The sequence below is a fragment of the Panicum virgatum genome, chromosome 2K (assembly GCF_016808335.1).
Source record: "Panicum virgatum strain AP13 chromosome 2K, P.virgatum_v5, whole genome shotgun sequence".
Classification (NCBI taxonomy): Eukaryota; Viridiplantae; Streptophyta; class Magnoliopsida; order Poales; family Poaceae; genus Panicum; species Panicum virgatum.
This window is the reverse complement of record NC_053137.1, coordinates 5,680,393-5,798,210: the sequence shown is the minus strand read 5'-3', so window position 1 is coordinate 5,798,210 and position 117,818 is coordinate 5,680,393. Positions and strand designations below refer to the sequence as shown.

Here is a 117,818-nt window from a genome sequence, read left to right as displayed (position 1 = left end):
GTGCTTGCACATGTAGCAGCTTGATGGACGGCGACGACGTTTCCGAAACGGGCTAGGACAAGAAGGAGGTGCAGAGAGTAACCGGAATCGTTTTCATGATGGGATTGAGACATCCAAGTTCCTCCTTCCTCGGATTTATTTATTTTTTATATAAAAAAATCGTATTTTGATAGAAATAATTGGCTAAACAAAAAATTGCTAATCTACAGCTAGTATAGCACTTTGAATCGGATTATAGCTACTTTACCGCTAATTTCCTCCTAGTTTGGTTCAGGGTCTGTTGATCGTTACCAATAAAGCCAGCCATCGTTTTGAGGGATAAGATAAGACACAGTAGTCTGTTAGTGTAGCAATGGTGTGGTGGCCTTTGTTATGAGTGATGACTGAAGAATGGTTTGTAAAACAATTGTTATATATTATAAAAATTAAAAACAAGTAACAGTGTTTACAGCAAACTCTCAAGAGACCAAAAATGAAAGGAAAAAAAATCTGAGAGATTACACAAAGGCTTCTAGCCGTTCCAACATTGCTGTTTTCTGTCTTGTTTTTGCTTAACTGAGGCAAATTGCTTCTTGAAGTGCCGAAGACAACCAACCGGAGAGGGCTGGATTGCTTTGAAGATAAGATCATTCCTCTGCGCACTTCATCGGACACCAACTACTGAACTACTTCAACATGAGAGACTCGACAGGGTAAACCGACAGCACTATGTACCCGCCCTCAGATCATCCAACATTAGTGACTCTACCGCATTGCAGAGAGCCAGAGAGCCTGTGAAAGCCAGTCGATTCTTGGCTTGGCTTAACCTCTTCAGGACTCTCTGCACTTCTGTTGCTTGGGGAGTACCTTGGACCAGGGATTTTTTCATCTTTTGGCTTCAATGCAAAAGCCGCCCAACGTATACAAAATGGAAACGCAAAGTTTGAATAGACCAAACAAACACAAAATAGAAACACCATACTTCAAATGAGGATCCTTACCCGCCAGCAATGGGGATCATGGGCATTCCTCGAGGTTTGCTGCACGTAACATGCCGGTTTATTATGTACAGTAATAACAAGAGCACATGTTAATGCAAGAAGCACATGCTATGCTAGCAGTAAGGCTAACCTGTCGAGTGCATCATTATTCTCACTCAAGCAATGTGGTGGCTGTTTCAGAGAACAATAGGCTGTGATGGCTCACGCCAGCTATTCCTTGTTGCTCCAGAAACTGTATATGCTGCCTCAAGGACTCGTCCCTGTAAGATGCATAGCAAACTCCTCAGCGGTTCTCAGTAAATCTGGAATTATGAGTAACTACTGCACACTAATTGAGCAGAAAATTCATCTAAAAACAAACAGCTACACTTTTATAGGGCACTGCATTGTCTTCTGCAAATAAAGAATGCCTACAAAATTATTATCGTAGCCATCCATTATCTGCATAGTGACACAACCATCAAGATCAAACCAACTGTGTTATGATTAAAGGGATCTCTTACATAACAACTTGTTGACCATGCTCTTCTTGCAACTGCTTCCGCGTGAGGGAAACATCAAAACCTTGTTGTGGCATACTAAAAAGATCTCGAATCTCCTGAGGGTACAAACAACATAGCATAAGTATCTAGTAGGATATTGAGCAAACAATCACAGGCAACGGGATCAGAACTAGTACACTTCTGCTGAAGTAACGTGTTGGCTCTTTTTGCTCTGTAGCTGTCCTGAACAGAGCCCCCTTGATAACCTGGAGAAAAGATCATCTCACTACTCACTCTAGCTTTCCTTTCACATCTTATAGTCACAAAGAGTTGCTAAGATGGAAGCACAAAGAGTTGTGGGCACAGCATAGTAAAAAGGACATCTAGTCACATTCACATCAACAAAAACCAGTAGCAGATTCTACGCCTAGAAATCAAATTTTAGTAGTTGGGTGTATGCTGTTACAGAGAAAAACACAAGGATGAAGGATGTAACAAAAATTTCACCATGTAAAACCATGTATAGAAAGCTCATACTCCTAATATTTCTTCAACAAATCAGCAGGTAAGAACTGATATTTGAACCTGTAATTTGTATATCTTTTCGTCACTGGTTGCAGATGTCATCAAGCGGTATACAATCACATCTTTGGTCTGGCCAATCCGGTAAGCGCGATCTACACTTTGATTGTCTGTACTGTAAATATAAAAAGTGTGTAATTATAGAAAACTTGTAGTGCTAAACAATCATTCAAGAAAAATTAAGTGATGAAGTTAGGTGTCATTTTCAGATACCTTGGGTTCCAAGCAGGATCAACTAATATGACGCGTGATGCCTTGGTGAGCGTAAGTCCAAGTCCACCAACTTGCGTGGTTAGTAAAAATATTGGAGCTCTAGGACCCTCTTGGAAGTCCTGGAGGATGCAAGTACATGTAAGCAACAAAGCAGATATAGCCAACTCTATGACACAAAGCTCATGGAGATAACCTTCACAATCCTTTCCCGCTCAAAAATCGGTGTTGTGCCATCAATGCGCAAAACCTTGTTGCCCTCTAATGATATGGCACTCTGTTACAACAAGCCAACAGCTGAAACTGTTGAGCTAATAAGCCCAAAAATATAGGTACTCATTTTACAGAAAAAAATGACAATGGACATACTTGTTGACAAAGAAACTGTCAATGAAAGATTGCAACTTGCAAGAACATTCTGGTGCCAAAAGGCCAAACCTTTATGCCAGAAGTAGATCACAGACTAAAAAGGCTACTGGCGAGCCAATGATCATGTTATCAGACATTGTTTTTAAGTTCTTCTGAAAAAGTGTATCTCAACCACTACCGGAGGGAAAAGAAAGCTCTATATTGATCCAACGGTGATTACCAATGATAGTATTCAAGTTTCAAAGACAACCGGAACAGAATGTGATGTTACACTTCAGCTCGCACAAATGTGATAGTAATGAGTCCATGTATTTTAGTTTCAAAAAACGTATATAAAAGGCAACTAGCCATATATGTCATTGTCCAGTTGTGGAGACTTGAGTAACTTCCATGTGCATTGGGACTCGAGTAACTTCCAAAGAGACCAATGGATCTAAGCGGCACCGTATCGATGCATAGAAGAAATGCAATCTAGAAATAACAGGAAAGTGTCATGTGCAAATGTGCTAAAGCAGGATGGAGCACAAAATATTAAAATAGCAATAACACACCTGAATAAGGTTCAGCATTTTACGGGTCTGTGAAAAGATTAAAACATGATGCCCCTCTTCAACAAGGTTCCGCTGCAACATCAGATGATACTTATTTGAATTTAACATTAGGTCCAAATATATAGGTAACAACAAAAATGGGCATGCGTCCAACAATACTTACCAGCAAGGTCATGATGAATGATAGTTTGCATGAGACATCCTGACCAACTTCCAGTGCATCATCATCATGAACCATATCTTCAAGGTTCATGACCAGTTTTCTTACCATTCCAATGTCTTGATCATCCACCATTTCATCCATTCCTTCCAAGATATCTTCAGCAGCTTTCTTAGTCAATAGCAGTGGGTGATTGCATATTTTCTTCAATATCTGTGGAGAGAATAAAACAGTGTTAGCTTTCGAAAAAAGAATAAAACAGTGTACCAAACATAATCGCACCGATAAACGCATCCCCAATTTTTTTTAAGGCTATAAGCAATTTAGTTTTTTGAGCAACAAGAGAATGTGCACCCCCCCCCCCCTCGCCCGCACACCACGCACACACACACAAAAAGAAACACTACATGATGAGGAAAATTGATTGAGCTTACCTAAAGACCCCAAGGGAGCAGAAAACATGAAGGCCAAGGAAGGTAAACAGTATCACTATAAAAAACAAGTTTGAAGGTGATCTTACTGTGATTGCGGTCAGCGGTGATCTCTTTGGTTGTATAGCTGAATAAACCAGCGGTGATTTCTTTGGTTGTATAGCTAAATCAACCAACCCACTTTTTAGAAAAGCTTCATATAACTTCCTCTGCGCCCAAAGAAAGGTCATCGGCAAAACATCCATTAACCAATAGCTTAAGCAATTTTTTTTTACCAAAATGACAGTAGAGTCAAACCTGGCATGCCGTTAACTTCAGCCATACAATTAACTAGTTCTTCTTCACTGATGTGTTTTCTTCTGATGCGCCACTATGAAGGGAAACTTCACTTTTCGTGCGTCGCAAAAAGTATGGCTTGATCCGCTCTCTTAGTTTCTTTGAAATGTAGTTCAAAACCAACCAAAAAGACACATTAAATTATATAAATGAATTAGAAACATATTAAGAGTATTAATCTAGAATGATGAGCACAACAATTGAAGGAAACTACAAAGCCTACTTTAACACGTTAGCCCTCTTATTGTTTCAACTGAAAGTAGATCAAAAGTTAAACCTTAAGCCTGAGTGCAGCATATATATGCATTCTTTCAAGGGTGCAATCACATATGAATCTACTAACTAGTTGGTATATGAATGAGTCACACATATTACAACTTGTTAATGTCTAACTGTGTTTTATCAAAGTCAATGATGAAGTTGTGCTTCAAGCCTACAGATTCGGTGAGTAAAAGACGAGCCATATCCTAGCTTGGCTAAACTCTCTCCCTTAACTAGCTAGTTGTTGGTTTTTCACCTCTGTACAGCTCCCTTTTGGCAAATTGCTTATACAGTACTGAAATATACCAGAATAGCACGGAAGCTGTTCTCACCCGCCATCCATGTATTAGTAAGATTATGAACAGAAGAAGTTAAAGATAGAAGTAACTACCTCCGCCACTTTTGAACCTACGTGCTTCTCTTGAGCGGTAGCATTCTTGTCATTTTGTAATGAACATGGCACCATTTATGCCATTTCGAGTGATTTTGGTGATCGTATGACAACGCAATCAATGAAACTAACAAGTTTGTTAAGTGAATCTTTTTAGGTCCCAAAAATGTATTAAAAAGGGTTAGCAAAGCAAAACATGAAGAAAGAACTCAATGAAATGCTGAATTGGACGAGTTATAAAAAAATCAGTAGCACCGGTTTTTCCTATGACCCTGCACCGGACCTTCCGACAAGCATCGGTTTAACCGATGCTCAAAACTTATTCAAATGAGATGGACTTTAGCAGAATCATGTAGAGAATTTCACAAGCTTTCCAAAGAGTGCAAGATCATCGAAATCGGAGTTCCGAGTAAAAAGTTATGGTCAAAACACAGAGAAGCTAATTTCTGTGTGGCACCGATTGAACCGATGCTCAAAATTTGGTCAAATGAGATGAACTTTAGCATAATATTGTAGAGAATTTCACAAGCTTTCCAAAGAGTACAAGATCATCCAAATCGGAGTTCGGAGTAAAAAGTTATGGCCAAAATACAAAGCACCTTGAAGCTGATTTCTATAAGAACCGGAAATTCCGATGCTACAAAAAAGGACATCGGTGCAATGCCCGTACTATTGTCCAGAGAGCATATTTTTGACCCCAGAAAGTTCCTTTAGCACCGGAAATTCCGATGCTACCACCGGATGTTCCGATGGTACTATTTTTCAGCTGCATAACTCATCAGAAAGGCCCAACAACTAGTTCAAATTATTAGTGACCGGAAGAACCGATGCCCAAGCATCGGAAGTTCCGATGCCTACGCAGAAATGTGCCCAACATCTCTAAACGGCTAGTTCAAGTTGGAGGCCTATATATATGTGTGTTCCCCTGGCCATTTGAAGTTTTGCTGGAGTCCCAAAACATCTCATACACACCCAAGAACACCTCCAAGCCATACAAGAGCTCATTGATCATATCCTTAGGTTTTAGCACTAACTTTGTAAAGTGTGAGTGCTAGATTAGCTCTTGAGTGAGTGAACAAGCAAGGTTGAGATCTTTGTGGCTGGTTCTAGAGTGAACCACACTTGTATTACGGTGCGCCGGCCCCTTGGAGCAATTGGTGGCTCGCTAGCAAGTCAACGACCCTCCGGCTTGGTGTGGAGCGGCGTCGACGACATTGTGCGGGGGACGGAGGCCCCTCCTTCGTGGGCAATCTCCCTTAGTGAAGATCGGGATCAAGGTGACCGTGATTGTGTTCACGGAAGAGACTTGATTGCCGGGAAGTGATATTCTTCGTGAGTGCTTCAACAACGTGGACGTAGAGGCGCCTTTGTGGCAATCCGAACCACATGATAAATCCTCATGTCAAGAGTTCGCTTTCTCTCATCCCTCCCTTTTCGCTTCCGCATTTCATATTGCAACTTGTGTGCCTTTACTTTCTTAGTGTAGTATCTTGCTAGGATTGGCTATAGGTTGCAAAACTCTTTTGGGATGAGGGTTTCACACTAAGATGAACCATAGTTGCACATCTAGATAGCTTATTTTAATTTAAGTTTTGTGTATACTAGTTGGAGCCATATGTTAAGATTTTAATTGTGCCTAATTCACCCCCTCCCCCTCTTAGGCTAGAGCACCCCATCACTTTTAATTGGTATCAGAGCCGGGACTCACTTCTCTCACAAAGAAAACCAATTCCATTGACAAATTTATATTTACCGGCTCATTAGATCGGTAGGCTTCACCGCCTAGTGAGTTAGCTCTTAGGGGGAAAGGATGAATCCTTTTAGACCCACTCCACGGTTCGACGGCACGGGCTTCCAACGATGGAAGGTGTTAATGCAAGCCCATCTCCAAGTAACCGGGCTAAATGTTTGGAGAGTAGTGAGTGAAGGGGTAAAAAATAATGGTCAACAAGAGAAGCAATATGATGTCACCGCTAAATGCATAATCTTGTCTTCTCTTTGTGATAATGTGTTCAATCGTGTTTATTTTTGTGAAAATGCTCAAAAGCTATGGAAGACTATCATTGAGAACCATGAGGGCACGGTGGATGTTGCCAACGAAAGATACCATGTTCTCCTTGATAAGCTTAATAGTTTTAAGCAACTTGATGATGAGAATGCCGAATCAATGTACTCACGCTTAACACTCTTGTGAATAAGATTAATTCCTTAGGTGTGAAGCAAATTGAAGACTTGGAACACATTCGCAAGATCCTTCACTCACTCCGAAGGCCGGACTATGATTTGGTGACCACAATTCTATATGAGAAAGAGCTCGACACAATGACACCAAATCAAGTCCTCAACAAGGTGATCGCCCATGAGCTACGCAATGACATCAAGACAAAAGTGACATCTTCTTCACCAATACATAGTGCACTTGCATGCAACCAACTCAAGAAGTTGAAGAAGATGGTCATCAAAGGTAGTTCAAGTGATGAGAAAGAAGAGGATGCAAGAAGCTCCTCAAGTGATGATAAAGAGCCAATGCACCCCAACCTCTACAAGCAAGTAAAAAAGATAAACAAATATTTGAAGGAAATCAACTTAATGGGGTATATGGTCTTCCTCAAAGATGGGCCTCACCATCAACTTATGAAGATTGAGAAGAAGTTCAAGAAGAATAAGCAAAAGAAGGAGAAGAAGCCCAATCATGAATCATTTGCAATATTTGGTGAATCGGTTAGCGGTGGTGAAGAATCAAGTGCAAGTTCAAGTGATGAATCAAACAAGAAATTCACCACCCGCATGGGATCATCATCCAACACTTGCTTTATGGCCAAAAGTATGGATAGCGATGTAAGTGATGATGACTCCGACTCTCCTTCAATTGATGAACTTCTTGACCTTGTTCATGAGCACCAAAAAGTCATTAAGAAGCAATCAAAAGAAATTAAAAACCTTAATGCTCTCAATGATCTAAATGCTTCTCTTGCCACAAATTTTGAAGATTTAATGTGCAAATTCAAATTGATTAGCAAGGAGCATGAAGAGCTCAAATTAAATTTTGAGAGCATTAATGATACAAAAGACTCTTTGGAAATGAAGCAAGCTATCCCTTGTGCAATTCCTATCTCTAGGGTAGATGCTTCAACTTCTTGCATTGATTTAATTGATGAATCTTGCTCTAACCCTTGCAATGGGAAATGCAATGAGAATGTTGTTGTAGAATCATGAGATGATCTCATTGCCAAGGAGAATGATGAGCTCAAGCAAGAAGTGGAAAGGCTCATGAAGGACTTGTATAGATTGAAGGACAAAGGCATAGAGAGCAATGTCTAACTTTCTCAAGATAACCGTGAAGACATGGTGAAGAAGCTTGAGAAAGGATCCACCGTGACTTGCTCAAAGTGCTACAAAGAAGGCCACAAGTCCAACAAGTGTCCTCAACCAAGGAAGAAGCTTCCGGATGAGAAGAATAAGAAGAAACTCACAATCAAGAGTTCTCTCATCTACACCAAGCCCAACCGGAGGAACAAAAGTAATAGCACCTCCTATGTGATCAAAAAGAAGACCAATGGCAAGGTGGTTGCTCACAAGGTTGGGAAGAAGGAAAGAATTTGGAACCACTCCATTTGGGTGACCAAGGATATCATCACCAATATGAAGGGGCCTCAAATGGTGTGGGTTCCAAAGAAGACTTAAAGCCAAGAATGGCTACGGGGGATTTGGAGGCTTAGCTTACAAGTTGAAGTGAAGATTCAAGTCAAAATAAGCTAAGCTCACAACTTGGACATTTGTTGCCCAAGTCCCCCATAAGGTAATGGTAGCTAGATCTCAATTCAAACATCATGTAGCTCCATTGCTTCTGCTAGGATATTTGCATGTCTTGCATCTCCTAGTGTGATATATGGTGGGTTGCTTGTGTCATGATTCTAACCCATGAGCAACCTACATGGTTTGATAAGTGTGTAGAAAGCTACACAAAGTCACCCTTCATGGTACATGGACTTCATGAGGTATGCGTTTCATATGTGAACCATGAACACAAGCTATAGGGTAAACTTACCAAATTGTGTCAAAATCAATGTGCATATATTTGCTTGGTGATTCAAACACTAAATGCACACATTTAGGGGGAGTTCATCCTATGGCTTGTGATTTTGAGACTAACATGTTTACGAGTTTATCTTTTGTAATCTCACGTGGAGTTAACACTCTAAGAGAATATTTCTCACGATCAATGTGAACAAACAACTCTATAAGAGTGATTAGATAAATTGTGCTTTCATGCATATTGAGACATACTCTATTGAACTTAAATGCTCATATCTAAGTTCATAGACTATGTACTCATATATTTGCTTAATCTTGGTGTACCTAATGCTCTTCTTCAAAAAACTTCATTTGTTGCAAGTTACTTTCAAATTGGTACATACAAGGTAAACAAACATCCCACGGAGGTATGCAAGGTTCTAAATTCATTCAATTAGTATCTTTGTCATTCCTTATTATTTTAGAGCTACCTCCGGGCATGATATGATCTAAGCTTTCTAGTTATAACATCTAGTTGTGCACTTGATTTTCACATTATCATTTTGTGCACATACTTATGGAAAGCATAGCTCATGTCATGCTAGTTTCGTGATTTTGTGATCCACCGTAGTGAAATTTTTAATAGGTATCTTCATTGATATCATACAATTGGATCATGAGTCATGGAACTAACTCCCTAGGCTACTAACCTTCTCTTGAGCTATATTGTTTTGCAAGACCGTTTTAGGAGCAAGACTTTTTAGGTGATTTGATTCCAAAGGAGGAGAAATGTGGATCAAAGCAATGTATTTTCTCAAGGAGGAGAAGCATATCCCAAAGGGGGAGAAATGCCTAAGTGGATTAAGTCAACATATGAGAGAAGAGTAGTAAATAGGGGGAGAAAAAAAGGGAATCATAGCTTTAGGGGGAGGCCAAACCATTATTGGATGGTGGTAAGCATCCAAACAAGTGTAAGTGGTTCAATTTGTCAATTTTTGCAACTTTTATGCTTGCTTTGATTGTGTTGTCATCAATCACCAAAAAGGGGGAGATTGTAACGAACATGGCAGCATTTATGCCATTTCGAGTGATTTTGGTGATCGTATGACAACGCAATCAATGGGACTAACAAGTTTGTTAACCGTGTGTTTGGATGGGGACCTAGTGGGTTGGGTTGGTTGCATCCCTCATTTTAGGGATGACTCCAACCCCTCTCATGCTTGGTTAGCAGGATGGGTTCGTTCCAATCTTTTGTTTGGTTGAAGGGATTGAAAAGTATGGAACGGATGGCAACTTAACACCATTAGATAGAGTCCCAGCCGGGACCCACATGTCATCCACTAACCCCTCTCATCTTTATCTTCTTCACCCAGCACCTCGCCCGCAACGCCCATGCCTCCGCTCCTGGCCGGCGCCGCCCCCTCCTCCGACGCCTCCAGGCCAGCGCCGCCCGCCCGTCGTCCCCTCCTCCGCCTCCAGGCCGGCGCCGCCCGCTCGCCGCCCCTCCTCCACCTCCTGGCCGGCACCGCCCCCCCCACCCCCTTCTCCGCCTCCTGGCCACCCCCCCCCCTCCGCCTCCTCGGGCGCGGCCTGCACGGAGGTCCGGCCGGCGGGGCGGCCTTCTCGACGCGGCGGAGCGGCCAAATCCGGTGGCCCCTGCTCCTCCCGCCCGCCATGGCAGTCCTCCTCCCCCTTCTCCCTCCCCTCCCTGGCCGGGCGCGAGCCACCGCGGGCGAGCTCCGCCGCCGCGGGTCGGGACGAGGACGGGCGGCGCGGAACGAGGTCAACGACTGGCGGAGCGAAACGAGGTCGAGACGAGGACGGGCGACGCGGAACGAGGACAACGACGGGTGGCACGGAACGAGGTCGAGATGAGGACGATGAGACGGACGCCGACGGAACCCGTCCGGGTTAGCTCCGTCCCTCGAAATTCGACGGGCGGAGCAAAACCGCATCTTGCGGGAATATCCTCCCCTGGAGCCGCTACGCTCCCTTTGCCCCTCATCCAAACAGACCAAAAGTGGGTCGGCTCCAACCAGATTCGCTCCGCACCTCCAACCAAACACACGGTAAGTGAATCTTTTTAGGTCCCAAAAATATATTAAAAAGGGTTAGCAAAGAAAAACATGAAGAAAAAACTCAAAGAAATGCTGAATTGGACGAGTTATGCAAAAATCAGTAGCACCGGTTCTTCCTATGACCCTACACCGGACCTTCCGACAAGTATCGGTTTAACCGATGATCAAAACTTAATCAAATGAGATGGACTTTAACAGAATCTTGTAGAGAATTTCACAAGCTTTCCAAAGAGTGCAAGATCATCGAAATCGGAGTTCCGAGTAAAAAGTTATGGTCAAAACACGGAGAAGCTGATTTCTGTGTGGCACCAGTTGAACCGATACCTATCACCGGTTATTCCGATGCTCAAAATTTGGTCAAATGAGATGGAATTTAGCATAATCTTGTAGAGAACTTCACAAGCTTTCCAAAGAGTACAAGATCATCCAAATTGGAGTTCGGAGTAAAAAGTTATGGCCAAAATACGAAGCACCTTGAAGCTGATTTCTATAAGCACCGGAAATTCCGATGCTACAAAAAAGGGTATCGGTGCAATGCCCGTACTATCTTCCAGAGAGCATGTTTTTGACCCCAGAAAGTTCCTTTAGCACCGAAAGTTCCGATGCTACCACTGGATGTTCCGATGGTACCATTTTTCAGCTGCAGAACTCGTCAGAAAGGCCCAACGGCTAGTTCAAACTATTAGTGACCGGAAGAACCGATACCCAAGCACCGGAAGTTCCGATGTCTACGCAGAAATGTGCCCAACATCTCTAAATGGCTAGTTCAAGTTGGAGGCCTATATATATATGTGTGTTCCCTCGGCCATTTGAAGTTTTGCTAGAGTCCCAAGACATATCATACACACCCAAGAACACCTCCAAGCCATACAAGAGCTCATTGATCATATCCTTAGGTTTTAGCACTAACTTTATAAAGTGTGAGTGCTAGATTAGCTCTTGAGTGAGTGAACAAGCAAGGTTGAGATCCTTGTGACTGGTTCTAGAGTGAACCACACTTGTATTACGGTGCGCCGGCCCCTTGGAGCAATTGGTGGCTCGCCAGCAAGTCAACGACCCTCCGGCTTGGTGTGGAGCGGCGTCGACGACATTGTGCGGGGGACGGAGGCCCCTCCTTCGTGGGCAATCTCCCTTAGTGAAGATCGGGATCAAGGTGACCGTGATTGTGTTCACGGAAGCGACTTGATTGCCGAGAAGCGATACTCTTCGTGAGTGCTTCAACAATGTGGACGTAGGGGCGCCTTTGTGGCAATCCAAACCACGGGATAAATCCTCGTGTCGAGAGTTCGCTTTCTCTCATCCCTCCCTTTTAGCTTCCGCATTTCATATTGCAACTTGTATGCCTTTACTTTCTTATTGTAGTATCTTGTTAGGATTGGCTATAGGTTGCAAAACTCTTTTGGGATGAGGGTTTGACACTAAGGTGAACCGTAGTTGCACATCTAGATAGCTTATTTTAGTTTAAGTTTTGTGCAAACTAGTTGGAGCCATAGGTTAAAGTTTTAATTGTGTCTAATTCACCCCCTCCCCCTCTTAGGTTAGAGCACCCGATCACTTTCACATTTCCTCCAAGAATAACCATCTCATACCTCATTTCGAACCTGTAATAATATAGAGAAATAAATGACATAAGATTGTGCAGTCAAGCAAGTTTTGAGATTGCACGAAAAATAGAGGGTAACTGAATGTATGAAATTACTGTTCTTCATCACCCAAGACATCCGGGCAACAGAATTTGTATTGAGCCCACATTTCCTGCAATAATAATCAGGTTCACTTGCAAAGCATATAGTATATCATGTATAAGTTTGAGGAACTGAGGAAGGGGATAAGATATACCTTCAAGTTATTTTGTATTGGTGTCCCAGTGATCACAATTCGATGGGCACAAGGTATTTCAAACAAGCTTTGGGCCCTTTGTGTCTTAGGGTTCTTTATTCAATCCCCCTCATCAAGAATTACATAATTCCATGATGTTCCTTCCTCATCGCCATCATCATGGTTGAAGGAATCGCCTCTTATTTGCTTGTAATTGATTCGGACAATGTCGTACGTTGTTAGGAGGACACCACCCTCCTCCTCCTGTAGAAATATGGAGTTAAACATTTGCCAGAAATAATTACAAGTCAAATTTTCAACTGTTCAAGTGCATATTGCAAACTTACCTTTAAGGTACGCCGAAGCTCCTCATTGCGAATTTCTTTGTTGGGTCCATAGTAGCTATCAAAAATGGAAAGAAATAGATGATTAGCACCAACCGGCAGCACTTCGATCATATGAATTTGATAGAAGATATAGTGCGCTATACTCGCCGATCTTCTGTTTAAGGCCAACAAGTGTGAGCTCCTCAGTCCAACGAGCCAGAACTGTCTTTGGAGCAACAATGAGAACCCTCTTGGTTAGGCGAGAATGAAACAGTCCTGCCAGAAATGCAGAAACCTGCACAGCGCAAACAAAGTTGCATACTCGCGTGCTTCCATTAGTGGATTCCACAACTAAATGAGAAACTGTCAACAAAATTCACAATATGAAGCCAATTGGGAAATGACTAGCAGGTATGTGTATATAGCAACAAAAGAGTTATAGGCTTCTGTCATGCCTTAGTGTAATCTTTGTTTTTTTTTCAATCCATGCCTTAACGTAATCAAATGCCATTGAACAAGAAGACATTAAAAAGATCAAGAAGAACAGAGGGTGTAAGCGGAAGAAGGGGACATGAGCGTGAAGAACCTGAAAGGTCTTTCCAAGGCCCATGTCGTCCGCCAGGATCCCTCCGGTTCCCATGCAGTGCAGATTCCAGAGCCAACTGAGGAGTACAATTGTTCCGCCTTCACAATACAATTGTTCCAATATAAATGTTACCCAAATATGTTTAAGTGTGACTTTACTTTGAAGATCTTATCATAAAAGACATAATGTGTGATTGGCTTTCGATTTTTTATGCAACGATCGGGTTTCAAATTTAATTTAACGTTTGTGTTTAAAAATATTGCTTTTTTCATATTTCAGGTGGGCTTTTCCTATTTTTCCTAGGCGCTGTGCAGAGCCCTCATATTTTTCTTTCTTGCTGTGATGATAGCGCAACTGCCAGTCACGCATGTGATTGCTAATACCCCCTGCATCTCAGAGTGATACATTTTTCACCAACCACTGGACTACTGGAGCAGTCAAGAGATAGACCTCCTTTGTGGGCCGGGATAGCGATGGCAACCAACGTGCTCCGGCCGGCACGATGACTGGAAGCCAACAGCTTGCTCCTTGTCCTTGGCCCCCCAGCTTCCATCACACAATGCAAGAAAGGCACGGCCAGCGTGTGGTAAGAGCTTAACTCCAACAGATTGATCTTCTTTTTTCTCTTTTTTTCACTATATAAGGAAATTCTCTTTCTCAATTTTAACATATATGGAAGAAGTGCTCCAGCAGATTGATTTTCACCCTTTCTATATGGAAAATGAGATGCGATGTCTTCCCTTTCTATTGGGGATTGGAGAGAAATTATTAAGGATTGAGAAAAAATAAAGAAAAAAGGGAGATGGAAAATCAAACTGCTGGAGTAGATTTTTTTAACATCAATCATCTATATTGAGAAAAAGTGAAAAAGAAAAAGGAGAAGATCAATCTGTTGGAGTTGCTCTAATTGCTTCCATGCATCCCGAGTCTTCACACGGTGGCCAGCCCAACAGCAGTATATATAGCTGGTAGAGGGTTTTAAAATTTAATCTAAATGTTTTAAAGGTTGGTTTTAAAAATAATTTTGAGCTAAAAATATATAAGAGTCAAATTAAATTATAAAAAGAGTACTAGGGCGATGATCCGTTATCACGCCATCAACATGCCCCTCGATCCCACCACAAGCACGCAGTAGATATTTTTTTCTTCCTTTCAACAATTTGACTGTCAATAATTTTGTGGGTCTCCAAGACTATAGTGGCATCTCAGCTAAGATATGACTTTTCCTTGAATGCAGTGGAAAGACGACGGCCAGACGGGTGGTCATCCTTTTCTGTTTGTTTTTTTCAGTGGGCAGTCATCCCTTCTGAACGGGGGCATTAGTGATGGAGATCGATTTAGCCTTGTTTATAGATTCCAAAAAAATTTAGCTAAAAATGTCACATCGAATATTTGGACACATGCACAGTTCGCGTGTAAATTGCGAGACCAATCTTTTGAGCCTAATTGCGTCATGAGTTGACAATGTGATGCTATAGTAAACATTTGCTAATGACGGATTAATTAAGCTTAATGAATTCGTCTCGCAGTTTATAAGCGGAATTTGTCATTTGTTTTGTTATTAGCTTACGTTTAATACTTCAAACGTGTGTCTGTATACTTCAAAAACTTTACACTAAAAGAACTAAACACATATTTAGAGTATATATAGACCAGGGCCCTGTTTGGCTTAGTAGTGCTAGGTACTTGTAACATCCCGAAAATTCACTAAAAATAAATCATGCGCTAAAGTTGTTTTTCGTTGAGCTCGACTCCCCTTAAACCCCGAACCCTAAATCCCAGAGCCTCTCTCGGACAACCCGACACCCGAATTCAATTTTCGTCCCGTCCATTACCCATCCAACGCGACGCGTCGTGATCGGCCGCCGCGAATCCCGCTCCCTCTTTTTCCCTCTCTCCTTCCTTCCCGGCCGCGTGCCCCATCTCCCGTGGCCCGCACCCGCGTGGCCGACCGCGGCCGCAGTCGCCGCTGGCGCGCACCGCCCCCCCCCCTCCCTCCTTTTTCCTTTCCCCCTCTCTCCCATTTTCTTTTCCTCTATTTTCCTTTTTCCATTTCTTTTTCCCTTTTCTCTTTTTCCTATTTCTTTTCTCTCCCTCCCTCCTTCCTTTCTCCCTCCTCTGCCTCACTCCCGCTCGCTCGAGCCTCGCCAGGCCGGCTCCCTCCCCGCACTCCCTGCTCCCTCTCCGGCCTGCCCTGGCCCGCCTGCCCGCACGCACCCGCCCTTCCCCGAGCACGCGCGCACGCTGCTGCTCCTGCCCCGACGCGTACACACAAGCGCGCGCCTCACCGTGCCCACGTGAGCGCCACGCACCGCTCATCGCTGCGCCGCCCGCTGCCCGCTGCCCCGCTCGGCGCCGCTCGCGCGCACGCGCCGCACCGCCTCGCCCCTGCGCGCCACGACGCGGCCGCCTGACCAGCGCCCCGCCATCACCGCCCACCGCACGCCGCGACGCCCGCCGCTGGCGTCTCGCCCCGGCCCCGCTCGCCCTGTGCCCGCGTGCAGCCACCGCGCCGCGCGACGCCTAGCAGCAGTGCCGCCGCAGAACCGCCGCCTCGCCGCTCGCGCCGCCGCTGTGCCGAACAGCACCTCCCCCACGTGCTCGACGTCGGCCTCGGCGCCCACGCCCTCGCCGCACGCCGCGTCGCGACGAAGGAACGCCATTAATGGCCGCCGCAGAACTCGCGACGCCGGCCACCTACCCCGCCTCTCCACCGGCCTAATCCGGCTATAAAAGGCCCCCCACGGTGTCGCCGTCCCCCCCCCCCAAACCCGGCCGCCACTCCCAGCACCCTTCCCTGCTTCCCTAGCACCGCCACCAGAGCCGCCTAGCGCCGCCGCCGCCTGCCCTCGTGAAGCCGCCGCCTCACTCCACCATAGCCCGAGCTAGGTAGGGGAATCGGAGCTCCTCCCTCCCCTCTCCCTTTCCTCTCTCTCCCCGGTCGCCGCCGTCGCCCAGGCTGCCCGAATCGGGCCGCCGCCGGCGAGCCGACGCCCCTCCCCTGTTCTGCGATGGGAGGAAGGGGATGAGTGGCCATTTTGCGTTTAGGCCCTCCCTCTCCTCCCAATCTAATAAAGACCTTTTTCCATTATAACCCTTTTTCCAAAAACACCCTCCCTGTTCTCATATTTTGCAAACAAACCCTCCGTTATTCAAACTTAATAATAACCAGACCCCTACACTATTCTAATAAGCCCAAATATTCTTAGAAATCATAAACAGGCCCCGGGTTCTCCCGAATTAATTACAAATAGGCCCCTGACCCCTTAACCGACCCACAAACCCTTATAAAACCCATCATTTCATGTAGCAAACGACCTCTGATCAACCCGAAATTTTACCACGCCTCTCATAACTAAGTCTTCGCCATGCCTTTAGGAAACCACTCAAAGATGTTACCTCTATCTCCATATTTTATGTGTTTCCGATTCGAGCTCAACGATAGGTCTTTGTACTGATTGGATGCTTGTTGTGTGTGCTATAGATCGCGGTGTGAACGAAGGAGAGCCCGCTAGCGAGCAGTTCTACGAGCAAGGGAATGAGGATCAGTTCCATGACCCCGAGCCCGAAGGACAGGACTTCCCCGAAGGCTTCGAAGACGGCAAGTTCAATCACATCCTTTGATGCATGTTTCTGTCCTAGTTTTTATGAACACAACCGAATGGCCTGTTTTATAAAATTGCATATGTTTTGCTTGCATGAAAACACGGTTGGATAGCCACCCCTTGATTTGTGATGACCATTCCTTGACTACCTAGATTAATGTCTGATTGTGCTTGGACGTTAATCGATATTAGAATGCTTAGGACTTTACTCATAATACTATTCGATTTATAAAGAAAATGAGTGTGTGTGGGGCGGGTTAAAATGTGGATTTTCGAAAGATGAGTACGGACGGGATGGACGGCATTTCTGTGTGAATGGCCGATTGGTGTGCTTATGCCTGTGTGGCAGGGCAAGGAAGGGAGATGTCCATCTTGTCGTGTCTAAGGACCGAGTTGGTGTTACGTCTCACCTAACTCCACTCTCGTGCAAACCACTCGATCGTTGAATGGGCAACGGCGTAGCATAAGTCCCACTAGTTGGTGTGACGGCCATCAGGAGGGCTGAGAGCAACGGGTGACTAAGGAAAAGGGATAAGCCCAGAGTGACTTATGCCCGGTTATACCTATGTGAATGGTCGATGACCCCTTGGTGCATCCCGTGATGGTTAGTCAGGCTTAGCTATGGTGGGTAATGGCTATGTTGGGATCTACACCGACACGACGGTGTTTGAGTTGTGGCATCCTACTTGTGGGTAAAGTTGCACACCTCTGCAGAGTTAAGAATCTATTCGAATAGTCCGTGCCCACGGTATTGGGCGAGTTACGGTGTGGTCTCACAACTAGTGTTTCTTGGGATGGGCTGGTGTGAGTTGTTTTGGAATTGTGTCCGGCAGTTGTGCCGTGTGCTACGACGGACGGGGAGTCCGGTAGCAGTTTTAAGACGTGAACTCCGTGTTGCTACAAAAACTGATTTCAAAAAGGGTCTTTCTTTAAAATAAACCCCTGCTTAAAATATTGTTTTTCTGCAAATTAAACCGTAACCTTATCCTTGATTTACCTATGCATATTATTCTGATTTAACCCCTCCGTGGGTGTGGTTGGACTTGCTGAGTACGTTCGTACTCACCCCATTCTCACTTTTTACAGAAGAAGACCCGGACTTCGTTCCAGACGACGCCGAGTAGGGTTATCGTTCTACACCCAACCTTGCCTGTGGAACCGGCCCCGTTGAGATGCCTCCGCTGTCGCAGTACTCTGAGCCCGTAGTAGACCCTATGTGGTTTGCGGTCTGGTGTTATGTTGTAGCTTGGTTAATAATTATCATCATCTGTATCGAGTGTCCTCCAAGGTTTGTACGGTTTTGAACCATCTGATGTAATAAATGTGGCATCAGCTTCCTGGGACTGGTGCTTTGTATCACATTTAAGTCTTCTCTTATGAGGGGACGCTTCAGGTGGTATCAGAGCCGTAGGTTGGCCGTAGGACGTGACCCTAGGAGCGAAACCCGTTTTTAGACCCTTTACCTTAGGACTTTTCTATCCTTAATCCTTTCCTCACACAAACACTTACCTTTGGTTCTTGCCCTGTTCCAGATGGCTGACAATGGATGGATTGGCGGAATCTGTTTCGCAGAGCCCTGCCTTCCCAAGTTGTTGATACTCAGCCTGGAACGCATCGGAGTTGTGGATCCACCAGAGTTTCTCTATCGGGAGTACGACTCCAAGGGTACTCTTCGGTGTGACCTGATGATCTTCATAGCAAGAAGCACCCGCTATCCTGATGTGGACCCTTGGTTCATCTCCACCACTGGATTCCGTTTCCCGGATACCTATCGGAAAGCCGCCCGTAAAGCCCTGCGACGGCTCCGAGTGATCTACAAGCATCACCTTCAGCGGACTCCTATGGGGTTCATTCCGCCAACTGAAGGAAGAGGACGCACCTGGATCGCCCGAATGAGAGGACTCGGGAGGGAAGAAGAAGATCTGGAAGACACTGTATCCCACCTGTCCATCTACCTCACCGGCCTGGATGAGCTCTACCGTGAGCAAGCAGCACAGCTAAAGCAACAAGTCCACAGAGCAGAAAAGGCAACCCAGGAGCTGGACGAACAACGGACAAGGACCGTACACGCCGAGTATTCCCTGGCTGCCCTCCAAGTCCAAATGGACGAAAAAGAGGCAGAACTGGAAGAGCAGCGGGCAAGGGCCGCACGTGCCGAGAACTCGCTAGCCGCTCTCCAAGCTCAGATGCGGAGGTACGAGGCTCGCTGGGGAATAGGTGGATGGATAGAGGAAGATGAAGAAGAAGAACCCATGGAAACCCATTGGGACGTTGGCACTCAGACTGAAGAAGAAGAACCCGAAGAAACCCACTGGGATAAAGGAACTCAGACCGAGGATGATGTGATGGATCAGTACCTTCCACTGAAGAAGCGCTCCTTTAGAATTGAGGAAGAATCCCCATGATAGGAGTAGTCTCTAAGCTAGAACCTTTGCTCTAATAATCATGTACCCATGAAGTTGTACCCCATCATGATGCCATAAATAAAAACCATCTACCCCTCTGTGTACCGCAAATATTCGCGCAAGATATTCACTCTATCTTTGTTTTCAGATGGCTGAGGAAGGATGGACCCAGGGCGACTGCCAAGCTGCACCTGGCTTCCCCAGCCTGTTGATCAACGCCCTGGAAAGCCTTGGCGTTACGGAACGCCCAAGGTACTACAGCAGAGAGTACGAGCATCATGGCACTCTCCGCTGCAGGGTGATCATTGTCATCGCCAGAAGTGAGCGCCACCCCAACATCCAGTCGTGGCGAGTGACCGCTACGGGATTCAGGCACCAAGACACCTATCCCTTGGCTGTCAGAAAGGCACTTCGGTACCTATGCCGGATTTTCGAAGAACACCTAGCACCCACGCCAATGAGGTTCTTTCCGCCGGCCGTCAGGACCCCTGTTTGGGAAGCCCGCATGAGAAGCCTGGAGCGGCGCCGCCATGAAGTAGACCCTTTGTACCAAGTGGCTAACTATCTGGCCGCTTTGGACCAACTCTTCGATGAGCAGGCCCACCTGCTGAGGGAGCAGACCAATCGTGCCGAGCAAGCTGAACTCGCGGTGAGGCTCCAACAGGTCCGAGCAGCCCACGCCGAGGCAAGAGCCGCAGCCGCGATCAGCAGTGAAGCAGTGGCACAGGAGAGCCTCAGACAGACCCGAGACCGGCGCATGCAAGAATGGACCAGGAGCGGGACCCCAGTTCCGGCCATCGGAGAAGACCATGTTCTACTTGGGACACCCGTCATAGGATGGGGAACGCTCTTTGGAAGCCCTCGAGCTCCACCCGAGAACCCCGAAGGGTCTACTGCTGTCAGAGAAAGAGAAGTTGCTGCTCAGCCCCAAGAGAACGGGAACCCGGAGGACGACGAGCCGTTTGTTTCCCCGGAAGCGCGTACCACCCCAGAAGAAGACTCGCCCCGCGAGTAGAGTGTCCAACCCTACCCTGTTGTTGTACCCTTCTAGTCCTTCCAGTTTAAGTTGTATTCCTAGTTTGAAACTGTACCCGGACGTGTAGTACGCGTTCTAGTCTGGTTCCTGTGTTGTACCCTACCTCGCTTTAGTAAAAGTTGCTTGTTTGCCTTGTTGTGTGCTTGTTGTGTGTGTGCCTTTCGGCAGAAGGTTAATTCTGTTTTTTTTTTAATACGAATTAAATAACTTAAACATCACCTAATCCCAATCTCACAAAAACCCTACCAAATTTGCATATGGTTTCCCGAAGCGTCACGAGGGCCTCCCGTGTCAGGGACCCTGCAGCCGCTGATGCAGGAGTACGCCTTAACGGGCAAAACCATCCTCAGGAAGAACAAGAAGTGAGTCAGGGCAGAGGAGAAAATCAGGATGCACAGCTACCACCACCACCACCCTTCGTGGACCTGGCACAAGTGATCCATAACCAGACTCTCATACTGGAGACACTGGCCAATGCTCTAATGAACAGGCAGCCACGAGAGCAGACCTTCAACGACAAGCTAACAGCCTTTCTGAGGGCCAAGCCACCCACTTTTGCCGGATCCAGCAACCCCTTGGACGCAGATGACTGGCTCCGCGTGATCCAGAGGAAGCTCGAGCCGTTTGGGTGCCAAGATCGGGATAAAGTCCTCCTGGCAGCACATCAACTCACCGGGACCGCCTTAGCCTGGTGGGAAAATTACTGCGCTGCTGCCAGAGATGCCTCCACCATCACCTGGAATGAATTCGTGAGAGAGTTCCGCCGCTATCACATCCCCTCAGCGACCATGAAGCGCAAGGCAGATGAATTCCGCGCACTTCAGCAGGGGAATATGACGGTAGAGGAGTATACACACCAGTTTATGGAATTGGCTCGCTATGCACCAGAAGAGGTGAACGACGACGAGAAGAAGCAGGATATGTTCAAGAAAGGACTGAATCCAGAACTCAGGACCCTGCTCACCCCTCAGATCTATCCTGACTTCAACACCTTGATGAACAAGGCAATCCTCACTGAGAAGGCCAGGAGTGATGAAAGAAAGGATAACAAGCGCAAGTTCCTGGAGAGTAAGGCCCGCCGGCAGGATCGTTCCCAGAAGGCCAGAAGTTTCAGCTACAATGCACCAAGGACCCAAGCCCCAATGCAGTACAGAACCCAGTCCCAAGCGACAGGACCACGGGCCCCTAACACACAGCTCAGAAGCCAGAACACCATGAGGGCCCCACAGAGTAATGCGAGCCAAGTTACCAACAACAATAGCAATGTGAGGGCCTGCTTCAACTGCCGTGAGACGGGTCACTTCATTGCCGACTGCCCCTATGCGAAGAACAAGCCGGCTACTTCAGCCTTCTCCAATACAGTGAACGGACCCAAACCAGTTCTGACCGGTGCCAACCGAGTGCCCCTCCGCGGCAACAGCAACAACAACAACAACCAGCAGAGGCAATCCCAGCAGTCTTTTGGACGAGCCCGTGTCAACCACATTGACGCACAGGAAGCTCAAGGAGCCCAGGGCGTAGTACTCGGTGAGTACCTAGTCAGCTCAACTCTTGCAACAGTACTGTTTGATTCTGGAGCATCACACTCATTCATATCCTCGAGCTTTGTGGAGAAACATAAAATACCCACGGTACTACTAAAAACACCCCTATTAACCCGGACGCCCGGAGGAGACATCAGGTGTCAACTGGGTTGTCTACGGGTAAGGATCAATTTAAGTGGGGTAGAGTTTTTAGCAGACCTAGTAGTGCTTAAGTCAAAAGGGATAGATGTGATCCTCGGAATGGACTGGCTAAGCAAACATAATGGCCTCATAGGTTGTACGGATAAGGTAGTACACCTAACAAACCCAGAAGGAGTCCGAGTGACCTGCCATACCCGGGAAAGTGGAGCAAACCCGATGGTGTTTAGCATGGAAGCCAAGTCCTTGGAAGAAGTCCCAGTAGTGAATGAGTACCCTGATGTCTTTCCCGAAGAACTTCCCGGTATGCCACCAGATAGGGACATAGAATTTGTCATTGATCTTGTTCCTGGAACCGCCCCATAGCCAAAAGACCCTATAGGATGGCAGCCTCTGAGTTGGCAGAGTTAAAGAAACAACTAGAGGAGTTACAACGGATTGGCTTCATCAGGCCAAGTTCGTCTCCTTGGGGAGCCCCGGTTCTATTCGTCAAGAAGAAGGACGGAAGTATGAGGTTGTGTGTAGACTACCGGGCACTAAACGAAGTCACTACCAAAAATAAGTACCCCCTTCCCAGGATCGATGATCTCTTTGATCAGTTAAAAGGAGCCAAGTACTTTTCCAAGATTGACCTAAGGTCCGGATATTTTCAGCTCAAGATTAGGGAAAGCGACATCCCGAAGACAGCCTTTGTCACCCGATACGGACAGTTTGAGTTCACAGTGATGTCTTTCGGACTGACAAATGCACCGGCCTATTTCATGAACCTCATGAACAAAGTGTTTATGGATGAGCTAGATAAGTTTGTCGTAGTCTTCATTGACGACATACTTATTTACTCAAAGAGTATTCAGGAGCACGAGCAACACCTGAGAGTAGTTCTGGAGAAGTTGAGAATGCACAGGCTATACGCCAAATTCAGCAAGTGTGAGTTCTGGCTGGAGAAAGTAGCTTTCCTTGGTCATATCTTGACCGCGGAAGGAGTAGCAGTGGATCCCGAGAAGGTTGAAGCAGTCTCCAATTGGCAGCAACCAACTAATGTCAGTGAGATCAGAAGTTTCCTCGGATTAGCTGGGTATTATCGGAGATTCATTGAGGGATTTTCTAAGATAGCCCGGCCCATGACAGAGCTGCTCAAGAAAGAGAAGAAGTTCACCTGGACGGAGTCGTGTGAAAGAAGCTTCCAGGAGTTGAAGCAAAGATTGACGACAGCCCCAGTGCTAACCCTGCCGGACATTCATCGGGATTTTGTCATCTATTGTGATGCGTCCCGACAAGGATTGGGTTGTGTGCTGATGCAAGATGGGAAAGTCGTTGCATATGCTTCCCGTCAGCTCAGGACCCATGAGCAAAACTACCCAACTCATGATTTGGAACTTGCAGCCGTAGTGCACGCACTTAAGATTTGGAGGCATTATTTAATTGGAAATAAGTGCGAAATCTTTACCGATCATAAAAGTCTGAAGTATATCTTCACCCAACCGGACTTAAACCTGAGGCAGAGAAGATGGCTAGAATTAGTCAAGGATTATAATTTGGAAATTCATTACCACCCGGGAAAGGCAAATGTTGTAGCTGATGCCTTGAGTCGAAAATCCTATGGGCCCAAGAATGACCATTTACAAGAGGAAATGGCGCGATTAAACGTGCACATTGTCCCTCGAGGCTCCAGCCAAGTGCTGAACGTTCAATCCACTCTAGAAGAACAAATCAGGAAAGCCCAGAGAGCGGACAAGGGACTGATGGAAATCCGGAAGCAAACCGGAGAAAATAAGGCACCAGACTTTAGAGTGGATAATAGGGGAACATTGTGGTACAAAGATAGAATTTGCGTGCCCCAGAAGGGAGATTTCAGGCAAATAATCATGGATGAAGCCCACAACTCAGCCTACTCCATTCACCCAGGATCCACCAAGATGTATATGGACTTAAAACAGAAATATTAGTGGAATGGGATGAAGGCAGATATTGCACGATTTGTCGCCCATTGCGATACTTGCCAGAGAATCAAAGCTGAACACCAGAAGCCGGCAGGATTGTTGCAGCCCCTACCCATTCCGGTTTGGAAATGGGATGAAATAGGGATGGATTTTGTGGTAGGACTGCCCAGAACCCAGAAAGGACACGATTCCATATGGGTAATAGTGGACCGACTCACTAAAGCGGCTCACTTCATACCCGTACGTACCAACTACGGCGGAGAGAAGCTAGCCAAGCTTTACGTGGAAAATATAGTGAAGTTGCATGGTGTGCCCAGTCGAATTGTTTCAGATAGAGGGACCCAGTTCACCTCTAGATTCTGGAAAAGTTTGCATAAAGCCATGGGCACCAAGCTAGACTTTTGTTCCGCTTATCACCCGCAAACAGATGGCCAGACAGAAAGGGTAAACCAGATTATGGAAGATATGTTGAGAGCATGCGTCCTCACTTATGGCAAAGATTGGGAGCAGAGTCTACCCTATGCCGAGTTCTCGTACAACAACAGGTACCAAGCAAGCTTGGGCATGTCACCTTTTGAAGCTCTCTACGGAAGAAAATGCAGAACCCCTCTGATGTGGTCAGAAGTTGGAGAACGTGCCCTAGTCGGCCCCGCACTCATAAAGAAAGCAGAAGAAAGAGTTGCCGAGATTAGAGAAAAGCTGAAAGCAGCCCAGTCTCGACAAAAGAGCTACGCCGACAAGAAGAGACGCGAGATAAGTTTCAACCCAGGAGATTTCGTGTATCTCAAGGTATCACCCATTCGAGGAACCCAAAGATTTCAGGTACAAGGAAAATTAGCCCCTCGGTACATTGGACCATACCGAGTTCTGAAGAAGGTTGGAGCGGTAGCGTACCGTTTGGAACTACCAGAAGAAATATCAGATATACATCCAGTGTTCCACGTCTCACAGCTAAGAAGATGTTTGAGAGTACCCGAGGCAGAGCATGTGCCAGTAGAAACGATAGATCTACAGCCAGACCTACGATATCAAGAAGTACCGGTCAAGATTCTCGACACGGTCACCAGAAGGACCAGAAACTCTGAAGTACGGATATACAGAGTCCAGTGGAGCAGACACGGAGTAGAAGAAGCGACGTGGGAACGCGAAGACGCTCTAAAAAAAGAGTTTCCCCACCTGTTTAGGAACCAGCCGAATCTCGAGGACGAGATTCATTTTAAGTGGGGTAGGTTTGTAATATCCCGAAAATTCACTAAAAATAAATCATGCGCTAAAGTTGTTTTTCATTGAGCTCGACTCCCCTTAAACCCCGAACCCTAAATCCCAGAGCCTCTCTCGGACAACCCGACACCCGAATTCAATTTTCGTCCCGTCCATTACCCATCCAACGCGACGCGTCGTGATCGGCCGCCGCGAATCCCGCTCCCTCTTTTTCCCTCTCTCCTTCCTTCCCGGCCGCGTGCCCCATCTCCCGTGGCCCGCACCCGCGTGGCCGACCGCGGCCGCAGTCGCCGCTGGCGCGCACCGCCCCCCCCTCCTTTTTCCTTTCCCCCTCTCTCCCATTTTCTTTTCCTCTATTTTCCTTTTTCCATTTCTTTTTCCCTTTTCTCTTTTTCCTATTTCTTTTCTCTCCCTCCCTCCTTCCTTTCTCCCTCCTCTGCCTCACTCCCGCTCGCTCGAGCCTCGCCAGGCCGGCTCCCTCCCCGCACTCCCTGCTCCCTCTCCGGCCTGCCCTGGCCCGCCTGCCCGCACGCACCCGCCCTTCCCCGAGCACGCGCGCACGCTGCTGCTCCTGCCCCGACGCGTACACACAAGCGCGCGCCTCGCCGTGCCCACGTGAGCGCCGCGCACCGCTCGTCGCTGCGCCGCCCGCTGCCCGCTGCCCCGCTCGGCGCCGCTCGCGCGCACGCGCCGCACCGCCTCGCCCCTGCGCGCCACGACGCGGCCGCCTGACCAGCGCCCCGCCATCACCGCCCCACCGCACGCCGCGACGCCCGCCGCTGGCATCTCGCCCCGGCCCCGCTCGCCCTGTGCCCGCGTGCAGCCGCCGCGCCGCGCGACGCCTAGCAGCAGTGCCGCCGCAGAACCGCCGCCTCGCCGCTCGCGCCGCCGCTGTGCCGAACAGCACCTCCCCCACGTGCTCGACGTCGGCCTCGGCGCCCACGCCCTCGCCGCACGCCGCGTCGCGACGAAGGAACGCCATTAATGGCCGCCGCAGAACTCGCGACGCCGGCCACCTACCCCGCCTCTCCACCGGCCTAATCCGGCTATAAAAGGCCCCCCACGGCGTCGCCGTCCCCCCCCCCCCAAACCCGGCCGCCACTCCCAGCACCCTTCCCTGCTTCCCTAGCACCGCCACCAGAGCCGCCTAGCGCCGCCGCCGCCTGCCCTCGTGAAGCCGCCGCCTCACTCCACCATAGCCCGAGCTAGGTAGGGGAATCGGAGCTCCTCCCTCCCCTCTCCCTTTCCTCTCTCTCCCCGGTCGCCGCCGTCGCCCAGGCTGCCCGAATCGGGCCGCCGCCGGCGAGCCGACGCCCCTCCCCTGTTCTGCGATGGGAGGAAGGGGATGAGTGGCCATTTTGCGTTTAGGCCCTCCCTCTCCTCCCAATCTAATAAAGACCTTTTTCCATTATAACCCTTTTTCCAAAAACACCCTCCCTGTTCTCATATTTTGCAAACAAACCCTCCGTTATTCAAACTTAATAATAACCAGACCCCTACACTATTCTAATAAGCCCAAATATTCTTAGAAATCATAAACAGGCCCCGGGTTCTCCCGAATTAATTACAAATAGGCCCCTGACCCCTTAACCGACCCACAAACCCTTATAAAACCCATCATTTCATGTAGCAAACGACCTCTGATCAACCCGAAATTTTACCACGCCTCTCATAACTAAGTCTTGGCCATGCCTTTAGGAAACCACTCAAAGATGTTACTTCTATCTCCATATTTTATGTGTTTCCGATTCGAGCTCAACGATAGGTCTTTGTACTGATTGGATGCTTGTTGTGTGTGCTATAGATCGCGGTGTGAACGAAGGAGAGCCCGCTAGCGAGCAGTTCTACGAGCAAGGGAACGAGGATCAGTTCCACGACCCCGAGCCCGAAGGACAGGACTTCCCCGAAGGCTTCGAAGACGGCAAGTTCAATCCCATCCTTTGATGCATGTTTCTGTCCTAGTTTTTACGAACACAACCGAATGGCCTGTTTTATAAAATTGCATATGTTTTGCTTGCATGAAAACACGGTTGGATAGCCACCCCTTGATTTGTGATGACCATTCCTTGACTACCTAGATTAATGTCTGATTGTGCTTGGACGTTAATCGATATTAGAATGCTTAGGACTTTACTCATAATACTATTCGATTTATAAAGAAAATGAGTGTGTGTGGGGCGGGTTAAAATGTGGATTTTCGAAAGATGAGTACGGACGGGATGGACGGCATTTCTGCGTGAATGGCCGATTGGTGTGCTTATGCCTGTGTGGCAGGGCAAGGAAGGGAGATGTCCATCTTGTCGTGTCTAAGGACCGAGTTGGTGTTACGTCTCACCTAACTCCACTCTCGTGCAAACCACTCGACCGTTGAATGGGCAACGGCGTAGCATAAGTCCCACTAGTTGGTGTGACGGCCATCAGGAGGGCTGAGAGCAACGGGTGACTAAGGAAAAGGGATAAGCCCAGAGTGACTTATGCCCGGTTATACCTGTGTGAATGGTCGATGACCCCTTGGTGCATCCCGTGATGGTTAGTCAGGCTTAGCTATGGTGGGTAATGGCTATGTTGGGATCTACACCGACACGACGGTGTTCGAGTTGTGGCATCCTACTTGTGGGTAAAGTTGCACACCTCTGCAGAGTTAAGAATCTATTCGAATAGTCCGTGCCCACGGTATTGGGCGAGTTACGGTGTGGTCTCACAACTAGTGTTTCTTGGGATGGGCTGGTGTGAGTTGTTTTGGAATTGTGTCCGGCAGTTGTGCCGTGTGCTACGACGGACGGGGAGTCCGGTAGCAGTTTTAAGACGTGAACTCCGTGTTGCTACAAAAACTGATTTCAAAAAGGGTCTTTCTTTAAAATAAACCCCTGCTTAAAATATTGTTTTTCTGCAAATTAAACCGTAACCTTATCCTTGATTTACCTATGCATATTATTCTGATTTAACCCCTCCGTGGGTGTGGTTGGACTTGCTGAGTACGTTCGTACTCACCCCATTCTCACTTTTTACAGAAGAAGACCCGGACTTCGTTCCAGACGACGCCGAGTAGGGTTATCGTTCTACACCCAACCTTGCCTGTGGAACCGGCCCCGTTGAGATGCCTCCGCTGTCGCAGTACTCTGAGCCCGTAGTAGACCCTATGTGGTTTGCGGTCTGGTGTTATGTTGTAGCTTGGTTAATAATTATCATCATCTGTATCGAGTGTCCTCCAAGGTTTGTACGGTTTTGAACCATCTGATGTAATAAATGTGGCATCAGCTTCCTGGGACTGGTGCTTTGTATCACATTTAAGTCTTCTCTTATGAGGGGACACTTCAGTACTGTAGCTGACTTTGACTATTACTTACGAGTATTAAATAAATGCAATTTACAAAATTAACTCTACAACCCCTGCGCTACTTCGGGAGACGAATCTAATGAGGTCTTTGACCGCACAATTGAAAAATGATTACTGTAGTATTATTGTAGCCAATCATGAATTAATTAGGATTATTAGATTCATCGCGTAAAATTATATCCATCTGTAAAAAGGTTTTGCAAATAAATTTCGTTTACTATTTCATCCATGCAAGATTCCTTTTGTAGCGCTAGTTGCGCTAGAAAACCAAACGGTGAAGTTTGTTATGAAGAAAGATCATGGTTGTTGGATTATATATGCTTGCAGTTTGTTGCCAACGAGCGAGCTAGTGGTCCAATCCCAGAAAAAAAAAAAAGAGAGAGCGAGAGAGAGGAAGATCAAAACCCAGCAAGCAGATCGTCGAGGAGATGAGCTGTCCGACCTTGCTCTGCCTCCTACTACTGATCATCGTCTGCCTCAACGATAGCGCTGCTGCTGACGACTTCGGATTCTTGTACAATGGATTCGCCGGCAGCAAGCTCCTCCTCGATGGTGCAGCTTCCGTCACCCAAGATGGCATCCTTTCTCTCACAACCAACAGTTTTGACATCACTGGTCATGGCTTCCATCCCAACCCTGTTCCCTTCACCGGCGAGAACGGCATGGCCGTGTCTTTCTCGTCCACTTTTGTCTTCACCATCACGCCCAACCCCTCGGGCCGTTCCGGATACGGGATGGCACTTGTGATCTCCGCGAGGCCGGATTTATCGTCCCGCGGCTTTCCAGGGGCATACCTTGGCCTTGGTGGCCCTTATTACTACAAACAAAACCAGCAATTCTTTGCTGTAGAGCTCGACACCGTCTTCAACGGGGAGTTCAAAGACATCGACGACAACCATGTTGGGATCGATGTCAGCAGCATGGTGTCAAACTTCTCTGCTCCAGCAGGCTGCTACAGCTACACCGAAGACGACGACTACTTTATTTCAACCAACTTTGAGGGGCTGAGGCTTTCGAGCGGCAGCCCGATGCAGGTGTGGGTGGACTACGACGGCGAATCCATGGAGCTCAACGTCACGCTGGCCCTCGTCCCCATGAACAAGCCTTCTCTACCGCTTCTGTCTTACACCGTCAACATGTCGGACCACCTGCCGTCCTACTACTCGGATGATTCTGTGGCCAACAAGCTTTACGTTGGCTTCTCCGCTGCCACGGGTGATAGGCACGGTGCCACTCATCAAGTTCTGGGATGGAGCTTCAACCTCACCGCACCAGCTCCGCCACTTGACTACTCACAGCTGCCGTTGAAGCGAGTGCAGCAGATACAAGGAGCGAGCACGGCGAAGAACCTCGTCAGGTGGCTGCCTGCAACTCTGTCAGTGTTGGCAGGTGCGACGGCTTGCCTTGTGCTCCGATGGCGGTCTAACAAGAAGAGCGCAGAGAGGCGTCAAGACTGGGAGGCCGAGCTGGGGCCCCGCCGGTTTTCATACAGGGACCTTCGCAAAGCTACCGACGGGTTCAGCAGCCGGCAGCTGCTGGGGCAAGGAGGCTGCGGCCGTGTCTACGGAGGAGTACACGCCGGATCCGGCAAACGCATCGCGGTGAAGCGGATAACCTCGGAGCCCGCGCAGGGTCTCGCGCAATTTACCGCGGAGATCCTCATCCTCGGCCGCCTGCGGCACCGGAATCTGGTGCGCCTGTTTGGCTATTGCCGCCAGAGTCAGAAACATGACGAGCTTCTCCTGGTCTACGAGCACATGCCCAATGGCAGCTTGGACAGGTACCTGCACGGCCAGAAGCACGACGCGCTCGCCTGGTCCCAGAGGTTCCACATCATCAAGGGCGTCGCCTCGGGTCTGCTCTACCTCCACGAGGACTGGGAGCAGGTCGTCCTGCACCGCGACGTCAAGGCAAGCAACGTGCTACTGGACGCGGAGATGAACGGGCGGCTGGGCGACTTCGGCCTCGCGAGGCTGCACGACCATGGCGCTGACGCGCACACCACGCACGTCGCCGGCACGAGGGGGTACCTCGCCCCGGAGCTCCTGAGGTTCGGCAAGGCCACCAAGGCCACGGATGTGTTCGCCTTCGGCGCCTTCGTCCTCGAGGTTGCCTGCGGCAGGCGGCCGGTGGGTCTAAACGCGCGCGGCGAGCTGCTGGTGCTCCTGGACTGGGTGCGCCAGATCTGGGCGACCGGCTGCATCGCCGACGCCATGGACCCGAGGCTGCTGGATTGCGAGGCCCATGAGGCGGAGCTGGTGCTCAAGCTTGGCTTGCTGTGCTCGCATCCGCTGCCCGCCGCGAGGCCCGGCATGCGCCAGGTCATGCAGCACCTCGACGGAGGCCTGCCGCTGCCGGAGTTTTCAGCGGATTATCTTGCTATTACAGACGTCGACCAAGTCCTCGAGACGTCCCCCTCGGTGGCAACCACCATTACAGGTCTTTCTGGAGGAAGGTAGTGTACCTATGTATCTCGCTCTCGGTTAATCAGTGCATATGCAGATCGATGGTAGGTACTTCTGTCAGATGATGAGAGCTCCGGCCGGACATGTGGCTAGCTAGCTTAATTTGACTGAAAGGAAATTAAATAGAGAGGGAAATCATTTTTCCTTTTTCCTACTGTGTTGTAGAATATGGAATGATATTCAATATGTATGCATATTTAGTAAAGTTTTAAATCTCCCGCTATAGCTTCCGCTATAGCTATTTAGACATGGTACCGCTATTTGAACTCATGTGTAATTTAGCCACCCTGCTATAGTCTTATTTAGCCCGCTATTAGCTGTTTTCAGAGTCCAGTCGCTAAACTTCTTAGCCTGCTATTTAGAACCTATAATATTTAGTATGTACCGTGGGAGTTTTGATATCTCTAGTTGTTTAATTTAAACTGTATACTATCGGTAATATGTATCTCAGTTAAAAGGTGACATTTATTTATGATCTACTATAGGAGGAACACATTAAATTTCTTCCTGCCAATTTGTTTAGATAATTTTACTTCTTCTGATTGCAAATGTCAATATGTCATCGCTAAGATCAGTAATAACTACCAAAAGCAGCACGCAAGTACGCAACGCGCGGAGGCAAACTTGAAAGAGGCACTCTCGTCAGGCCTCCTCGGACAGATTTGTTCCATCACCAAGCAAGGCTTTTCATATCACGCGAGAAAAAAACAAGCTTAGGATATGCAACCAAAACGACAGCATAACTGTACTAGTGCACAAGTGTAAGCCATGTTATATCCACTACAACCAAAGGACTAAAATAGCCAGCCTCCTCACCTGAAGAACATACAATGGAGCCAAAATCTTGGGTAGCAGAGTAGTATCATTCTATCAACATCAACCACCACTATGCAATGGTATGCACACATCCTAGCTACTCATGTATCAATCCACACAGTCACGCAGCTGGTCCTGCTAGTCACTGCCCCCACAGCATACTTGTCAACTTCTGCACATACGAATCAAAATAGCATGCTATGGATGCGTGTGCTAGGGGCTCCTATCTCTGTCGCCGCCGGTCCAGCATCCCTGCATCCAGAACCAAAACAAGGGAACGTTGATGTGATGAAATTCTAGCAGAAATTAAAAAAAACTCAAATAAATAGTAATTCGGCAAAATATTTTACCCTAAACCAAGCCCATAGGTATCCTGCAAGCACGTAGGATAGGAACCGACCACACCAAAGGCCACCGACCACCAGAACTCATCGCTGCTGTCAGTAGATGTCTGATCACCCTCCAAGCGTGATGAAGAAGGGGCGGGTGCAGAAGCAGATGTGCCATTGGTACGCACAGACACAAGATAGAAATAGTAAATCATGAATAGTGCGAACAATGTGGAGATTAGCCAACCCACTTGTCGGCTACAATCCTTCTCACATCTGGAACTGCCGACCAGACCACAAAGCAAGCCAACAATGCCCACACCCCCACACTGCAGCTACTGTTAGTAGGATCAAGCGACCATAGACCGGGGGCAACAGTGGATAGATCAAGAACACCAGACCCACTGTAGTAGTAAGCACGAGTATGTACATTATTTGCCTCTTGTTCCAAGTTTCATCCTCTTCCTATTAATATTAAAAAACATAAGTATGTAAGCAGCAATCACAGCTCTAGTAAGGTCAGATTGTAAAAATGAGCCTGTATGAATCAGTTAAGGTTTATACTATAGGCAAATACAAAAAAATGGTCCTTTGGAAAGAGCAGATAGGACTTTTGTGATCATAGAGAAGAAGTAAAGACAAGAAAGTCAAGTAGCGGAATTCTGTTCATTGAAATCATTTACGGGGAACTTCATAAGACTAAGTGCTCATGTTCACGTAGAAAGTAACAATAACATTATTAGCTGATCTTTTTGATTTACTTTCTTTCATGGGTTACCACAATGCAGATGATTAATTGTGTGTAGCAGATGAGATTTATGAGATAAAATGTTGGCAGCTAAGAAAGGTCTGGGAGGTCCCAAACACGGACCGATCAACAAACTTCAACCACCTTAACTCACCTTGGGCATAGGTGGGTTTGTCACCGCCCCCATATCTGTACCTATTGCCGGAGTAGGTGCGCTTGACGGAGTGGGTGTCACATTTGAGTTCCATGTTGACTGGGGCATAAGCAGTGACTCATTCAAGGATCCTGAAATTGCACCTTCAGCATAAGCTGCTGCCTTATCCAGAGAACGTGTCGCCGCCTCTCGAGTGCGTGCCACGGCCCTGTCTAAAGCGCGTGCCGCAACCCTCTTCATCTTCTCTATTTGCTTTTGGGCATGCACAGACGATTCCTCTTCCATCTTAGCTTCTGAAAAAATTAGTGTTAAGATCAATCATTGCAAGAATTGATGCAAAAATTATGTCCAGACCTATAAGTGCATGTACAATGCAAATGCTCTTAAAGAGATATAGTTAATGGTTCATCATCAATAACCTGCATAAGAATTCTGATATGCAGTGCAAAAAGTTTTCTTACAAATGCTAAAGATGTTTACCGAACTTAAGAGGCTGCTTAAGCACCAACCAACAGAACACAACGACAAGTTTTGACAACAAAATTTAAACTAGCTCCCAACTGCAGGTGTCCACAGCTCATCTCCAAGCGTAGCTCGGTCACGTACTGATTCCATCCCACAAGCGCCTGCAGCAGCCCTTGCTGGTTCTACCGTGTCCCAAGTATTCAGTAACTTCCTCTAAGAACCAGCCCAGGTAGATGCATTTTGCGTGGCCTAAGGCTATAAAACTGATCGGAACATTTAAGGATCAGAATATTTAAGAAATCATCATTGTATTGAACACAAAATAGCCATGGCCTACCAATAGCAAATATCATTGATGCTTGCACAGCACAATACTGGTAAGCAAGTCTATCTACAACTCAGAGTTGTGCAGGGGAGGGGAGGAGGAACGGCCTAGGGCCACTAGACCATGGTCCAAGTTACAAGTGTACCCTACCATGGATGGGCCGGATACATTCCATCTTACTTAGCCCAGATGGACTTACATCTCCACACCATCTCTCTCGCTCTTAGAGAAGTTCCAGCGCCAGCGGCACGCCTCCTCTCTTGGGCTTTGTGGTGTGCCTGCATTTCGTGAACCTCAGCTATTCTTTTGGCAGCAATGATGATGCCTAACGTGCAATTCCAAGAAAGCGAGGACGTGCCGAGAGGGGTAGCAGGCTCTAAGAATGAACCATAGTCTGACTGGCAAACCGCTGACTCAACGAAGACAAATGACAAGGCAATGACCTTCAAGCTCCAGTGCCCCCCGACCTTCAAGCTCCTAGTGGCAGTTTCCCTCCTTTACAAATTCCAATTCAATCCCACAAGGAAATATGAACAATTTGCGGATTTATTTTAACCTAGAATTACTTGTCACATTTTGTAAGATAACCAGGATATTTCCTTGCCATTTGCCATCTTACTGTGTTCCTGCAACACAATACTGTTAGAGTTCTAAAGTTCAAAATCAACAGCATCTATAACTAGAAAGTAGAAACAGCAGGAGCCAGAGCTACTAAGGTGGAGCAAAATAATTCCCCTTTTAAACTTGATCCCAATAACATTGCCACTGATCCTAGGCTTAATCGCCCCGTTTTACCGTGTCTTTATCTAGTTTGCTATTTCGTTAAGCATGAAGTCAAAGTATCATCTTAATTCATCTCCTTAAGTGGTAACAAACTAATACCGTGTTTCAGATATGACAACTACATAGCTTTAAAATGCATTTCCTTCAATCTCCATTTTACAGGAGATACAAGGTGAAACTTGTACCTTGGTGAATACACATTACTAGAGGATTGCTGTTCAAATTCAGTAGCTGTATTTGACATATATGGAAAACTGTTTTGCAGGTTTACTGAAATTAATCGAGAGAAAACAGGAATTTTATGCTCACAACAAAGAGGAACATGAACTCTCCCTGTATATGCTTACAATCCTGATATGCTAAGTGAGGACACAGAAACTTTAGCAAGCCTTCACGAGTTAACTTCACATAAGAAACAAAGTGGTAGAGGCGTCTAGCACCGCAAGTTTGGCTGTGTCAGATTGAAATAACTTTCAAATGTGCATGTGAAATGAAGGAAAACACGTATTAACAGCAATCCTGAGTAGCAATTGCAGTTATTTGGAATAACAAAATTCTGATTACAAATCGGGACTAGTTGATGGTGTCTAGGACTTAATCACCAGGGAATTGCAACATTGCGGACTCACTGGGAGGATCGAGACTCAGAAAACAGGAAATGACACCTATCAACAGCAATCCTCAGTTGACGGTTGCAGTTGTTTGCAATAACAAAATTCTGATTACGAATTGGGACTGGTTGATGGTGGCTAGGGTTTAATCACCAGGGAATTATGACATTGCGGACTCACGGGAGGATCGAACCTCCGAGCACGATTCAGAGTCACGAAACCTAACCGCTGCTCAAAACTGAAGGCCCGGCAAAACTATCGCTTAGCACGATCGCAGACGAAAATTTCATGTAACTCTAGAGCTTTAAACCTCACATATTAGCTAACATTACTTCTAGCCCAATCACCAAAGGGGAGAGTAGCGGAGGAGGGGAAGTACGCATACGGCATACCAGAGTCCAGCGCTCGTCCGCCGTTGTGGCCTCGAGCGGAGGCGCGACGCCTCGACGGAGTGCCCGGGCTTCCGCTGCTATGGCCTCGAGCGGAGGGCCACCCCCTCGAGGGAGTGCCCGGGCTTCCACTCGTGGTGCTCATAGGCGGCCACCCCCTTCTCCGCCGACGCTGTTTCGCCGCCTGCCGGTGCCGGAGAATGGAGACGGAGGCCAGGCAAATGCCGCGAGCCCGCGAGGTGGGGTTGGGCCGTTGGGGAGGGTGCTGGCACGAATCCGTTGTATTTTTTTTCATTGAACCCCTCAGGAATCCGTTATTTCTAGAAGTTGCCGCTACCGTTGCCAATGCCCATTAGTGCCCAGTGGTTCTCTGTTTTTTTTTCCCAATAAGCATCAGTTACTCTCTTTTGGTGGTGGACCTGGTGTATAGCAGCAACACGGCCCAAAGCTGATTAGGCCAGGCCTTATCCTACACCGCAGAATATTCAACTTATTCACTTTTATTTCGAAAGGTCAATAACAATCGGGTGCTAAGATGGGCACGACGACGGCCATTCATGTCCTACGTTTTTCTCAAAAACCAATCAAACATGTAAGCGCATTTTTTTTTACTGACGATCAAGGAGAAAATTCGACCCAGACACATGGCAAAAGCAGTGAATTTCATGCCGAAATACGTTAGCTTCATGCGAGGAAAGGTCTCACGGCCGGCATCGGGTACAGCATTTCTTTACAATTGCGGCAGGATACCATACCGCGTCTTCACATCTACTAATTCTCTACCATGGGGATTGGGGTTCCACGAACATCTCACATCTCTTGGAGCTCATGCCACCATGCTGAACAAATGACCGACGCTTCAACCTCCACATGAGCGGTCAGCACACAGTACGTCCGTAGCAGACCGAAGCTATGTAGAGATTCTTCGCCCATTTCTCCTGCAAGGTTCATGGCGCGGTAAGCACACACCACGGTAACCAGAAGGTACTATGGTAACAAAAGATGAAGTATGACACGATGCTAATAAGATGTTCCATAAACACATGGGTCGCGATGAACTGCAGGTGTACCTTCACATGGCCACTGGGGAAGGCTGAGGTCCGAAGGGTTTCCTGTGTCTCATCCATCGGCTTCCGCTTTGGCATGCTCAAGATGAAAGCAGCTTGGTCATTGGTGGCCGCTGTGGAAGTTATCCTGTAACCAGTCTCCCATCGCCGATGGATGCCTTCGCTTGGGTACAAGAAATCCAACTCTACAACCTGATAGTTCCAAAAAGAAAATACTTTGTAAATATTCACGAGCAGTTAATGGAAAAGCTCAGAGGAATATAAATAGGTAAGCATGTGGAACAAAAAATGCATATGGCCAAGCAATCGTTGTTACCTGATTAGAATATCCTGAGTTCCTTGACATGACCACACCCCAGCGATTTCCAGCGGTGGCCATAGATGTTACATGGAAACCTTCTTTCCACTTTTTATTGATCCACTTGTAAGGGAATGATTCGCTAACCTTGTATGATTGCTGAGTGTAAGGAGTTCCTGCAATAGTGAAAATATATTACCCAAAACTATATAATAGTTGGCCCTGATGATTTATAAGCAATGCCACAAGGATAAAAATGTAAGCTAACAGGCAAGGCCCAAAAGAGATATTAGGATATTTACAGTTAATTGTAAAATGGTCAGAAAATGGAGGTTCAAGCCACAAGCATGAATAGTAACAAGAAATAGTAACCTTCATACCTTTGGACATGACAACTAATGAACTTCCATTGGTTAATCCAGCAATTGCTGTTATGTAATAACTTTTCTCCCACTGCTCCATTATCCAGTCCTGTATATAGAGACAGTTAGGTTTCCGCAATAAACCATTTATTCAGCATTGTCATGCTTGTAACAGATAGTACTGTACCTTGTGCAGAAAAACTGGTGAGAGCTCATAAACTTGAGAACAGAAACCAGTTCCTGCATCCATAATGAGAGCCCAGAGGTTTGCTGAGGAAGCCACACAACTAATGTACAGGCCATCCTCATTGCCCTTTTCTATATGTTGACTTAACCTTGAGTCAGCCACGTTATAATGGTACCTGAGAGACAACCACCAAATGTTGGCAATAAATGTTAGCAACTATTTCATCGCATCTTAATGATCATGTTTACTTTACAAAGCTAGGTAAAAAGGATCGGAATACATGCTTTTAGAAGAGAAATGCAGCAAGTATAACTAAACTAGTATCAATTAATCACGCCTTGTAGCATCTTATTCAATTATTATAATTACCTCTGCTTCATGGGTCGCCTGGCATTATAAACTGAAATCCATTGAGCTGCTGGGCTCCCTAATCTAACCTTCTTTTTAGGTTGCTCATCTTCTTCCAGATTTACAAGCAACCTTCCACGTTTCTGACCAACCTATAGTAGAGGAAAAGACGAGATAAGGACGGACAAGTGTGACTATTATATGAAAGTAGGAAATAAGTAGTACAGACCTTGAGAGCCCCATCAATTCTAATTGGTCTCGAGGCAGGTGATTCAATCAAACCATCAAAAAGTGAAATCAGCTTGGCATAATTTGGCTCTTCGTCAAATTTCATATTTGTGACAATCTCAAGAAACTGTTTGAATGGAGCTGGACAGAAACAGCAAAGCATCTCTGGAGAAGTAGCCATTTTTTTCTTGCAAACAAGAAAACTCTTGGTATCTCCCTGTACACATTGTTACAGGCTGAAGTATGCTCCAGAAGAATACCAATATGTTGAATTAGAAGGCATATTATAAAAAGCATACCTGATAACCTTGCCAAGGCAATCTTCCTCTTATTAGGAAAATAAGGGTGTATGCCAGTGACTCCAAATCATCTCTCCTACTACCTGTACGCCCCAAATGGGCATGGACACTGGCATATCTAACTGTGCCCCTGCAAAAAAGAAACATGAGGATAAGTAAAGGAAGATCATATGACAAAAGGAAACTGCTGAGTTGAGAATGTAACCAACCTAAAGACATCAGGTCTTTGATCATACTCAACATGATTCCCATTTGCCTCCCTCCACTTTGATGCTGTACAGTCAAGAGGACAAAATCCAGTCAAGAGGAAACAATAACACAAATAAAATATATCAAGTGTAAAAAAAACTACGGCAACATGGAAGTAAATACTTAAATCAAGACAATGTGATTAATACATACCTAAACCAAGATCGATAAGGTAAAGCTTCTTATCATCAGGCGATCCAGCCTGACCAAGCAGAAAATTCTCTGGTTTCACATCACCATGCACAAACCTGGAAAAACAGGGTCTTTTAGCATAGATCAACAGTTATATATCTAAGGATGTTTGGTTAAATATGGATAATTTCAGCTCACCCTTTAGAATGGAGCTTCTCAAGAATTGATATGCTCTCTACGGCAATGCAGGCAGCCATATTCGCAGACATCCTGTTCAAGATGTTGAATCATTTAGCCTGCAAACTGAAACATGAAGGGCAAAAGAGTAACAACATAAATAATGAATGGAAGATACTTACGCCTGCCCCATTGAATTCCACACGTCCCAAAGGCTGGGACCAAGCATATCCATTACCTAAAAAAGAAAACATTAGTGAATAAAAGTTGTTGAGCTGCAAAGAAATCTAGAATGATAATTAGTGAACCCACGAGAATATAGTAGTCACCCTGACGACCCTTGTAGTGGACCGATGGTATGCCATAGCAACCATTGAGAGCACTGGTAAACGATGTCAAAATTCAGAAAGCTCAAAGAGAGAGAAATGGTCCTGTGAAAAATAAAAGATGGGGGGATACGTGACATACCTATAAACTTGCCACTCATATGGTGGGCCATAACTGCATCCTTTACTGTTCCGATGCTCAAATTTCAATGCAACCTACAAAACATTTGCGATGGATTGGTTTTATGTTCGAAAAAATGTTTAAAATCCATACAAGGTGTAAGTGGCAAACCTCATAGGCCTCAGGGCCAGTGCGAGCAGTTCCACCAGATACCCGTCGTCCAACATAGACTTGACCAAAACCACCTTTACCTAATTTCCTCTCAGTTACATACTCTGGCGAGTTACCTACTTGAACCTGCAGAAATGAAATAGGATTAGGAGATCCTAAAAACTCCTGCATTAAAGAAATTATGTCCAAGTTCAACGTATAACCATTGTATAGCAGTCTTTTCTGATTTATGTAAAGAAGATAGGCTTTAAATTGTCATTTGAATATACTATTGCCCCACAAGAATTTTGCCCACAGCTATATACTTCTAGGCTATGAACAGCTATAGTAGTTATACAGAAGTAAATATTTCATTTTCGCAACAATCCCTGGAAATGTAAGGCGTGTGATTGGCCCTTCCTGGTGTTAAATGGTCTCATCTTTTGGAACATTAAGAATGTTTTATGCCAGCAAATATACTGCAGATAGCATCTAACTAGATACTGGATGGGGAGTGTTCGCCCTGCTAATGTTTGATAAGAAAGTCCTTTGTGATTATTAACTAATTGGCTAACCCTTATTTTGAGCCACAACACGAACACATATTTTATGAGATTCAGAAATATTTCCTTTAACCATCATAACATAGACATTCAGACAATCATAAGGACTAAAATGAGAGATGGGATACCCGTGCAGTGCAACATGGAAAACAATAGGATTTTTATCTTTTTTGTTCTGTTAAACATAGCAAGTGACAATCCAATAAAAGTTTAAAAAACAGTTTGTTTATGTAATTAGATGAGCTACAAACAGATAGAAAACTAGGAGATAAGGAAGGCAAATGGCAGTCTATGGACATAAAATGCAAAAGAGCAAGTAATACCCTCTCTGGGACAGGTGTAGCTGCAAATTCATCGTCAGCCCCAACAATCTTCTCCCCACTTTCCCCTTCCATTTTCAGACCTTTATTAGCACCAACCTCAGCAACCTTGTTCAAACCAAGGTTCTTTATAACTGCACCAGCAACTTCCAGCCTAGCTACAGCTTTAGGGGGATCTTCGCAAGCGGGATCAGCTTCTAAGTCAACAATCTCAACCCCCTTTCTTTTAGGCTTTGGTGCCTGGGGCGCTCTTCTCCCAGAAGTAACCTTTCTGCCCCTGGCAGCACGAGTAGGAGCACGCTTTCCTGCTCTCTGTGGAGCAGGTGGCGCCGGTTTCACAGGCTGCTCTCCTGGCTGCGCGTCTTCGAGCTTCTTAGACCTCAGGCGTGCTTGACGAGTACTGCTTCGCAGCTCTGGCATCCTCTCCCCATAAAACTCGGGTCAGCGTCCCAGCCCTCCGAGCTCCTTTCAATCTCCACATGCACAGTCAGATTTACAATCATCGATCAATATACAAAAAAAGAAGGAACAACAAATACTGCAAAGAACACACATCAGTATCAAATCTAACAACCTCTCCATCTACTCATCTAACAATATCCCAGAACGAAAAATCAAACTAAGATCGGGCACGGCCGGGGAAGGAGACAAGGTAAAAGCACGGGAGAATCAGCCGAGCTGGATCCTCATCGCCATCAGGTGATGGTCAGCTCCCCCCACCACCACACCCTTTGTCGAGGAATCAAATGCCCCAATCGGCACCAAAAAAGAAGAGGGAGGGAAGCATCCCACCCACCCCCGTCGCCGGACGCACCACGTCGATTGGAAACCGACAGGGGGCAAAAAAAAAATCTCGTCTTTGCACACCAAATTACCGCCAATCGGGCAGCAAATCGCCACCGCCCTGCAACCAACCCCGAATCCCGACGCCCCGAACCCAAACTCCCACCCAAATCCCACCGCCCGCGCGCGCCGCGACCGCGACCGCGCCTCGACGGCCCCGACCCCGCCGGAGCGCGGCCGAATCGGCGCGCGCGCGCCTCGCCGGATCACGATTTCCCGCGAATGGACGGCCCCCGCGGCGGCCGATCGCGCGGGAACCGGCGCCCCCGAACGCCACCCAGCGACCGAAAAAAAATTCAAAAAAAAAGAACAAAACAGACGCGGCAGGCGCCGAGATCGGCCGCGCCGGGGAGAGGGAGTGCGGGCGCTTACATCGGCGGCCGGCGGCGGGGACGGGGACGGAGCGCGGAGGCCGGATTCGTCGCCTCGGGCGCCGCGCGCGCGTGGGGGACGAGGAGGTGGTGGGAGGGAGGGGCGGCGGAGAACGGGGGGCCGAGGCAGGCAAGGCAGGAAGGCACACGGGGATTGTTGTGGAAGGCAGAGGCAGCTGTGCGCGGCCCACCCCCCCTCTCGCGTTTGGGTTTGGAACGCGACGGCGCCGTGTCGCGCGGTCGCGCGGCGCGGTGCGTCCCCATGAAGTGGAGTGAGTGGGCGCCGGGACGGGGGGCCGTGAGGCTGGCCGGTGGGCCCGCGCGTGAGGCTGGGGGATGGGGCCGGCCCGTCAGGGTAAGGCTTTTCCTAGCCGCCAGCGGATAATGGGCAGGGTGTATTGACGTGGAGGAAAAAGACTCGAGTTGTGGAGCCCGGAATACGGGGACCAATATTTTTTTTCCCATGTCAAACTTGGCCGGTCGTAAATTTCTGAGCGTGAAATTGTATCGTGTCACGGTTACAACCACAGTCAAAGCAAAAATCAAGAAAAAATCAAGCTAAATGCAAGCTTTTTAGGCGGGGGCCACTCGAGAGTGCATGTTCACTGCTATCCGTTCTTCTTCATCGTCTATATCTTCTTCTTTCTTCTTTCTCCACATTTCTTTTCTTCTTCTTTCTTCTTCCTCTCTCCTGCCACCGCCCAACAACCTCTCTCGCGGCCGCCGGTGACCGAGCCACCAACAGCCCGCGCCGCCTCCACCACGCCCTTTTGAAATCCAGCATCCTCCCCCCCCCCCCCCCCCCGTCGGCGACACAGGCCACCGGTTGTCCTCTCCCGGCCCGACTAGCGGCGCCCACAACACCCGACCTTGCCATCGGACCGCCGCCGCCCCACCTCTCCCTCTAAGGTCGCCGGTCATCGACCCACCCAGCAACCTTACCCCATAATCCCACGGTAGCAGATTCTGGTGATCTCCATCGGTGAGGATGAATTGCGCTGCGCGCATGTGTCATCTAAGAATTTTGGTTGGTAGGGCATGGTAATTTTTTGGCATCCATCAGACGTAAAATCTCGATTGCGTGAGTAAAATCTTCAGATTCATTTAATACTGCCAACTACAGATAAACATCGACTGAGGTTTCCCCGTCTAATTTACAACTCAGGATAGAAAAAAAGGTTATACTTCGGCTGAAGTTCCCCCCTCTAATTTACAGCTCAGGATAGAAAAAAAATAGACATTAACAAATAGCTTGTACTATTCTAATATCTAGAGGAACAAGGTGTTGTCCGCTTAATCATATGTTTCTGTGTTACTATATTCGAAGATGCTTTGGGAGCAGTTGAAGCTATTTTTCTTCACAACAAAAGGCAGTCTTGAAGAAGTCTTCCCAAATACGGGCTAAACATGAATTAGAATCTACGTTAAAACGTGTACCTTTTTTAATGTCATGTTCCCGTGTACGTAGATCTTCAGGTTTTTGGAACAATATGTATCCCTCAGTCCCAGAAAGAATGCAACTTTCACCGATAACTCAAACAATTTCAAATTTACCAATTTTATACAAAATATTATCAATATTTATGTTGTAAAAATAAGTATAATTAGATTAATCATGTAATATATTTTCATACTAAATCTATTTGGAGACATAAATATTTTGTATAAATGTGATCAAACTTAAAATTGTTTGACTCCTCGAAAAATAAGAGTTGCATTCTTTTTGGAAGGAGAGACTACCGTTTATCAAACGCTTTTATCTGTAGTTCTTGAAGAAGATAGTTACCATTTTGAATGTACATATTCACAGGGATAAAAAAGATCTACGTGCATGTGTTCCTGAGTCCAAAATTGGCATTTCCGACAAATATGCCCAGATTAAACAAATGGATGACCAATCACGTTATTAGACATAAAGAAATCTGGTTGGGCACGGCGATATATGCAATTTTGTGAGTTTATTATATTCTTTTGTCACAGAAAATACATGTAGGTCATCTTAAAAAGTATACCACGAGATATATCAAATCGGGTAATAGGCAAAAAATATATACTTTTAGCACTTCAAAAAAAGATTTTTAAAATCTTATCCTACGATTCTCGGCTAATTCCGAGATCAGAGAAGCAGGACACGTCGCCAGTTTTTCTGGATCGGCGGGATCTTGTGTTTTGTGGTCATTTTTTATAAAAGTCCTCGAATTTCTCCGAAATACAATCTGCAGTTCACTCTCCTCTCTCAGAATATTTTTTGAATAAGCCCCTAAAGTTTTTGAAATCAACCCGCAGTCCACCGCACCTTCCGCCGGCCACCATGCGCTGTACCTGTCCCGCTCGGACCGCCGCCGCCGCCGCACTACGCCCCCGCTCGGGGCTGCCGCCACCCCGACCGCCACCGCGCGCCGTCGGTCCGCCACACGCTCTTGCGCCAGAGATCTTGCGCCCCCCTGCCCCGCGATCTTCACCCACGATCTGCAAGCAGGTAACTACACTTTCTTCCTCCACTTTCTTCCTCCTCCAGTCAGGCCGATTCCGGACTTCGCCGGTCGATTCCGGACATCTCCGGCATCCCCTCGTCGATTCCCTCCGGGAGCACCTTCCTCACCACCCCCTCCATCTTCCTCAGCCCCTTGCCGAGTTCCTCCATGGCCGAATCAGCCATAATAGACCCTACCACCATCGGCCGCCATTACAGCTTCGCCCGGAGCTGCGACCTTCCGTCGATGATCCTCCTATGGTCCTCATCCTCACCCTCCGGCCTGCAAAATCGAATCCCCAGTGAGCCCTCAACCTGTCCGGCCTATTTTTTTACCATCGATTTCGCGCATCGCTGGGTCCGGAATGCGGCCGCGCCGGCGCTCGTCGGGGGCTGCGAGCATACAGCGCCGTGCCCAACCGCCGAGCGCGCCGACCCCTCCCGGGCTCGTTAGCCGCTGGTCTGCCCTGCCCCGCCGGCGGCAGTGGGCTCGCCCTGCCCTGCAGCCGGCCATGGCCATGGCCATGGCGTGTCTGGCCATAGCGTGGTCCAGGCTGCTCCCTCCCCCTGACCAGCGTTTCCCTACGAGCCGGCGGCGCTAGAATAAATCACACCGTCCGCCCAAGCCATTCGATGCACAGCCTCAAGCCTTCACCTCTCCCATCGTCACTTCTCTGATCTCCGATACCTCATCTCAGTGTTAAAGAAGGTGCACACCATGTGCTTAACAAATTGCCTGTGAAGAAGTACAGATAGCTAAAGCATGTGAATACCCATGCTTTGTCTCACTGTCAAATGTGACACTAAATCTTTGTCTGCGTGTTTGTTGGCTATAAACATAGACCACAGTGACATGCAAGCCTACCAATAACCTGCTCTTTAGTTGACACATATACACGTTCTCTTCTTGTAGCTGTTTAAGGAAATTTGCAACACTTTTCAATGACAAAAGTAAAATTTCTACTTGTTGGCCATCTCTATTAAGATTTTTTTTGGTTGGTAATATTTGCTGGTTGCCTTTCCAGTCCTTGTCCAGATTTGCAAGTTGGCTAGATAATCTTTAGTTTGTGTCGTACAGATTATACTATTTTCTCCAATTTCTGTATAACATATAAAAAATGGCAACTGTATTTAATCCTTTTTTGACAGAATAACATGTCCCTGGGTTAACTGCTTTTGCACAACAAAATGATGGCAGCCATTTTCTTATGTGTGGCTAATAAAATAGTACTGTTAATGCTGAGTGGGTGGTCATGGCATTTTTTTGTTCGGCTCCCATTTTCAGTGCTGTGGGACATGCCTGAACTTGGCCTTTTGTTATAATCTAAGTGATCTAGGTAGTTATCCTTGCTTGTGTAGTTATCCTGTACTTGGGCAGCCGGGTTTCAGCCCTGAGTGCTGTAAACTCAGCATACCTACCAGTAATAGTAGTAGGCTAGTAGCAGATCATGTAGGTATTTGATTCCAGCATATGCACATCGTATTGAATTGATGTCAATTTTAATGTCTTTTTTTTAACATTTATAATATGGCATTCATACTTTATCTTGAGAAGTGAACATATGGTAGACTTAAGCTTCAGAATATCATTCTAATAGTTTACTCTTCATAAAAATTCCATGCCATAGTAACATAATCACAGATCTTTAAATTGAGCATAGGCAGTAAATAAGCATCCACTGGATTATAGCTATCTGTTTTTTTCCTTATAGCAAGGATTGGAAGTGCATATAAATTAGACATTTTACTACATTTGTGAATGCACATTTTATTATTCAAGCATCTCATGTCACGTGCCAAGCATGTTTAAGTATTCATGTCATCAAAATTATGCTTAGAGCTGTAGCTTTTCATTGAACATGTAGCTTGTTAGTTTACATTCATGTATTTAAGTTTTGCTTGATCTCAGTTAATAAAGGATTGTAGTTTCAGATATATCAGTCTTTGCCAATATATGTGGATTACAATTAATGTGTTTTATGCTACTGTCAGAATCCCTGTTTGAAATAAAAAGGACTCTGTAAGCATTTATGGTGGCTAAGCAACAACCAAATTCCAAAAGGTATGTATCTACCATGTGTATTAATTCTTTCATTAATTATACTGCTGGTTATAATTCCTTATTATTAGTTTAGCGGAACATACGCCGGGTAGAGCCCATAAAGACGTAGGGCCATTGGGGGCATCGACACACACTATGCACAGCAACTGCTCAAAGAAATGCCTCCAAGGTAAGTGCTCAAGTATCTTGTGTTTTCAGAAGTTTTAGCGGACTAGAACTTGTAGAGCTCATTTAGCATGAAACATGGAAATGTGACTCTGATTCAAGAGAGTATGATGCAAGTTTTCTCACAGTATTAAGATTTCCTTTGTGATAACATTTCTTCATGAAAAGTACAGATATAAATTTTCATTTTGTCCTAATGCTTCAGTGCATAGTTTCTCCAGATATGGTTGTTTGCAAGCCCACCTGGTATGAAATTATTTTGGATATACAATGCCATTGATTATTGCTATGAGAATGAGATTCATTTTTTATCTGCTAAATCATCAAGCTACAGAAATCAATGGGGATCAGATATGGCCTGATTGCAACATCCAAGACATTCTAACGCCATGAAAGGTATGTTCTTATGTTCAGTACTTCAGTTACCAATTGCACTCTTTACTTTCATATAGGTATGAATTCGAAATTTATAAACATCATAGCTGCCAGCTTTGCCTTGCTCCCTTGGGTAGCTAGACAATGTGAATTTGATTTAATATGTACATATTCAGTGAAAGCTGATTGGGGCATCATAACGTTTTACTCCAGTTCTAGGCAACACTTATGTACTACTATTCATGTACGAAATCTCCCAGCTATGTCTATCAACTAATGAAACGAAGGTCTTGCTTATTACTTCCTACTTACCTGATTTCCAAATGTAACATTCCATATCCAAGTATCAGACCACTTGTTAGAATGCAGAATTATTAGGATTCTTATCAAACATTTGTACACAATAGAGATTGCCAAATCGATTAGCACATTGCTTTCTTAGGATTTGACTAGCACATGTTGAGTATTTACAAGCTGCCAAATATTGCCAAACCCACCAAGGTCAAGCTTTGGCAGTATTGTTCTTGCTCTCATATGGCATTTCCAAAGTTGAACTTGATTAATTTTTGAAAAAAAAGTTGAACTTGAGAAGTCAGTCTTTTCAGTTACAAGTAGCCTTCTGAACTTGCATATGGTATTTCTACGTACAGGCTATTCATTCTCTAAGTCTTGGTTTTGACATAGGAAATAGAGGTTGAACGGCAACAAAGTTTCTCGATTGAAATTCCAAAGTGGGAATTGGAGTACTTTCACAAAAATAGGCATACCCATGATTTTGTGGATGGTTGATCCCTATGACAGCTCCTTATGTAAATGTTGCATGAGTTGTAATATCTCTTCTCTAAAGCCAAATTTTGAGATGTCTGCTAGATTTGTAGTAATGTTTCTTCCTTCAAAAGTTTCGGGATACTGTCAACATGTTTTTGAGCTAGAGGTAGCTATCTCGATCAGTAGTCAAAACAGCAGAGACAGATAGTACACGACGGGGATACATATCCATACTATGTCTTGGCTAAGCTAATTTACTCATAGGACAAGCAAAACAAAACAGGGAGCACTAAGGCACTAATCAAAATCTCTTGACCTATTACAAATAAAGCATGTCAAAATCTCATGTGGATCATTCGCACATATGTTGTACTATTTTGATGCTTCCACATGCTGACACTGCAAAGCAATCGTGACTTAATTAGTTTACAGTCTTACACGAAAACGCTGGCCAAACCATTAGCTGTCAAGAAGAAAACACTGGCCAGAATATGAACGGCGCATAACTGTTATGTTCGATTCAGTTAAGACTCATAATGTTAATGTAGATTTAAGTCTATGCGAAACAACTGACCGCTTCGTTGTAGTTGACATAACACTCATACATGCTTGTTTTCAATGCTTTTTGTGTATTTGTTCTGAAGCATGCAGTCCTGTAGTAATATCACCACTAGAAATATGCTTACTGCCTAATAGTACATAATACTGATTTTTATCTAATTAAGATGTGATTAATATCACCACTAGAAATATGCTCACTACCTGATAGTACATAATACTGATTTTTATCTAATTAAGATCTGATTAGAGGAACGGTCTATGTTTTCTCCTCTGATAATCTGGACTATTCACTTGCTTCTTATGTTATGCTTTCCTTTTCTGTATTCCAAAAAAATTTTGTACACCACTTATTTTATCTTCCACATTGCAGTAAGTTTAAACTTTTAGTTTAATTTATAGTTCATCTCAATGCATGGCCTCAAAGCACTGTTAGTGTTTTACTTTCAATAGCCTGCCTGCTAAACATCAATGCTATCTACTAAGCATTTCGTAAACTTTTTACCTAAAAGCAATGCTAGATTACAACTCTATTTGGTGATCGGAGTAGGATTACTGGCCAGCTGGGCCCTTTACAAGCATAAATTCATTTGGATATTATTGCTTTTGGGTCAACCTGTTGGTGGAATTATTCCACAAACTTGAAGAACTACATGTATGAATTTGAAGCAACGAACCATCTTTGTATGTTATGCTGTTGTTGGATATGAATGTCCCTGTATATGAGAACTTCTGTTAGTACCAACATGAGCAGAACCTGTATTGCACATGCAGTTCAATATACAGATTATAATGGTGTAATTTACTTTCTTTTAGGAATCTGAACTCTGCTGACAATAATTAGGACATGACAGCACATTATTATTGCTTGCTATATGATATAGTTATCTTCTTATCATGCAAACCTATAATTCTGCTGGATGGGAGTTCAATCATTTCACATTTAATTCAGTTTCAATAACTATGCTCTTGATTTCTTATTCAAATTCGTGCTACATGCTGAGATAGTTAATTCACAGGTCAAGATAATTCGAAAATGTTTTCTGTTCCCAGACATCATGATTGATAAGCAGCTTCACTGAATTTTTAAATGCTTATTAAATGATAAGCCTGAAAGAGTAGTTATCTATACTAAATCATAGTTCTGCTTTCAGGTCTTACAATCTATTAATGGGAATTACGATCTTAATAATTATTAAATTTTGATGGAAATATGTTATGCTTAACATAAATAACATGATTGAGGTCATACTTTTGACAGGTACTCCATCTTTTATAACAAAGAATTGTGTGCCTTCAACCGGAAGCAACCCACACACTGGCCATATGCGGCAACGCCGCGAGTATTTCTAGTGAAAATACGATTTTAGGAAAGGAAACTGGGCTCTAGTCTTCATGAGATCAGTTCAGATTGAAAAAAGAAGGAAACTAAAAGCTGCCGAGAAAGGGAAGCCCATTTCCCGAAAAGGCCGCCGACACAGTAACCGGAGCCCATTTGTACTAGTACCATGGCAAGCCCAGCTCCTACCCGGCCCACTCCCCCATCCATCCTCCGCTCACCGTTCGTTCCAAAACCCTAGCTCATCCGACGGCCACGAGGCGCCCATCGCCGGAATATAAGTCCGCTTCCCACCCAAACCCCGAGCTTCTCCGCGCACTCCATCTCCCTCCCCGCCGCCGCCGCCGCCGCTCGCAGCCGCATCGGCCATGGGTGAGCTCCTTACCGCTCGTTCCCTCTGATGATCTCGTCTCTCCGTGCGGGCGAGCCGTGTTTCTGACGGCGTGCTCTCTGCGCAGGGGCGTACAAGTACGTGTCGGAGCTATGGAGGAGGAAGCAGTCCGATGTGATGCGCTTCGTGCAGCGCGTCCGCTGCTGGGAGTACAGGCAGCAGCCGGCGATCGTCCGCCTCACCAGGCCCACCCGCCCCGACAAGGCCCGCCGCCTCGGCTTCAAGGCCAAGCAGGTAGATCCCCGCCCTGCCCTTTGTTCTCTTTGCCCGCGCCGAGGCCGAGGTGATGGTAGAGATGTCGGCGTGCGTAGGTTGGTCGTGTCTTCTGGAAACATAGGATCTGACGCGCGGTTTTACCATCTTTGGTTGTTTTCTGTTCGTAAGATTTCCAGGCTTGGTTTGCCATATTTGTTGTAGTTTCAGGTGATAGATAGATGCCAGTTTTTGTGTGCGAAATGTATAATTGTTGGGCGGGATACCTCTACTTAATCATTCAGTATGCCATTTAACCATGTTTTAGAGCCTTTGTTCGGGCACGGATATGGCCCTTGGGTTTATTATTTTTGAATTTAGATGATGTGGATGATTGGAACCTGCCGCAGCCTACTCACCCTTTTTTTTCAGATGAACTACATGTGCTTCAAAAGTTATGGTGGCCTACTGTTAACTGTGTGTACATTGGATCATCTTTGTGGCTGTTTCTAGAAAGTCTTTAATTCTTTTGGTGCCTGCCATGTTGAATAGGAAATTAAATTTGTTTCCTTTAGGCCATTCTGTATCAACCAGTCGAAGAGGACGATTTTTGTTATTGTAGTCACAATATGTTGTGTTGGTTATTGGCCTGGTAGGCTTGTTATTTGTTCGACTAATATAGGCTTGTTATTTGTTCGACTAATATTGAACCATTCAGCTAGTAGGCCCTCATTCTGTGGTCAAAGTATGCCTGTTGGCTTGGTAGTATTATGGCATATCAACATATTGTCCCACATCTGATTTTCAGCTTTCTAATTTGTTCTGCATAGTATCAAATTGCTGTTCTGATGAACTGTTAGTAGTTGTTGCCTGTTCTTGTGCTTAACTTTGTGCTGTTTGTCTTCAGGGCTATGTTGTTTACCGTGTCCGTGTCAGGCGTGGTGGTAGGAAGAGGCCCGTGCCCAAGGGTATTGTCTATGGCAAGCCAAAGCACCAGGGTATCACCCAACTCAAGTTCCAGAGGAACAAGAGGTCTGTTGCTGAGGAGAGGGCTGGGCGTAAGCTGGGTGGACTGAGGGTTCTCAACTCCTACTGGGTGAACGAGGTACGCTGGATTGTCAGGAGGGGTTTCCTGTTATAAAAGAGTTCTTGGTGAGTTTGTTTTGAACTAATACCTGAATTGTCCATCTCTCTCTCCACACAGGATAGTACGTACAAGTACTTTGAGGTCATCCTCGTTGATGTTGCCCACACTGCCATCCGCAACGACCCCAGGATCAACTGGCTGTGCAAGGATGTGCACAAGCACCGCGAGCTCCGTGGCCTCACCTCTGCTGGCAAGAAGTACCGTGGTCTGCGCGGCAAGGGCCACACCCACCACAAGAACAGGCCCTCCAGGAGAGCCACCTGGAAGCGCAACCAGACCCTCTCCCTCCGCCGCTACCGTTGAGCTCTGTGCCTGGATACTGGAACCCCCATCCCAAGCAAAACTTCGGCTGTGTTTGGTTGCATTTTTCAAATTTTGGTACTTGTGTTCTGAGCACTTGGAACTATGTTAGATGTCTACTATGGAGCATATGTCGTGAACTATTTGCAATTTGGCTGTGTTATCAGACAAAGAATGGTTAGTGATCTAATGCTGTGTGCTGCTGTGTACTCACGATGATTGCATCTTTGCATGCCGCCCGTTCTTGGTTCTCGTTCCTGCATTAATCCTGATTAAGTCGTTTGGTTGATATGTTTACTGCACTGTGATGCCACTTCTGGGACGAATCCTTGTAATTGCCGCGCTGCTCTGTGGTTCTAATCTCGTGCAAGACAGTGTACAGTTGTACATTATGCTGGCCAATGTTTCTTGGTCCATCATCATTGGATTTCGGGCATATCGAGGGAGTTGGGTGGAATTAAATTCCCCTCAATCTTCTCCATTCCCTTCCACTTGTGGTGGAGGTTAACCGAACAAGGTCTCAATAGTTAACCTTAGGTCTCCGGCAGATGGTAAGAATCACTACATTTTTTTTCATAACATCATAATTCACTCAAATAACTAATAATTTCATGGTTTGTCAATCGGAATTCTAAATGGAACTCGAATAAATCAATTGAAATTCTAATCGAAACCCGATCAAATCGGTCTGAATCTCAATTGGAACTTGGACAATCAATACCTCAAATGGTCACGGTACAACTTGTATGAAAGATAAAAAAAATGATGTTACCCATAGCAATGCACGGATATTATGCTAGCTAGAACTAAAATCCAGACAATGATCCTCGTCTTGCATATTTGAACTAACATCCTATCAAACTGGACTCGGCAAGAGAGCTGCTGCTGCTTCTTTTTTTTTTTTTGTGTTAAAGCAAACGACTATTGGTTCGTATACAGTTCAGTTGTCCACGTGTCCACCACAATTGACTTCCATACCGTGTCCCCACGTTTCAGCGACCCACGCTCCACTAAACAGAGCGGTCAAACTAGTCTTGGAAAATGGCCCAACTCTTTGTGCGGTGCCCCACTGGGCAGTGACCAACCAAACGCAATTCTGTGCTGCCTCGAAGCCTTCTGGGTCCCGCCTGTCAGCCGGCCAGCTCCAGCCCAAGTGTCCTCTCTAGAACCAGCCGAGAAACTGAAACTGCCCAAGCGGCCGGGTTCTTCGGCGAACACCCAGCGGCCAGCGCTCGCTCTACTCGTCAGGCTTCCACCGGCGCCACCGCCGGAAGCTTCGGGCGGTGGGTCGTCTTCTCGCCGGCGCGCTCGCGCCGCCCCACCGACCTCAAGTCGCACAACCCCACCGCCAACCCTAGCTCCGGCCCCGGCGCCGACACCCCCAAGCTGTCCTGCCCCTTCTGCGCCGGCCGCGAGTCCGAGTGCGCCCCCCAGATCTTCCGCGTGCCGCCCGACGACGCGCTGCCGTGGCGGATCCGCGTCATCCAGAACCTCTATCCCGCGCTGCGGCGCGACATCGAGCCGCCGCCCGCGCCCGAGCCGGAGGTGGTTGACGGGGAGGCGGAGGCGGAGGAGCAGCCCGGGGAGCGCGCTGTGCGCGGGTTCGGGTTTCACGACGTGGTCATCGAGACGCCGCGCCACGACGTCCGGCTGTGGGACCTGGGCGCAGAGGGGGTCCGCGACGTGCTGCTCGCCTACGCGGCGCGCGTGCGGCAGCTCCGGGAGCACCCCGCGGTGAAGTATGTTCAGGTACGGCCGTAGAGTAACATCTCTGCTTAAATTGCACGATCAGATGTCTGGGGCGTCTCATTCTTTGGATAATGGCGAAAATATCATAGCAAACGATGGGGGTGCTAGAAGTACTGCTTAAATGCGAATGCGATATGTTTTTGCTCTTGGATGTCAAATGTGGATATATGTTATGGGGAACCAAAAGAAGAAGAAAAAAAAGAAATCTTAGCTGGAGATATTCTACCAATTTTCCATTTCCACATTGGTTGTCAGTTCAGTGCATCTTCAGTTGTAATTTTCATAACATAGTGTGTTCATTTATATTGGTAGGGAGATGGGCACATTTTGTAAATATGGCAATATCATGTTAGCTGTGTGTGCACAACTGCACATGAGATTGTTACTTCGGATAATTTGTCCTTGCGCCTTTGTATTCATATGGATAAGGTTTCCATGGCTATGTTTGCAAATTTTCTTAACATATGCTTGCGGTGGAGGTTAGGTTGCATAGTGGTGAGGAGTCTTGCAGGCTTACCATTAGAGCATTTTTGTGTGAAGAACCTTCCATGGTAGCATAGATATGGACAATGGCCATTGATTTTTCAGTTTATAGCAAGCAAATTCGTACTTTTTTCTGTAGTTCATTTGCATAAGCCTGATTGTCAATTCTTGATTAGTGAATTTTTGAAGACTTAAAATTGGTTTATTCTTTGCTTGGGCAACATGGTGTTTCAGTCGTTAGTACGTTTGTCGTGTACTGCTTTTGTTACACTTGGACCTTTTTAATGCATTCTCCATGCAGCATATTTGTCACCTATGATCTAGGAATCTGTTCTGGGACACTGAGATATTATAGTTAAGTTTAATAAATGGAAACTGCCAATACGGTGGGCAGGAGAGATATCAACATTGCCCTCCTTATATGTCACTATTAGTGCTTATGATCCATGCTGCATTATTTGCTATGGAATTATTGCTATCGTTATCATCTGTCACTATTCAGTTGGCTCGTACAAACTAATTGTTGAATCTCCTTGAAACTAAATGTATTTAGTGAAGACATTAGATATGTTGCCATCTTTCTAGTTCCATCTCTATTGTCGGTTCAGAGTATCTTCTGTTAATCGTTTTGTGTGTTCATTTATTTGGGTTGAGATGGAATTTTGGGCACAGATAAGGTAAAAATGGCAATATCATGTTATAATTACATTTAATTTGTTTACTTGCATGGATAGTGTTGCTATGGCAAAGTTTGCAAATTTTTTGGGTCACGTTGCTTGCTGTGGAGGTTAGGATGCCTAGTGGGAGTCAGTGCTGTAGGCTTTACATGATTTCAGTTCCTGGACACTTTCTGTCGAGCCCATGTTTATGTCAACCATTCCAATTCATGGTCATACAGATATGGACAATGACCATTTACCTTTTAGTTTAAAACTGAATTGGTGAATTTGTCTGTTCTGTCGAGTTTTGTCTTTGGTTCATTTGCATAAGCTTGGATCTGTTGATTCTTGATTGCAAAATTGTTGAGGACTTAAAATTCTATTGTTCACTCGGGGAAACATGTTTCAGTTGTTAGTACCTTTGTCGCTTAGTGCATTGCTTATGCCTGGACCTTTTCCATGCATTGGTGTAAGGATCGATGGACCAAGAAGGGGGTGAATTGGGCTTTTTTTTAAATTTCTAAAATAAAATAAAGCAACCTTAACCTATGCATCAATACACTAACTGGTTAACTAAGCAACCTACACAAGCTATAAAAAATACAACAAGATATAAAGCTAAGCAAGGTAGAGCTAAGTTATGATCTCTAGGGACAAGTACATGAATAAATTGCATGAAAGTAAGTGCTTGAATGTAAAGAGTGGGCAAGAGACAACCGGATTTTTTCCCGTGGTGTCGATGTGTTGGCACACACCCCTAATCCACGTTGTGACACTCACTAAGAGTCTTGTCACCTCCCAAGTCACTGAGACGAGGGTGCTCACTAAGAGTCTCCGTTCACCATCCCGGCGTGGTGGAGCTTAAGCCACGTACAATCTTCTTCTCCGGGCTCCCACAATCCTTGGCAAGCTCCGAGAGAATCACTCCCGATCACCAAGATCGCCTAGGTGATGCCAATCACCAAGAGTAACAAGTTAGGGCCTTCACTTGAGCAAGAACCGATCACCAAGAAAGGATGCACACAAGCTTCTCCCTACTCAAGTCCTTGGCCTTGCTTTTTGGATGATTGAATGATCAAATGTGTGGAATGTGAAGCTCAAGGTGGCTCTCAACAATAGAATGAGTGTATGAGTGTTGCCTGGTGTCCAGAGAGTCTAAAATGACCCATTGGAGGGGTATATATAGGCAGCACATGCAAATATAGCCGTTGGAGAAAAGCTGCCAGAAAGCTGCGTAACGCTGGTTAATCCGACGGCCCTCCAAAAGTTATCGTCGGTTTAATCGATGAATGCAAACTGCCCATTTGAAAACTAGCCGTTGCAGCTCGAGCAATTTGACCGACGTATCATCGGTTTAACCGGTGAGTGTAGTTGTCCACTGATCAACTGAAAAACCAACCCTCTGGACAACTGCACCGACGCTAACTCAAATCCATCGTCGGTTTAACCGGTGAGTGTAAGCCTGAAAACCCCTTGAAAAACCAATGTTCTGGACAACTGCACCGACGTTAATTTCAAATATCGTCGGTTTAACCGGTGTACTCAGTGTCCATACTTCAGCAACTGCGTTTAACCGACGTATAGAAAATTTGAGTCGTTGGTTAAACCGGTGTATATACTTTTTTTTCCTGATTTTGCCTTATCTGATTTGAGTCTTGAATGAAATCCAAATATTCTTGAGATATAAGTTGAAAACCACTTATTTGAACTTCTAAGAACCTGAGTGACCATAGTGTGCATTCATTTTTGAAAGATCATGTCCTTTGCTCAAGTTACTTGGCCTTAACCCCTCTTAATAGTGCGACCTCTACAAAACTATAAAAACTAAACTAATCTAAGTGTCCTTCTCAACCTTGTGGCACTTAGAACTAGAAAGATCCTTAGTCTTGATATTTACTTGAGTTGAATACCGAGATCGCTTTTTTGAATAATGAAATTGAGAGGCCTCTTTAACATATGATCCAATGAGCGATAAGATTTCATTAAGCTGCACAAACTCATTAGTCACAATAATGGTTGTCATTAATCACCGAAACATACCTTGAGGGCCTAGATGCTTACAATTGGTCTATTCAGCATATTTGTCATCTATGCATAATTGCATATACAAGAAACTGTCAATATACCATTGCCTTAGGACCTGAGTGATAGCTCAGTGGATGGGTTGGATTGTTGTGAACCCCTGGTCCTACATTCTATCCTGGATCACCCAGAATTTCCCTACCGGGGCTAACTTCCCAAACAAGAATAGTTGCCTCTCACGCGTGAAGCCACAGTGGGAATGCAATGTACCTGTGTGACATCTTAACACATCTTGAAATTTAACTTTTGCCAACCATGCAAACTAGCAAGTCAGTCAGTCACTAATGAAAAAAAAGATCAATATTGCCCTCTTCATACATCACTGTTAGTGCATATGAATATGATGCATGCTGTGTTATTTGTTAGTCATGCAAGCTCATCATGAGCTATCAGCTATGTGGACTGGACAGTCTGTTTTGTGTAGTTGTGTTGTTTGGCAGATTCTCATGCTTACCACAAGGACTGAGGTTGTAGGTGTGATCATTGTATTGTTTATAAACGAAGTGCCTAGTTGTTGTTCTGACAACCCATCTTGGTACTACTTTTTTCCTGTCTATTTTTACCAGTATGTAATGTCCTATATTCATTTCTGTTATTGACTGTGCAAGTTGCTTCTTTTACTTAACAGCCTTGTACAATATCCTTGTTAATTTCCTCCTGTGCAAGTGAATAACTTCCTTTTGCCATAAAAAATTAGGTGTTTAAGAACCATGGGGCATCTGCTGGAGCGTCAATGGCACATTCACACAGCCAGATGCTGGGAACTCCCTTTGTCCCTCCCTCTGTTACATCTCGGCTTAACTGCATGAAGGGGGTTTTTGATAGATCAGGGAACTGCAGCCTTTGCGAGATTAGGTCCAAAGATATCCTGATCAGCGAGACACCCTATTTTTCTGCGATTGTTCCTTTTGGTGCATCATATCCATTTGAGATATGGATTATTCCCCGGCAACATCTTTCTTATTTTCATGAAATTGATGAGGCTAAGGTATGGACTGCTTTTAAATCCCTTATATGTTTCGTTTTTCATATAGACCAAATTATGCAGACATCTGCTACTAATATGCTTTAATGTTCAAAGTTTCCTTCATACTTGTTCTTGCTATACCTTTGGCGTTCCTATTAAGTTATGGAGAAACTTGTGTGCCAATAGTTTGAAGCATCTGCTGCTAGCTATTGATTTAGCTTGCATGCCTAACCTTGGCAATTGGTGTCCATCTTTACCACCGACACTGATACAAAGATCCAACGTTCAGGACTGTGTTATACACATTTCTTTTTAATATATGGAAAAGTTGCTCCATGTTGTGGCTATGCATCAAAATACCACATGTGCTGTGTTTATGTCATTCCCTCAAAGATTTGTTCCTTCTATTGGGAAATTTGTACACACCCCCAGAATCATTTACACATTGCAATTTTTGATTCGCTTAATTATTTTCTTCTTTTATTCTATGCACTCCGTCGTGCTTGTGGGCTTTGTTGCATTCTACTGATTACTTTACATGTGAAAATGAGGCATTAGCAGGTTCACTTCCACATGTTTATGTTGTGTGCAACACTATTGGTCATATTTGCATTACTTATTCTTTCAACTCATCTCATGATTAAGCTGTTGATATGTTGCCTGCAGGCACTGGATCTTGGATCTCTGTTGAAGACAATGCTACAAAAGCTGTCTAAGCAGCTCAATGACCCACCATTCAATTTTATGATCCACAGCACACCATTTGGGCTCTCATCATCCTGCCTGCCTTATGCGCACTGGTTCCTTCAGATCGTGCCCCAGTTAAGTGTAATAGGCGGGTTTGAGCTTGGAAGTGGGTGCTACATCAATCCAGTTTTTCCTGAGGATGCTGCCAAGATTTTGAGGGAACTTGACTGTTCAACCTAGCTGGCGGTTTTTTCTCGCAGGAGAGCTGCTGCGTATCATTGCATTAAGAAAGAAGATCCTAGCTGGCGGTTGGTATCTGATTGTTCACTAAATATGAAAGAAAGCTATGTTCCACAATACTTTCCCTGAAAGCAAAAGTAACATGCTAATAATCCAAGTGGACAGCTAACATGATCAATGTTTTCAAATCGAGCGACTAATCGCGATTAATCGACCTTATCGGTCCAGCGTGCTCGATTAGGGTCCACGACTCGATCAGGAAGCCTGATCGACCGATCGACCGACTAATCGGCGATTAGAGGCGATTAATCGTTTGACTAGGGGTGTTCTCGATCAGGTTTGTGTAACTGGGCTGGATTGCTTGTGGGCTGGTGAGAAAATGAGAGGCCCAAAGCCCACTAGGGTTAGAACTTAAGAGGTAAGATTGGAGAGGCTCCCAGCCAGGCAGTCACCATTTGCTCTATATTCAGGAAAACTAGACACTTTCTTGGCCTGAAATATATATGAGAATATATACTAGTATTTCAGGACTTAACTCCTATCCTAAATGTCCTGGATGACTAGTGGACGACTAGGGTCGATCAGATCCGACTAATCGACCCTAGTTGACGACTAATCACGATTAGTCGTCTGGTCCACCCATTGTTCGATCAGACGATTAGGCGATTTAAAAACATTGAACATGATATGTAACAGCGGATGGACCTTGTTTTGGCGAGGATGATCTGCTGGGGTTTCATTAAACTTTTATCTGAATCCCCTGGCAAATAGCTATTGTCAGGCCTGCATGGTAAGTGTTGTTTTTTAATTTTGTGGGCCGTCAGGTTGATGATTGCATGTTGATGCACAATTGGGTTAAAAACAGAGTTTTCCAGGCTAATAAATTGTTGATATCTTTCTGACAATTCCTGGTGTGATGCGTATGCAACTTTGGTTATGACATCCAGTGTCTTCAGGTCATAGTATCTTGATGGTTAGCTTAAAGTGTAGCACCCTGGTATTTTGTTTGCGTAGGGGTATTCCTTGCGTTCTTGCTGTCAGGTGTTTGGTGAACCAAAATGAACTGATGTTTTTCAGACATTGTAAACTATCTGAAACAAAATGAAAACAAATCAATTTGTGTCCGTCGAAAAATATATTTGCCTTTTAGTTGATGCTCAACATATATTTGTCATACATTACAAGCACAACTGCCACATAATGCCGTTACAAACGCAGAAGTGTCATTTGGATGTACATATTGTATCTTCATCAAATGGTTAAGTACAAGTCTCATCAAGAATAGCTAAGCTACCTACTGACAGAGGGTGGGACGAACTGTATGGGCATGAGCTTAGCACAGTAGGCTCGTGCAGTATGCAAAAGTGCAAGACCAAAGAGGAGAGGCATTGCCTGCTGCTGCTACCACCATGTGTTCAGTTGCTCACTGCTTGCCGAACCCGAACAATGACTTGATGGCGTTGAGGGCGTTCTCGTTGATGAACGACTCCTCGTAGTTCTTCAGCATGGGCTCGAATTCCTCTGTTTTCCTCAAGTTTTCAAGATCTGGGTCGGTGCGGATTCGCTGCAGGAAATCAAACGCGTGTCATTAGTTTGGAACTTATTGGGTTTCATGCAGCAAGCCAGCAAAAGAGCTAGTAGTTACCTTAAAGTCTTCATAGCCTGATTTCAGAGCATCTTCCAACGCAGAAAGCCCTGCTTGTATCTGCGGAGGAATGTTCATATGAGTATTCGGTAGCAGACATGGCTTGCACAGTGAGAGATCAGAGAAGAGAGAAGTATCCAACCCGGTTGAGTTTGGAATAGGAGCAGGCAACATTGTAGCTGGCAATGGCAGCCTCGCTGCTCTCTGGTTTTGATCCCAATACCGACTCGAACTTCTCCAATGCCTCCTCATATTTCCCATCCCTGAAGTTTTCATAAGTCAAATGGATTTCAAATTGAAGCAATATCATAGCATATCATAGCACTGTGGGCAACTCAAGAATCATTTCACTGACTTGTACAGCCTGAGCCCCGTGCGGAGGTCCTCTTCCCTCTGCATCTTCTGCGCCATCTTCCTCGTAGTTTTGCAACTGCGTGCAGTTTTCAGACATTGTCATTCATGAGCAAAAAACCATTGATGATCGACCTATGATTGTTCGGCGCACTTCTACAGATGGACCAGAAGACACAGAACCCATGCTTCTTGGTGCGGGTGCTCACCTGGATCTCTCTCACCCTGCCGCTGACCACTCCAGAGTTCCTCTCAGCTCTTATGATCTCCTTCTCGGTGAGCTCACCAGCACCATCCCACTTACCTGAACCCAATTAGCAGTTAGCAGGATTATTCAGAAAACAATTCTCAGTCACATGCATCTATGCTGCAAAGATGAACCAAGTCAAGATTCGTAAGCAACTAACTGTTCTACTTTAACTTGAATACTTGATTGTCCTATACTTCAGAGACAAAAAAAAAAGATGGATAAATATTGCAAAACAAATGGAGTAACTAGTAATTAGTTCTTACCAAACCTTCTCTCCATCTTCATGTAGAGAGGGCCGACCCTCTGACGGATGGAATACATGGTCTGGCCGTACCCTGCCGCCGGCCAGATATCGTCCCCGAAGACGGCGCTGCGATCAGTTCATCATAGGGCACATCGAAATCGTCTCTTGATCAGTTGATGCATCCAATGATCCAAAGGCAGGCGGTGGCAGTATCGCACGGCGGGACGGACCAACCTGGTGGCGAGCACCTTGTCGCCGACGGTGAACTGCCCGGTCTTGTCGGCGGCGGCGCCGGGGAGGATGGCCTCGACGTAGGTGCCGCCGTCGCGGCCCTTGGAGAACTTGAGCCCGTACGGCTTCTCGATCGTGACCTCGTACTCCTCGTACGGGCGCTCCTCCTCGGCCCCGCCGCCCTCCGCCGGCTTGGCCTCCGCCTCCGACGACGCCCGGACGACGGCGGCGCCGGCGGCCCTCCGCGCGCCCCGCGGGAGCAGCCGCAGCCTCACGCCGCGGCCGCCGAGGGACGGCGCCGCCGCCGGGAGCAGCCGCGCATTGCTGCTGCTGCTGCTGCTTCGCGGGAGGCGGGCGGGGGAGGAGAGCAGCGGCGGCTGGTTGGCGCCCACCTGGTGAGCCAGCGCCGCCATGGCTAGGAAGAAGAAGCTTTGCGCGTCGCTCGAATGTTCTTCTCCGCTTGGCGGCTACGGGCGGCCTTCTCCTCTTCTTCTTGGCGGATCTTGGTGGTGGTGCAGAGCCGCAGATGAGGAGAGGAGACGCTTCTGTGGCTCATCCTGGGCTATATGGCGCCAAGAGCGCTAGAGCTCGCTATGTGGCGCCAAGAGCGCTAGAGCTCCGGGGCGAGACGGAGGCCACACACCAACAAGGCCACAGGTAGGGCGATCAAAATAGAGGCTGCCACGTGCCACGCACCAGGAGGGACTGGAATCTTGTGTGCCACCAGCCACGTCAGCTTTGTGGACCCACCTGTCAGCTTCGCATCTGTCTGACCTATGGGACTCCATGTGGTCCTATGTTTTTTTTTTGAGGGGTTCAACGTGGCCCAATGTGGTCACTGGAAATTGTCGAACGGGAAGGCCGGGACGAACGGCCCACAGCCCAGTAGGATGGATGTCTCGACGGGCTGGGCTGTGCGTGTGATGCTAATTGCTAAGCGACGCGCGGCGCGGAGCATGAAGAAGCCAGCTAAATTTTAGGCCCTCTTTGGCATGGTTTAAGACAGCTTCGGCTTCGTGACTATAGCGACGCACTGTAGCAAAGCCGGATGAAGCCTCCAAAACTTAGCTTCACCGGCTTCTCACTCACTCACGTTGACTGTAGACCGAAGTTGGATGGGAGGGCTTCGATGAACATCGCTGTAACAGTGCGATACAATATTATACAGTGCTTTCGTGAAGCTGAAGCTAGTACAGTCTTGTCACGCCACTCCCGACAACGCGACAAGGGCTGATCTTAAAAAAATCATATTTTTTTATACGAGCTCGGATGGAGATGAGTACACTCCTATAAATCGACCGGTTGGAAATATCAGCACTCCTATCTCATCTCGATAGGAAATATAATGTAACACCCTAGATATTATTAATGATACAACGAGAAATACAATGACAAATCAAACATAATAGTATACTTTGATTTCTCATTGTATTTCTTATCAAATTACTATTATTTAGTTCATATTATTTCATATATCAAATATTATATTGAATTTAATTTGTAGAATCATGATAAACATGTCAAGTTAGATATGATCCGATAGAGGTACATGTGCTTAATATGCTGTCAAAAGATTAAATTAATTATTTGAGCATCTTACTGATTTCAAATGAAAAAACTCAAAACTACAAAGTTGTAAATCTCGTTGAGAGCTACAATTTTCATATAAAACTCATCTCCATCCGAGCTCGTATGAAAAAGATATGATTTTTCTAAGATCAGCCCTTGTCGCGCCGCCGGGAGTGGCGTGACAAGACTGTACTGTCACGCCGGTCAGAGTGGCGTGACAAGCTTGACACGTGGAATATGCGCTGGCAGACCCCTTTCGAACGCTCCGAAGTGTGGAATATGCGCTGGCAGACCCCTTCCGAGCGCTTCGAAGTGTGCCAACATGGCACATCTTGTCACGCCAATGCATGTGGTGCGACAATGTGTTTTTGTCACGCCACGCAGACCGGCACGACCAAAAGAGTTAGATCTGCAAATATTTGTTTGGGTGAGTTATTTTTAAGATAAAATTAAAAAATAGGTTAAAATAAAAAATTCTATATACTACTACTAGTCCTATGAGAGCAAGGGTTGATGGATCAGTGAACTCTAACCGGAAGGAAGAATCATGCGTGACTTTTTTTTTTGAAAACTAATCATGCGTGACTTGTATGTGCAACAGAAGCTCCCATAGATATAATATAGGCCAAAATTGTAACAGACGAAGAGGTACCAGATGCTGCCTCTAGCTTGCTCCTTGGTAAAGAGCAGACCAACAAAGAAGAAATGAAGCAAGGGCAGGCACTCCAAGAACCATACCAAAAACAGGCACCTGCACTGCACCTGGAGTTCCGACTTCCGAAAGGTAGATACTTGCCTTGCAGTTCCGACTTCCGAAAGGTAGATACTTGCCTTGCAGTTCCGACTTCCGAAAGGTAGATACTTGCCTTGCAGTTCCACTTGCGTGGGTCCGATCCCCACCTCACCCCCACCGGCCCTCCCCCAGTCTCAGCTCAGACGGAGCATGACACATCCATTGCACACAAAATCAAAATGTGCATGCATGAGCCACCCGCCGCCTGAGCCTGCCCAAGTAATTAAACTAGCTAGAAACCACTCGCCGGCCGGTCGATCGGCAGCGGGAGAGGAGCAAAGCGATGGCCGAGTTCGCATCGGGCGCCGTGAGCTCGTTGCTGGGCGTCATCCGCAACGAGGCGGGGCTGCTGGGTGGCGTCCGGAACGACGTGCAGTTCATCAAGGAGGAGATGGAGAGCATGAGCAGCTTCCTGGCTCACTTGGCCCGGACGGAGCCATCCGGCACCGGCGGGGAGCACCACGACGAGCAGGTGCGGACGTGGATGAACCACGTCCGGCTGCTCGCCCAGGACTGCAGCAACTGCATCGACCTCTACGTCTACCACGGCAACAACCCAGATATCCACCGCGCCAGAGGCGGCCTCTGGCGCTACCTCTGGTGGCTTCCCTGGCTCGTACAGAGTATCGTCCCTCTCCAGCGGCACCGCGTGGCCTTACATCTGCGTGAGCTCAAGCAGAGGGCTCGCGACGTCAGTGAGAGACGGCAGAGGTACGACGTCAAGATCCCGGAGAGGGCTTCGCGGTCTGGGCGGTTAACAACACAAGGCGGCAACGGCGGTGAAGACGACGATACCACCGCCTCAGACGACGACGATGTTCAGCATCAGCTGGTGGTGGCAAGGGCGACAACGACCGATCGTCGTCGTCGTCCAAGAGACTTCCTCTTCGAGCCTCCCAGTCTGGGTGGCTACATGGAGGGGAAGCTAGTCGAGTGGATACAGAAATCCCTGGAACGACAACTGGGAGGCTCGACACCATCCATCGCCGTTATGGCACCACGTTCCGAGGCCGCAGCAGCTCTTGCACTTGAAGTCGAGGCTTTGGCGGCAAGACATCTCCAGTGCGGCAACGTGATCTTGGTCGACAACATGGGGAGAGGTAGAGGTACGCGGCTGCTGCCCTGGGCAATTCTCTGCTACATCCTGCGGAAGCTCCAGCATGCCCCGTCGACTGATTCTGAGTCTGGGCCTGAATCCAAGTCCGAGCAAAAACAAGGCAGCGCAGCATCTGAAAGAAACAAAGGCGGTGGCAGTGGCACAGCCGAACAAAACAAGAATGAGGAGAAAGTAGAAGGCTTGCACGCCCAAGAGCTAGAGGCCCGCAGACTCTGGAGGTGGCTGCGAGCAGCTGTGAACCTACTCTTCATTCGTCAGGGAATGCCGGAGCTTGATGAAATCATGAGAAATATCGAGCAAATGAAGGTTACAGACAAGATTGGAAAAATCAAGCGCAAGATTGAACAGATGAAGCAGCCGGACGACCAGTTAACGCTGGAGCTGGAACAGATCAAGGACGGTGACCTGCCGTTCCAGCTGGAAGACCAGACCTTGGCTGCTGAACCCCTTGGCGTACTACACCTGGCGCTGTTGCTCCTGGAGCTCAAATCAAAGCCAGCTGCTGCTGCTAAAAGTAATACTACTGCTACTAAACAATACCAAGGAAGTAGCAAGGCATTGCAGCAGTACCAGGCCGCCGTCCGTAAAATCGCCACGATGATCAAAGATCATATGGAAATACTAGAAGAAGAAGAAGCAAAGGAGGCACCTCTGATTTATCTCCATCATACCCAATATGTGGACATCCTGGAGCAGGTGTTCCCGATGGCCAAGCCCCTGCGGGCAGAGAAACAAGCCACAGAAGCCCCCGACTCTACAGCCACCACATTGGTCGAGGATCAAATCAAAGCAATCTCTCAGGGAACTGTTATTGAAGAAACAATAGAGAAGCTAGGAGAACTCCATCACAGGCTTGAAGAGCAGCTAAAGATCAAAGGGCTCGTGGACAAGATCAGTAACCATTTGAATCAAGAGAGGACCCTGATTATCCTCCAAACCGAATCGGAAAACATATATAGATGGGAGGAGACAAGAAACGCTTTGAGCCTGTTGGGCTGCATCATCGGCGCAGTGATTGTGACCACCAAGGAGACCACGGAAAGTGTCCAAGAATATTGCTCTCCACCCTGGAAGCCTATAAACTATTGTCTTCTTGGCCTCTATCATGACATTGTGCTTGACCTTACAAGCCAGCAGAAGAATGAAGCAAGCAACTACGATCACAAGATCCTCTATGACATCTTGAACAAGTGCGGCTCACATGAATTCTGCATGAAGATGTTCGCTCATGCTTTGTACACCAACCCCAACAGGAGCTACAAAGCACTGTGCAAGCTAGACAGCGCCTTGCAGGATTCGCCAAAATCAGTGGACAGTATTGCTAACAAGATGTTCATGTTCTCCTACAGGGATTTGACAAAAGAATACAGGTCCTGCTTGTTGCACCTAGCTATATTCCCTTCAGGTTGCAACCTTAGGCGGTCAACCCTGATGGGACGCTGGGTTGCAGAAGGTCTGATAAATAAGGAAGATTGGCACCATTCTGTGCATTGGGCCAGCCGATGTTTTGACGCGCTTGTCAACCGGTGGCTTGTTTATCCTGTTAATATTGGTGGTACGGGAAAGGTCAAGACCTGTGAAGTTGGCAGTCTAGTTCATGGAATCATTACCAAGATCGCAAGGAAACAGCATATGGTGAAGACAAGCCTATCACATCATTTAGCTCGACACTTCTCCATTTTCAACGATCTCCGGCTCCGTGGTTCTGATAAAATCCACATTTTCTTTCGAAACCTATCTGAATCATCTCAGTTGTGTCTGCTCAAGGTGCTTGATCTAGAAGGATGTCTTTGCTTCGGGAAGAAACAATCTTACCTCAAGGTCATTTGCAGCAAGATGTTACTGCTCAAGTTTCTAAGCCTAAGGGGAACAGATGTTTCGCAAATACCCAGTGAAATCAACGATCTCCAAGTGCTGGAGGTATTGGACATCCGGCAGACCAAGGTGCCTGCATCTGCAACAAAACATATCCTGCTCCTGAAGCTGAAGCGTCTACTGGCTGGTAACTCTGATACAAGTCCAAGCAGTACTGATGACACAAGTATGACCAAGGAACTCTCCGCTGTACGAGTTCCTAACAAGGTCGGGAAATTTGTAAACATGGAGGTATTGTCCAATGTCAAGGCTTCGCAGACTGGTCAAGAATTGAAAGACATTGGAAAGCTATGGCAGCTGAGAAAGCTTGGTGTGGTCATTGACAACAGGAATGGTCACCTAATAAATCTGCTTCAAGCAATCAGCGACCTGCATGAGTGCCTTCGGTCTCTGTCGATCTCTCTTTCTAAGGGTGCTGCTTCTAGTTCTAGCAGAGAAGTTGGTATTTCCTCTCCCCTGACATACTATCCCGAGCTTCTTGAGAGCCTGAGCATTAGTGGAACCACTGAAAAGGTGCAGCTGTTGCCATTATTGACCAAATATGGTAATCAACTTTCCAAGTTAACTCTATGTAGCACCGGGCTGCACCAGGGAGATCTTAATGTCCTGTACAAGTTGCCCAAGTTGTTCTGTGTTAGACTCCGATGCAATGCATACAGTGAAAGAAAGCTCACCTTCATGACCGAAGAATTCACAAATCTCAGCTACTTCCTTGTTGAGGGCTCTAACATGACTGAAATCAGCTTTGATGGTGGCGCCCCTGAGCTCAAGAAGATTGTTTTGTCCTTCACTAACATAGAGTATATTGGCGGAGTCGATAACCTTCCAAAATTGGAGGAGCTTGAGCTGAGAAACAACAGCAGCAGGTTGCTTTCATTTTTTGACAATGCCAACCAAATAGCCAAGGTGACTCTTTGTGGTACATCGTTGAAGCAATGTGATCTTCAAATGCTCGCCGAGAAGCCAAACTTGCGCTGCTTAGTGCTCATGGAGAACTCTTATGTTGAAAAGCAGCTTAATTTCTACAGTGATGAGTTCCCACAGCTCACCCTTCTTGCTGTCAACTGCTCTGATGTCACCAACATAAGCTTCAACGAACGGTCGGCTGCAAATCTCGAGAAGATTGTCTGTATCTTCACCAAGATGGACTCTCTGTCTGGCATCAGCCATCTTCGGAAATTGAAGGAACTCGAGTTCAAGGGTGACATTGTTCCTAAAGATGTGGAAGAAGCCTTTGATGAGTATGAGAAACTATATAAAAGGAGACCCGACTATAAATACAGCAAGCAAAAAAATCAAGACCAACAAAAGGAAAATGCACCAGAAGAAGACAATGTTTCGAAATGCCCATTATTCTGGAAGAGCAAGGGTTGACGATAGAGAAACAGAAGGCCTTTCCTTGTCATCTGTTCATCATGGAGTCCCTCCAATGGTTTGTGGTTCTGTGTGCTCATGTGGTTTATTTGCTGTTGTGTTTTTCTCATATGCTACATGTGTCGGCCCCAGCCCTGTGATTGTACATGGTCGAGCACAATGGTTGTGTCTGTATATGCTCAAGGATTTGGACTTCTTCGGCTTTCCTCTTTGTAGCATGATGAATCATGCTAAATGCATGGTTTCTTGTAATAAGTGCGATGCTTTTGCACATATTATAGTTCTTATTGATTTACTGTATGCTACACTGCTAGTATATTATATGCATTGATTGTACTAACTACTAAGTAGTGTGTGTCATCATAATATAGATATTTACAATATATGTATATATATTATGCACCAGTTACTTACTCCCTGTGGATTCAAACTAGCTGTTCCATGCATTTATGTGTCAGCGCTTAAAGAGGTTTTATGCAGATCAATGTTTGGTTCAGACAACACAGTAACGTAAATGCAAAGGAAATGATGTTGCGGTACATTTGCTGGTGGAAAGGGTGATTACTCGCTTTGTTTGGTTGCACTGTTGTAACAGTTATCAGTGTCGGAGCTGGTGAATCTTGACTGACACCTAGGGCCACTGTCTAAGCACCTAATAAACGAAAGCTCGACCCATGCACTGATAATTCACAAAAGTGAAGGAAAAAATGTATTATTTAGTAGGTATTATCAATTCCACGCATAATTGTACAACAAACTTGGTAAAATGATAATGTGGTACAAAAATAAGTAATTAAACACAATTTGCTATATCCTCGCCTCTCGTATCTTCAACAACATTACTACGTGATCCTGAACCTCCATATCACATATGCAAGGTGGTTTCAAGCACATGAGCTTTCAACCTGCTATGTACTCCCTCCGTTCCAAATTACAAGGCATTCCAACTTTCATGGAGAGTCAAAGTATCAACTTTGACCAAAATTATAGAGAGAATTATAAAGATTTATGATATCAAACAGGTATATTATGAAAATATAATTAACTAAGAATCTGAGGATACTTATTTAGTATCATAAATATAATTATTTTATTATATAAATTTGGTCAAAGAGATGCTTTGACTCTCCAAAAAAATTGGAATGATTTATACGGAGGGATTACTTGCTAAAAAAACCAAGTATTGCTAAGTACTCCCTCCGTTCCAAATTGTAATACATTTTGTTTTTTCTAAATACGTAACTTTTGCTATGCACATAGTAAAAGCAATGTACCTACAAAAATCAAAACATCTTATAATTTGGAACGGAGGGGGGTATAATTAAAAAAACAGTACCCTACTTGCTACTAGGCCACAAACAACCGAGAACAAAATTGGAAATGAGACATTTAACATTACATATTTGGGAGTCGGGAACAGTGAACGACCGGCTGATTGCTAGCGAGCTTGTTCCGGACGGGCGTTATGCGTTGTTGGCCTGCAGTGCAGGAGGCCAAGAGCTGCTGGCCGGTGGCCGCCTGTCCTCCTCCCCCCTGTACACCGCGGTTGTGCCTCCGCCCACACGGCCATGCCGCCCCAAACATGGTGTTCAGCGCCGCGGTACGTACCCACACTTTTCATCTGCCGTCCGTTCGTTGCTTGAAGATTCACGCTGGGTACAGACGTGGGGGTATGAAAGTTGTGTTTACCATGTAGCGCAGGTGTTAATGCGGCTGCTTCGGCTGTTGACCATTCCGTCTCGTTCACACGTTAGGCTGCTCGCAGTGGGTACTGCAAGCGAAACGCTACCCCACCTTCCAGTGTCACTTTAGCGAAAAACTAGGCCGGTTGACGCGCGATGCGCGTCTATTTGAAAGATATTAACTTGAAAAGAATGATGAAACATAAATTTATATTTTGTTGTACTCAATCCAATATTAAATTTAGATATTTTATGCTATCATAATGGTCATCTAAGCACAGTATAACTTTTTTTTTAGAAATCCGTTAATTTTTAGGTGTGAGTAAAAATAGCTGACAAAGTAACGTATAAAATTAGTGATGAAAGAATAATTGATCCTATTTTTTGAATTTATGTATGTGAAACAAATTATAAAAAGTATTAGAGCTATCGTAGATGAACGTGGTGTACTAAGTTATTATTTTCATATATATAGGAAAAGTTAAATTTATTTTATATTTTGTATACGAAATCATCATTGATGTTTTTTTCAAATGATAGAGGCACCTAATAGTACCGTGAGTCCATTAAGTGGGGCACATTAAATGTGCATGGGTCGCAAATGGTGTGGCTCCCACTTTGTAGTATACAAACAGTAGAGCTACTACATGTGAACGCAGTATACAAAATCATATTATTTTTTATATAAAAAAAGTAAATATATTTTATACGCGGGGCCCACTTGAATAGTATGCGGGCCCTACTTAAACAGTACGCGTGGGCCCACTTAAACAGTACTGGGTCCACGCGGGCCCCACTTAAACAGTACACGTGGGCCCATGAACAGTACCAGGCCCCACATGAACAGTACCCCCGGGCCCCCGTGGGGCCAGAGCAAACGGGAGCGCTCCAAATCTTGGAGCGTTAGTATAGTACTCAATCCTCCGCGGCGGGTACTGGATGGCGGTGCGGTATCGTTGCGGACGGACCACCGTCCGGGATTCCCAGGGGAGATGCGAGCCATCCGATACCGCCTCCCGAGGCCTGCAGTCCCAACCACCCCAGCTCTCCCGCCATGCTCGGAACCGCCTCCGCCCCGGCTAGATCCGCCCGAGCTCGAGGTCCCCGGCGCGCCACGGCCTCCACCGCAGCCAGGGGCGGGGCCCTGCTCCAGGGCGGGCGGCCGCGACCGCAAGCTCCTAGGGGCGGCGGGGCTCGCGGGCGGAGGGAGCAGAGGAGGGGCGGCCGGCATGAGCGGCGGTGGCGGTCGTCTCACCGCGCGGCCCGCCATGGATGGAGATTGAAGAGAGAGGGAGAGGGGAAGAGGACGCCACCCTCGCTTGCTCGCCGGAGCCCCCGTGCGCCATGGCCATCGGAGGCTCGGAGCCCCGTCCGGCCCCGCCACGCCGCCTCCGCCCCGCCGAGCTTGAGGCGGCCGGAGCCCCTGTGCGCCATGGCCATCGGAGGCTCGTAGCCCCGTTCAGCCCTCCCTGTGCGGCGGACGGCAGGGCCGCCGCGAGCTCGAGCAACAATAGCAGTGGCGAGCTCAAGCTGAGCCCCGCCCCCCTCTCACCGGATCCGGGCCTCCGACGGGGCTCGTGGCCGCGGCCGCGTGCGGGATGAGGTGGGTGGCGGCCGGGGAGGGTGGGGATGGGGAGGCCGGTGAGGAAGGGAAGGGAGGGCGCGTGCGCCGGCGAGGGAGGGGATGGAGGACGCACGCGCGGCCGGGCTCGTCACACTCCGCCGCCGCGGGCGGGATACCTCTACTTAATCATTCAGTATGCCATTTAACCATGTTTTAGAGCCTTTGTTTGGGCACGGATATGGCCCTTGGGTTTATTATTTTTGAATTTAGATGATGGGCTGTGGATGATTGGAACCTGCCGCAGCCTACTCACCTTTTTTTTTTTTCAGATGAACTACATGTGCTTCAAAAGTTATGGTGGCCTACTGTTAACTGTGTGTACATTGGATCATCTTTGTGGCTGTTTCTAGAAAGTCTTTAATTCTATTGGTGCCTGCCATGTTGAATAGGAAATTAAATTTGTTTCCTTTAGGCCATTCTGTATCAACCAGTCGAAGAGGACGATTTTTGTTATTGTAGTCACAATATGTTGTGTTGGTTATTGGCCTGGTAGGCTTGTTATTTGTTCGACTAATATTGAACCATTCAGCTAGTAGGCCCTCATTCTGTGGTCAAAGTATGCCTGTTGGCTTGGTAGTATTATGGCATATCAACATATTGTCCCACATCTGATTTTCAGCTTTCTAATTTGTTCTGCATAGTATCAAATTGCTGTTCTGATGAACTGTTAGTAGTTGTTGCCTGTTCTTGTGCTTAACTTTGTGCTGTTTGTCTTCAGGGCTATGTTGTTTACCGTGTCCGTGTCAGGCGTGGTGGTAGGAAGAGGCCCGTGCCCAAGGGTATTGTCTATGGCAAGCCAAAGCACCAGGGTATCACCCAACTCAAGTTCCAGAGGAACAAGAGGTCTGTTGCTGAGGAGAGGGCTGGGCGTAAGCTTGGTGGACTGAGGGTTCTCAACTCCTACTGGGTGAACGAGGTACGCTGGATTGTCAGGAGGGGTTTCATGTTATAAAAGAGTTCTTGGTGAGTTTGTTTTGAACTAATACCTGCAATTGTCCATCTCTCTCTCCACACAGGATAGTACGTACAAGTACTTTGAGGTCATCCTCGTTGATGTTGCCCACACTGCCATCCGCAACGACCCCAGGATCAACTGGCTGTGCAAGGATGTGCACAAGCACCGCGAGCTCCGTGGCCTCACCTCTGCTGGCAAGAAGTACCGTGGTCTGCGCGGCAAGGGCCACACCCACCACAAGAACAGGCCCTCCAGGAGAGCCACCTGGAAGCGCAACCAGACCCTCTCCCTCCGCCGCTACCGTTGAGCTCTGTGCCTGGATACTGGAACCCCCATCCCAAGCAAAACTTCGGCTGTGTTTGGTTGCATTTTTCAAATTTTGGTACTTGTGTTCTGAGCACTTGGAACTATGTTAGATGTCTACTATGGAGCATATGTCGTGAACTATTTGCAATTTGGCTGTGTTATCAGACAAAGAATGGTTAGTGATCTAATGCTGTGTGCTGCTGTGTACTCACGATGATTGCATCTTTGCATGCCGCCCGTTCTTGGTTCTCGTTCCTGCATTAATCCTGATTAAGTCGTTTGGTTGATATGTTTACTGCACTGTGATGCCACTTCTGGGACGAATCCTTGTAATTGCCGCGCTGCTCTGTGGTTCTAATCTCGTGCAAGACAGTGTACAGTTGTACATTATGCTGGCCAATGTTTCTTGGTCCATCATCATTGGATTTCGGGCATATCGAGGGAGTTGGGTGGAATTAAATTCCCCTCAATCTTCTCCATTCCCTTCCACTTGTGGTGGAGGTTAACCGAACAAGGTCTCAATAGTTAACCTTAGGTCTCCGGCAGATGGTAAGAATCACTACATTTTTTTTCATAACATCATAATTCACTCAAATAACTAATAATTTCATGGTTTGTCAATCGGAATTCTAAATGGAACTCGAATAAATCAATTGAAATTCTAATCGAAACCCGATCAAATCGGTCTGAATCTCAATTGGAACTTGGACAATCAATACCTCAAATGGTCACGGTACAACTTGTATGAAAGATAAAAAAAATGATGTTACCCATAGCAATGCACGGATATTATGCTAGCTAGAACTAAAATCCAGACAATGATCCTCGTCTTGCATATTTGAACTAACATCCTATCAAACTGGACTCGGCAAGAGAGCTGCTGCTGCTTCTTTTTTTTTTTTGTGTTAAAGCAAACGACTATTGGTTCGTATACAGTTCAGTTGTCCACGTGTCCACCACAATTGACTTCCATACCGTGTCCCCACGTTTCAGCGACCCACGCTCCACTAAACAGAGCGGTCAAACTAGTCTTGGAAAATGGCCCAACTCTTTGTGCGGTGCCCCTGCCCCACTGGGCAGTGACCAACCAAACGCAGTTCTGTGCTGCCTCGAAGCCTTCTGGGTCCCGCCTGTCAGCCGGCCAGCTCCAGCCCAAGTGTCCTCTCTAGAACCAGCCGAGAAACTGAAACTGCCCAAGCGGTCGGGTTCTTCGGCGAACACCCAGCGGCCAGCGCTCGCTCTACTCGTCAGGCTTCCATCGGCGCCCCCGCCCGAAGCTTCTGGACGGCGATGGCGGAAGCTCCGAGAACCTCGGAGGCGCGCCGGGACGCCGTGTTTGGGCGGTGGGTCGTCTTCTCGCCGGCGCGCTCGCGCCGCCCCACCGACCTCAAGTCGCACAACCCCACCGCCAACCCTAGCTCCGGCCCCGGCGCCGACGCCCCCAAGCCGTCCTGCCCCTTCTGCGCCGGCCGCGAGTCCGAGTGCGCCCCCCAGATCTTCCGCGTGCCGCCCGACGACGCGCTGCCGTGGCGGATCCGCGTCATCCAGAACCTCTATCCCGCGCTGCGGCGCGACATCGAGCCGCCGCCCGCGCCCGAGCCGGAGGTGGTTGACGGGGAGGCGGAGGCGGAGGAGCAGCCCGGGGAGCGCGCTGTGCGCGGGTTCGGGTTCCACGACGTGGTCATCGAGACGCCGCGCCACGACGTCCGGCTGTGGGACCTGGGCGCAGAGGGGGTCCGCGACGTGCTGCTCGCCTACGCGGCGCGCGTGCGGCAGCTCCGGGAGCACCCCGCGGTGAAGTATGTTCAGGTACGGCCGTAGAGTAACATCTCTGCTTAAATTGCACGATCAGATGTCCGGGGCGTCTCATTCTTTGGATAGTGGCGAAAGTATCATAGCAAACGATGGGGGTGCTAGGGGTACTTCTTAAATGCGAATGCGATATGTTTTTGCTCTTGGATGTCAAATGCGAATATATGTTATGGGGAACCAAAAGAAAAAAAAAAGAAATCTTAGCTGGAGAGATTGTACCAATTTTCCATTTCCACATCGGTTGTCAGTTCAGTGCATCTTCAGTTGTAATTTTCATAACATAGTGTGTTCATTTATATTGGTAGGGAGATGGACACATTTTGTAAATATGGCAATATCATGTTAGCTGTGTGTGCACATGAGATTGTTACTTCGGATAATTTGTCCTTGCGCCTTTGTATTCATATGGATAAGGTTTCCATGGCGATGTTTGCAAATTTTCTTAACATATGCTTGCGGTGGAGGTTAGGTTGCATAGTGGTGAGGAGTCTTGCAGGCTTACCATTAGAGCGTTTTTGTGTGAAGATATGGACAATGACCATTGATTTTTCAGTTTATAGCAAGCAAATTTGTACTTTTTTCTATAGTTCATTTGCATAAGCCTGATCTGTCAATTCTTGATTAGTGAATTTTTGAAGACTTAAAATTGGTTTATTCTTTGCTTGGGCAACATGGTGTTTCAGTCGTTAGTACATTTGTCGTGTACTGCTTTTGTTACACTTGGACCTTTTTAATGCATTCTCCATGCAGCATATTTGTCACTTATGATTTAGGAATCTGTTCTGGGACACTGAGATATCGTAGTTAGGTTTAATAAATAGAAACTGCCAATACGGTGGGAGGGAGAGATATCAACATTGCCCTCCTTATATGTCACTATTAGCACTTATGATCCATGCTGCATTATTTGCTATGGAATTATTGCTATCGTTATCATCTGTCACTATTCAGTTGGCTCGTACAAACTAATTGTTGAATCTCCTTGAAACTAAATGTATTTAGTGAAGACATTAGATATGTTGCCATCTTTCTAGTTCCATCTCTATTGTCGGTTCAGAGTATCTTCTGTTAATCGCTTTGTGTGTTCATTTATTTGGGTTGAGATGGAATTTTGGGCACAGATAAGGTAAAAATGGCAATATCATGTTATAAATGAGATTATAATTACATTTAATTTGTTTACTTGCATGGATATGTTGCTATGGCAAAGTTTGCAAATTTTTTGGGTCATGTTGCTTGCTGTGGAGGTTAGGATGCCTAGTGGCAGTCAGTGCTGGCTTTACATGATTTCAGTTCCTGGACACTTTCTGTTGAGCCTATGTTTATGTCAACCATTCCAATTCATGGTCATACAGATATGGACAATGACCATTCACCTTTTAGTTTAAAACTGAATTGGTGAATTTGTCTGTTCTGTCGAGTTTTGTCTTTGGTTCATTTGCATAAGCTTGGATCTGTTGATTCTTGATTGCAAAATTGTTGAGGACTTAAAGTTCTATTGTTCACTCGGGAAACATGTTTCAGTTGTTAGTACCTTTGTCGCTTAGTTCATTGCTTAGGCCTGGACCTTTTCCATGCATTGGTCTATTCAGCATATTTGTCATCTATGCATAATTGCATATACAAGAAACTGTCAATATCCCATTGCCTTAGGACCTGAGTGATAGCTCAGTGGATGGGTTGGATTGTTGTGAACCCCCGGTCCTACATTCTATCCTGGATCACCCAGAATTTCCCTACCGGGGCTAACTTCCCAAACAAGAATAGTTGCCTCTCACACGTGAAGCCACAGTGGGAATGCAATGTACCTGTGTGACATCCTAACACATCTTGATATTTAACTTTTGCCAACCATGCAAACTAGCAAGTCAGTCAGTCACTAATGAAAAAAAAGATCAATATTGCCCTCTTCATACATCACTGTTAGAGTGTTAGTGCATATGAATATGATGCATGCTGTGTTATTTGTTAGTCATGCAAGCTCATCATGAGCTATCAGCTATGTGGACTGGACAGTCTGTTTTGTGTAGATGTGTTGTTTGGCAGATTTCTCATGTTTACCACAAGGACTAAGGTTGTAAGTGTGATCATTGTATTGTTTATAAACAAAGTGCCTATTTGTTGTTCTGACAACCCATCTCGGTACTGCTTTTTTCCTGTCTATTTTTACCAGTATGTAATGTCCTATATTTATTTCTGTTATTGACTGTGCAAGTTGCTTCTTTTACTTAACAGCCTTGTACAATATCCTTGTTAATTTCCTCCTGTGCAAGTGAATAACTTCCTTTTGTCATAAAAAATTAGGTGTTTAAGAACCATGGGGCATCTGCTGGAGCGTCAATGGCACATTCACACAGCCAGATGCTGGGAACTCCCTTTGTCCCTCCCTCTGTTACATCTCGGCTTAACTGCATGAAGGGGTTTTTTGATAGATCAGGGAACTGCAGCCTTTGCGAGATTAGGTCCAAAGATATCCTGATCAGCAAGACACCCTATTTTTCTGCGATTGTTCCTTTTGCTGCATCATATCCATTTGAGATATGGATTATTCCCCAGCAACATCTTTCTTATTTTCATGAAATTGATGAGGCTAAGGTATGGACTGCTTTTAAATCCCTTATATGTTTCGTTTTTTGTATAGACCGAATTATGCAGACATCTGCTACTATATGCTTTAATGTTCAAAGTTCCCTTTGTTATGGGCCCGGCCCAGGCGCCTCAGGCCCAGGCGCCCCAGCCGGCGCCGCTCATCACGTACCAGTGGCGGCGGCGCCCAAGTGGCTAGGAGAGCCATGATTATTTGCTTAGGGTTTATTTACTTTCCTAAAGTGTGAAACAATTTGTATTAAGTACTCTCCCCTAGAGGGAAGACAGATTAGGCTGGGAATAGAATTCCAGTTGGCCTCATGGGGCCACCCTAGCTCTCGTGACTCGCTCTCTCCCTCACGATCTCCCCCTCACGCACGCCGCCCTCCACGCACGCCGCCGCCGCTCCCTGCTGCAGCCACGGCGCCTACTCGCCGGCCGCTGCGCAAGCGTCCTCCTCCCTCCTCCCATCCATACGAGCTACGCAGTCGTGGTGGGATCAGCGATCCTAACACCCTTCGTACTTGTTCTTGCTATACCTTTGGCGTTCCTATTAAGTTATGGAGAAACTTGTGTGCCAATAGTTTGAAGCATCTGCTGCTAGCTATTGATTTAGCTTGCATGCCTAACCTTGGCAATTGGTGTCCATCTTTACCACTGACACTGATACAAAGATCCAAAGTTCAGGACTGTGTTATACACATTTCTTTTTAATATATGGAAAAGTTGCTCCATGTTGTGGCTATGCATCAAAATACCACATGTGCTGTGTTTATGCCATTCCCTCAAAGATTTGTTCCTTCTATTGGGAAATTTGTACACGCCCCCAGAATCATTTACACATTGCAATTTTTGATTCGCTTAATTATTTTCTTCTTTTATTCTATACACTCCGTCGTGCTTGTGGGCTTTGTTGCATTCTACTGATTACTTTACATGTGAAAATGAGGCATTAGCAGATTCACTTCCACATGTTTATGTTGTGTGCAACACTATTGGTCATATTTGCATTACTTATTCTTTCAACTCATCTCAAGATTAAGCTGTTGATATGTTGCCTGCAGGCACTGGATCTTGGATCTCTGTTGAAGACAATGCTACAAAAGCTGTCTAAGCAGCTCAATGACCCACCATTCAATTTTATGATCCACAGCACACCATTTGGGCTCTCATCATCCTGCCTGCCTTATGCACACTGGTTCCTTCAGATCGTGCCCCAGTTAAGTGTAATAGGCGGGTTTGAGCTTGGAAGTGGGTGCTACATCAATCCAGTTTTTCCTGAAGATGCTGCCAAGATTTTGAGGGAACTTGACTGTTCAACCTAGCTGGTGGTTTTTTCTCGAATATGCAGGAGAGCTGCTGCGTATCATTGCATTAAGAAAGAAGATCCTAGCTGGCGGTTGGTATCTGATTGTTCACTAAATATGAAAGAAAGCTATGTTCCACAATACTTTCCCTGAAAGCAAAAGTAACATGTTAATAATCCAAGTGGACAGCTAACATGATATGTAACAGCGGACGGACCTTGTTTTGGTGAGGATGATCTGCTGGGGTTTCATTAAACTTTTATCTGAATCCTCCCCTGGCAAATAGCTATTGTCAGGCCTGCATGCCAAGTGTTGTTTTTTAATTTTGTGGGCCGTCAGGTTGATGATTGCATGTTGATGTACAATTGGGTTAAAAACAGAGTTTTCCAGACTAATAAATTGTTGATATCTTTCTGACAATTCCTGGTGTGATGCGTATGCAACTTGGGTTATGGTATGATCCATTGTCTTCAGGTCATAGTATCCTGATGCGTAGATGTTGGTATTCCTTGCGTTCTTGCTGTCAGGTGTTTGGTGAACCAAAATGAACTGTTGTTTTTTAGACATTGTAAACTATCTGAAACAAAAAAATCAATTAAGCAACAACTTGTCAGTACTTGGCTCATGTGTCCATCGAAAAATATATTTGCCTTTAAGTTGATGCTCAACATATATTTGTCATACATTACAAGCACAACTGCCACATAATGCCTTTACAAACGCAGATGCGTCATTTGGATGTACATACTGTATCTTCATCAAATGGTTAAGTACAAGTCTCACTAAGAATAGCTAAGCTACCTACTGACGGAGAGTGGGACGAACTGTATGGGCATGAGCTTAGCACAGTAGGCTCGTGCAGTATGCAAAACGGCAAGACCAAAGAGGAGAGGCATTGCCTGCTGCTGCTACCACCATGTTTCAGTTGCTCACTGCTTGCCGAACCCAAACAATGATTTGATGGCGTTGAGGGCGTTCTCGTTGATGAACGACTCGTCGTAGTTCTTCAGCATGGGCTCGAATTCCTCTGTTTTCCTCAAGTTTTCGAGATCCGGGTCGGTGCGGATTCGCTGCAGGAAATCAAACGCGTGTCATTAGTTTGGAACTTATTGGTTTTCAATTCATGCAGCAATCTGGCAAAAGAGCTAGTAGTTACCTTAAAGTCTTCATAGCCTGATTTCAGGGCATCTTCCAACGCAGAAAGCCCTGCTTGTATCTGCGGAGGAATGTTCATATGAGTATTCAGTATCAGACTGCAGACATGACTTGCATAGTGAGAGATCAGAGAAGAGAGAAGTATCCAACCCGGTTGAGTTTGGAATAGGAGCAGGCAACATTGTAGCTGGCAATGGCAGCCTCGCTGCTCTCTGGTTTTGATCCCAATACCGACTCGAACTTCTCCAATGCCTCCTCATATTTCCCATCCCTGAAGTTTTCATAAGTCAAATGGATCTTTAAATTGAAGCAATATCATAGCTAGGAGAAAGAATCATTTCACTGACTTGTACAGCCTGAGCCCCGTGCGGAGGTCCTCTTCCCTCTGCATCTTCTGCGCCATCTTCCTCTGGTAGTTTTGCAACTGCGTGCAGTTTTCAGACATTGTCATTCATGAGCAAAAAACCATTGATCTATTTATGATTGTTCGGCGCACTTCTACAGATAGACCTGAAGATACAGAACTCATGCTTCTTGGTGCTTGTGCTCACCTGGATCTCTCTCACCCTGCCGCTGACCACTCCAGAGTTCCTCTCAGCTCTTATGATCTCCTTCTCGGTGAGCTCACCAGCGCCATCCCACTTACCTGAACCCAATTAGCAATTAGCAGGATTATTCAGAAAACAATTTTCAATCACATGCATCTATATATGCTGCAAAGATGAACGAAATTAAGACTCATAACTCATAAGCAACTAACTGTTCTACTTTAACTTGATGGTCCTATAATTCAGAGAGAGAAAAGATGGACAATATTGCAAAACAAATGGAGTAACTAACTAGTATAAGTTCTTACCAAACCTTCTCTCCATCTTCATGTAGAGAGGGCCGACCCTCTGACGGATGGAGTACATGGTCTGGCCGTACCCTGCCGCCGGCCAGATATCGTCCCCAAAGACGGCGCTGCGATCAGTTCATCATAGGGCAGAGCGAAATCGTTTCTTGATCAGTTGATGCATCCAATGATCCAAAGGCAGGCGGCGGCAGGTAGTATCGCACGGCGGGGCGGACCAACCTGGTGGCGAGCACCTTGTCGCCGACGGTAAACTGCCCGGTCTTGTCGGCGGCGGCGCCGGGGAGGATGGCCTCGACGTAGGTGCCGCCGTCGCGGCCCTTGGAGAACTTGAGCCCGTACGGCTTCTCGATCGTGACCTCGTACTCCTCGTACGGGCGCTCCTCCTCGGCCGCGCCCTCCGCCGGCTTGGCCTCCGCCTCCGCCTTCGCCTCCGACGACGCCCGGACGACGGCCCTCCGCGCGCCCCGGGGCGGGAGCAGCCTCACGCCGCGGCCTCCGAGGGACGACGCCGCCGGGAGCAGGCGCGCATTGCTGCTGCTTCGCGGGAGGCGGGCGGGGGAGGAGAGCAGCGGCGGCTGGTTGGCGCCCACCTGGTGAGCCAGCGCCGCCATGGGCTTGGCTAGGAAAGAAGCTTTGCACGCGCGAGGTGCCTGCCGCGCCACTCGCTCGAATGTTCTCCTCCGCTTGGCGGCTACGGGCGGCCTTCTCCTCTTCTTCTTGGCGGATCTTGGTGGTGGTGCAGAGCTGCTGCAGATGAGGAGGAGACGCTTCTGTGGCTCATCCTGGACTATGTGGCGCCAAGAGCGCTAGAGCTCCCTATGTGGCGCCAAGAGCGCTAGAGCTCCGGGGCGAGACGGAGGCCACATACCAAGAAGGCCACAGGGACAGGGCGATCAAAATAGAGGCTGCCACGTGCCACGCGCCACCGCCCACGTCAGCTTTATGGACCCACTTGTCAGTTTCGCATCTGTGTGATATATGGGCCTCCATGTGGCCCTATGTTTTTTTTAGGGGTCCCACGTGGCCCTATGTGTCACAAAAAAATTATCGAACGGGAAGGCCGGGACGAACGGCCCACAGCCCAGTAGGATGGATGTCTGGACGGGCCGGGCTGTGCAGGTGATGCTAATTGCTAAGGGTGTATTTAGTTGATGAAAAAGTTTGGGTTCTGACACAGTAGTACATTTCGTTGTTACTTGACAAATAATATCCAATTATAGATTAATTAGGCTTAAAAGATTCATCTCGTGCTAATTAGTTAGACTGCGTAATTAGTTATTTTTTCAACTGCATTTAATGTTTCATGCATGCGTCCGAAGATTTGATGTGACGGATACTATGTGAATTTTTTTGGAAACTAAACAGGGATTAAGTGACACGTGGCTAAAGTTTAATCCACTCTATAATCTAAGCTGAGGTGCTGGTACAAACTCTTCTCTCTGGCGACATCTGATAAAATTGGAGCGATGCGATTAGCAGGGTCCCTGGGCAAGGCTGACACGCACACAAATTGAGAAGTGGTCCAAGTTTTTTTGACATTTGATGTGCAGGTCCCTAGTTCCTTACAGATATGCCCTTGGGCACTTCTTTTTGCACCCTACCATCTTTCTACCTCTCGCAACAAAAAGCCTGTTCGGTTTGGATAGAAACCAGTGCAATTAGCACTGTAGCTACAGTGTTCCACGCTGACAACGGTCACCAGCCAACAGCCCCAACGGTCACCAGCCCAGCTCCAACCCAGCCGGAAATGGGCATCCGAACAGGGCAAAGATCCCTATGCTTTTGCTGTTAGGTTCGTATTTGTGTTGTTCTTGCAGATGTGCACACATGCCTCTTATGTTAGCCCTTCTGGCCAATCTTACTCCATATTGTTGTCCTCGCAAGTTTAGGGCTTCTCCATTGGCCTTTTAGAAGCGACTCATGAACAGATGTGGCTGCTCAAAGCATGCAATTCAAGGATCTTTTCTTTTTGCCATGTGTACAAAATATCTCAGGCATGCATCTCCAACAGATAGTTGTCCCGAGGGAGCAAAGAACGCCTAACAGCAACACAACACCAGTAGCTAAGTTGCCAGGAACTCTGAATAATCCTTGCCCTGATGCCCCTCAGTCCCAAACATCTGTATTCTTGTCAGGCATCTCATTATGCTGCATCCCGATCTGACCACAACCATCTATATTTCTCTATAAATCATGATTTTAAATAGCCCGCTATAATCCCGCTATAGCTTTTTTAGAGAATTCCTGCTACGCTATTTGTATTTGTGCCGCTATGGCAGCTATGACCGCTAAGTTGGATTATAGATGCGCTAAATGACGTAGCTATAACACCGCTATAGCTTTATCCTTAGCTTAGTGCTATTATTTTGGTTTTTTGGACAACTGAATATTTGATTGTATGAATTTTATTATATTGTCAACTTAAGTATTGTTTCCGCAGCTCTAGAAATATAGTTATGTTTATGAAATTCGCTAATTACTATGTTTTTGTGCATCTATTACTTGTATTTTTCATGATTTAGTACTAAACTGTAATTTGCCATAGTCTGCTATAGCTTCCGCTATAGCCTCTTAGCCTAAAAAAATGCCGCTATTTGCTATAGCCCGCTATTTAAAACCATGCTATAAATAGTTACTACGTGGAGGTACTGGAATCTCTGGTTGGCGTGGTTTTGAATCTCTAGATCTGGGACTGCGGGAGACACACGGTGGAAACTGGAAAGACTTAATATAAGAAACGGATGCTAGCTTGCTAGCTTGCACGAAAGGACAGTCGTTCGGTTGATGACTGAAGACGAAGTACTACGGTACGTTGTGGTTGGACAAATTAGAGAGTATAACTAGTCACCTGATTAATATACTCATCATATATAGGGAGAGACAATTTCTACTACTAGTTGAGAAATTTGGGTGAACAAAACGTCCCTGCCATTGATGACATGCGCTACCTAGGAGGTGCAACGACCTGGCTAGGGAGGGAGCGTTCGGCTCGATGCGGGCTAGAATAAGCTACCCATGGAGGGTAAAAAGTGTATTTCACGCGCTCAAGCTGACTGAGCGGTGACTGTAGGAGCCTACGTGGCATGCCACGTCGGATTCAAGGATGAAGTTGGGCCGCTTAGAACAGGTGCAGAGCTAGAGACAAATAGAGGGGGGTGCGGCACTTTATAGTACATGTATGAAATTGAAGCAAACATGGTCAAAATCTAGAGATTATAAGTGATTGTGAAAATTTTGGGTGTAGCCGCACCCACAACCTTCAACGTGACTCCGCCCCTGGCTTAGAATAGTTCAGGGACTAAATTGAACGTTTTTATAGTTCAGGGACCAAATTGAACTGAGCCCCATAGTCCAGGAACAATTTTGCCTTCTTCAAACTCTGAACAATATATACTTGCCCTGATGCCTCTCAACCCCAAACACATATGCAGTCTTGGCAGGCATCTCATTCTGCTGCATCCCGATCTGCCCACAATCATCCATGCATATTTCTCTACAAATAGTTACTACGTGGAGGCAGCAAATCTCTTGTTGGCATTGTGGAATCTGTGGTTCATTCACAACCATGCACATTCTCTCTATGTATTGCTCCACACGGTCATTTTATTTGCCTCCTCTTGTGTTGGTATCTTATGAATTTCATATATTGGGGCGGAGGAGGGTGGAAGGAGTTAAGAAGAAGCAGGTGGTATCATATATGAGTAGGAGGACAACGCTTGGTTGATGGTCAATGATGAACTATTATGGTGTGGTTGGACAAATCAGTGATGTCCATGTTCAACTAGTCATTGATTAATATAGGGATCTGGACAATTTAATTTGTATCATTGTCGTTTATAGCTAGTAAAAAGTATAACCGGTCTTACCAAGTGGTCAAATAAATCTGAAACCTTAAATTTTAAGAGAGAGAAATAATTAATGAAGAATCATGCATTTTAATTATTCAAATAACCTAGTTACTACGTGCTTAGTAGATTGCAGCCGCACCGAGCATGCAATTCAGGAAATGCAAAATCAGTGAGCTTGGATTTCTTTTTGGAGATTAAATGGCTTATTAGTAATAATGATGATACAACTACCCTTTGACTTGAAGTAAAACCTGAGCTGGCAGGCAATAAAATTTTTGCTATCCGGCAGGAAGCCTTCACCTAATTGCAGGTGCAGAAAGATGTCCACATGATGGTGTTGTCCTCAAGTTTAGGGCTTCTCCAGTGGAGCGACTCATGAACTGATGTGGCTGCTCAAAGCACGCAGTTCGTGGATCTTTTCTCTTTGCCAGGCATCTCCAAAAGCTGGTTGGACACCACAAGAAAATTTGACGCATCTACCTTGTGAAAGTAAGCACTAACCATAATTTTATAATGATATATTAATGGAAGCCGATGTTTTTTTTTTAAAAATCCCATATGTCGTAATATGCACAAACAGTTCTAAGTTGCAGGACCCAAACGAAAAAAAAGAGAGACAATGACATGCCTTTGAAGAGCTCATCGATGTTATGTTGGGAAATTAAGGCGAGGCAATGTCAAGTAAGGTTGAGATGCGTAATGTGAAACCAATGGCAACATTTAATGGGAAGTACTTTCTAAATGAACCTTCGGTTGCATTGCTAGCTGTTGCACAGAAGTATACTAAATTAGCTATACTGTTCCAAATTGGACTGGAAAAGCTCAATCGGATGGCCATGGGAGGAGCGTTGCACTCCATGATGGCGTGCTATGAGTGCATCTATGAGACTCAACTTGCAGTGGCTTCGTCCGGAAACGCCCCGCATGGCCGCATGGAAGGCATAATCATGTGGCGCTCTTCAAACTCTGCATAATACTTGCCATGATGCCTCTCAGTCCGAACCTCTGTGTTCTTGTCATACATCTCATTCTGCTGCATTTGGACCTGCCCACAACCATCGATATATATTTCTCAACAAAAAGATAATACTATGTAAAGGGCGGTAGAATTTCTGGTTGGGATCGTGGGAATCTGTAGGTGAGTAGGTCCAGGACTGGGAGGACACAGTAGAAAGAGCTAATATAAGAAGCGGATGCTAGCGTGCGTTAAAGGACAGTTGTTTGGTTGATGAGTGAAGATGAAATAGTACAGTGTATTTCACCCTGCAAATGGGTTGGAAACCAAACTATACCCCCACCACTCAATTCTCATTAGAGAAATTATATGATCTCACTCCATTCCAAACCACCACCACCACACACCAATCCAACCCAAACATTTGAACTCATAATGGAATAAACTATTAGCCAAACTATAATTACAACCCAATAAGAACCCATTTTTTTTTAAAAAAACTATAATGTAGATCTTGGCACACTATTTTGCACAGAGTAGTTGCCAATTATACTGAGTCAATTTCGATAAAATTTTATAGTGTGAACGCGAGGTTTTAGTTCCAGGGTCCGGCTCTTGACATGGGCTCCATGTGTAGGTCTAGCCACACTTTTTTGCACAGAGTAGTTGTCAGTCATACTGAGTCATCTCCAACAAATTTCGGTCAATTTCGATAAAATTTTATAGTGTGAACACGGGGTTTTAATTTTAGGGTATGGTTCTTAACATGGGGCCCACGTGCAGGTCTAGCCACATTGTTTTGCACAGAGTAGCTGCCAGTCATACTGAGTTATCTCCAACAAATTTCGGTCAATTTCGACAAAATTTTATAGTGTGAACACGATGTTTTAATTTCAGGGTCCGGCTCTTGATATAGGGCCCACGTGTAGGTCTAGCCACACTATTTTGCATAGAGTAGCTGTCAGTCATACTGAGTGATCTCCAACCAATTTCAGTCAATTTCGATAAAAGTTTATAGTGTGAACGCGAGGTTTTATTTCCAGAATGCAGTTCTGCACAAAAGATCCATTTCAACCCACCCCAACCCGCATGTATATAGAACCTGTTCCACCCCACCCCATTACCTTATACAACCCATTTTAACCCACTCAAATACACTTCATATTAAAACTCACCCCATTAAACCCATTTGAACCCACACTGTTTGCAGGGGGATGTGCAGGTCCCTAGTTCCTTACATATATGCCCTTGGGCACTTCTTTTTGCACCCTGCCATCTTTCTACTTCTTGCAACGAGATCCCCATGCTTTTACAGTTAGTTTCTTGAAGATGTGCTCACATGCCTCTTATTTTAGCCCTTCTGCCGAATCTTACATCATATTGTCACCCTTGCATCCAAGTTTCGTTCATAGTGTTGTCCTTGCAAATTTATGGCTTCTCCGGTGCCCTTTTAGAAGCGACTCATGAATTGATGTGGCTGCTCAAAGCATGCAATTAAAGGATCTTTTCTCTTTGCCATGTGTACAAATATCTCAAGCATGCTTCTCCAAAAGCTGGTTGTCCCGGGCAACAAAGAACGTCTAACAGCAACACGACACCAGTATCTAAGTTATGAGCAACTCTAGGTCCAAGCTTCACGTATATATGTCCAGCACCTACCGCGATCCAAATGTTTTCTGTTGGCTCCTCATAAACATAACTACAAAAAGATTCGCAGATATACAGATTAACTAATTAAAACTACAAACGCTGTATGGATTCAATAAGAATGCAAGCAAGGGATTATTAGCGCTGACGATGACGAGTTATTGCCATGCATTGTTAACGGGACACCACAAGGAAAATTTGATGCATCTAGCTTGTTATGTTGCACTATCTGTCTGTTTACTTTTTTTTTTTGAAGGAATCTGTCTGTTTACTTAGAACTATGCACAAACAGTTCGAAGTTTGCAGAAAAAAAGACAATGACATGCCTTTGAAGAGCTCATCGATGTCAAGCCAAGGTTGAGATGCCTAATGTGAAACCAATGGCAACATTTTAACGCTAAGTAATCTCTAAATGAACCCCCCATGCATCCATTGTGCCTCTAGCTGTTGGACAGGAGTTGACTGAACTAGCTATTATACAGGATCAGACTGGAAAAGCTCAACGAGACGGCCAAGGGAGGAGCGTTGCACTCCATTATGGCGTGCTGTGAGCAGATTTATGAGACAGCTTGCAGTGGCTTCGTCGGTTCACGCCCCGCATGGAAGGCATAAGCATGTGGTGCTCTTCAAACTCTGAATAATCTTTGCCTTGATGCCTCTCAGTCCCGAACATCTGTAGTCTTGTCAGGCATCTCATTGTGCTGCATTCTGATCTGACCACAACCATCCATATTTCGCTATAAATAGTTACTACGTGGAATTAGTAGAATCCCTGGTTGGCATCGTTTTGAATCTCTAGGTCTGTGACTGTGGGAGCAGTGGAAAGAGTTAATATAAAGAAACGGATGCTAGCTTGCACGAAAGGACAGTTGCTCGATTGATGAGTGAAGACGAAGTACTACAGTACGTTGTGGTTGGACAATCAGTAATGTCTGAATACAATTAGTCACCTGAATAATATACTCATCATATAGGGAGAGAATTTCTACTACTACGTTGAGAAATTTGGGTGACCGAAACTAAAGTTAGGTGACTAGATTGCAGTCGCACTAAACTTGAAGCAATTTGGATGCGCAAAATGCACGCTCCAGAGCCAGATTAGTGCTCTCTGTTGTTGTGTGGTGAATGCAGTACAGTAGCCTAGCCTAGGAGATTAAATGGCTTATGATAAATACTTCCGCCCATGTATGAAGGAAAAAATTCCGTTAATATTTTTCTTCTACTCAAAATATGAAGGAAACAAGTCTGAGAAGGTTTCAGATTTTCCTAGCTTGGAATTAATCCTTCAACTAATTTCTGAAAAAAGACGTCCAGATCTATATCCTCATGCTGGTTCGATAGCTTGTGTGAATTCAACACTCAGCTCACTCAGATGATGTCCATGAGATACTCACAATTTGATTTGGAAATTAGATCAAGATAAGCCGAATAGGACTCTCTTTTGCAAAAAAAAGAAAAAGAAAAAAAGATAAGCCCAATAGGAGCAAGGAGTTGTACGTGAACCGGTAGCACACGACTTGTCCGTATAGTTCTCGGAGGTTTTTTTACACCTCTCATCTGGGTACATCTGTGACTCTAATATCTGCTCATGCACAAATACACACCAACTTTATACACTCACTCCACGCGTACACGAACAAACCTACAACTACATTCAGACAAGAAAATCACAATTTTGGAGAAATTACCGGGACTATCCATGGCTTCGCAGGCGACAGGTGCATCATATTTCTATTGTGGCTGCACAGGTGAGAGGCAACAAAATTTATTTAGAGATGGACCCCGGTGAGAGACATGAGCTCGATTCCAGCTGCATGTGCCCACTGGTCCTGCAAGCCAACCGAGCACAGGGTTCTCAATGTTGTGGAACAGCCTTATGCGATGAGGGATCGGAGGCACATTTTTTTTTTGAATGAACGGGCACGAGATTGTGCCTATTTCATTAATATAGAAGAAGAGTACAACCGGCTAACAGGTAACAAAGAAATTACAAAGAAGTTACAGTCTTGGAATTACAAATGCCAGGTACTCAGGTACTTTGCTCCTGCTGTTATCCAAGTGCCGGCTCCGCTTTAGTTTTCTCCATAAGCATGATTGGTGATGTTTCTTTTCGGTTGAAAACTGATGTTCCGCTCCTTCAAGACCTCCTAGATGATCAGCATGGCGAGGCTCCGCACGGCCTTCTTCGGCACCCCAGGTGTGGTGACAATGTTTAACCACTAGTTAAGCGCGCTATGGCTCGTTCTCCATTTGTTCGGATAAAGTTCTGGACAGGCGACCCATTCCGCAGCAAGTTACCATATCCTTCTTGTGTATGAGGGAAGCACAGTTGCCTTTCAAGTTGGACTTCCATTCCCTGATGCGCCTCAGTCCTCTCATGGTTGTCTCGAGAACCTATGGATTTGTTCTAACTCATGACAACAATTACAACCAACACAAACCCATACATCAGGAGTACTAGTGGAGTAGTAGCTTGTCTATGTATGACTATTATCGTCAAATATTGGTAATAATGCTAGCACCGTAATGAGAACGCACGGTCCTGCATTTCACATCTTTTTTAGAATGAGGAATAGCTTGGTTTTATTGCCTCCCCAGCAGACATGCAATGCAAGCAACCTATGTGCTCACATCTGCGTGTGGTCACCACTTATTAATGAGGATGAGTTATTGTTTTTATTTATTTATTTATTTTTAGAGGACCTACGGCGGCCTGAACATATATTACTCATGCAAGTGTGAAACGAACATGGCACCATTTATGCCATTTCGAGTGATTTTGGTGATCGAATAACAACACAACACTTGGACTAATATGATTGTTAAGATGACCATTCTCAGGCTTTTAGGTTCAAGTGATGACAAAGAGAAAGAGAAGATAGGCGTAGTAAGGCCCGAAGGGCCGCCCCTACGGGGGTTCCGCTACCCGGTACGGGGGTTCCGCTACGGGGGTTCCCCTACGGGGGTCGAGGGGGAGCCGCCCCTCGCGGGTCTCAGGGCAGCGCCCTGAAAGCTCTTCGGATCAGGAGCACCGGAAGAACCGATGCCTAAGCATCGGTGCATCCGACGCTTGTCGGAAGAACCGACGCTATGATGTTCGGTGCAGGAGGGAATCGAAGCCAAGTTAGCCTATAGGCACCGGTTGAACCGACGGTCCAAAAAAGGACATCGGTGCATTGGGCGTACTGTGTACCAGAGACGATGTCAAGTGCCCAGGAGAAGTTTCTTCAGCACCGGTTCAACCGACGGTGCATCAGAGTATTGCGTCGGTGCATTGACGTCAGCAGAAGAGAGGAAGGCTGTGAGTGACCGGTTTAACCGATGGGCAAGCATCGGTTCAACCGGTGGTCACTGTGTCAGCAGTCAGAAGTTCAACGGCTACTTCGTGTCTTAGAGTGACCGGATGAACCGACGCTACCCCTGTCAGATGCATCGGTTCATCCGGTGATACGCAGATTTTCAGCTGACCGTAGGAGCAACGACTACAAGACTTGGTGGCCTATATATACGCCTCACCCCGGCCATTTGAAGATTGCTGGAGTTGCTGAACATCCCACACACACCCAAGAACATCTCCAAGCCATACAAAAGCATCAAGATCATATCCTTAGCCCTTAGCACACTTTGAGAGTGTTGTGTAAAGGATTAGCTCTTAGTGAGTGAGATTGCAAGGGTTCAAGACTTTGTGCTGTGGTTCATTAGCGAACCAAAACAAGAGCTTGGTGCACCGGCACCTTGGAGCGTGAAGCTCGCCGGCAACGTCATCGACCCTCCGACTTGGTGTGGAGCGGCGACGACATCTTTGTGCGGGGGACGTGGAGACCCCCATCCTTTGTGGAGAAGCTCCTTAGTGGAACCCGGGGCCAAGGTGACCGTGATTGTGTTCACGGAAGAGACTTGGTGGCCGAGTATCAATACTCTTAGTGAGTGCTACAACAACGTGGATGTAGGTGTGCATTTGTGGCTAACCGAATCACGGGATAAACACCCGCGTCAAGAGTTTGCTATCTCCTATCCCGCTCATTAAGCTTTCGCATTTCATACTAGCAATTTGTGTGCCTTTACTTTCATAGAATAGTTTATTGATAGGAAAGGCTATAGGTTGCTAAACTCTTTTGGGATAGGGGTTTCACACTAGAACTACCTAGTTACACATCTAGATAACAAGTTTTAGTTTAAGTTTTGTGCTAACTAGTTGGAGCCATAGGTCTAAGTTTTTATTAGTGCCTAATTCACCCCCTCCCCCTCTTAGACTAGAGCACCCGATCACTTTCAAAGTGTTTGCATACAGGGGATTTGTGAAAGAATGAAAGTGTGAGAGACTGGAGATAGAATCAACCTATTACATGCTCAAAACTATCACACCAGCTGCGAAGTGCAGCTTTACAAGAGGGGTTCTTAGCTCGAAAGGAGGATGAGTTATTGCGCCACTGGTATCTTGATATGGAAAAAAAATCATGTCCCTATATCAGGTGAGGTATATGGAATGATTTAGGGGAAAATCTCAAGGAAGTCAATCAAACTAGTCGTCAATCCGGCTAATCATAGTTCATAGGTGTATAGATACTCTGATTTTGATTATGTGAAACTATGTTGACTTTGCCTGCATGCAAAACCCTCCTAGTCCAAGCGGAAAGAGAAGGCTGGCGAGGAACGCAAGCCTCTGGCGAAGGAGTTGCCAGTGATGAAGATTGTGTAAACGGGTGTGAGAAATTGAGAATACAACTAACTGATCATATGAATGTAGCATGTGTACATACAAGCCATGGTCTTGGTATCGTAAGGAAACTACTGACTGTATACCATGCAGGCAAACATAACAAATAATCCATGAGAGCAGCGCCGCACTCCACGAGACAACATGCTGCAGGTAGCTGAAGATCACATTTCAATAACACTTACTCCGCGCAAGCCCTGTGTGTAAATCACAAACATGTGGCGCTCTTCAAACTCTGAACAATACTTGCCCTGATGCCTCTCAAGCCCAAACACATACGCAGTCTTGGCAGGCATCTCATTCTGCTGCATCCCGATGTGCCCACAACCATCCATGCATATTTCTCTACAAATAGTTACTATGGAGGCAGCAAAATCTCTTGTTGGCATTGTGGAATCTGTGGTTCATTCACAACCATGCACATTCTCTCTATGTATTGCTCCACACGGTCATTTTATTTGCCTCCTCTTGTGTTGGTATCTTATGAATTTCATATATTGGGGCGGAGGAGGGTGGAAGGAGTTAAGAAGAAGCAGGTGGTATCATATATGAGTAGGAGGACAACGCTTGGTTGATGGTCAATGATGAACTATTATGGTGTGGTTGGACAAATCAGTGATGTCCATGTTCAACTAGTCATTGATTAATATAGGGATCTGGACAATTTAATTTGTACCATTGTCGTTTATAGCTAGTAAAAAGTATAACCGGTCTTACCAAGTGGTCAAATAAATCTGAAACCTTAAATTTTAAGAGAGGGAAATAATTAATGAAGAATCATGCATTTTAATTATTCAAATAACCTAGTTACTACGTGCTTAGTAGATTGCAGCCGCACCGAGCATGCAATTCAGGAAATGCAAAATCAGTGAGCTTGGATTTCTTTTTGGAGATTAAATGGCTTATTAGTAATAATGATGATATAACTACCCTTTGACTTGAAGTAAAACCTGAGCTGGCAGGCAATAAAATTTTTGCTATCCGGCAGGAAATATCTAAGCGCATAGCAAAATCTATGCACCTACGTAATATATATTATATCTAGATACGTTGCAAAATCTATGCATCTAGAAGAGCCAAAACATGACTAATAATTTAGAACGAAGGGCGTAGATTGCAGTCGCATGCTAATGAGCTCTAAGCAATCATTTGGTAATTGCAAAATGCGTGCTCCAGACTCTAGATTATTATAGTGCTCTCAGTTGTTGAATGGTGGAAATACTCATATCCATGTTCATATGAAGGGAAAAAAGCTCCGAGCAAGCAGATTTCAGTTTTTTCCTAGCTAGAAACAATCCTATCAACTAATTAATTGCTGAAAAAGACGTCTAGATCTTGATGTTAAGGGTATAATAGTTAAGGGTAGTTTAGTCTTTTCGTATTCTAAGGTTTGGGTGCTCTCATGTACTATATATGTCTCCATTGGAGCTGGTCAATACAATCTAACATTTCAGCCTCCATTCATTCCTAACATGGTATCACAGCTCTAGGTTGTAGATCCGGCCACCACCCTCGTCGTCGCCGCAGTGCTGCCCCTGGGAGCATCGATCTGCTCCTGGGGGCGGCATCTCCTTCAACCCCAAACCCACTTTTCCCCCCTAGTGGTCGAGTTGTAGCAGCAGTAGCCGCCCGCCATCGTCAATCTTCTTGCGGGAGGGGAGCAGCAGCCCCTGCCTGTCATGGATCCGCCGCCGCCGTCCTCTCTGCTGCCCGTTGCAGCTTGTCCAGGCGTCGATTCGTCCGGCCGCCCGTTCGTCGCGGGTGGATCCGCTCTTCCCGGCCGCCCGTTTGTCGCGGGTGGATCCGCTCTTCCCAGCCGCCCGTCGCACGGCCGCGGGCCTCCATCCGTGCATTTGTCCGCTCGCCCGTCGTGGAGCTCGTCCGCGCGCCCATCGCCGCTTCATCCTCGCGTCACCGTCCGCCATCCGCTCCGTCCAGTCGAGGTCGCAGTTTTGTCGCTGGCCCGTCCGCCTGCTGCAGATCCACCCCGTCGCGACCCTCTTTGCCGCCCAGTGCTGCGGCCATCCGTCCATGCGTGCTGCGGCCGGCCATCCGGCAGTCCCCCAGCTGTCCCGTTGCTCAGCTCGCTGGTCCCTCCTGGCCATCCCTCTGAGCCTCTCGCTGGGGCTTCCCAGGCATGGGTGGAGCAGCAGCTGTCGGCTCTCAATCTGCTGAGCATCTTCTCAGCGGTGATCTCTTCCTCTGCTCATATATCTTTCTTCTCCATTCAGTTCACATCCTTAGCTGGTTCAAGCTTCTCGTTCCCTGCTGGTTGACCTGCCTCTCATGGTTGTGTGGTTGCAATATGCTCCAATTTCTTGCTTGGGCTTTGCCGTCATCTTCAAGTAGCTTGTTATCTTTGCAATCAGTGATCTAATACCATGCCATTGCTAACTGCTGCTTGATCATCTCCATATTTTGTTGCTGCTGCTGTCTGTCTGCTCGCTAGTATCAACTATATTGTGTCATATTTCCGTCAGTTTCCATCCAAGACTGCTGCTATCTATTATATCAAGTCATTTTCGTTTGTCTCATGTTCTAGAAGTGTCAATCCAAGTCCACATATATTTCTCCAGTTCATCGAAGCCGTGCGTGTCCACAAATTCAGTCAGTCAGCCAATTTCTTCTTCTTTGTTTTATGGTTAGCTGAGTCCCATCGATTTAGCTAATCACATCATTATCGTTGGTGCGGCAATGCCCTCTTGGTCCCTTTCGGAGCCGTGTTTTGCTCCACATCATGACCAATGGCCATCTAGTTGTCGTCATCATCATGTCATCTCCCTGCTTGCCGTCTTGCAGCAGTGATCTCTCATTTCTCTCTTTGGCTGGCTTGACACATCTCGCTGTTATTGTCAAGTTCAAAATCTCCAAAGCAAGGTTCATGTTTGAAGAGTCGACGTATTGGTTTGTGAAGACTTGGGCTATTTGCTGAAGTACGGTTGTGAAGGCGATACCCTCTTGTGGAGGAGATCATCAATATCGACAAGTTCAAGAGTTGCACGCTTTGATGACATCTTCGATTTCAAACTTTGGATGTATCATTTTCATGTTTATGTTTTAGTCTAGTGCTTAGTGTCAACTCTCCAAATGCAATGTCATTGCATTCATGTTGCATTTGAGAGGGGGTGTTAAGGGTATAATAGTTAAGGGTAGTTTAGTGTTTTCCTATTCTAGGGTTTGGGTGCTCTCATGTACTATATATGTCTCCGTTGGGGCTGGTCAATACAATCTAACATTTCAGCCTCCATTCATTCCTAACACTTGAACCTCCTACTGTTTCGATGGATTGTGAATTCCATACACAACTCACTCAGATGAAGTCCAAGAGAGTCTCGCAGTTTGATTTGGAGATCAGGTCAAGAGCCAAACAGCAACACAGAGTTATGAGCCTGCCCCTCCTTTCTGCGACGAGGGCTCTCAAGGTTTTGCATTGGCCTTGTGCGACGAGGGAGGCACAGTTGCATTTCAAGTTGAAATTCCGTTCCCCGATGCGCCCCAGTCCTCATATGGAGAACCTATGGATTCCTTCCAACCCATGGCAACAGTTGCAACCAACACAAACCCATACAGGAGCAGTAGGAGTAGCAGCAGCTTCTCTATATATGAGTAATATCGTCAATTATTAATAATGCTAGCACCGTCAAGGACTGCATTCACATCTTTTTTAGAAGGAAAAAGTCCAATTTACTCCCTTCACTATAATTTAGTTCAATTTACCCCCTAAACTATATTATTTAGTTCATTTTACCCCATAATACAATTTGTCTTTTTTGTTAATCCAAACACAAGTTGAATTTTAATTTCAAATTTTGTGTGGTACTAGTGTACATCACAATGAATATTTATAGAAAAATGTATAATTTTTTACCATTAGTTGTAATATAATTTTGAACTCCAATGATTAATTTATTACTTAATTTCCTAACATATCAAAATAATGATAAAATTATGATGTATTTTTTTAACATGCGTTATGTTATGTACTATTATTTTGTAAAATTTTAACTTAAAACTTCACTTATGCATCGAGAAATGAAAAAGACAAATTTTATTAGGGGTAATTTGAACCAAAAGGCATAGTTTGAGGGGTGAAATGAACCAAACGATAGTTTAAGAGGTTATCCGGATTTTGGTTATAATTGAGGGCAGTAATTTAGACTTTTTTCTTTTACAATGAGGAGTAGCTTGGGTTTATTGCCTCCACAGGAGACATTCATGCAACCAATGTGCTCACATCTGCATGGTAAGTAATTAACGAAGATCAGTTATTGCGCCACTGTTATCTTGACATGGAAAAAATTATGCCCCTATATGGCTATATCAGGTGATGTCTATGGAAAGATTTAGGGGAAAATCTCAAAAACGTCAATCAAACTAGTCGTCAACCCAGCTAATCATAGTTCATAGGTACGGTGTATAGATACTCTGATTTTATAACGTGTAACCTTTTTTTTTTCTAGTTAATGGAACAATGTTGACTTTGCCTGCAAAACCCTTGTAGTACGAGTGGAAAGAGAAGCAAGGCTGGTGAGGAACGCAGATGTCTGGCTAGGGAGTTGCCGGTGGCTGTGAGAAATTGAGAATACAATGTACCGATCATAGGAATAGGATGCAGTATGTGTAAATACAAGCCGTGGCCTTAGTATCGTAAGGAAACTACCAACTAACCAACAGCAGAGCTTGGCCATGTTTCGCTGGACAATCATGAGAGCAGCGTGGCACTCCACGCGTCGGCGTGCTGCGGCCAGCTCTGGAGGATCAAATCGCAACTGCATCTACGCCCCGGCCCATACATGTCCATACCATGTATGGAAGTCACAACCGGTGCTCTTCAAACTCTTAACTAAGACTTGCCCTGATGCCTCTCAACCTCAAACATCTGCAGTCTTGTCAGCATCTCATTCTGCTGCATCCCGAGATCTTCCCACAACCATCCATATTTCTCTACAAATAGTTACTACATGGAGGTAGCAGAATCTCTTGTTGGCATCGTGGAATCTGTAGGTCTAGGACCGTGGGAGGACACACGTAGAAAGGGTTGATATAAGAAGTGGATGCGCTTGCGCCAAAGGACACTTGTTTGGTTGACGAGTTAAGCGACATAATATATAGTACGGTGTGCTTGGACAAATTAATAATGATATCTAAGTACAATTAGCCATCTGATTAAATATACTCCCTCCATACTCGAAAAGAATGTCGTTTCGGACAGGACATGGTCTTCAAAAGCTTAACTTTGGCTTCTTATTTTTATAAAAATATTTATCACAAAATTATATATTTATACTTTTATGAAAATATTTTTCAAGACAAATCTATTCATATGATTTTTGCATTTTGAAACTAAACAACTTGAAAGTTATTGATAATTTACATTCTCAATGTTTGACCCAAATCTTGTCCAAAACGACATTCTTTTCGAGTATGGAGGGAGTACACATCCTACAGGGAGAAACAATTTCTACTACTGTGCATCGAGAACTTTGGATGATCAAAACTAGTAAGGTGACTAGATTGCCTCGCACTAAGCCTGATACAATTTGGAAACTGTATGAGGATCAATGGTGGTCACCCTTGAATGATGAATGATTGATAATATCGTGTGGATTTGATGTATCTCTTGGCTTGTGATGTGCAGGTGTAGGATGCGGCATGGCGGTCGACGGCGCGTGGTGAAGGTCAGGCGAAAGATTCATGCTGAATGACCGTGGTGAAGGATGGACGCGAGTAGGCTCGGAGAAGCGAAAGGTTCATGCCGAAGGACCAAGACGGTGAAAGGTGAATGCGAGTAGGTCTGGACCGAGGGACTCGAGGAGGCCATGCGGAGCCATGGGCGATCCACATGGTGCACGGAAGAGCAAGAGTACATGGTGATGAAGATGGCGTCGGCCAAGTCGGCGAGGACGATGGCGAGTTGTAAGGATCACCGGGGTGTCCGACCCTAGAGGGGGAGGGGGTGAATAGGGTCGCTAATCGCTTTCTATCCTAGGACTCAATCTATTTGTATAAGATAAATCTAACACGTCCTACACATGCTAATTATGACTAAGGTTTATCTATGATACTCTCTACTTACCCCTAAAAGACTTGCAACCTATAGCCAATCCTAATCAAACTAACTAGGAAAGTAAAGGCACGCAAGATAGAGTAAATGCGGAAACGTAATACGATAAGTAAAGAGGTAAGGGAGAGAACATGCAAACTCCCGTGAAGACACCAAGACACGATTTAACGTGGTTCGGTTAGGACACCAAGTCCCTCCCTACGTCCACGGCCACTTGTCCAACACGAACAAGTGTGATGCCGAGTCTCTCCGCTTGATCACTGTCTTGCGTTCGCCACCAAGGCTCCCGGCAAGCAAAGGCTAAGTGATCCCAAGTCACCAAGACAAGGCCACCGCTACCGTCTCTCTCGAAGCGTCACCCACGTCACCGTCTTCACTATCGGAGCTTCTCACCAAGAGGGGTCTCCTTCCCCGCACAAAGTGTCGTTGCCTCTCCACACCAAGTCGGAGGGTCACACGATGAGTACACAAGATGCTTGCCGCAGCAAGACTTCTCTCAAGGGAGCTCTCGCAAGAACTAATCCTTATTACAAGCACTAAGCACTCTCACAAGTGTGCTTAAGCCTCTATGATGTACAATGATGCTCTATGGTGGTTGGAGGTGTTCTTCAAGTGTAGTATGCTTCAGCAACTCCAGCACTCTCCAGCTACCTCAAATGACCCGGCCTTGGGGGTATATATAGCCCACACACCCCAAAAGAGCCATTGGGAAAGGCTGACAAAAATTCTTATCGTCGGTTAAACCAACGCTCAAGTTTTGTCAACACCGGATCAACCGGTGAGTGTACTTTCCCTTCTTCTAGCCGTTACTGTCTTCCAACAGCTACTTGATCAATCGACCGACGCTCTTGAAATCACTGTCGGTTTAACCGGTGAGTGCAAGCTCAGAAACCCCCGAAAAATGGAGTCTCTGGACAACTGCACTGACGCTCAATTTGAGCATCGTCGGTTTAACCGGTGCTAAACCCTAGCCTCAGCCTCTGGGTCCATTGCACCGACGCCTTCATTTTTCCCGTCGTCGGTTCAACCGGTGCACTCTGCTAACTTGGTCTCCACTGAGCCCATTGCACCGGTGAGTACAATTTTTCTATCGTCGGTTTAACCGGTGATAGTAAATTGTCTCTGTTTTGATCTTTTCGACTTGGATTTCTTCACGGTCTCTTCGATTCTTGTCCTTTAGACCGAAGAGGAACCACCGTAGGGGCGGCCCTTCGGGCCTTGCTACGCCTATCTTCTCTTTGTCATCACTTGAACCTAAAAGCCTGAGAATGGTCATCTTAATAATCATATTAGTCCAAGTGTTGTGTTGTCTATATCAATCACCAAAACATTATATTGAAATATGGCATGAGAGGCCATTTTCGCTACACGAGTCAAGTAGGCGGCCCGTGCGGCGGGCGCGCGCGAACGACTCGAAGGAGTTAAGGCTCGGCGGGAGGTCAAACATGCGTCGATATCGGCGGTTTGACCGGTTTGGCCTCAAAACCGGGGAGTCAGTCACGTCGTGCGGCGGCGTGCGAGAGGGTTTGACCGGTTTGGCCTCAAAACCAGATGAGACGGGTTTGACCGGTTTTAGCCTCAAAACCGGGGGCGGCCTGGCGTGGTCAAGGTCCGGACGGAGGTCACGTGGCGTCATCTCCGAGCTTACTTCGAGACGAAGGGAAGTCGAAGAGGAGCCGTGTCCATCCGATGTTTTCTCCGACAGATGGACTGAATTGCCCCTGCGTGGGCGAGTGGTGTAATTAATAGCTTTGGGGTATTTTGGTAATTTAGCGAAAGGATTGAGAGAATAAGAGGTGGATGGATTGGGGGCGCTCCTCCTGGGCGTCGGCACAGAAAAAATCCCGTCGCCCCCTCCTCCCGTTCTTTCTTCCCCTTCCCTCCTCCTCCTCTAGGGTCAGGGAATCTTGTTGGAGATGTACTGAAATTGGATGAGGGAATGGAGGCCCTTCCCTCCTGTGCCCTCCGGGATTTTGATTCTAGTTGATTCGCTCCTGAATTTCGTTGGGATTCGCTGGCTCGATTTGGATTTGTTTGGTCCCTTTCTCTGTTCTTGTGCGTGCAGGTCGGGGAGCACTGGGCAAGCAGCGCCAGGTTCGTAGTGCCCGTGGGCGCGGCATCCCAGCAGCTGGGGCGTGCGGTGCTGGGGCACGCTCGCGGCACTGCCTGCGGAGGCGCCCAGGCGCACGGCGGCCCTCGGGAATCAGGGCGCAGAGGCCACCCGGCTGGCGGTTCCAGCGGCCGGCTTCTGCCACGCGGAGGTGCTTGAGCAGGCACCCAAGCAAGGCAAGCCAGCAGTCAAATCGGACACTGTAGCATATTGTAGCACTTTTCGTTTTTTTGTGGTAAATAATGTTTTATTATAGACTAACTAGGCTCAAAAGATTCTCTCGCAACGTACATCAAAACTATACAATTAGTTTTTTTATTTACCTACATTTAGTACTCTATGCATGGATAATTTGCTATATTTAATGTTTCGATGTGATGAAAAATTTGGAGGAGTTTGGGGGAAGTGAACATAGCCCTTGTTTTTCTCTGGTCGATTTGTTGATTCGTGCAGGGAGCAGGATCTTTGACTTGGCAGGGTGCAGGGGAATGCACAGCAAGAAGCACACACAAGGTGCTCGAGAAAATTCTCAGCTTGCGTCCATAGGGAAGCAGCAGCCCAAGGAGCACGTGGGAGCAGGTCCATTTGCTTGTTAATGTTTACTTCTTGCTCACTGATTAGTGATTAGACTAGTCAATTAGCTTGTGTTTATTAGCTCTAATACTTAAGTCTTTTACCTGCTCAGATGGTTAATTAATTGTTAGTTTAATTCCTTCGTACCTACTGCTCCTTCTCTTGCTAATTAGTTTATGGTAATTAGTTTTTGCTCTAATCCTTGCATGCTTTGTTATTTTAATTAAAGAGTAATTGATCTTGCTAATTATATCCTGATCTTTGCATGCTTTTCAAGGAGAGCTTTTGTTTGTTTCGTTGTGACTAGTCCTAGTCTTTTTTGTGAGACTCTTATCGACTTTTGGATAAGCTTTGTTTCTGTTTGATTTTGAGATGTGCTAATTGTTGAACCATTTGTATGCTCAGTACAGTGAAGTTTTGTTGGTAGCTTTGCTTGAGTCGATCATTTTGCTTTATCATCCATTTTGTTTCGAGCTCATGACTTTTTGGTTAATCTTGGCTTTTGCTTTGTATTGTGCTTTGCTCGAGTGATTTGTCTTTCACTTGCTTCCGCTTTGCATCGAGCTTTTCCTAACCATTCCTAGAGTGAGATCGTCACGAGTTGGCTTGTGTCACCTTGGCGGTTAGAAGAGAGGTGCGTCGGGTCAAATTCTGGGCATAGGCCTTGTTCTCTTGGAGAATTTTTAAAGGCTCTCATTCACTCCCCTCTGGTCGCCTGTCCTGTCCTTCACTGTAAAATACGCGCTCCAGATTTGTGTTCTCTATTTTTTTTGAAAGCACCCATGAGTACTGGGGAATCATGTAAGAACTCAGTCGGGCATCCACGCCGACCGCACGCTCAACGCAGATGGACTGCCGGGAAGTCCGAAGACGCGCCTACCGAAATACACACAGGCACGCACACCCCCACCCCCACGCACCCGGTACGGAAAATCCCCCGAGAGCACCGCACGCTCGAGCAGGCGCTCGAATGCGGGCGGGTTGGCTTCCGCACCTGGGGAGCCAACCACCCGAGCTAACGCTCGGTCTCGTTCTCTGTTTTTCATGGTGGATGCGGTAGTTTAATTTGGACATTAAATGACTAATGATAATACACCCATTATTGCGATGATTCAGATTTTTCCCATCAAGCTAGGAAACAATCCTATCAACTAATTGCTGGAAAAGACGTCCATGTATAGATCCTCCTGCTGGTTCGATTGGCTGTGTGAATTGCAGGATCAACTCAGATGAGATCATAGTATCATACTGAGAGCCGAATGGAAACACACAGTTGTGAACCTGTCCTCCTGTCTAGTTTGACCACCAGTAGCACGCACACGGTTTGCCCCCATTATTGGGCTCTGGGTTCTCAAGGTTGAACAGCCTTGCGCCATGAGGGAGGCACTGTTGCCTTTCAAGTTGAAATTCCATTCATCAAACGCCAAGCAAGAAGCTTAGTTGATTCACAACCATGCACATTCTCTCTATATGTATCGCTCCACAGTCATTTTATAAGCCTCCTCTTTTGTTGGTATCTCGTGAATTTTATATAGAGGAGGGTGGAAGGAGTTTTTTTTTTTGAGCATGGGGTGGAAGGAGTTAAGCAGTAGTATCATGAGTAGGAGGACAATTGCTTGGTTGATGGTCAATGATGAACTACTATGGTGTATTGGTGTGGTTGGACAAATTAGTGATGTCCATGTTCAACTAGTCATTGCTTAATATACGCATCCTACGGGGGGAGGGACAATTTAATTTGTAGCATTGTCGTTTTTTGCGGGCGAAAAAATATTTAAGAGAGGAAAATAACGGGTCTTACCAAGTGGTCAAATAAATCTGAAATCTTAAATTTTAATTTTTAAGAGAGGAAAATAGTTAATTAAAAAACATGCGTTTTAATTAGTCAACTAACCTATGTGAGATTGAAGCAGCACTGAGCATGCTATTCAGGAAATGCAAAATCAGTGAGCTTGGATTTATTTTTGGATATTAAATGGCTAATTACTAATTATACAACTACCCTTTAACTTGAAGTAAAATTGAGCTAGCAGGCAATAAAAGTTTTGCTATCCGGCAGGAATCCTTCACCTTGCAGGTACAGAAAGATGTCCATGCTGTTGTTCTGGCAAGTTTAGGGCTTCTCCAGTGGCGTTTTAGAAACCAATGGCAACATTTTAACGGAAGTACTTTCCAAATGAACCATCGATTGCGTCTATTGCGCCTCCCGCTGCTGCCCATGAGTAGACTGAACTAGCCAATGTACTAGAATTGATCGGAAAAGCTCAACCGGACGGCCAATGGAGTAGCGACTCACTCCACGAAGGCATGCTACGGGCAGATCTGCGATAACAACTTTGCAGTTACTTCCAGGCTCCACGCCTTGGGTGGAAAGCATAAGCATGTGGTGCTCCTCAAACTCTGCATAATCCTTGCCCTGATGCCTCTCAATCCCCAGCATGCATGTGTATTTTTGTTAGACATCTCATCCTGCTGCATCTCGACCTGCCCACAACCGTAGATACTCCTATATATTTCTCTACAAATAGTTATTACCAGATGGAGGTGGTAGAATTTCTTGTTGGCATCATGGAATTTGTAGGTCTGGGACTGGGAGGACACAATGGAAAGAGCTAAATATAAGAAGCAGATGCCAGCTTGCGTTAAAGAGGACAACTGTTTGGTTGATGAGTGAAGATGAAAAAGTACGGCAAGGTGTGGTTGGACAAATTAGTGACATCTAAGTACAGTTAGTTACATGATTAATATACTGATCATCATATAGGGACAGACAATTTCTACTACTGCGTTGAGAAATTTGTGTAACCAAAACTAGTTAGGTGACTAGATTGGCAGTTGCAGTCCCACTAAGCTTGAAGCAATCAACAATTTCGGATTTGCAAAATGCATGCTCCAGAGTCTAGATTACTGCTCTTCGTATATAGTAGCTTAGGAAATTAAATGGCTTATGATAAATACTTCCGCCCACGCTCATATGAAGGAAAAGTTTCTGTTAATTATTTTTTCTCTGTTACAAATATGAAGGAAAAAAGTCTGAGAAGATTTCAGATTTTCCTAGCTAGGAATTAATCCTTCAACAAATTTCTGAAACGACGTCCAGATCTCTTGCTATTACGATATGGCTTGTGTGATTTCCACACACAGCTCACTCAGATCGCGTCCATGTGTCGCAATTTGATTCGGAGATCAGGTCAAGAGCCGAATCGCAACACAGAGAGTTTGGAACCTGCCCTCCTTTCTGGTCTAACCACTAGCACAGAAAAGATTGTGGATCGGCCTTGTGCGATGAGGGAGGCACAGTTACCATTTCCAGTTGAAATTCCATTCCCTGATGCGCCTCAGTCCTCTCATGGTTGTTGTCTGGAGAACCTAAGGATTCCTTCCAACCCATGGCAACAATTGCAACCAACACAAACCCATGCAAGAGTAGTAGGAGTAGCAGCATCTCGTCGATCTATAGAAACTCTGATTTTTATAATGTGAAATTTTGCTAACTTTGCCTGCAAAATCCTCGTATGTATGAGTGGATAGAAAAGGCTGGCGAGGAACACAGGCGAGCCGTGTCTCCAATAAAGATCTCTAACACAGTGACAGCAAGGTTGGTTTATTAAAAGAAAAGACAGCAAGGTGGGGTGTGCAAGTGCACTCATCAGGAGTTCGGGGCAGAGTAGTACATGTGCTGACCAAACAGTTGATACCCGCCACAAGCAGCCGGAGCCGGTTCCGGGATTGGTGCCTAGGCAGGGCAAGAAAAGTTACTTAGGTCGCGTTTAGATCGCGAAAATTTTTGGGTTACGACACTGTAGCATGTTTCGTTTTTATTTGATAATTAATGTCCAATCATGGATTAATTAACGTCGTTAGATTCATCTCGTGGTAATCAGTCAGACTGTGTAGTTAGTTATTTTTTTAACTACATTTAATACTTCATGCATGTGTTGAAAAATTCGATGTGACGGAAAAGTTTGGAACTTTTTGGGAACTAAACGCGGCCTTACGTGTATGCACACGGCTCGCAGCTGCTGTGCTTGCCCTTCAAATACCATTTACTCATGTCTCCCAATCCCATCCTATCGTTTAATCGTTGTTATCTACACTAGTCTATCAACCCGTGCCTCCGCACGGGCTAATTAGAGATATCTAATAATTATCTATCTCACACTCTATTTAACCAATCAAATATTCTAATCCAGTACTGCAAAGATGCATATTTATCATTATGTAATTGTAATAAATGTGATTGGTTTAGTTACTAACAATTTTTTCTCACTTCACATCACACCTCCATATATATTTGATATATATTTAATTGAACACTTTGTTTGAGCTATGTAAACAACATGAAAATTGATATGCTTATCTCTTCTCTTATACATGAATATATGGTGACAAACACATTATGGTTAGTATGTTTATATAAATAATAACATAAATAATATATTAATAATGATAGGAATAGTAATATAGAATTTTATATCGATGCGCTTTAAGATTTTATTTAATAGCATAATTTTGATTCATATTTGGTGTTCATTTTAACTTTTTATTATGTTATCATTGGATAATATATATAAAAATTTAGGAGTCATTTGATATTATTTTATAATAGCATAAGTGGGTAATTTACATGAAGATTAGGGGGTTACTTTAGATTAGTTCTTTATAATGGCAGAGGTGGGTAATTTAAATGCATGTTTAGAGGGTTACTTTAGTCTATTTTCATAATGGCAAAGGTGGATAATTTACATAAAGATTAGGGGGCTACTTTAGATTAGTTTTTTTATAATGGCAGAGGTGGGTAATTTAGATGCATGTTTAGGGGGTTACTTTAGTCTATTTTCATAATGGCAAAGGTGGGTAGTTTATTAAAAAAGATAACAGATCTAATGGCTATTATGATTGGAGTTGTCAAATTGATGGCCGGATGTTTCTAATTTTTGTGAGAATTTGTAGGATTTCTCTATTTTTTTAGATTGTCTACCTGGAACCCTAGGTGGCTTCACCTGGAGGCTTCAAAAAGAATCTCTAATTAGTAATGGTAAGATATATATATATATATATATATATATATATATATATATATATATATGCCTGTTGTGGCCTTGAACATGCCAAGCTATATGACTAGGTATCCAATAGTGATCGAGACTGGAAAAAACTATTTAGCTCGAACTATGCTCCTTGTCAAGGCCACGGGAGTACACACACGCGGCTCTCTTGTACCCAGACGGTCAGCTGCGAGTTCGCACCCTGCCCTCTTATATATATTTTGGATGTACCTGTCTTTCACTTCAGTCCAGCAGTTTAATTTCTTCATTGATTCAGGGAAGGTCAGGCTGAGCTGGACCTCATAAGTCTGATCCCATTCTAAACCTGGTCGTGTCTCTAATTATCTCTGCTGAAATCTATCTCAAGCAAGTAGGAAGTCCAGCACGGCAGGGGCACAAAAACTAACACACGCCCCAGAGACAAAGGCACAAAGCTACATATGCATCTCCTGATCTGCATTTATCCGCTGGTGGGCTGACTGGCTGAGAGCTCGTGTAAACACATCCACATGCATCACATCATTGGCGGACCTACAGGGTGGTCCACATGGGCCCAGGCATACCCTAAAAAAGGCTAGGTCCATTAAAAAAAAATCTAAGCCCACTAGCCCATGCATCTATTTATCCTCTGGACTAAAAAAAAGACGAGAACACTCCCTCCCTCTCCGAGATGTCCATGCAGCCCGTAGCCCGCCCGAAAGCATATTTTTTTTAGCCCGGCCCAAACCAGGCACGGCCCGGTAGCCTCCGTGCCCGTGCTGGCCCGGCCCGGTGGGGCGTGTCGGGCCTAGGCCGTCACTCCCACCCGGCGGGCGGCACGGCACAGCCCGGAAAAAAGAATAGGCCCATTAAGGGCCCGCTCTCCCCTCCCCACCCGGCCTCCTTGTAGTATAAAAGAATGAAACCCTAGCCTCCAAAACAAATCCACCTCCTCAGATCCTCGCACAGTCAAGCGCGGAGCTAGCTATATATATAGCACGGCGTCCTCAAGGTCATGCTGCTGATTTCGGGCTCTTATTATATCTACGGACCACAGAGCTAGGAGGATATATATAATATACACTCCCTTCATTCCCAATTATAGGTCGTTTGACTTTTTTTAACTCCAAATTTGACCACTTGTCTCATTCAAAAAAATTTGTGCAAACATACTCAAATTTAAGTCAGAAGTTGTATTGGTAAAGCAGGCCACAACAAAAGAAGTTATATTTTGCACAATTTTTTGAATAAAACGAGTGGCCAAACTTGAGGTCCAAAAATTCAAACGATCTATAATTTGGAACTTAGGGAGTAGGTAATATTATCTTATGGAAGAATATTTACGCTTGATGATCCCCTAGAGCAAACTGAACATATTGCATACGGAAACAGATGGCTAAACAAATTACCGAGCACACCTCTTTTACGGATGCGAGAGCAATGCAACAGCATCTCACTTCTATTCTCTTATGATCTGCGAAGCATATATATTATTTTTGAATGAATAGCATATATATTAAGTATCATATAGGCACCGATTGAACCGACGGCGGTATGTCAAGGCATCGGTGCATTGGAATTACTATGTACCAGAGACGATGTCAAGAGTCGAGAAGAAGATCCTTCAGCACCGGATCAACCGACGGGGTATCGGAGTATAGCATCGGTGTAATGACGTCAGCAGAAGAGAAGAGTCCAACGGCTAGTCAAGTTGCTGTGAGAGACCGGTTGAACCGACGCCCTAAGCATCGGTTTAACCGATGGTCCCTGAAGTTGCTGCAACTGTGTCAGAGAAGCCAACGGCTACTTCAGTTGCTTAGAGAGACCGGATGAACCGACGCTACCCATGCCAGAGGCATCGGTTCATCCGATGGTACGCAGATTTTCTGCTGACCGTTGGAGCAACGGCTACAAGACTTGGTGGTCTATATATACGCCTCACCCCGTCCATTTGAAGTTTGCTGGAGTTGCTGGACTTCCCACTCATACTCAAGAACACCTCCAAGCCATACAAGAGCATCAAGATCATATCCTTAGCCCTTAGCATACTTTGAGAGTGTTGTGTAAAGGATTAGCTCTTAGTGAGTGTGATTGCAAGGCCTTGAGCCTTTGTGTTGTGGTTCTCTAGTGAACTAAAACAAGAGCTTGGTGCGCCGGCACCTTGGAGCTTTGAACCTCGCCGGCAACATCGTCGACCCTCCGACTTGGTGTGGAGCGGCGACGACACTTTGTGCGGGGGACGTGGAGACCCCCATCCTTTGTGGAGAAGCTCCTTAGTGGAACCCGGGGCCAAGGTGACCGTGATTGTGTTCACGGAAGAGACTTGGTGGCCAAGTAGCAATACTCTTAGTGAGTGCTATAACAACGTGGATGTAGGTGTGCCTTTGTGGCTAACCGAACCACGGGATAAACACCCGCGTCAAGAGTTTGCTACCTCCTATCCCGCTCTTTAAGCTTCCATATTTCATACTAGAAATTTGTATGCCTTTACTTTCATAGAGTAGTTGAAAAGCTATAGGTTGCTAAACTCTTTTGGGATAGGAGTTTCACACTAGAACAACCATAGTTGCACATCTAGATAGCTTGTTTTAGTTTAAGTTTTGTGCAAACTAGTTGGAGCTATAGGTCTAAGTTTTTATTAGTGCCTAATTTACCCCCTCCCCCTTTTAGGCTAGAGCACCCGATCCTTTCAGTACGGCGATCAGCAACGCACCTTGCAGCGCCGCGGCACCAACTGGTCAGACCACTATGGTGGACCGGTCAGACCGGTCTCATCGGGGCAGCCCGACGAGGATCCAACAAACGCCCGCCCAGAAGAAACCCCGTCGGGGCAGGCGCACTTTGGGTTGCCCTAGACTCTGGCAGACCAGCGAAGGTGTCCTCAAACGCCATGGAGATAAGAGAAGAACAACATGTTGAGGTTGGAAAAGTAGAGTAACGAGGAAAAAATGTAAAAACAATAAAGGTAAATATATTTGATAGATTCGATTGGGTTGTCTCCTCGATCGGTCGTGACCCTTTATATTTATAGGGTGGAGTGGACTTGTCCCGCAAGAGATCCTATTACAAGATCTAATCTATGAAAATTAGAAATTGTACTAGGACTCTGTCTTGATCGGTCAGACCGATCAGATCCACCGGTTAGACCGGTTGGTCGTGCCAGACCGGCTACAGACACCTCGACCGGTCAGATCGCCTGAACACACCGGTCAGACCGGTATCTACCAATTTTGGTCGTCAACACAAGGTGAGATCACAAAAGTGGGAAGCCAATATAATGCAACCAGGGGCTAGCAGACCTCAACTGTCTTGAAGTGAATTGTGACCATTGCCCAAAAAGATGAGCGCTGCACTCCTCCGGGAATGTAGGCTGACGCGAGTTTGGTGAGCAAGTCACTCGTACCTCCATCGAATCAAATGAGGGCTCGTTTCCTTCCGTTCTGCAGGTTTAGCCAATGGTCCTCGGTTCCATGTTGTTTGCGTGTACTCACACGCGGCTCACCATGGCTGCACATCCAGCACAAACCCCATTCCCTGATGTGTCCCAATCCCATGTATCGTTGTTGTCTGCACACACACGCCTGTGGCCTTGACTGTATATGACCTGCCTATATATGTGCCAATAGTGAAAGAGGCATAGCTATATATGTTGCAAACTTACACTCCTCCTTCTACAGTTGTGCCAATAGTGAAATGAGTGGAGTTATTTAAACACAAAGCAGGATTTATATATAGGACCAAAAGACATGGGTGTTAGATCGAGCAGAAGAGATTAGGTGTGTCCTATTTCTGATTAATAAATACTGAACATGTATGTATGACGTACTGGAACTGATAACAAAAGTGACGCACTTATCTTGCACTTTAATTTCTTCATTCATTCAGGGTAGGTCAGGCCTGATCATGTGCTGGAACAGAAAGGCAAACTGCACATGCTGCTTATGTGTCAGCTGCCTCACAAAAATAAAAGCCATGTTTTTCATATGTCCTCTGAATCCAAGCCTGGTCGAGAGGGTCTCTGTTCATCTCTGCAATTTCACCGGAACGGATCGATGACGCGCGGTGCTCCTCCTAGAGCAACAAAGTGGCATGCTCAAATAGATGCTAACGCAATGACAGCTTGTGGGCTGCAGGTAGAGGATGGGACGGAAATACAAGGGTGGTAGTACTGATTACTGAATATTAGTAGTTGATTCCACTAGTTATCTCCCTGATGATGCTACCCAGTCCCAAAACATTCTTGATCGGTCTGCTTGTTAATTAAGAACGTCCAAAAGAGAACCAAGAGTTAGCAGATCATGAACTCCTGAACAACCTTACACGCGAGAGAAAAACAAATTCAGCACGGCGACCCTAAAGGCACCGTGAGACTCCTCTGCAGTACTTCAGAGTGCTGTTGGCTCACTGACGTGTGGGGCTGGGGCCACACGCCAGTGACCACGCACTACTGCAAAGGAATTGTTTCTGATCCCGAAGGCAAGCACATTCACTGCAGTGACAGCGAGGAGGCTGGCGAAGAGGGGACATGCTGCTCCTGCGACGTGAAATCGGGGAGGGCGGCGGTGCCGGGGCCAACCAGGACGAGGATGCTGCGGCGCCGGTGACGGGCTTGAGCGCCGGGCGGCGGACTGGGCAAAAGAGTTGCAGGACCGTCTCCAGGAATTCGAAGCTGGCGAAATGCAAAATGGGACTCTAAAATATATAAAAATAATATGTCGAATATAACTAATATGTTTTTTCATGCAATTATGCAATTCTTGTTTTTAATAAAAATAAATAAAAGTAAATCAACACTTCATATAACTAATAATCAACAAAGAAAAGAAGAGATTGAAAAATAAAAACACCAAACTTGCCGTGGAGTAGAGCGTGGTGTCCTAGGGAAACAGGGCGCCAGACACTGTTGTTGGCTTGTTGCCTTGTTGATCGGTCCTCCTAGGGGCTAGCACCCAGCGGGCAGTGTACGTGGTAGCCGACAGGCTCCCAGCGGCCGTTGCAGTTGTCGTCGCGACCAGCGGATGCGGGATGCACGCGCGTAGCCAGGCCTAGCTAGCAGCGACAGCGATCGGACGACGATTTGTGTTCTATTTCGCTAATGATGATTCACTAGCCAAAGTAGAGTGCCCAGCTGCCAAGCTACACCTTGACCCCTTGACCCAACTACTTGGGGCCCCTCCGTTTGGGGGGGGGGGGGGGGGGGGGCGTGGCTATCGATGGTCCTGAAGAGTTGCGCCTGTCATCTGACTATCTGAGCCGAGCCGTCACCCAAGGGAGCGTCGTCAAAAGGCCTCCTCGTTGCGTGCATCCGATCCGTCACCTGTCCACGCGGCAACCATCTCCTCTGGTCAAACCCCATTCACTGATGTGTCCCAGTCCCATGCGTAGTTGTCGTCGTCGTCGTCTGCACACACGCTGCTGGTGGCCTTGACTGTGTATATGACTTTCCCTATATGTGCCAGTAGAAATTGAGGTACTAGCAGTGTTGCAACCCCAGCCCGTCGGGCATGTGGAATGGAACTATGGCTCTCCTCATCTCTTCTACAGTTCCACCCAGCAAGCTGTGCCCCTTGTATGTATATGGAACACCAAGGAAGATATATAGGACCAAGGAGGCAAGGACATGGTGCGTGGATATATTGAGAGCAAAATTTCTGATTATCAATAAAAGCTAATTATGTGAGAGGGCATGTACCCTAGTGGTTAGAGCATCAAGGTAGCATCTAGCAAGTTTTTATTTGAGTCCTCGTGGGAGAGAATTTATGGAACTTGTTTTAAAAAAATCCCCCTCACCATCAATGCCAGATTTCGAGGGTTTTCTAGGCTGGAAATTGTTGTTTCTTCTTAATGAAAAGCCTTCTGACTTGCCGCTTCTGAGAGCATCTAAAAGAGCTCTTGTATCTTGGGCGAGTTTTTTAAAAAAAAGAGAAGGAAGACAAAAAAAAACCCTCATCCAATAGATACTCTATCTACCTCGTCTTCTATCCTCGTTTCCTATCTAGGGGTGCCGCTGGGCATCTTTGCCTAGCGTTGAGCGCTAGCCATCCCATTTTGAATTTTGGAGAAGCCGTTGGATTCCATCTCTTTTTCGCTAGCTATTTTATTTTACATAATAGCTATATCTGGATTTTATCTATTCATAGATACAAGAGCTCTTGGAGATACTCTAATAAATACCTTGCTGGTTGGAAAGGGAATCTCCAGAATGAAATGGGTAGAACCACCCTTGTTACTTCAGTACTTGCTTCTGCGTCAGTCTACCACATGAGTTCGCCTCTCCTCTTTAAAGGCACTACTGAGGCATTAATTCAGAGGCAACGTGCTTTCTTATGGACCGGTGAAAATAAATGCCATGGAAGCCAATGTAAAGTTGCTTGGGATGACATTTCCCTCCCCAAGGAAAAAGGTTGTCTTGGTGTGCCAAATCTTGCAAATAAAAATAAGAGCCTCCTAAAAAAGTTTCTCTTCAAATTCCATTGTGCACCATCCGTTCCATGGATTGATTGGCCCAGGAATGCTTACGGCTGGAATTATTGTTTCGACTTCGGTGATGATATCCCCTCGATAACCCTGATTTGGAAGGACATCTATGATCTACTTCCCTCTTTCAGAAAAGAAACTAAAGTTCACCTTGGTAACGGTCTAATGACGACTTTCTGGGTAGACTTGTGGTTTGAACCCAACACTTTTGCAGATATGTGTCCAACTTTGTTTTCGCATACCTTGCACCCCAATGCCTCCGTTGCGTGAGTCTTTTCTATCACAACACTACAGATCTCCCTCCGCCTGCACCTAACTGCTGCAGCAACTCAAGAGTTAATGGAACTTTCGGCACTAATGGCATCTGTGCAGCTCAATGAAAACGTTCTCCCAATATCGTTCCAATTCGCGGTTCCATTTTGAGTACTTCAGGAGCCAATTACTTTCCTTATGTCATTTCAGGGACATGCAAGTGTGGAGTAGGAACTTCCATCCAAAGCAAGATGCTATTACTTCAGGATTATATACATCCTGATAGTTTACATGAGCATTTTTATTTTTCAAGGTAACATTCCTATCCAGACTGTCCTATAGTTGCTCTACTACCTCTTGCTGGTATATGGCTATAGATTAAACTAGTTGATAAATATATCCTCTTCAATTAGCTAATGGCTAATCTCTAGTTTTCTTCGTTGTGTATTTCTGAATGGCCATAACTTAATCTTTTTTTAGACCTGTGGCCATAACTTAATAGTTTGACCTAATATATATGCCATTTATTTTTGTGCAGGTTTCAGCTTTTGATCATAGAGGTATGAGATATGTTGGGCTTTCAGTGGGTCTATTGTCTCTAGAAGTTGAGATATGGAAGGCTGAACCTATTATACCATTCACTTTAAGTGTCTACTTGGGTACCATTAGATACTTTAATTCCTGTTAGTTCCTTTGCACTCTGTTAAGGAAGATTTCTTTTGGTTCAACTTATGTACTAATTAAGATCAGTAGCATTAGGAACCCCTGAAAATAATATAGCAGACTAGAGGAGGTACTATACTGTGATGTATGTATGAGCACGGATGTATGACATATGTATGTATGTATATGTGATTAGAGAGGCACTGTGATGTATATATACCCTTTTTTTATTAATTTGTGTCACCTATTTTTCTCTTTTTTAATTGTCATTGGAGACGCAGATTAGAAAATGTGTCACATATGAAGAGTCATTGGAGACGCGGATTGGAAAAAAACGTCACCTATGAGGGGTCATTGGAAACATGTTTTGGAAGAACACGTCACCTTTGAGGAGTCATTGGAGATGCAGAAATCTGCTCTCCAATGTCCTCACATCAGTGACACAAATTTGGAGACGAAATTTTTTTCGTCTCCAATGAGCTTTGAGCCGCGTCTCCAATAAAGATTTGTGACACAGTGACAGCAAGATTGGTTTATTAAAAGAAAAGACAGCAAGGTGGGGTGTGCAAGTGCACTCATCAGGAGTTCGGGACAGAGTAGTACATGTGCTGACCAAACAGTTGATACCCGCCACAAGCAGCCGGAGCCGGTTCCGGGATTGGTGCCTAGGCAGGGCAAGAAAAGTTACTTACTGTTTGCGTGTATGCACACGGCTCGCAGCTGCTGTGCTTGCCCTTCAAATACCATTTCCTCATGTCTCCCAATCCCATCCTATCGTTTAATCGTTGTTGTCTACATACATGTGCCTGCTGTGGCCTTGAACATGCCAAGCTATATGACTAGGTATCCAATAGTGATCGAGATTGGAAAAAAAAAACTATTTAGCTCGAACTATGCTCCTCGTCAAGGCCACAGGAGTACACACACACACATGGCTCTCTTGTACCCAGACGGTCAGCTGCGAGTTCTCACCCTGCCCCCTCATATATATTTTGGATGTACCTGTCTTTCACTTCAGTCCAGCAGTTTAATTTCTTCATTGATTCGGGGAAGGTCAGGCTGAGCTGGACCTCATAAGTCTGAACCCATTCTAAACCTGGTCGTGTCTCTAATTATCCCTGCTGAAATCTATCTCAAGCAAGTAGGAAGTCCAGCACGGCAGGGGCACAAAAACTAACATATACCACAGAGACAAAGGCACAAAGCTACATACTCCCTCTGATTCTATTTATTTGTCGTTAAGACAACATGATTTAGTTGTTTTTGTGAAGAAACTTCTGTCGGAAACGACAAATAAACAAATACAGAGGGAGTATGCATAATGCATCTCCTGATCTGCATTTATCCGCTGGTGGGCTGACCGGCTAAGAGCTCGTGTAAACACATCCACATTGTCACACCCTGAAATTTTTGGATTTTAGGATGTGATTAAAATTAAAAAATAAAACAACAAATTTATCATAATTTTAAAATTTTCCCAATATTTATTTTCTTTACAGGAAATTTGGTAAAAAAAATTTGATTGTCTTTAAAATTAAATGAGGTCGTTTTGTTTGTGTTGCATTCATACTGCAATGCATTGTTTTATTGCTTGTTGTTTGGTTCAAAATTGAATTCCCAGAATTTAAATTTGAATTGAACTTGTTTGGATCTATTTCAAAAGAAAATGCAAAATCTTTCTCCCTCTTTTTTCTCTTTCTAGCCCAGCCCATTTCTTTTTTTTTTCCTCCGCTTGGCCCAAACCCAAGCCGCCGGCCCAGCTGTCTCTCCCTTTCTCCTCTCTCCCGCCGGCCCAGTTCCTTCTTTCGGCCCAGTCCGCCTCCCCTCTCTCACTCTCACTGCCGCGTGGGCCCTGCCCGTCAGGCCTTCTTCCATCTCGTGCTCGGCTCAGACTTGAGCAGAGTCCGGCCGGCACACCTGCCGTCGCCACACCTCCCTTGGCCCGCACGCCAAGGCGGCCGCCCCGCCCTATAAATAGCGCTGCCCCATGTCCCTTGAACCCCATGAACCCGCAGCCGACGCCCTCGTCCCGCTCGAAACCCTAGCCGCCGCCACGCCATTGTTGGAGCTCGGAGCTCGAGCTCGGCCGCCGCTCCGCCGCTCCCTTGCCGCCTTCAGGTAGTCCTAGAGGTTCGCATCGTGGTGAGGATGCTCACCGACCCCTCTTTCACCTCTCTCTCATCTCCTCTCGTGCGCAGTTGCTCGCCATCGACGCCGTTCCGCTCCTCGCTTCTGACCGTGCCCTCTGTCGTGTCTCGCCCCGCGAGGATCCCGCCAACGCATTTGCCAACGCGTCCGCTTGCTCCCTATCCAAACCCGAGCCAAACCGGAGCCCGGATGGCCGATTTTGGCTAACGCCGGCGACCCCGCCGCCGCCTTAACTCGCCGCCGATCGTCTAGCGTCGCCGCTCTCTTCCTCCAGCCATCCTGGATTGTCCGATTGAGATCCAACAGCCCTGATCGGATCTAGACCAAGTCAATCAGACCAGATACCAGTCAACCGTAGGATGATTTGCAAAAGAGCCCCTAGCTTTTCTAGAAATCAACCCGCGATCCATCCCAGTTCAAAAGTATTTATAGTTCAGTCCTTTCTTTTCCGTTTAAACCCCTGGACTTTTCTAAAATAGAATCTGCCGTCCCTGAGCTGCAGTTTTGCTAGCTAGCCCCTGTGTTTAGTGTTTAATTATGTTTTAGTCCCTGATTTCTTTATCCAGAGCCCCTATTCTTTTCAAATCTCTTACAAATAAGCCCCTAGAACCCTGTTTTGGCTATAAATTCTTTGTTTTAGCTCTGTTTTTTGCGTTTCTTGTGCTCTCGTAACCGTAGCTGTAAGCCTTACCTGTTAGTACATTTTTTTTAAAGCTTTTCTTTTGTTTTGGTGTATTGTTCTTAGATGTGTCTTCTTGTTTGCCTTGTATGTTTGTCCGATAATTGCTTCGAGTAGAAGGATCGTTGTTCGAATGTTGAAGATCAAGAGTTTTAAGTGAGCAAAAGCTGAAGACCAGTAAGAGTAGCTTTTCATTGGAGAAAGGCAAGTGACCCTAACCATACTTCTATCTATGCTTATTTACAAGAGTATTATTATGAATTAATTGGAACATGGAGAACCACAAAAAAAACAATACAACCACAATACCATATGGCTCTGGTCTTAGCTAAGTAATTAGATGATTTATATGTCGTGGCTGGGGCATTTGATTGGTGGATTTTTGGGTTATCGAGCTTTGATGAGCGTGTGAAGGAAGCTTCGTCTTCTGAGGTACTGCAGAAAGCAAGGGACTAGTGCGTACATATAGTGATTCATTGGAAAAGCCTCGTAGCATCCCTATGTAATCACACTTCGGAAGTGTGTTATTGTGCCTGATCAGCACATTTGCGTGGTTGGGTTCAAAGTTCTTCGAAACTTTTACGCGAATTGTGGTGAAAGTGTACAACCTCCTCTGCAGAGTGTAAAACTGATATATCAGCCGTGCTCACGGTCAAGAGCGGCTTGGACCCTCACATGATTAATTTAATTAAAGATGGACTTAAATCATTTTCTGGTTATTTCTTGTGTTCTTGCTGAGTACCAACCATAAGTGTACTTACCCTTACTTACTGCTGCTCAGAAGGAGAAGGTTTATGAAGTCTTTTGGTGATATTGCTGAGTTCTAGGCGTACGCAGCCCCAGTCGATTGCCTGTGAAGTTTGAAGCCTTCGTTTCCAAGATAAGTTGTATAACTCTGATAGTCTTTTATTTGTTTTAGTTCTCATTTATGTGATATTGTTGCTAATTATTCACTTATAATGTCTCTATATGTATGAAACTTGATCCTGACATATATATATATATAATTATGCATTCGATTTTATTCTTAAAACCAGGTGTGACACATGCATCATATGACCTCCCTGGCCAGAGTAGTAGTTCAGGTTTAGGGCGCTAGGGTATCGAGATCCTCGGTTGGATCCACAAACCAACCAGGTGCGTGGCGGCGAGATCCACGCGCCCGCTGGCGGTTCTCGTACGTCCAGATCTGCGGAGAGGAAAGGTGCTGCTGCCACTGTATGTGGAAAGTCTCCATGAAAATCTAGAAAAAAAATCATACATTTACGTTGTGGAAAACAAAATTTATCTCTTGAGCAAAGAAATATTTTCTTAATTTGTGTTTTCAAAGTGCACATATACACTTCTTTGCACAAATTGTTGAATGTATATATGCACATATATATACATCGTGCATGTATGAATATTTCTTTGAAATTTTCAGGACAAGCAGGTCATTTATATATATATTACACCTTCATATTGTGGAGGAAGAGGAAGATTGTACCCCTAGGTATAGTTCTAAGTTCAAGAGTCCATGGACTTATGCGAACTGAGCTATCGACTCGGGTTAGAGTTTCCGAGTTAGTACGGGTAGTATGTGTTTAATACTTAATTATTTTTCCAATGGTAGGTGAGGAATTTATATGGGTAGATGTATTGGCGCAGGCGACAAGGATTCTGTAAAATTTGATATAATCTTACTATTACTAATTGGAGGTTTTTTCAAATCTCTATGTGAAGTCATCTAGGATCTTAAGTGGACACTCTATAAAAATAGAGAAATTCTAGAAATTATCAAAAAATCATAAATATCTAGCCATCAATCTAACAACTCTAATTATAATAGCCATTGAATTTGTTATCTTTTCTAATAAATTACCCACATTTGTCATTATAGAAATATAATAAAGTTGGAGATATGGATCATTCGCCCCCGCCCGTCCCCCATGCTGATAGATCCTAGTTCGCACCGATCGATAAAATGTGCATGTGCAGGGGCATACCAAAGTTTTTCAGTCCGTGGTGCGAAACAAAAATGTTATACATAGAATATATATATATATATATATATATATATATATATATATATATAGCAGGTCTATTGGGTACCTGGTGCTTATAGAATAAACTATCCCATACCCGAGCCACCCGGACCCGACCCGTGCGAGCGCTCCTTCCCATCCGATTTTCCCCCCTCCGCATGCACGGTTCTCCGTTGGTTTTTACTTCCCCGCTACGAGTAGTTCCCAGCCCCGTAATAGATCGTGGAGGCGGTTTTTAATTTCTCGCGAATCCACCTGCCGCCATCGACGCTCTGGTGAGGCGGGGCTTCCCTCGCGCCGTCCCGGCGAAGCCCTGCGCCGCCGGCTTTCGTGCCGCC

General features: G+C 45.8%; 8 protein-coding genes, 2 long non-coding RNA genes, 1 other non-coding gene and 2 pseudogenes across 16 annotated transcripts; 7 read left to right on the top strand and 6 right to left on the bottom strand.

Moving 5' to 3' along the window:
* Positions 1-391: 391 nt before the first annotated feature.
* Positions 392-4,812, bottom strand: LOC120663170 (annotated as a pseudogene).
* Positions 4,813-12,405: 7,593 nt separating this feature from the next.
* On the bottom strand, positions 12,406-13,657 carry LOC120663187. 3 transcript variants are annotated; one of them, XR_005670415.1, is made up of 6 exons: positions 13,576-13,657; positions 13,154-13,284; positions 13,011-13,065; positions 12,685-12,927; positions 12,545-12,600; positions 12,406-12,446 (listed from the first exon to the last, which is right to left on the bottom strand). It is a non-coding gene; the product is annotated as an uncharacterized LOC120663187 (long non-coding RNA). The 3 variants fall into 3 exon arrangements; XR_005670421.1 differs by lacking the exon at positions 13,576-13,657 and having other exon boundaries at positions 12,528-12,600; positions 13,154-13,431; XR_005670409.1 differs by lacking the exon at positions 13,576-13,657 and having other exon boundaries at positions 13,154-13,429.
* A 15,465-nt stretch (positions 13,658-29,122) lies between these two features.
* Positions 29,123-31,582, top strand: LOC120663154 (L-type lectin-domain containing receptor kinase SIT2-like). The gene has a single exon (XM_039942110.1). The coding sequence runs from the start codon at positions 29,230-29,232 to the stop codon at positions 31,258-31,260; it is 2,031 nt and encodes a 676-aa protein (XP_039798044.1). The 5' UTR covers positions 29,123-29,229; the 3' UTR covers positions 31,261-31,582.
* A 403-nt stretch (positions 31,583-31,985) lies between these two features.
* On the bottom strand, positions 31,986-36,152 carry LOC120663138. Of its 2 annotated transcripts, none has more exons than XR_005670365.1 (4): positions 35,890-36,152; positions 33,314-33,606; positions 32,433-32,876; positions 31,986-32,334 (listed from the first exon to the last, which is right to left on the bottom strand). It is a non-coding gene; the product is annotated as an uncharacterized LOC120663138 (long non-coding RNA). The 2 variants fall into 2 exon arrangements; XR_005670371.1 differs by lacking the exon at positions 35,890-36,152 and adding an exon at positions 34,254-35,867.
* A 379-nt stretch (positions 36,153-36,531) lies between these two features.
* Positions 36,532-42,090, bottom strand: LOC120663102 (casein kinase 1-like protein HD16). 3 transcript variants are annotated; one of them, XM_039942107.1, is made up of 17 exons: positions 41,929-42,090; positions 40,717-41,186; positions 39,852-39,977; positions 39,702-39,775; positions 39,546-39,615; positions 39,416-39,471; positions 39,255-39,326; positions 39,078-39,172; positions 38,885-38,948; positions 38,676-38,805; positions 38,378-38,593; positions 38,170-38,300; positions 37,801-37,975; positions 37,632-37,722; positions 37,270-37,427; positions 36,957-37,145; positions 36,532-36,824 (listed from the first exon to the last, which is right to left on the bottom strand). In XM_039942107.1, exons 2-17 carry the CDS (start codon positions 41,131-41,133, stop codon positions 36,765-36,767), a joined length of 2,124 nt encoding a protein of 707 aa, XP_039798041.1. In that variant the 5' UTR covers positions 41,134-41,186; positions 41,929-42,090; the 3' UTR covers positions 36,532-36,764. The 3 variants fall into 3 exon arrangements, with proteins under 3 accessions (XP_039798041.1, XP_039798043.1, XP_039798042.1); XM_039942109.1 differs by having other exon boundaries at positions 40,717-41,178; positions 41,929-42,088; XM_039942108.1 differs by lacking the exon at positions 41,929-42,090 and adding an exon at positions 41,288-41,449.
* A 2,173-nt stretch (positions 42,091-44,263) lies between these two features.
* LOC120663070 (60S ribosomal protein L15-1-like) lies at positions 44,264-51,929 on the top strand. Its single transcript, XM_039942105.1, has 7 exons — positions 44,264-44,406; positions 46,393-46,462; positions 46,531-47,023; positions 49,590-50,039; positions 50,126-50,292; positions 51,158-51,355; positions 51,455-51,929. Exons 4-7 carry the CDS (start codon positions 50,036-50,038, stop codon positions 51,698-51,700), a joined length of 615 nt encoding a protein of 204 aa, XP_039798039.1. The 5' UTR covers positions 44,264-44,406; positions 46,393-46,462; positions 46,531-47,023; positions 49,590-50,035; the 3' UTR covers positions 51,701-51,929.
* A 494-nt stretch (positions 51,930-52,423) lies between these two features.
* Positions 52,424-58,695, top strand: LOC120694990 (ADP-glucose phosphorylase-like). The gene is made up of 4 exons (XM_039978322.1): positions 52,424-52,432; positions 52,832-53,446; positions 57,368-57,658; positions 58,304-58,695. The coding sequence occupies exons 1-4, from the start codon at positions 52,424-52,426 to the stop codon at positions 58,562-58,564; spliced, it is 1,176 nt and encodes a 391-aa protein (XP_039834256.1). The 3' UTR covers positions 58,565-58,695.
* Positions 58,696-59,680: 985 nt separating this feature from the next.
* LOC120663053 lies at positions 59,681-61,775 on the bottom strand (annotated as a pseudogene).
* Positions 61,776-63,930: 2,155 nt separating this feature from the next.
* LOC120694988 lies at positions 63,931-68,078 on the top strand. The gene has a single exon (XM_039978321.1). The coding sequence runs from the start codon at positions 63,931-63,933 to the stop codon at positions 68,011-68,013; it is 4,083 nt and encodes a 1,360-aa protein (XP_039834255.1). The 3' UTR covers positions 68,014-68,078.
* Positions 68,079-72,016: 3,938 nt separating this feature from the next.
* On the top strand, positions 72,017-72,810 carry LOC120663086 (60S ribosomal protein L15-2-like; the record flags this gene model as incomplete). The annotated part of the gene is made up of 2 exons (XM_039942106.1): positions 72,017-72,235; positions 72,336-72,810. Coding segments are annotated over 2 exons (465 nt in total), but the record flags the coding sequence as incomplete, so codon positions are not given.
* Positions 72,811-73,734: 924 nt separating this feature from the next.
* LOC120663046 (ADP-glucose phosphorylase-like) lies at positions 73,735-78,705 on the top strand. Its single transcript, XM_039942078.1, has 3 exons — positions 73,735-74,389; positions 76,697-76,987; positions 78,043-78,705. Exons 1-3 carry the CDS (start codon positions 73,871-73,873, stop codon positions 78,301-78,303), a joined length of 1,071 nt encoding a protein of 356 aa, XP_039798012.1. The 5' UTR covers positions 73,735-73,870; the 3' UTR covers positions 78,304-78,705.
* Positions 78,706-78,902: 197 nt separating this feature from the next.
* On the bottom strand, positions 78,903-81,162 carry LOC120663061 (protein MET1, chloroplastic-like). The gene is made up of 7 exons (XM_039942096.1): positions 80,516-81,162; positions 80,297-80,403; positions 79,992-80,086; positions 79,788-79,864; positions 79,591-79,711; positions 79,442-79,501; positions 78,903-79,355 (listed from the first exon to the last, which is right to left on the bottom strand). The coding sequence occupies exons 1-7, from the start codon at positions 80,905-80,907 to the stop codon at positions 79,215-79,217; spliced, it is 993 nt and encodes a 330-aa protein (XP_039798030.1). The 5' UTR covers positions 80,908-81,162; the 3' UTR covers positions 78,903-79,214.
* A 567-nt stretch (positions 81,163-81,729) lies between these two features.
* On the top strand, positions 81,730-81,828 carry LOC120696397. Its single transcript, XR_005684170.1, has one exon. It is a non-coding gene; the product is annotated as a U6 spliceosomal RNA (small nuclear RNA).
* Positions 81,829-117,818: the final 35,990 nt, after the last annotated feature.

Excerpts from the sequence above, each read along its gene's own strand:
- LOC120663046 (XM_039942078.1), top strand. The coding sequence starts at position 73,871 with ATGGCGGAAGCTCCGAGAACCTCGGAGGCGCGCCGGGACGCCGTGTTT. Across the intron at positions 74,390-76,696 it reads CCGCGGTGAAGTATGTTCAG|GTGTTTAAGAACCATGGGGC; the intron begins GTACGGCCGTAG and ends ATAAAAAATTAG. Across the intron at positions 76,988-78,042 it reads ATGAAATTGATGAGGCTAAG|GCACTGGATCTTGGATCTCT; the intron begins GTATGGACTGCT and ends TGTTGCCTGCAG.
- LOC120694988 (XM_039978321.1), top strand. The coding sequence starts at position 63,931 with ATGGCCGAGTTCGCATCGGGCGCCGTGAGCTCGTTGCTGGGCGTCATC.
- LOC120663070 (XM_039942105.1), top strand. Across the intron at positions 50,293-51,157 it reads TCGGCTTCAAGGCCAAGCAG|GGCTATGTTGTTTACCGTGT; the intron begins GTAGATCCCCGC and ends GTTTGTCTTCAG. Across the intron at positions 51,356-51,454 it reads ACTCCTACTGGGTGAACGAG|GATAGTACGTACAAGTACTT; the intron begins GTACGCTGGATT and ends CTCTCCACACAG.
- LOC120663154 (XM_039942110.1), top strand. The coding sequence starts at position 29,230 with ATGAGCTGTCCGACCTTGCTCTGCCTCCTACTACTGATCATCGTCTGC.
- LOC120694990 (XM_039978322.1), top strand. Across the intron at positions 53,447-57,367 it reads CCGCGGTGAAGTATGTTCAG|GTGTTTAAGAACCATGGGGC; the intron begins GTACGGCCGTAG and ends ATAAAAAATTAG. Across the intron at positions 57,659-58,303 it reads ATGAAATTGATGAGGCTAAG|GCACTGGATCTTGGATCTCT; the intron begins GTATGGACTGCT and ends TGTTGCCTGCAG.
- LOC120663061 (XM_039942096.1), bottom strand. The coding sequence starts at position 80,907 with ATGGCGGCGCTGGCTCACCAGGTGGGCGCCAACCAGCCGCCGCTGCTC. Across the intron at positions 80,404-80,515 it reads GACAAGGTGCTCGCCACCAG|CGCCGTCTTTGGGGACGATA; the intron begins GTTGGTCCGCCC and ends AACTGATCGCAG. Across the intron at positions 79,502-79,590 it reads CCTATTCCAAACTCAACCGG|ATACAAGCAGGGCTTTCTGC; the intron begins GTTGGATACTTC and ends ATTCCTCCGCAG.
- LOC120663102 (XM_039942107.1), bottom strand. The coding sequence starts at position 41,133 with ATGCCAGAGCTGCGAAGCAGTACTCGTCAAGCACGCCTGAGGTCTAAG. Across the intron at positions 38,949-39,077 it reads CCTTATCGATCTTGGTTTAG|CATCAAAGTGGAGGGAGGCA; the intron begins GTATGTATTAAT and ends TTGACTGTACAG. Across the intron at positions 38,594-38,675 it reads TGCCTTGGCAAGGTTATCAG|GGAGATACCAAGAGTTTTCT; the intron begins GTATGCTTTTTA and ends CAATGTGTACAG.